The following is a 144,179-nucleotide window of genomic DNA, read 5'->3' on the forward strand; positions in this document are numbered from 1 at the left end:
TCTCTATCAGCTGTATCCTCTTCCCTCTTCATACACGTGTTACATACTATATGTCAACCTGTAGAAACAAGGCAGGAACTTAAGTATCTTTAGGTCCTAGACTATGTGTTATCTTATTTAATAAACACAACTATCTTATAAGGTTTTTTAAAAATCTTAAACATTAAAATAAAAAACCCAAATGAGGTTAAGAAAAGCCCCAAATCATATAGCTAAGTCATGACAGAGCTAGAATTCAACCCAAGTCTAACTCCAGAGTCCACAGTCAACTACCATGCAGTATATGACCCAGAGCAAGTCTTCCACTCTTGTATGTGTGTTAAGTGGGGCTATTGAGAGAATATGGTAATGATTAATTTATACAAAATATTTAACACAGCATAGTATCTTACACATATTACCCAATAATCTGTACTCACTCTCATTACAGAATACTATGACAGGGTTAAAATGTCAATAAAACATGCTTCCTGCCCTTGAAAAATCTAATAGGGTGTGGTGGGTAGACTTCTAAAATAGCACTCCAGTGGCTCTAATCAATGGCTCTTTACCCATGAAGACGATGAGATATCACACTCATGACTACATTGCATGCAAAAGGGATTTCCGAATCAGTTGACTTGGAATTACTCAAAAGGGAAATTATCATGGTGGGCATTCCTCATCTAATCATATGAGCCCTTTAAAAGCAAGCACTTTCAATTGGGAGCAGCTGAAATAGTCAGAGATTTGAAGCATGAGGGAGGCTTGATGCACTGTTGCTGACTTTGAAGGCTGAAGGGGCTACCTGCAAGGGCCACAGCACAGTTTCTAGGAGCTAAGAGTGACAACAGCTAGTCCTACAAGCACAGGAACTGAGCATGAAGTACCCAGTAGGGCATGGCAGGTTGGAGCTGGGTTGTAATGGTTTCTGTAAACTGTGGAAGGTGATTTGAACTTTTTATTCTGCTTCACTGGAAACACATTTTAAAAGAATTTTTTAAAACTAACTGAAAATACCTGAAGAATCTAACACAGTATGTGTATGAGTATGTATGTATGTATGTATGTATGTATCTCATATCTATACTTTTATATTTTGTATACATAAAACACACATTTTAATATTTGAGATAAGTGAATAATTCCTCTTACTACTCTTCTCCCTATTAATATAAAATTATAAAATTGTTACAACTAATTCAGTTAAAGATATTTATTAAGAGGGCTAAGTTCAACAAAAATGCATCCATTCATAGAAATAATTTTGAGTAGATAAACAAAATATAAAAATATTTTAAACAAGACACCAAAAAGTATTCATTTTCAACAAAACTATTTTGATACCTTGAAACATCTGACATAATTATGTATATACAAGATCTTTTCAATCTACCTCTTCTTTAGTAGTTACATTATGAGATTACCATGTCTCAAAAGCAAACTGCTGCAATTTAAAACACACTTTTCCATAAGATCTGGAATGATCTTTCCTAATTTTCAAATGTGTCGGGATTAGTATTTTCTCCTATACTCAGATAAAGAAAAATGTTTGTTAAAATTTCTGTAACTTTTTTTTGTTGTTAATTGAATATAGTTTGTTTCTCTAAGCACATTGATTAGTAGGCCTCTCTCCCTAAAGTTTTTTTTTTTTAAATGTTCAATATTTCTGACCACACTACAGATTTAGACATAAAATGCTGAAATAATACAACTGAGCCACGATTGCTCATTTCTCTCCCCCGTCTCTGAGGTGCTCTGCGGGAATAAAGTACTGAGGGAGGTACATTAAAATAAGGAGACTCCTTGTGGCTAGCAGCGACTGAATATCCTAGGTACCTAATTTATTGCAGTGGCTTAAGCTCTGGGGAAATTATGCATCACTAAACTAAAAGTAAGGTTATGTCAATGGATTTTTAAAGAGTATACTTTAAGAAGGATTATATGTAAACATTTTAATAATGTTAATTATACAACATGGCTATAGAAATGTTAGTCTTATAATAATTAGCATCAGCTACTTGGTATGTCTTTTTCTGATTAAACTGATTCCACCACACTGTCTACTTACATCAGTCTAGTCTAGAGGAGCACTTAAAGATAAAAAGTTAGAAAATGTCTTCGGAAATCAGTTCTTTTAATGTATAGAAGTTTCAATTACATGACTTGGGCTTGCTTACCAAATGCCTTTGGTACTTTAAAAAATGTATGTTCATGATATAATACTTTTTAATCCAGAAGTTGGAACCATATTTAATTAAAAAATAAAAATTATAAACAAAGCCAATTACACAAGCACGTCGGAAAATAACACACCGTAATATATTTTCGAACGAAGACTTGTCTTTTAAAAACCCAAAGGTAACATCTTTCCCAGAGTTAACTAAGAACATCTATGATCCAGAATAAGCAGATTTCTTTTTTTTTTTTTTTTTTTTGAGACGGAGTCTCGCTGTGTCGCCCAGGCTGGAGGACAGTGGCCGGATCTCAGCTCACTGCAAGCTCCGCCTCCTGGGTTTACGCCATTCTCCTGCCTCAGCCTCCCGAGTAGCTGGGACTACAGGCGCCCACCACCTCGCCCGGCTAGTTTTTTGTATTTTTTTTTTTTTTTTTAAGTAGAGACGGGGTTTCACCGTGTTAGCCAGGATGGTGTCGATCTCCTGACCTCGTGATCCGCCTGTCTCGGCCTCCCAAAGTGCTGTGATTACAGGCTTGAGCCACCGCGCCCGGCCAGCAGATTTCATTTAACTATTAATAGCAATGAAGCAGTTACACACAAACATGTAAACATATGTAAACATTTAAAAATAGTAATGCCTTTGAAATGTAAGGGGAAAATGTCAACTTTGTCTACATTATAATTTAAGACTAACAGTGAAGACAGCTACTAGAATATAAATGGTCATCAGTTAAAGTTTAATTACTATTTGATAATTCACTCTTTAACAAGAAAATGAGTTTTGATAAATTCAGACCACAGGGACAAATATTCTTCTTGCAGAGCAGTTCTTGCTCATGGTGCAATGCAGCATTCTGTCCATGTAGTACAGTTGTACCTCAGTCGTGGTAACACAGGTGATTACATTCAAATGGCATTTAACATAAATTGCACCAAACTGCCCTATAATTTCATTTTGGACTGAATTAATTAACTTCTCAGTAGGTGGCTGAGGTGCTGAACAACATAAGCCTAAAGAAATACTTGACTGCTTAACCTACCTTACGTGAGGTGTCTCTAATTCAAGACAGCTTCCATTTTTAATAAATAGTACCAGGTAAAATGCATTTAGTAGGATCCCAAAGGGTAAAGATAAGGCATTTATAATAAATGGATTTAGTTTTCCACATATATTCACAACCATTTAAAAGAAGTCAGGGGGCACTGCAGACAGCTAAGGAGGATTTAACAAAACTCAGCAAGAGTTGGCATGCCTGATATTTTTGAAAGACTATTTACCTTAGGAGGTGTGCATTTAGAATTTTAAAAATGTCTTTTTTGCCCTTGCAAGATACTAAAATACAAAAGTTACCACTTAGTAGCAATTAAAAATAATACTATCTTAATGCTGAATACGTAATTTATATCCCAGAGCTTGAAATGTAAATGTAATTGTCTAAGACATTATCTTTAGATCATCAGAATTATCATATCATAAAATATCTATTCTATTTCCCCAATTATATTATCAAGAGCTGACAGCTAACTCTTTGCTTCAAGTTTATAGTCTTCATATATCAAGAAACAAATTAAAAGGACAAACAAGGAATGTGAAAGCTCATAAAAAGCTGAAGCAGCTTTCATATTACATGGCATATTTCTTTGTCATAAACTTCTGGTTTAAGAAATGAGAAAACAAACACTTCTTTTGAAACACTCTTTAACCCAGTGCTTTACTATTTTTAGATTTTTTTTTTTTTATAACTGTAAAGGAAGGGAAGGAGGAGAGACAGAGGGAAAGTGGGAGTGGGGGATGAGACAGAGAGAGAGGAGAGGGTGCCAGAGAAAGAAACAAAGACAAAAAGAAAGGAAAGAGAAAATAACCAACTTCGTATTATAACTACACTCTTTTGGGAAGAGGTAAATTAGCATTTCAGGAGCTGACCACACCAGGCCCATTTCAGACTTGTAACATATAGTAAGCTAGGCCTCCCCAGAAAGAGACTGAATAATTTGGTGGGGAGGAGGTGGTGGTCCTTGCTCAGGCTTTTAAATGGTTCTAGGTAAAAAGGGCTTCAGACCTGTTTCAAAGTTCTGCTCTGAGGGCGTAACTGCCAGGTAATTTCTATATGAATATTTTCTTTTTCTTATACAACTTAAATCCTTCCTGCTATTATTTGCATGAGGAACAATGACAAGAATATAATCTGGAAGTTTTAATACTGATTTGTAATAAAGGCAGGCATCAACTAGGAAAAAAAAAAAGAATGCTTAGATGCCAGCTTCAGAAACAATTTTGCCTGCAGCATCTTCTAGCTCAATAATTTAGTGGCAATGACAATCACAAATGCTGTCAAAAACAGCAATGAGGTTTTAAAAAATAACCAAAAATTCAAACATTATCCTTTAGATTTTTAATGTCATTTATTGAAATGGCAATCATAACAGAAACTTACGAGAGCCTTCTAGTCAGAAAAATATATCCACTTTTTAAGGTTTCCACACACGTGATGATCTCTACATGCCATCAAGCAGGCATATAGTATTTTCTTCTCACCCAAACCTGTGTCTGTCCTGGTGTTACCAGTCACAAGAAACCTTTTGTTATCATCACTCCCTTCACGATTCAATACTCACCAGGAGTCCTGGGCAAACACAAAAGTGTCCTGGCAGTTACATCATTCTCTATAAATGAAAAAGACCCTGCTATCTGAAAATAATGAAAGGCTCCGTTTAAATTAATGTGGTTTTTTGGTCAAGTGTTCATTTTACTTTGTAATCATGTAGTTCTGATCCAAATAGAGTTCTTCCTAGCTTTAAAAAGATCTCGAGATTATACACGGGGCAGCAATTTAATTCTTAATTTTTTATTTCTTGCAATGACATTTAGGGTTCAGTGTGATTTGAGATTTTTAGTGCTGTTGCTGACACCTGATAGAAACTGTTTTATTTGGAAATTCTGATTAGATTTTTAAAACTGTTCTCTTGTTTACAAAAAGCATTATTATAAAAAATGGATTTTTTTGTTCCTTTAAGGTATTTTTCTGCTATTTATTCCTCACTTGACTTTATAATCCTGTTTGGGTCACTATGATTAGTTGCTATGGAAATTACCTCCTATGGAAATGGTTCCAATGTCATTGTTGTAAGAATATGACTTTTAATGAAAAATACCGCTAGCAGACATTAACTCTTACTAGGAAAAGGAAATCTAATTAAAATTTTAAAAAAGAATTCTGAAAATTTTTTACCATGGCCAACTTTTCTGATATTTTTGAATCTCCCATCTTCTTTTTAAATATGTATTAAATGAATTTTAAGGTGTTGATCAGCTACTCACTTCCCTAAATTCCAAAGTCACAATGGAAATCAGCACCACACACAGAAAATTGAATGTAAAGAGTATTTCATCTACCATTTCTCTAATAAGTGTTATGCTTCATTTATGAAAGTTAATGTCAACAGTATTTCAGGGCTCATCAAGGAAACAAGTTTGAATAGCACATTACAAATTCCCTTTAAGATGAAGAATTTAATATTCCAAAATTTATCCCAGGAATTTAAAAGGTCAGGCCTATAAACTAGTGAGTTAAACAATAGATGAGAGCCAGTGAACCATTAGATGAGAATTCCAGAATGCTAAGAAGAAAATTTTCTTGGGTGGATTCTATAATTTGTGGTTTGAATAAAACCTTTGAAACATTCCATTAGTATTAAAATTCTCACAATGAGAATATGGCTCATATTTAACACATTTTAAATTACTAGACAGTCTCTCCCCAAAAGAAATTTTAATGCTTTATTCCGCCTAGGGCTTATTCACTGCCTGGTACTAATTTAGGAATAAATTAACCCTTCCAACAATTAGGATATTGTCTAGAAACTGCCTCTTGCACACTGCTGGAAAAATCACTCACATTCTGAAAATCAGGAGTAAAAGAGAAATCCATTTCTTCATTATAAAATGTTTTTCTATACCTAATAGCTTATTAATTATTGGTATAAATCACTATCATATTTACCTATATAATTACACATTACTCTGTAATGCCTCTGAATTAAGCTTCACAGTTATAGATTTTGTTAAATGTTTTATCATTAAGAGTTTTCTAAACTTGTGCCTGCAGCCATGATCTAGGGTCCAGAATGTCTTTGATGGATTTCTGCCTTGGAGCTGGCACTGGCTTGGCTTCAAAATTGGTTTTAGTGTCTGTGTGCTCACCATCACTTAATCTATTTTTCCTGGCAGGGAGAAGTTTTCGAGGAGCAGCCATTGGTTTCTGTAAGTGATGCATTAGGGTTGATAGTTTGGTATCCAAAGACGATGTCTGAGATACACTTGTTTTTCCCCAGTTGTCCTTAACCAATTGATCTGTGTTACTCTGTGATTTTAAGCTGAATGGAAGTTTATCAGGAGGAGGAAGCGGAGCTCGTCTCTTTTTCCCTTTTTCATCATGTAATGGCTCACTTGCAGGAGACAGTACCTTTTTCTGGATGACCATTTGATGGTTACCATCAAAGAGTGTGGCCCAAGGAGGTGGTAAGGATTCTTCATGCTGACCAATAAGGAACTGCCCATTTGTCTCTTCAATTTTTTTTTGTATTATATCCGTTAAACTTTCAAGTTTCATAGGTGAATCAATGCCTATAATTTTTAGAAAAAAATACATGAAAAAATTCAAAACCAGTACGCACTTTATCTGAATAACTTCTTTTCTAACTAGTATGCTATATATAATGGTCATCAAAGACTGTGATAAGGAAAACATTCACTTGCAAAAATAACCACACCACCAGAACTACAAAGATCATGCACTGCACTAATCATACATTATATATGTAAACACACATAATACATAGTATATATAAAAAACATATATAATATACATATGTACATAATACATACACATGTATAAATATATTCCTATATAAATCAGCAAAATCCAGCTTTCAAAGGGGAGTTATATGCGTTTTCTAAAAAATTCTATACATTAAGTATATATGGGATAACATTTCTTGGATTTAAAACCTTATTCTAACTGCTAGGTAAGAGATTTCCTTTTTACAAAAGCTAGATATATATTGGGATGACTGTATTTGGATGAGTATTCTTTCCTGTAGACCAGCAAAGTCTCTGTTAAAAGGGAAAATGCTTAAAACCAAAAACCCAGGAGAACAGAGTAATGCCCTCATACCACTTTGGCAATAAGAGTGGTAGGTGAAATTTTCCTTGGGAAAAATAAAATAACAGAGATAAATGTCTATTAAATGAATTACTGGTATTTTAAAATGTGTGAACCCAAATGTACCATTTTTAACCTAACATTTTAAAGTGAATGTAAGTACAGGTACATTAGTGGCAAACAGAATTTAGACTGACTTGCTCTTGTTCACAACATTATTTACTGAGGCAACGGCAAAAAATAAACACCCTTCAAGGTGTGGGAAATTGAATAAAAGTGAGTCTAGAAATTTAAAATTTTCCAAAGTATTAAACTTAACCAATTTTTTTTTCTGGCTAGAGATGAAAGCTTCCATTCATTAATATGCATCTATCAACACTACTTTACAACAAATTTAATAAAATACAGAAAAAAATTACTGAACATGATGACATTTTAGAATCTGCAAGTGTTTATTTTCAGAATTTTCATCAGCTACTCAGCTAATGTTTATTTTCAGTGCGCCTTTACTCATTTTAAGCCTTAAATTTTTTGTCTGATCTTGAGCATTCAGACTATGAAAAATATGTGTATTCATTATTCTGTATTAATTCATCTATTAAACATGAGTTCCTTAGTCTGTAATCATAGTCTTTTTTCATTCATTTTGATTGTGCCCTGAAAATTTTAGCATTTTAATGTCAATAGAATAAGCTGTGTGTGTATGGACAATGTTGTTTTTGTTATCCTGTAGCACAGAAAAGACAAACACCACTTACTCATATCATGGTAGACTGAGGTTGCCTCTTTTGTCAAGAACAAAGGTGGTTTCCGTGGTGACATAATCTCAATTTTCATAAGTTCTTCACAACAATGCTTCCATTGGCCTAAGACAGACAGAAAAAAGGCAGACCAGTTTAAAACATAAATGTGAAGATATGTATTTCATTTTTAATAGACAGCAATACATTTTTGCTTTGAATAAAAATCAGTGAATTTATAAATAAAGCACTTCCTTAAGGGAGGCTTGCAGAAAAACCTAGTACTATCCATAATTCCAAAGTCCAGTTCTGAACATAAAAGTAATCTATTCAAAAAAAAAAGTTCGGCCAGGTGCGGTGGCTCATGCCTGTAATCCCAGCAAGTTGGAAAGCCTAGGTTTCTTCTGACTGGTAACATCTGAGGTCAGGAGTTCAAGACCAGCCTGGCCAACATGGGGAAACCCCTTCTCTACTAAAAATACAAAAATTAGCTGGGTGTGGTGGTGGAGGTGCCTGTAGTCCCAGGTACTCAGGAGGCTGAGGTAGGAGGATCACTTGGAGGTGGAGGTTACAATGAGCTGAGATTGCACCACTGTACTCCAGACTAGGCGATAGAGGGAGACTCCGTCTCAAAAAAAAAAAAAGAAAAAGAAAAGAAAAAGAAAAAAAATACTTCTATGCAAACATTAGGCTAAAATCTCTAGGCTATTAAATACTACTCTATTTCACTAAATGGTTAATAACTACTTTAAAATTTCTATTTATTGCAAAAGTTTTGTGCAGGTTCTCTTTTTTAAATATTAAACATTCAGTATTCAAGACGTTGAAAGGTTAAACAATCAACTGAAATATAGTTACCTAGAAGGAAATAGAAAAAAACATAAAGGAGTGAGGTTCTCAAAAATGGTTTTAACTATGAAAATTTTGATTTAGAAAGAAAAATTATTTATTTAATAACTGTTCCTTTAAGATGATTGTCATGCTTTTCAAAATCATTTAACTTTAGAAAATCACTATATTTTCATTTAGGTTTTAAAAGGTATATAAAAAACCTATTACTATAAAGTCATATCACTCAATAAAATTCTGAGTCTAATTTGTTTTAGGAAGGACACATTAAATAAAGGCATTTGAAATAAGAAAAAATACTCTTGACTAAAATCTTTCAACTATTAAGTTAAAATTTAAGTGTGGACATTAATTTTTATTTTAATTCACACTATTTTAGTCTTAAATTTTTTAGATTTCTCCTGAGTGATGTCTAAAAATTTAATCTTTTCTTACTTATTGTGCACCTGCATGCTGGAAAGCAACTATGCTAGTTCCTACATATCTATATATTAATTTTATAAGAGTAAGTTACTGGGGTTCACCTTCTTATAGCCTATCTTATACCAGTAGAAAAGTAAATGTAATACACCTATGTTGTATATCCATATTTAATATCCAACTTGGTTTTTTTCTATGACTTAAAAACTAAGGATACTTCATGTTTAATAAAATGACTCATTTTTGTTGTTTGTAGTTAAATATACTATCACAGTAATATGATAATACATGCATAAATTTAAAATCCACCACCATTAGTTAAGAAACATAAAAAAGCCTTTCAGTATGTTTTATTATGATGCTAAGCACAGAATATGGTAAAAATTTCAAAATAAGCAACATAGCAACTGATGAAGGGAATAAATTCTTAAGTACAAGGCTTCAAAGGTTGATCTCTAGAATGTTAGGATCTGAGATCTGATAACTTATTCCTCCCCACACTTCCTTTTATAGATAAATATATAAAAGTCAGTTTTTTTCTTCTTGGGGGCAGGGAAAAAAACCCATATCTAATGGAAAAATAATGAAACACTTTAAACTGGCACACATTTCTGTCACATTCTTAGAAAAATTATTATAAAGTACAGTATCTTCTCTGTATTGATAAATGAAAGCATTCATTGTTAAACTAGTATCAGAATACGAGTTACAATGAAAACTGGAATATAATGCCACATTATTCCACGTGTTACTAAAGTCAGAGGTACAAAGTGTTCATGGGTCAAGACTTCACGATTGAACCATTGATTTTGCCAGCAAATAAATCTCTATGCATAGCTATACATGCTAGCCAATACGCTAACATGAAAACAAGGGCGCAATATGAAATATTAAATGGGTATGTTTTGTTCACATAACAATTTATATAATGAAGATGTTTCCTAAAGTATCATTTACTGTTATAGTATTCCCAGTCAAAATAATTTTTTATGCTACGCTCTTAATGTAACTCAATATTTATACTGTTAAATATTTTAAAAGTTTTAATGTTCCAAATCTATCTCAATTTTTGATATCTTTGACCTTCGATTCATTCTTTGCTCCACTCCTATTGACCATCCAGAACACGTCACTCCTCTTTTACATGTTTGTTAACCCACAAATATTAAAAATAGCTATTACATCCCTCTTGCCCACCAACATCCACCCGAGGCTATTCTTCCCCAGGCTAAACAGATACATTTCCATAAGTGTTTCCTCCTGAGTTCTAATTATCACACCCTCCTGGTTTTCTATTCTTAAATAGCGCCAAATAATTGAGATTTGCTCTCAATATTAAATTTCTCTTACTTTACTCTGCCCTGAATATCTATCCTGTACTTTGTTCTATGTACCATACTTCAACCAGAAGCACAAGAGGTTGCACCTGTCACTAGGAAAGTTAAAATTTTAAAGTACAAGTCAATTTTTTAGTATGGTATAAATACCTCCATCTTTGCTTCATATATCCATACACAATGAATTCTGAATTTTGAAGTATAAATAGAATTTGTACTTTAAAAATTACATAGGTTGGCAGTTTTTATGCAAAAAAGCATTAAATACCAAAAAAGTAACCAGACCCAAGACCAAGTTGTCATCACTTATTATGTTGACAGTACAAAAATGTCATGAGATTCTTATTCCTTCAAATCCCCATTTTAGCATGATAAATTATTTCACATAATCTAGAGAATGAAAGCATGAGATGATCATCTAATAGTAATTGGTATCTAGACTACAAGATTTTGGTATTATCACCTTCATTTACCTCTCCCCCTGTTTTTATGCACATAACAATTATAAAATAGCTGGGCCCGGTGGCTCACGCCTGTAATCCCAGCACTTTGGGGGGTCGAGGTGGGCGGATCACCTGAGGTCTGGAGTTTGAGACCAGCCTGACCAACATGGAGAAATCCCGTCTCTACTAAAAATACGAAATTAGTCGGGTGTGGTGGCACATGCCTGTAATCCCAGCTACTCAGGAGACTGAGGCAGAAGATTCGCATGAACCCAGGAGGCGGAGGTTGCAGTGAGCCAAGATCGTGGCATTGCACTCCAGCCTGGGCAACAAGAGCGAAACTCCATCTCAAAAAAATAAAAATAAAATAAATAAAATAAAAATACCAGAATCATTTCTAAACATAAGATAGTCATTTATAACATGGATTCTCTAAGACAGAGCATTTAGGAAAATGGTTAAAGTTTTAGCTATGATTAGCAAAAGCAAGGAAGTTCTTGTCTTTTAAGTTACACACCTGAGATTTGCTGATTTTTTTTTTTTTTTTTTTTAAGACAAGTCTTGCTCTGTCGCCCAGGTTGGAGTGTACAGGCGAGATCTTGACTCACTGCAACCTCCACCTCCCAGCTTCAAGCGACAAGTAGCTGGGACTACAGGCATGTGCCACCACGCCTGGCTAATTTTTATATTTTTAGTAGATATGGGGTTTCACCATGTTCGTCAGGCTAGTCTCGAACTCCTGACCTCAGGTGGTGCACCTGCCTCGGCCTCCCAGAGTGCTGGGATTACAGGCATGAGCCACCGTGCCTGGCCTGAAAATTTTAACTAAATAAATGTGGTACACACTGATAAGCATGAAATGAATATTTGAACATTTATTGAGTTTCTAGGGATGATACTTAAGGAAAACAAGTCCTAAACAAGTCCAAAATCCAAGAAAGCCATGGAGGGAATCCTCTAGTTCAATGCTGTGAACCAGAAACCTCTTCAGGCCTAAGTTTTCTCATCTTCAGAGCAAAGGGAAATAATTTCTACCCCGCAAGAGTGTTAAGAGAAATAACTGAAATAATCTGTTATATGGGAAATAATCCATAAATTTAGATCCTCTTCTTGCCTCTTCCCCAACTTCTAACTTGAGGGCTTGCAGGTATTACCTCTTCTTCCTAGTGTTCCAGAAAACAGAATTCCTAAAATGTCCGTCCCTAGGATTATTTCTATGAGTTTCAGAAATAATTTCCTTTTTGGAAATGTCTTAACTTTCTATGGAATAGCATTCAATAGACAAAATACTGGTAGTATCCATCAGTAGGCTTTGTTTGATCAGAAACAGATATTATCAACATTCTAAGTTTTCAATATAATGATAATATGCTGTTAGACTTATTGTCAGTAAACACAAAGAACTGTTATGAATTCAATATTTTCCTGTTGATAAAATTCCTCCTTGAGAAATATTAGAACCTCATATATTTTACACACTAGAGTCCTATTACATTACCGTCCCATTGTTTTTATGTCCATGTCATTGGAATGTATTATTGAGATGAGAAAATCATGTGTGTGTGGTTTTTAAAAAAACCTGTCTGGATGATGTCCAAGAAGATGGTAACGAATCTGGAGTTAAGGGAAGGCTACAAAAGTGAGACTCTTGAATGTTTCAATATTTTAGGATCATCATTATCCTGGAAAAGTTTTTTGTTCCTCAAATGGCTTCTTATCCCTTTGATCAAACACATTGCCTTCAACAGTTAAATCCTAACATTTTGAGACAATATGATCTGACTGTTTTAGTGACCAAAGGAGCTTCAAAAAGTAGGAGGTAGAGATGCTAGAATCCAAACATATACTACACAATAGTCAGTCAGGCACTGGAAAGAGACTGAGAGCAAAAAGCATCACTGCATTGATGATATACTACCATTTTTTCAAGAACATAAAAAAGTTTTGCTATAAACTATAAGATTATAATTGTAAGATTGCTGTGCACATCCTTTTAGGCTACATAAATACACAACTAAAAAATCCAAATATCTATTTACTAAGATCAAAGAAATGCTGCCAGAAGGCTTCCATCCACTGCTGAAGATCTTCTCTATTGTCAACTGCAAAAATCTGAGTTATAGCTTGTCCAGGAACAGGATTGATGACAGAGAAATTATGGATTCTTTTCTTGGCATCCTTATCCATTGCCCGGATTCTGGTTTCCTAAAATTTAAGAAAAAAAGTGGGGTTTTGTATGAGAACATTTCTGTAATGATCAAACAAATGTTTTATTGCTTAGCGACCATATTTACACCTGATGTAACCATGATCTTATTGCTCATCATTTGAAATTTAAAACATGTAATTTTGAGAATTTTTTATATTCAAACTCCAATCTAGAAGGGTTTTTAAAAAGAATGCCTTATATAAAAAAAACCTGAATGTCTTAAAGTATGCTATATATAGCACTTATGCTAAATTACATGAGATTAAAACATAACCCCTGTTTTGATCTATCTCAGTTTAAGTGGAAGTTTGCTGTCTTTTATATACATCTTAAAATTTCCAATAAAACAAGTACAGCGTGTCATAACTGTAATGTGGATTATACATTAACTATATTTCAAATTAATAAAATAATCAGTAAAGTATGTTTCCTATTCTAATCTTCATGCATAATATCTAGTGCTATTAGTTAAAGCAGTAAAACCATAACTTAGTGTTTACTGTAGCAAAAGTTAGGTTTTCCTCATTAACATTTATTTTGTATGTAACATTCATTTACAAAGTTCATAGCTAAAGATCCATAAAGTAATATAATCTTATAGTTAAAATTAGTTTTAAAGTGCTAAGTACAAGACTACCACAAACGCAATGGTTTCATTCACGCTGACAGTCTAAACCTTTTTTTCTGAGTGATACTAGATATGCTATTATGATGACACTTATTGATTCTACACTTACAAGATTCTGAGAAGTCTATTCCCAAGTCACACAGAGGCACAGCCATGCCACATGGTAAGCTAGCAACTACATGTGGTTTTAACCAAGGAATATTGGGGGATAAAGTCTGTACTAGAACTATCTATTGCACAAAGATAGAGATTTGATGCCTAGATAATGATTCATTTACACTATTCTATGGCAATGCTGTCCGGAAGAAATACAATGTGAGTCACGTATGTAATTGAAAATTTTCTAAAAACCATGATAAGTAAAAAGAAACTGCTGAAATTAATTTAATGATGTATTTCACGTAACTCAGCATATCTGAAATATGTTGAAGGCTTTCATACTAAGCCTTCAAAATCCAGTTTGTATTTTACACTTACAGTACCTCTCGATCTGGATCAGCCACATTGTAAGTGTCTAACAGTCACTACGGGATAGTGGCTACTGCACTGTACATAGTGGTTCAAGAGAATCATGGTTAAGCCTACTGTAATGTGTGACAAGAATATTTTGGCTGGTAGTAATAAAAGCTGATTAAGAATAGAAAGAAATTCTTCACTGAGTAAAGTGTGAAGAGAGGCTATACAGTCACACACCAAAACCTACATATACATATAATGTGGATATTATGTGGTCATTACAGAAGTAGCAGGGTTAGGAAGAAAAGCTATCCATTCCCTGAAAAATGGATAAATACAGGCAGGTGAACACCATATATACTACGCAAGGAATTCCTTTCTGAAAGAATAAATTCTTATTTAAAAACCACAGGGGAAAAATGTATGTTGTATAAAGAGCAACATAACTTTGAACCTTTAGAGTATCACAAAATATAACGATAGTCAACCATGTTAGAGACAGTCTATCCTGTCACTGCAGAAATCTAGGAATGTGAGTGTCTTTAGAGGGCTGTAATGGGACTTACGCCCAGTATCTTGATTTTATCATAATAGAGTCTTTTTATACTTCTATGGCTTGGTAATAAACTTCGTGAATTAATTCCTTTAAGTAAGTATTTTTATTACATAACAGATTTTGCCCTAAATGGTATCCTTGGAGCTCAAAGATGCACCTAATCATCCACTGTAAATATAAAGCTTATTTATAAGCTTTGTTTTAGCTTATAGCTAGCAGAGAATGACTTAAGCTCTAGGAAGAATCTTTGATATGCTACTCTTATCAGACTAATCAAAGGTTAAATCATAGTGGGGGAAAACCCTCTATTGTTGTATTACAAAATAAAAAGTATTCTTGTTACTGAAATCGTGCTTCCCTCCACCAATTCCATTTTAATAAACATTTCTGACTACGTTTTGTATAAAGGATTAAAGTGGATTCAATTTTTAAATAAGGGAAATTTGATTTTCATCGATGAATTTGGATATTTTTACCAAGGTTTCATTTCAAATGAAACCACTACATAGAAAATCTGATGAACTCAATCATTTATATCCTTCTAAGAGAATATAATGCAAAAATATATAAATACTACTGTATATACTCCATTAATTCTGGTAGCCATAAATATCGCTACATTTTTAAAACATCAGAGGTTTTTAAAAGGTGCAAATGAAATGCAGAATTTGAATTAACTTCTATATGTTATTATCCAAAATAATTTAATGGAAAACTTTTAACCAAAAAATCGCGTGTCGAAGAAGAAAAAGTGATTAATACAAGTAAAGTTTCTCAGCGTGTCAGACAGTTCATTCAAGTTGTTTTTTCAGTGTGGGAAAATATCTACAATAGTGCTCAGGTCTTCAATTCTCAAAAAAGGGAGCGATTAGAAAACACTAAGGTGAATTTTAGGACTGTTATTTATGGGTTTATGTGTCTACATAAGGGAAGTATCTCCTCTTAGGGTATGAAAACAAGGAACTTGGTAATTCCCTGCCTCCCCCCATATTTCTGCCACCTAAAATATTACCTAGTAGTCAGTAAATGGCTAAAAAATATTTAAAGAATAAACAAATGAAATAGGAAAAGAACAACTCAAATAATGATTTAAAAATTTTGTACCGAAAGGCCCAGATCCTGGAAATAATCTCCAATCCAATTCTTTATGAGGAAGCATGTTCTGTGAGAAGTATTCTATTAAGCCCAGCGTTTTCCTGTATTGTTTTTGCTAATCTCAAAGCTTTAATTATCTAGGAGGTTTTATAGTCAACTTTCCTTGATTTGTAAATAGATTTGAGATTATTCACTGTGAAATTTTAATCTGTAGCTGGGTTTGCTTTTTGTCAGTCTGCAATTTTTCACTCCATGAGATGGTGGTGTTACTTAGAGAATGCCAAGTGAAATCAATAAAAACATAATCTGGGAAGTCAATTTTGTAATAAAACAAAAACTCTAAAGTCACAGGGAAGTTTCATTTAGGTTTTAAAAATTATTATTTTGAATTAAAACTGTACTTCCTTTCACCTCTTCATTTCCATGTACATGGAAAATTACTAGAACAGGACTAGATTTATAAATTATTTCCTTTTGACGATACAACCCTAAAAAATGCACCCAGATTATGGTCTCTAAATACTCTTTACTACAAAAAGGAAACAGAGCTTTTTGAAGAAATGACTGACCCTCAGCCTGGGCCAGGAAATGTATAAGATGATTCTGGAACATCTTGTCCTATCAGAAATCTAAGATTCCTAGGGTTACGTCAAAAGGATTCAAGAGTCAACGCTAAGGGGCTTCTACCAGTCAAACACTGGACAATTAGAACATCGATTAGAATAGCAATGGCAATGGACAGACACATGACATATCTTTTAAATCCAAAAATTCATAATGATATTTAAACACTAACTCATTGGTCACCTGTGAAAGACGGTAGGAAACTATCTCATTATTTTGGTAACTGACATATAAATGGGAAAAAACAAACAAGCAAACAAACAAACAAAAAAAAACCCAAGCACGTATCCTGTCTTCCCTGTAAGAATTGTACTTCAGGGTAACCAAAGAGCTGATGAAGTAGACATTCCAGCTATAAGCAATGCAAAAATGCTACCGGTTTGCAATCCTTAATGAAATAAAGGATCTAAACGATGCTCATCAGTGGTTGTTAAAATGAGTGGAAGACCTAGATATATGATATGCTTCTCGATGAAAGTATATGACCCTTCCTAAAATGTATTCTTACTAATCAATGAACAAATCTGAATATGATCCAAAAATGTAAGAAAAAAGGCAGGCTGAGTGCGGTGGCTCATGCCAGTAATCCCAGCACTTTTAGAGGCAGAGGCAGGTGGATCACCTGAGGTTAGGAGTTCGAGACCAGTCTGATCAATGTTGAGAAACCCCATCTCTACTAAAAATACAAAATTAGCTGGGCAAGGTGGCACATGCCTGTAATCCCAGCTACTCGAGGGAGGCTGAGGTAGGAGAACCGCTTGAACCTGGGAGGCAGAGGTTGCAACGAGCTGAGATCGCACCATTACTCTCCAGCCTGGGCAACACGAGCGAAACTCCATCTCAAAAAAAAAGAAAAAGAAAAGAAAAATGACAACCCAGGGATGCAACTAGAAAAATCCAGACTATGGAAAAACCCTGTGGGATAAAGTATCAATTTCTTCAGCAAATACATTGTGCATGGTGTGTGTGTGTGTGAAGGGGGGAGTTTGAGGTGTGAGTAAACATAAGCCAACATATTCATTATTAGTAGTAGTAGTAGTAGTAAACTTTTAAGTTCAGGGGTACAAGTGCAGGTTTGTTACATAGGTAAACTTGTGTCATGGGGGTCTGTTGTAAAGATTATTTAATCACCCAGGTATTAAGCCTAGTAACCATTAGTTATTTTTCCTGATCCTCTCCCTCTTCCCACCCTCCATACTCTCCGATAGGCCTCAGAGTGTGTTGTTCCCCTCTATGTGTCCATGTGTTCTCATCATTTAGCTCTCACTTATAAGTGAGAACATGTGGTATTTGGTTTTCCGTTGCTGTGTTAGTTTGCTAAGGATAATGATCTCCAGAATGATTTATATTCCTTTGGGTATATACCCAGTAATGGGATTGCTGGGTCGAATGGTATTTGTCTTTAGGTCTTTAAGGAATCAACACACTGTCTTTCACAATGGCTGAACTAATTTACACCCCCACCAACAATGTATAAGCATTCCTTTTTCTAAAGAGACTTAAAAGACCTAATCAATCAACCATAATATGTGGCCCTTATTTGGATCCTAACTCAAAAAACTTAAAAAAATTGAGACTGGGGATTTTAAAGACTGCCTGGATTTTTGACGATATATTAACTACACATAATTATATCTACATATGACAACTTATATATAAAAGCATAAATTTTCTTAAGGGTGATAACTGGAATATTTACAAGCAAAATGATATGGTCTCTAGGATTTGCTTCAAAATATATGTAATGTGGGGGCAATGTGTGAGAGTACAAATGGGTTCATCTATACTATTCTATGTATAAATTACCTTGAATTTTTTTCCAAAGCAAACAATTAAAAAATAAAATACAAACACAAAAACCAAAGTCAGTCTATTATTAATGCCTCTTTCTTGTCTGTAATGCAGATAATATTTCACATCTTCCTTACAAACATGCTGTAAAGACAAATGAGTTATTTGAAAAGTGCTTCATCTGAAGTCCTGTTAATCAGGAATGAAGACAAAATGTTGGTGCTAAGAACAAGTTTTAGACTTTATATACACTCTACTGACAAAAAAGGATACCTTCACATATATGACAAGGAATGTTTGAAATATGTAATCCATAGCTATAAGTTAAACCAGCCATGAAGTATGATTAGTATCAGTTTAATATAATTATTTTAAATTTATATTAATTAAATCAGATGTAAACTCCAACAGGAAAATGTTTGAAAAATTAATTTTGTTATATTTACTTTTAAAAATCTGAATAGTTGATATGATTAGATATTAAGGAAACTAACATAACTGGATTAAAATCCCATGTGCTTCATAATAATTTTGCTTTCTAGGGTCTATGATAAATATAATAGTTAAAAAGTATTTTCAAAACAATTTAACCAAGGTCTACTACAGTAAGTAGTATTATTGACTTGTTTAGTACAGATTTTATTAAAATGAATGATGTATATAATATTTAAAACAAGAAAAGGCTTGATCTCAAAGACTCACACTTTTTTTTTTAACCATCCTCACCCTATTGACAATAGATAAAGCTTTGGTTAACAAAATGCTTTCTATAATGTGTAGGAAATTCAGTTAAGTACCTGTTATTGAGAATGTCTTGCTCAAGAACATTCTTGTGAAGTTTTCTGAATTTGAAGCAATCGCTTTGAAGTAAATCACCCTTTCAAATTTGGATTGAAAATAGGAGGGGAAAAGCTTTTAGGCTTTTCTTCCCTTAATGTGACTATTTCCACAGACGGCTCCCTATGAAAATTAATGAACTAACTTAGCCTTACAGGAAATGCCATTTAGAAGGACAAGAATTATAGCTTGAGAACAGATCCTGTGATCTAAATAACAGAACTATTATTTATATACCTTAGCAACTGTGAAATTTATGTTTTCAAACAATTTTTAAAGTAGCATTAAGGAAAATTATTTTCATGAGAAAAGAAGACAACCAAAGGACAAAAAAACTCTGATTTGTATTTAATGTTTAACATTATTAAGCTTAAAGATCTTAGAGACCAACCATTAGAAATATACTAAAAACTAAAAGAGAAACACTATTCTTTTTTCTTGAGACGGAGTCTTACTCTGTCGCCCAGGCTGGAGTGCAGTGGTATGATTTCAGTTCACTGCAACCTCTGCCTCCCAAGTTCAAGAGATTCTCCTGCCTCTGCCTCCCAAGTAACTGGGACTACAGGTGTGTGCCAACATGCCTAATTTTTTGTATTTTTAGTAGAGATGGGGTTTCATCCCGTTAGCCACGATGGTCTCGATCTCCTGATCTCGTGATCCGCCCATGTTGGCCTCCCAAAGTGCTGGGATTACAGGCGTGAGCTACCGCGCCCAGCTGAGAAACACTATTCTTAAAAGTTTTATTTGATCCTTACCTGCTGTATCAGAAAATACCAAACTGGTTTTTATCCTTTGTTTATTTTAGAATACATTGTTCAACACCACCCTGGGCAACATGGTGAAACTCCATCTCTACTTCAAAAAAAAAAAAAAAAAATTCTGGGGTAATTAAAACTTTTAGGTAAATAATAGTTACAGGTCAGTAGCTATCCATTTTGTAGGCACTACCAACAGGGTACACAGAAAACTTCAAAAATTAGCTGAGCATGTTGGTGGGTGCCTATAATCCCAGCTACTCGGGCGGCTGAGGCAGGACATTAGCTTGAACCCAGGAGACGGAGGTTGCAGTGAGCCAAGATCGTGCCACTGCAATCCAGCCTGGGCGACAGAGCAAGACTCCATCTCAAAAATAAATAAATAAATAGTTAAAAAAAAAAAAAAAAAAAAAGAATATACTAAAAAGCTGGGTGTGGTGGCTCATACTTGTAATCCCAGCACTTTGGGAGGCTGAGGCAGGCAGATTGCTTGAGCACAGGAGTTTGAGACCAGTCTGGGTAACATGGTGAAACCCTGTCTTTACAAAAAATATAAAAATTAGCTAGGTGTGGTGGCATGTACCTGTAGTCCCAGCTACTAGGGAGGTTAAGGAGGGAGAATCCCTTGTGTCTGGGAGGTGCAGGCTGCAGTGAGCTGTGATGGCACCATTGCACTCCAGCCTGAGTGACAGGGCCAGACCCTGTCTCAAACAAACAAACAAAAAACCAAAAAGAAAATGTTAATAGCATGTCTCCCTTACAAATCTGCAAGGTAAGAAAAACAATCAAAACATCTACCTTAGAAATTAAAAACCAAGTAATTTAAAACATTGAATAGATTAAACACCTATGAATTTATCACTATATGAGACAGTGAAGGTAGGGCAGGGAGGAAGATAACACTCATCTGCTACCCCTGGAGAGATAATATCAGCTCCAATATGTATTACCAATACCAGTGCAACACCAATACATGAGACCAACTTCTTACCCTGAAAATTGGCAATTAATATATCAAGTATTTATCCTGCCTTTTCACAAGAGACTGTAATTCACCCCCAGTTTATAAGAAAAACTTCTGCACGAAAAGAATGCCAAAAGGACATATGTCGAAGGAAAGTAGTATGAGAAAATCACCCAGAATCTCCTGTGTAATAACTGATGTAGGCAAAGACAATCACAGGTGGCTAAAACCATTATGTGAAAGACTGTTGGGCCGGGCGCGGTGGCTCAAGCCTGTAATCCCAGCACTTTGGGAGGCCGAGGCGGGTGGATCACAAGGTCAGGAGATCGAGACTATCCTGGCTAACATGGTGAAACCCCGTCTCTACTAAAAATACAAAAAACTAGCCGGGCGCGGTAGCGGGCGCCTGTAGTCCCAGCTATTTGGGAGGCTGAGGCGGGAGAATGGCGTGAACCCGGGGGGCGGAGCTTGCAGTGAGCCGAGATCGAGCCACTGCACTCCAGCCTGGGAGACACAGTGAGACTCCGTCTCAAAAAAAAAAAAAAAAAAAAAAGAAAGACTGTTAGGAAACCAAGACAGTCACACAGTGCTAGAGTGTCTCCTCACTGACTACTTGCTAGTTGTAAAGAGGGAAGATTACTTTATGTTGGAGAGAGGGCATCACCAGCAGTGGCGACAACCTGACATCATGAGTCTCCTAACGGGAAGCTCTATAAAGTACTTGTCTGTCATCAACCATAAAATCTTCTAATAAAAATGTTCTGCATAAATACAATCAAGCCTCCAGACCTCATTTACAAATCAGAAGAACTGCAGAGGATGCATAATCCCTGAATAGTCCTGGACTGAAGACCAGAGCTAAAAGGCCATTTTGGGAAAACAGGGAAATCTGAATATGGACTGAATATTAGGTGACATAAGAAAATTATTTTTAATTTTCTTAACTGTGATAATGGTATTACGATTATGTATATATATGAAAGGCTCCTATTTTTATTAATAGGAGTTACATGTTGAAGTATTCAGGAATGAAGTATCACGATATCAAAGTCTTAAGTTCAAATGGGTCATCAAAAAATATAGATTTAATCAAAGAGATAATGTAAATATGACAAAATGTTAACTGCTGAGTCTAGGTGGTATGTATATGGGCCATCAGTATAGTTTTTTTTTCTTCAACTTTTCTGTACATTTGAATCATTTTGTAAGTTGAGCAAAAACAAAAATTACTTTAAAAGGAAAAATAATTACATAACAGTCATGTTTTAGGAAGTAACAAATATATGTCTTGACTGGAATACTGCTTGATTTTTTTAATAAGAATATCAGTGAATTCACTATTAAATGGGAAGTTTTCAGGTGAATGGAAAAATTCAAAGGAAGCCTGAGGTAGAAGTAAGAACTACAAAGAGAAATAAGCTTCTAAAGAGAAAAACACAGGAAACCAACACTGGAGAAAATTAAGATGGCAATATTGCAAAGAGGGAAAACAGAATACTTTGTCATCAGTTTTATCTTTGAGATTAACAACTAAATTATATTTATTTATAATCTATAATAATAATAAATATATCTTTCCAACATAAACTCTTATTTCATGTTCTAATTTTAAAATGCTCTTTTGTACTTTAGATACAAGTTATATACAATGGAAGAGATAATTGAGTCACCAGTCCTCAAGGTCAAATGTAGCTCACATTGTCTTTAAGTACAAGGCTAAATCTATACAAATTACTAAATTAATAATTTTCCTGTGATATGTAATGGCCAATTGTGGAAGAAACACTGGAATTTGTAAGTCTGCTGATTTCAGTCATCTTAACAATGGCACTGATTGACTACAAAATCTCATTAGTCACCTGGCCATCAGCCTTTATTACCACAAGGAAAAGTAAATCAATTAAAAAAGGTCAATTCAGTCAGGCCATATAAACATTGTCACCACTTTTCTGGAATTAGATCCTTGTCATCAGACTGAAAATACAGACACACTGATTACAATAACACAGTTTTATTATAAATGTTCTCTTAAATTTAAATCATAAAGTTTCCACACATGTCTAAGCAATCGCCTATAAGTCTACTGTGGCTTCATGCTCAGAACCTCATTTTACAACTACTTTTTAACTTTCAAAATTGATTTACAGTGATACGAAGAGAGGAAAAAGTCTAATTCTGCCTTCCAAATCTAGTCTAGCAGTATGCCTATGAGGAAATAGCAAAAACAGTCCATGAATTTTTATCTATTTTTTCCTACTCATTAGGAAAAGGGTGAGCCATATAATCTTCCTTACTAGTTGGAAAGTCCTATCTGATCTCTAAGTCTATTTCTTCACTTGTAAAACAAATACTGTACCTATAAAACAGGGTTGCCATACCTGCTTTGCCTATCTTAAAGGGCTGAGATAAGGCGAGTTGAATTCCTTCAAGACTGTCTTCAAATAAAACAAATGACTTTAAAAATATCATTTGTTTAGATTACATTTTAATTTATTTTATGACTGAATATTATATGGTATAAAATATAAGAAAAAAACTAGGATTTCATTTTTACTCCTCAGCTATTTAGTAAAAGCCAAATCAGACATAATCATATACATAGAACTTTTACCAAAATTATTTAAGCTGAATCTAGTGAAATAATTAGTTACATATAGATTTGGAGAAATTCTAAGAAGAAAACTGGCCTGGACTTTTAAAAAAAGTCAGTGTAATGAAAGGCATAAATAAATAAAGGCAGAAGGTGAAGGGCACAATTTAGATGAAAGGAATCCAAGGAAATGCTGACCAGATGCAGTACATGATCCTTGATGAGGTCCTGGATCAAACAATAAAGAAAAATTAGAAAGGATATTGTGGGGACAATTAGAGCAATTTCTTTTTTATATTAGTTAATAAGTATCAACAATAAACTTTTTGAGCATCACAATACTATTATGGCTATGAAAAAGTGTCCTTGGTTTTAGGAGAAATATGCTAACATATTCAGAGAAGAAATGTTGTTATTTGCAACTGATTTTAAAATGGTTCCGAAAAAAATTTTAACTAGAGAGAAAACAAATGTGGCAAAATGTTAACAACAGCTGAAGTGTCTAGATGAATGGTATACAGGTGTTCATTATTCTGTTTCAGTTTTTCCATATGAAATTTTCAAAAGACTAAAGTGTGAAAAACTGGCAGGAAAGACAACTCTGCACAAACCAAACAAAATAAAAAGTTGGCAAGTAATGAAAAAAGCAGGTCAATTTTTCATTAATAAAATTATATATTTCAAAAACCTAATTTTCTAAGCCAAAATAGATTCATTATAATACTGAGGTATTATGTCCTTATTTGTTTTGTCAAAACAAAACAGTTTAAACAAAACAGTTAAATTAGGTGAATTTATATAATAAAAGATCTCACTAAAAGACTTCCTGTAGGTAAAAAGCAATGTAATTTCTAAAAGCAGAATAGAAATAGACAAAAATGTTATTATTGGAAAAGATCATGAAACTAAACTCAAGTCTTTATAGATTAGTAGACTGGTACCCACGGCTGTTCAGGAATACAGCTATTATATAAAAGGACATACAACTTTACATTCTTCTTTAAAGGATAATTTCAAAGATAAGGAGAACAAATGTGATGCCTCATGTTTTATCACACACTTCACGCCAAAGACAAGCAAAGTAGAACAACTAGAAACAATTAGGGGCAGCCTACAGGCAAAAACCATGATATTTCAGTCTAGAAATGCAATTATTCTAGAGTACGAATGCTCTAAAAAATGAGGAAAGAAAAATCCTCTAATCAACGCTAGACTTGAATAATAGACAAAGCTAAATTTAAGACCGTGAAGTAGAAGAAACTAAGTCTGCGTTATACTGAAAAGTTGTCCTATAGGATTCTAGATGAAAAAACTGTAGCTAGATTTCAATAGTCTCCTTTGTATCAAACCACTATATATATACTTGACAAATTCTCTAGGTGGTGTGGTACTACTTTTTAAATGCAGTATAAGCACTCAACTATTCTAAATGGACTGGCAGGCTTTTCTATTCTGACAGAAGATGGGACAATTGCCCATCAATCCCATAACAAATCAGGAAGTATAGTCAAGAATGTCTTTTTATGGCTTCATTTGAATACTAACTAGAAAAAGCATCACTATAACATGAGCTTAAACAATTAAACAATTTATGTTTAATCTCTTAAATAAATTCATAAAAAATTTAAATATACCGTTAATGCGGAGTTACATTCTCTGCTTTAAAACCTATTTACTGGTATAGATGTCCATTACTATGTTTTCTTAGGAAATACACATTTTCTTATAACAGATAAGCTCTAACAGAAAAAAAGAAACAGATTAAATCATATTTATGAAGTAATCTGTTTTTACCACTGCTTCTCTTTTATTTGTAAGACAACAATAATGTAAACTGCACATACAAAAACAAACTTCCTAAGATGTATCTTTTTTTCTAAAAATAGCATTTCCTTTACCTTGTTAATGGGTACTACCAAAGCTGGTTCCACTTTAGCTTCAATTTCCTCTGGACCGTAAAAACAATAGAGTTTACCTCCTCGCAAAACACAATACAGCCTTCTCCAACTAATCAGACCTTTTACCATTTGCTGGAAAAAAAAAAAAAAAAATCAAGAGACTATCAATTTTAAGTTATCACTTTAAATTCATCAAAATACTTATCAAAGTTAAATTATTTAGAATTTTTAAAATGTGATAGAATTATCTATTAATTTGATATACAAAAGGTTAATTGCCCCAAATCCAAGAGTATGTTAATATCAGAGAAGAAAAGTTTGGAATTCTTAAAGGCATTAAATGAAATGGCGGCAACAATCCACCACCTAACTTTTACACACATAAAACCATAGATCAATGGTGTTTTAGAAAATCTAGTTGATTAAAAATTAGTGCTTAGAATTCTATGGCAATTCATCAAATGACTCAGGAAAATTATAAAAACAATTCTATATATTCAAAATATTATTTTCCCTTACTGTTCTCAGAGCATCGGAAAATGTCAACTACCCTGTTAGAATGCAAATTTTCTTTCCTCCTAATGGAATCTTTTAGAAAAAGCTATTGATTCATTGAAGTTCACAATTAATTATTTACTGAATATAAATAACTATGGTTATAAATAAATCAGGAGTAGGTGGCACAGAGGCAGCTCTGGAAGCTCAGAGTCCTAAACCGTGCCAAACGCTGTCTGCCAGAAAGACCTTTATGCGAAAGGTGTTGAGCAGACCTCATCAGTTTCCACAAGGAGCCCTCTGTTGCTGATTATCCTGTTGCTGCTATTAATGAAGCAGAGGAGCATGGAGAGGTAGCACCTTAGCCATCAACATTGCAGTAGATCCCTCCCTGCTTTGTCATTCTTTTCACCCCACATCCCCTACCATTTATATCTGATAACATTTAGAAAATTGACATTTAAAAAAAGACTTTAAAAATATTTCTCAGTATCAGAAGGTGAAACAACTGCCAGTATATTAAGATTTAAAGTAGAGCTACAATTGTTGTAGGATATTTAAAGTCCTCTAACCTGCTGATTAAGAAATCCTGCAAATGCATCCTCAGCCATACAAGCTGGCTGGGCAACTAGTCGGCAGCACATGTTGCCATATAGGGGAAGCCAAAATGAAGACTCCTCTATTTAAAGGAGAAAGAAAAAAAAAATCAAGTTATAAATATAAGTTTATTTAAGGTCATCATACATTTTGATTTTTCTCTTTTTACAATTTTGTTTTGCTTTGTACAGAACATATTTTATAATTACTTTTATGTAAAGATTCATCCTACCCAAATACCAGTGCCATATTTAGTGAGAAAATCAAATACGAGAATAGAAAGGACAGGATAATATTATAACTGATAGTTTACAGCATGCTACCATCTGAATAAATATGAACTCTTTAGTCTCTTGTTTGATTTTAATTATTCAATGAAAGTTGTTCAGAGAATGTGATCTCATTTAATATAAAAACATTCTGATAAAGTAATTTATGTTTGTCAAATTCTAATTTTTGCTCTAATTTTCATTATAATAATTAGAAAGGTGATCCTCCGAATGAAACATTATTTCACTTTGCGAGGCCAAGGCAAGGCGGATCACTTGAGGTCAGGAGTGAGATCAGCCTGGCCAATATGGTGAAACCCCATCTCTACTAAAAATACAAAAATTAGCTGGGCATGGTGGTGCATGCTTGTAGTCCCAGCTACTCGGGAGGCTGAGGCAGGAGAATGGTGTAAACCGGGAGGCGGAGTTTGCAGTGAGCTGAGATCCCGCCACTGCACTCCAGCCTGGGCAACAGAGCAAGACTCTGTCTCAAAAAAAAAAAAAAAAAAAAGAAAAGAAAAGAAAGGGATGATGGAGACAGGCAGAGTGAGAATGGTGAATAGCAGGGGCTGCCTGCAGGAGGTATCAGCAGCTGAAGGGGCTGAGAGGGTGATAACACTGGGGCACAGCCTAGATTTGGGACTCTGTCTTGAGCAAGCAGAGTAAAAGAGGTATGCCTGGGAAGAGGAGCCTGACATCGATCATTAGAGCCCAATGAATGAAGAACTAGTCCAGATTGAAGGAAAATTTAAAAGCATGATAATTAAATGAAATATATGATTCTGCACTGTATCCCTCTGCCATAAAGAACATTATTGGGACGATGGGCAACATCTTGAATGGACTCCGAGGATTATATGGTGGTAATGTATTAGTATTCATTTCTTGACTTTGAGAGTGATGGTGATGTAGCTGAATGTCCTGATAGTAGCAAATACGTATTAATGCATTTTGGGATACAGACTATCATGTAAGCAACTTGCTCTCATATTTTTTTGATAAAAAAAAAGATCTTGACATTCAAGCTGAGTATGGTAATGTGTGCCTGTAGTCCCAGCTACTCAGGAGGCCAAGCTGGGAGGAGTGCTTGCACCCAGGATTTTGAGGCCAGACTGGGTAATATACCGATACCCATCTCTAATTAAAAAAAAAAACAAAAACAAAACTTGACATTCAACTTGCAACTTTTCTGTAACTCTGACATTGTTTTAAAAAGTTCTTTCAAAAAAACATTAAGATACTCCTTTAATGAAGATACCTACCTGTGTACTACCTATCTATATGGAGGAAAGCATTAAATGATTCTAGGCATCAGAGTATAAATAAAAACCCAACATATGGCCCTTAGTTCACACTGGACCACATAAAAAATGATTTTTAAAGTTTTCGCTGTGCCCTGTTGGTAGTGCCCACAAAATGGCTAGCTACTGGCCATAACTATTATTTACCCAAAAGTTTTAATTACCCCAGAATTTTTTTTTGTAAAAATAGTTAATATATACATGCAAGGCAGCAAAGGTTTGCAGTAAAACCAAAAAGTTTTAAACTTACCTGCCCAAGATTCTACTATAGAATAGCACACGACAATGTTCTGAGACTATTCAAATCATTTTCATTAATACATTTTTAAAGCTGCTATATTTTAGAAATAAGGGGCTTAATCTGGGAAAAATGAATGCACAAGCATAATACATACTATTCCTAAATGCAAACACAAATAAACAAAAGTTATCTTTCCTAAAAAAGGCAGCAAATGAAATAGAAATTCTGTAAAAGCATGTATTTCAGTAATACATCTGAAATTAACTTCGTGATTTATAAATTTAAAAGTTTGAAAGCAAACTTGTTTATATAGCCAATCTCAGATTTATGAATAGCTTATGTCCTAAATATCTGTAAGTTAGTTGAAAAGTACATCATAAAGAGTAAGAAACATGAAGGATACAATGAAAAAGACTAACATAGGTTTAACAGGCATGCAAAAAGGACTAAAGCTACACAACAGCAGAGGCAGTTTCAAATAGTTAAGTGAGATTTTGTCCAAACTGATGAAACATACCAACAACGTAAAGAAGCTCAACAAACTCCAAGCAGCATAAATAAACTCTACACCTAATTATACCACGGTAAAATTTTAGAAAACCAAAGGCAAAAAAGAATAAAAAGATTACACTCATAGTGGTGACACACTGGCAAATTATTTACAATATTTGTAATAAAATAATAGAAGCCAAAAATATTGGAATTATATCTTCGATATTCAACAAGACAAAATTAAAAATGCAGAATTAAGAAACATCTTCAATAATGAGGCAAAATAAAGCCACCTTCAGATAAACAAAAAGAGCAAGAAGTTTGATATCAGCATAACACACTAAAAGAAATTCTAGGGCTTATACTTCAAGCAGAAGGAAAAGTATCCCGGATGCAAGGCATAAGATACAAGTAGTCATAGAAACATGTAGGTAAATCTAAGTAAGTATTAAATCTATAAAATATCTTGCTAAAAAAAAAAAAGAATTACAATATATAACAATAGCACATAGGTTAGGGAAAAAAGAGTTTAACTGTTCTAAAGTCCTTGTATTGTCTGAGAAAAGCACAAAACTATCTATTAAGTTTAGTTTTTAATAAGTACGATTAATAAAATTTTTAGGGGTAAATTCTAAAAAATCAGAAAAAGGATGTATAACTTTAATTCAAACAAGGAAAAATTGCCTTAAAAGGCAAGAAAAAAATAACAATGGAATAGGTGAGACAAATAGAAAACATAGGTTATCATAGACTTAAACCCAAATATACAGCTATTTGATATTAAATACAAAAGGACTAAAAGCTTCAGTAAAAAAAAGAATGTCAAATTAGAGAAAAATTAAAATCCAATATAATGCTGTTTGAAGAGGCATGTTTGTAACATAAAAATAAGTACAGTTTGAGGTAAAAGAAGAAAATAGAATTAAACAGTTACATGAATCAAATAACAAAGGTTCAAATTATATACAGCAAAAATAGATGTAACTATGGGTCAAAAAATCCACAATCACAGAATGAGATTTTATCACACCTCTTGTAGTAATATAGAGTATATAGACTACAATCATTACTCCTAACAAATAATTAACAAATATGGAACACATTGGTGAATAAAACTGACTAATCTGTTACAAGAATGAGAATTAAAAAACAGAGATGGTACAGAAAGCAAGTATCAGGAATAGAAAAGAGGGAACAACGTTACAGAGGCTGCAGAAAATTAATAGATATAAGGACATTATAGAAAATTTAATGCCTATAAATCTCAAAGTTTAGATCAAATGGGTAGGTATCTATAAAAACATAACTTATTGAAACTGACCCAAGAAATAGAAAAGTGAAGAACCCTGTAACTATTAAAAATAATTAAATCAGTCTAAGAGATAAATACGTATTATTATACAATGAGATACTATAAGTAATGAAAAGCATACATACTGAATGATGAACCAAAAGCAAATTACCAAGACAACATGATTCCATACCAAAGTTCAAATTAGGCAAAATTATATTATTTAGGGAAGCACACAAAGATGGTATTAATAAAGCCATAAAGAAAAACAAGGAAGCATATACCATAAAAATGGAGACATATGTACACCTAGGGTAACTGAGGGAAAGGAGTGGTAGTAATGTTCTGTTTCTTGATATGTTCTATTTCTTGAGACAGGGTCTTGCTCTGTAGCCCAGGCTGGAGAACAGTGGCACAATCATACCTTGCTGCAGCGTTGAACTTCAGGGGTCAGGCAATCCTCCTACCTCAGTATCCTGAGTAGCTGGGATTACATGCACGCATGACCATGGCCAGCTAATTTTTTTTTTATTTTTGTAGAGTTAGGGTCTCACTATGTTACCCAGGCAGGTCTCAAACTCCTTGGCTCAAATGATCCTCCCATCTCATCCTCCCAAAGAACTGGGATTACAGGCAAGAGCCACCACACCTAGCTTCCTAATTATTTTTTAAACTATATATTTACATTTCATGAACTTTTCCATATTTTTAACATAATTTCTCATTGTGAAACAAAAAAATATTGGTATAACATTATCAACCTTATCAGTACAGAGCCATAATCCTTACAACAGTAAGTATAATTAGGACATTTACCACATATTTTTATTTATTTGCTTGGAGAAAATGAACAAGTCAATAACCCAAATCATACTTCCAAGCTGCCTTACCAGCACTGCTCCATATTTTTCATCACGAGTAAAATAACCTGGGAGAGTGGCAAGTGCTCATGCTAAGTTTTACCAATCTTCTTAATGACCTAACCCCCTTCTTCAGTTTCCTATATCTTTATTTATTTAAACTATAACTACCACTACCATCCAAAGAGAAAAAGGTTAAGGAACCCTACTTTCTCTTTCTTACATTCTCTGCTTCCTACTAACAGAAAGGCTGGCTTCCTTGATTTCAAATTTCAAAATAAGTCAGGTATTTAATTTCCAGCTAGAAAGTGGTGAAGTCATAAATTCCAAGTCAAAAACAAGGATTGAGCATACCCGAGACCTTTCTTTTCCCACTAAGCCTTGCAAACAAATCTCAGCGTAGAGAAAGGAAAATAAACTTTTCTCCTTTGGGGAAGAGGGGCATATATATTTGAAAGAACCAACAGAATCACTCATGTCTCCATTATTTAAGCCGATATTCACTTGAGGGGAACATACCATAATTAGAAATATAGGCAGAATATATGTAATAAGTAAAATATATACTATACTTACCATTTCCATTAATAGACAGATTATGGGTCTTGAAACTATCCTCAGCACTTTCCAAGGTTAGGGTAGTGTGAGCTAGCAAATTATACTTTACACCACTAATAGTAAGAAAGAAGACATGTTTTAAGTATTTTTGTATTTCTACTACTACACAAAATATTTGTATGTTCAACAACAAATAACCTGATTTAAAGATAAGCAAAGGACTTGAATAGACCTTTCCTCAAAGAGAGAACAAGATCCAGCATTACATTCTGATGCACTACATTTCTCTAAAGACAGAAATGTCTATTTCTCTTTTGTTGACAAATGATCAACAAAACATAAAAAGATGCTCAGTATCATTAGTCACTGGGGAAATGGAAATCAAAATCACAATGAGATATCACTTCATATTCATTAAGATTAGTAAAACAAACAAAAAAACCCAGCAACACGTTAGCTGGTATGTGGATAAACTAGAACCTTCGTACATTGCTGGTGGGAATGTAAAATGATACAACCTCCGTGGAAAACATTTTGGTGGTGCCTCAAAAAATAAGAAATAAAATTACTGATCCAGCAATTCTACTCTGATATACACCCAAAAGAACTGAGAGCAGAGACTCAGATATTTATACACCCATGTTCACAGCAACATTATTCACAATAGCCTAAAGGTAGAAGAAATCCAAGTGTCTATCCAGGGATGAAGGAATCAGCAAAATGTGGGGTGTGTGTTTGTGTGTGTGTATATACACATACATATACATAATGGAATATTATTCAGCCTTAAAAAAGAAGAAAATTCTGACATACTACAACATGGATGAATCTTGAAGACATTACGCTAAGTGAAATAAGACAGTCACAGAAGGACAAACACTATATGATTTCACTTACAGGAGGTACCTAGCGTAGTGAAATTCATAGAGATGCAATCTAGAATGGTGGCTGCCAGGAGGAAAGAATAAGGAAATTAGTGTAGGGTAGGTGCAGAATTTCAGCATGAGCAGATGAAAAACTTCTGGAGATGGAGGGCGGTGATGGTTGTACAATGTGAATATACTTAATGCCTCTGAATGTATACTCAAGAATGCTTTACCACAAAAAAAATTTAGATAGTACAGATAACATTTTTTGATGATACAAGTTATTGATTTAGCAAGTTTATCTCTATATTTTGTAAATAAAAACCTGCAAATTATTTGTTTTAATTCACACAAATGTTTCTCTGAAGGGTCCCCGTTCATTTTTTTTTTTTTTTGACTCATTGCAAGCTCCGCCTCCCGGGTTCACGCCATCCTCCTGCCTCAGCCTCCCAAGTAGCTGGGACTACAGGCGCCCACCATCATGCCCGGCTAATTTTTTGTATTTTTAGTAGAGACTGGGTTTCACCCTGTTAGCCAGGATGGTCTTGATCTCCTGACCTCATGATCTGCCCGCCTCAGCCTCCCAAGTGCTGGGATTACAGGCGTGAGCCATCGGGGTCCCCATTCATTTAATAAATATTTACTGAACACTTAAAATGTGCCAAGTCCAATGCTAGGTGATGGGCATTCAATGGTAAACAAGATTCAGCATTACATTCTGATGCAGCCAGAATGAAAAAAAAGGTAGGCATAGGAATAAACCAAATACCAGCATTTGCAAGTTGGAATGCAACTTTTTCTATGAAAGAAACAAAGGAGATGAGAAAACTGAGGACCTGTGGTAGGTAGGTGAACTGGGGAAGGATTTTCTGAGGAGGTAACAGTTATCCAGTCATAAAAGAATCTAGCCAAGCAAAGAATGCAGGAAAATATTCCAAGCAGAGTGAGTATGTGCAAAGGGAGGGCTGAAGGAAAACCAGTGTGGCTGGTGCACAACAGGCAAGCAGCAAGCATGGTGCAATGCAAGGCTGGAAATACAGGGAGTGATGAGCTCACCTGGAGGCTCTGTGAGCCCTGGAAGAGGGGTGCATTTAATTCTTAGCAGGAAAGTTGATAAAAAGTGGAATGATAGGGTCTGATTTACATTAATTTCCCAGGGACAAAGGCTGTCTTCTTGACCAAACTCCAGCCACACTCCTCTGAGTCCTTTTCTCAACTAGGCCTCAACCTGGCCCTCTAAGGACCTGAACAAACACTAGCATTGTTTTTTGCAGCTCAAAGTTGCATCCCTAAGATGTCTTCTTAAAGTGCCTGCCTGAGAAAACTCAAGGCTGACAAAAGAACTTATTGTTTGTTCCAGCCAAGAGCTGAAAACAGTGCCTTTGTCTTTCAGTCTCTGTGGGAGGGTAGGAGACTAATTTTGATAAATACCAGCTAGAACACCCAGGTGGGTTCCACATGGACCAATCCCCCCTTCCCACTATCTGGAACTTTTCACTTAGCTAACTCTGAGCCTGACTCAACCTCTCCCAATTTCCTCATTCTCCCTTCAAAATGCCCAGTCGCCTCTACACAAATCAAAGTTGAGTGCAGTTCATGTGTGACTCTTCTTACTGTAATAGCATATTACTGATTCAAATCTGTCCTTACCACTTTAATTAGCATCCAGCTTTGTTTATTTTTCACAGAATGAATCTCCTTCTTCTGGTTATCTACATCAGAGATTTGAGGGTTTTATCTATAGTGTGAGGACATGGAGGACTTCATTACACTCATTCCATTTTTTTTCCATTATAGTTCCCTTTGTGGTACTTATGTTAAAATAGCACTCTTACCAAAACACCTAGAATTTCTCATGATGAATTTCATACTCTGGCACTTCGTGGTGATAAAAAGTGAATTTATGTTCAGTAACAACTGTATTTTCTTTTTTTTCTTTTTTTTTTTTTTTTGAGACGGAGTCTCACTCTGTCACCCAGGCTGGAGTGCAGTGGCGCGATCTTGGCTCACTGCAAGCTCCGCCTCCCAGGTTCATGCCATTCTTCTGCCTCAGCTTCCTGAGTAGCTGGGACTACAGGCACCTGCCACCACACCTGCCTAATTTTTCGTATTTTTAGTAGAGATTGGGTTTCACCATGTTAGCCAGAATGGTCTCGATCTCCTGACCTCGTGATCCGCCCGCCTTGGCCTCCCAAAGTGCTGGGATTACAGGAGTGAGCCACCGCGCCCGGCAACAACTGTATTTTGTATGCTAGTAATCCTAATTTTTTTCATGATTTTCTTGATTTTATTTTATTTTTCAAATCAGTAAAATCTCAAAACATCAATGAGTATATTAAAAGAGAGAGAGAGACAAAGAGAGATATAGAAGACAGTGATGTCTGATGGGAATTTATATTTATTGTGCTAGGTGTTAGGTTTCATAAACCTCCTTTGTTTCTTACTAAATCTTTAATAAGATCTCTGTATTACAAAGAAAAAATATGCATACACTTAGTAAGTATGCAATGTATGCATGCACTTCAATAAATAACAGCATACTCCATAGAATACTACTCCCTGGGAGAATGCCTCTTGGCTTTTACTATATAGTCATTACAGACCAAAGATAATTCTCTATACCCAGTGTTTTCGGTCAATGCTTATATAAGAAAATTTATGTTTCTGTCTCCATATTTCAACATAACATTTTAAACAAAACAATGCATGAGTATATTTTTGAGTTACAGTTCTGAACTGGTATAATGTCAGACTCACACTTAGGCTTTTCAAAAGTTCACTATGTATCAACAAATCTTTACTGCTGCTAGAACTAAGAGAGGGACAAGTGGCCATTCTCTGCTATTATTCACTTATTCTGAACAAGTTTCTACAGTGTCTTTCACAGTAAGCTCTTATTTTCCCCTATTGTTCACAAAATGAATCCCAAAAAAGTTGAAGTATTAAAACTGTGGAGAAAGAACCAAAGTAGGCTGGGCGTGGTGGCTCACGCCTATAATCCCAGAACTTTGGGAGGTTGAGGCAGGAGAATCGCTTGAACCCGGGAGGTGGAGTTTGCAGTGAGCCAAGATCGTGCCACTGCACCACAGCCTGAGTGACAGAAAGAGATCCTGTCTCAAAAATAAATAAATAAAAAGCAATCTAAGTAATTGAGAACAGCAACTACAATGGAAGAGCAAATGTGATTACACACGAACTGCCCACTAACGTTCATATTAGTTGTTTGGTTATCAGGGTTCAATATGTTAAGCACTATCCCAACATCATAATTTGTCCCTGATAAATGAGTTTTATGGAACTATATTTTAGAAAACTAAACAGGACTTTTAAATTGATAACACATTATAATGTTTCCCACTTAAAATAATGGGAAGTAGACTCACTGTGAGCACTTTAGGGCAGAATATGTTGTTTTCAAGAAAAGATTATTGACAATAAGTGGGGTTTGCCTGCATTTGCCAGGCACTGTTCCAGGTGTTAAAACTACAATAATCAACGAAATGGGGGAGGAGAATGTATAAATATGTAAACATACATTTATATATTTATCTACTTTTCCTGTCTTATACAGGAAGAAAAATAGATAGAAAAATATATATCAGGCCCATGAAGCTAAGTAAAGCATAGTGAAGGGATTAAGGTGAGGGGAGACTGCTATTTCAGATGGCCCAAGGAGAAGAAGGCCTATCTGCAAAAGTAACACTTGAGTGAAAATCTGTAAGGAAGAAAGGAGCCACAAGAAGAACAGAAGGAAGAGTATTTCAGGTAGAGGACAATACATATAAAGGCTAAGGTGAGTACATGCTAGGTGTGTTTGACAAACAAGGAGGACAGTGTGACTGGAGTAGTGAAGGAGGCAGAGTGATTTGAGATGTCCAAAAGGTAAGTAGGGGGCAGACAGACAGTCAATACCACAGTCCTGGTGGGGCATGGTAAGGAACAGTGGATTTGGAGTGAAATGTGCAGCAAATGGTAGGTTCCGAGCAGAGTCATGTACCATGATCTGACTTGTATCAAAATTAAATGATCCCTCTGGCTGCTGTGTGGAGAACAGACTACACAGGCCAGGAGTGAAAAATGGAGACATCGACTAAAAGGCTACTGAAACTGACCAGGCAAGAGCTGTTGCAGGCCTGGAACAGAATGGTGGTGGTGGGGTGGTGAGAAGTGGTTCAGATTCCTGATACATTCTCTAAGTTTCAGTGCAAAGACAGGATGTGAAAGCAAGGAAAGAATTAAAGACATCTCCAAGGCTTCTGGTCCAAGCAACCAGAAAAATGGAATTGTTATTAACTGAAATGAGGCTGACTGAGAGAGAAACAGATACAGGAGGTAAGAATTCAGTTTGGGGCAAGTACGTTTGAGACTGTTTTTGATATCTAGATCATTATTTGAGATTGTTTTCAGTATCTAGATGCAGCCAGGCAACTGGATATATGAGTCTGGAGTTAGAAGAGGAATAGGTATTGGAGATATAAATTTGGGAGTTATCAGTATATACATGAAATTTAATGAAAGTTAGGTGAAATCCAAGGACCAAATACTGGGACACGAGCACTCCATTAAATGAAGAGCAATGAACAAAGGAGACAGGCAATGAATAAATGGTTACTGAGGTCGAAGAAAACTCAAGAAAGTGTCATTCTAGACGGCATATAAAAATAGTATTTCAAGGAGAGTGATCAATTGTGTTAATACCAAAAGGTCCAGGAAACTGACAATCAAATGTTGCAACATTAGATCACTGTTGACCCTGACGAGTAGTTTCTGTAGGACAGGATGGAGGTAACATGAGGTAAGCCAAATGAAATGGTTCAATAGAGAATGGCAGAAGAGGAAGTGGAGATAGGAATATAAAAAATTATTTTCCAAGAAGGATAGTTAAGAAATTGAAAGTATTTCAGCATGTTTATAAGTATACAGAAATGATGCTGTACAAAAGTTGGTGATGTAGGATAGGAGGGGAGGAAACATACAGGAGCCTACTGCGAGTGAGAAGATGGGATCTAGTGCACGAGTAGACAGGCCTTAGATGAGGTGAAGGCAGGTCACAAGAAAGGAAACAGCAAACGCTGAGGCAGATGTGGGTAGGCTGGCAGATCTGGAGGATGGAGCATATTTAAGTTCTCTCCCAATTACTTCAGTAGTATCAATGACATATGAAACAAAGTCATCAGCTATGAATGAGGGGCAGAGAGAAGATATTGGCGGTTAGAGAGAAAAGACATGTGAAATACTTACCTTGAAGAGAGGTAAAGTAGAAGACTGTAGAAACAGAATTGCTCAGTCATACTGAGAACCCACTTAAGGTTAGGGATTATGTATCTCAAGTAAGACCAGGAAGTATAACTGTGTTTTTCTCTTGCTTCTTCATCTATTCCTCAAGAGTACGAGTGCAAAGGAGCTCAAAGTAGGAGTTAACCAAGGTTGGAGTTTTTCCAAGGAAAGTATGACAAGAGAGATGCTAGGAAAGGATAAAACAGTAAATTATGTATTCTAAGCTGGAGTCAGAGTACTGAAGGGAAGAACCTGGAAATGTGGGAGATGGTGGAGAGAGTGGGATACCTACTACAAAGATTACAGAGGACATGCAATTACTAGTAATGACAAGATCTAGAATGCAATCACGAGGTAGATGGCTGAAATTGAAAGAGGACAAAATTACTGGGGCAAGGTCATGAAACCCAGAGGTCAAGGTATTACATGGGCTAATACTTGTATTATTCTTAACACATGTATGTTAAATCTATCAAGAAAAATATCTGAAATGGTAGGATACAGAAAGAAAGAGAATGAAGACACTTTTGGGTTTTATTTTCAGGACCAACACTGTAATTTATTCTCATTGACCACTAAAAAAATTGGAGTAGTCTTCACGTTAGGAAGAGTCATTTCAATATACTGTAGAATGTTAAACACTGCTACTAGTGTGCACAGGAAGGAACTATGTTATTCACTGCATCTGTACTGGGTGCACTGAAGAGATGGCACGTTTCGAAGGCAATTTGTGTGGCAGAATGGACTAAAATTATGTGATAACCAAACTGTATGTTTAAAGTTTTTTCTTGGGCCTTAAGAAATGATTGTGACTGAGACATCTTTTAACTACTTTAAGGTTAATATGTAAGACATTTACCTCTATTTCCAATGAGTGACACATAACAACATGAAAAAAATTATTGATAGCCTCCTCTAAAAACAGTTAAACTATGATAAAGCCAAATAACAGATAATGTGGCCATCAAAATAATTATGTAAAGACGGGAATAAATTCTGAAGAAAGTTGAATGTGCAGTATAATTATTATGTAAATATCCCCAAAAGCTAGACATTTAAAAACCTGAAAGTAAAATATCAGCTCAAACTGATAAGAAGTATTTGGTTTAGAGTAAACTATGACTAACTTTTTTTCCTTCTAGGTTCTATTTCCAAATTTCTATTATTCTTTTTTTCTTTTTGTATTTTGAGACGGAGTCTCGCTCTTGTTGCCCAGGCTGCAGTGCAATGGCACGATCTCGGCTCACTGCAACCTCCACCTCTTGGGTTCAAGTGATTCTCCTGCATCAGCCTCCCAAGTAGCTGGGATTACAGGTGCTCACCACCATGCCTGGTTAATTTTTTGTATTTTTTTTTTAGTAGAGACAGAGTTTCACCACGTTGGCCAGGCTGGTCTCGAACTCCTGACCTCAGGTGATCCACCCACCTCAGCCTCCCAAATTGCTGAGATTACAGGCATGAGTGAATGCACTGGGCCTATTATTTTTCTAACAAAATGATTAATGTGGTTAAGTGGTAACAGGATGAAAACCACCCCTAGGAATCAACTGCATGCAAAGCATTGTCATACTTCATCTCTATGTGCAGTTTAAGGCACTTTGACAAGCAACATCTTTTTTAAGGTTCAAAAAAACTACTAGAGATAGGCAGGGCAGATATTTTGTTCCACATTTTCAGATGAAGAAACTGATGTTCAGTGAAGGTAACTGACTTGCCTGTAGCTAGCAAGAGGTATACTGGAAAGAGAGCCCCAGTGTATCATATTGGCTTTATAACTCATTAAGAAATAGTTTAAGATACTTTTTCTTTTAAAACAAATAGTGACCACATTTTACTAAACTTGAAGAATTTTGAGTGCAGGGATCTATTAACCTTTGAATTTAACAAATGACATAACTGCTGGATAATCATTTCTACAATGATTTAATTAATTATGTACAATAGTTGAGTAACTCCTTAGTTACGTTTACAAACTGTATTATCTGTCACATCACCAAATCTTTAAGTCTCGTTCCTCAAAACATAAATAATCCATGTATTCTGAACAAGTGTTAGGATACATGTTTCATAAGTTTAATCATATTTAAAATGTAGTATTAGTGGCTTATTTTTAAGAAACAATACATCTTTTGTCAAGTAAATAATCACTCTGAAGTTTACCAGTTTTCACAAGATGATTGTTTAGAATGATGTATAGTTAAAGAATAATGTACTAAATAGTTATCAAGGAGCATAAAATAGTTAATTCAGCTATTAGATGCACTGGGAAAGTCTGGCTAAAGGAATTTTAGTAAGCTAAAGTCCACAATAAAATGAATAAATGAATCTTATCAGGGAGCATACTAAAAATTACCAAAAATGTTCACTGTCTTCTTTCAGATCAAACAGTACTTTATGGTATTCCAAGTTGCTTCATTTTTAAAACATGACTAACTACAATGCCAGTGCTTCCAAAACCAACAGTGACCTCACTTTTAAAACATTCTTGTCAGGATAACATTTTCTTTCTAAAACATTACACTCATTCCTTTTAGCCAACCCTAATATTGAGTTCCCAAAAGTTTAATCAGCTACATTTTTTTTCTATCAAATAGGCCAATTGTTACAACATTTTTTTGGAGGAAGGGGAATGTTATGAAAAAAAAATGGCTGCTTTAAATGGTAGTCTAAAAAATGCACTCTTGTCAGGAAGAACGGCTATATTTGGTCACATGTCATATTACTAGGGAAAATTTTATCATTTTATATGTGTCCATTTTGGTTAAAGACTAAAATCTGTATTAGAAATCTTCGCACTGACCTAGATCACTTAACTACACAAGATGATCTCCTTACGCATTCTGAATTTTAAACTCCTACCACGGTGCTGAAGTGGTCCAGTTAAGGAAGCATCAGGTAAGAGTAGTCCTGGGCTATGAGTTAACTTAGCAGTCTCTAGGGTCATACTATAGTATCAACAGAATGCTGGTATTAGAAGGACATGATTTGTGAAATGCTGTAAAAGGTTTTATTTTATCTTTTAACCAACTTTAATGGTATCAAATAAACAAATGGCATGCAAGTTTCAAGGGGGGAAATGTTCATAAAGAAAATTAGTGTTTGGATTCAAAAATAAACCAAATAGAATGAAAAATTCTGAACAGGAAAATAGATACTCCAAGATAAATATGCCTGTCTAGTAAAAAGAACTTAATGCACAAAAATTTTATTCTCAAAAATTCCTCTAGGCTTCAAAAAGAAATATAGATTAAATATGGTTTTCTTTTCTCTCTCTCTCTCTGTCTCTCTCTGTCTCTCTCTCGTGGCATGATCACACAGCTCACTGTAGCCTCAACCTCCCAGGCTCGGGTGATCCTCCTACTTCAGCCTCCTGGGTAGTTGGGACTAGACCTGGGCTGGTTTTTTGTATTTTTACTAGAGAAGGGTTTCACCCTGGTGCCCAGACTGGTCACGAACTCCGGGGCAATCTGCCTGCCTCAGCCTCCCAAAGTGTTGGGATTACAGGTATGAGCCACCGCCCCCGGCCTTAAATATAGTTTCTAACATCATTTAAATGATCTCCTATAAAATTATAAACATAGTTTAAATGAAAACATGTGGCCACATTTTATAATCCTATGTCAAGTTTCTAAACCGTGAAGTTTTACCGTGAGTTTAAAAAAAAAAAAAGGCCTAGAAGAAGCACTGGTCTGGGGACAGTAAAAATAGTAACCATAATGGTAACAGAGCTTACTACAAAATGCTTCCTTTATAAACCAAATCCATGAATTATCTTATTAAATCTCATAATTATCCTATGGAGTTGAGATATTATTATTTATTATTATTACAGAAGGAAAAACGAAAACTCAGGGAGTAAATTAATCTCTCTTGGGTGACAGAAGTAATAAATTACAGAAATTAAAAATTGAGTATTCGTGGCCATACAATGAAGTTTTAAACTATTTAGGAAGTACATTCACTGTTTTTACATGCTGTAAAGGTGCATGAAACTCCAGAAATGTTTCTGAAAAGCTTTCTAAAAAGAAATGATTGTATATGAACATCTTTGCCTTTCATATGAGAAAGTAAGGGGAAAAATGTAACTTTTCTATCATATAGTGCAGTTGGATAAGAGACACTACTGGTCCTGTCATTTTTAAAATAGGAGTTTTGCTACTTAAAAAATGTAAAAATTATTGAACTGGGTAATTATCTCTAAGGTCTCTTTCTGCACTAAAACCTGTTTAAACCTGGAAATAGAATTGTTTATCTAATCATCAAAAAGAATTAATTCCACCACCTTATGACTGAATTAAAGTACCTTCCAGCAAATCCTTGATATAATATTAATGCAGAAAAGTTTTAAAGATGGTCTAAGATCTAAGAGAAGAAAATGAAAGGTCTCTTGCCTCCTTTTAACTGACATTTATATTGGAAAGACATCTTCTATGACTGTTTTTCAGAATGTGGACTGGGACTGATTCATGGGTCATGAAATCAATTTAATGATTTACAAACAGCATTAAAAAAACTGAAAGCAACAGAATAAGAAAATGCCTGATAATTACATTGTAAATAGTAAGGGTTAATAATTACTTCATAAAATCTATCTGCTTACATAACTGTGCACTCAGTCATGATGTAAAATGTATTTTTTTAGCATAAGCATCAATCCAAAGAGATTGAAAGACACTATGCTAGAGTGCCAAAGTATATTTTGCATGTAATACATCTCACATGAAAAGAGTAATTTAATTAAATTTTGATGACTGGCGTTTCCAGGATCTATACCTCAAATATTTTGCTTTTTATAATACAGTAAAATTACTGACATGCTGAAGAGCCAACTCTACGAAACATGCAAAGAAATTCTAGGAATGCAGCTTGATCAACAGTGTTCCAAAGAAACATCAACAGAAAACTATTTGTGAAGAAACAAATACAATGTTTAAAGAAGGTATCTGAAGGAAACCACGCTCCTTGGAGAAATGGTGATTCCAAGTCTTGGCAGAAAAATACAAGGTGAAAGGGGAACTTCTTACTGTGTCAGAAAGCAAAAAAGCTATCAAAGATTAGGTTGTCTCAAAGGATGTAGAAGTCAGTTTAACGGTTTCCCACTGATCAAAGATGAACAACTTGGGCATCAAAGAGAATAGCAGATTGAAACACAAACATTATAAAAATTCAAGGCTGGGTGTGGTGGCCTCACACCTGTAATCCCAGCACTTTGGGAAGCTGAGGCAAGCGAATGATTGCTTGAGCCCAGGAGGCTGAGATCAGCCTGAGCAATGTGGTGAAACACTATCTCTACCAGAAAAATACAAAAATTAGCCACCAGGCGCAGCAGCATGTGCCAGTAGTCCTAGCTACTCAGGAGGCTGAGGCTGCAGTGAGCTGAGAGCTCCACTGCGCTCCAGACTGGGCAACAGATCCAGACTTGTCTTTAAAAAAAAAAAAAAGAAAAGAAAAGAAAATGCAAGAGTTCAAATAAAACAACACTGATCACCTCCATGATTGCTACAGTTTCAACTTAATATTCTAAAATCTAGTAAACAGAAGAATCAGGCATTTTTTTTCTTCCCTTTCCTCCACCAATGTTATTGTAGTTGTATCCAGAGAGTTTACAAGGACACGTTCTTTGCAAGAATTCCAGTTTGGAAGAAAAATGCAGGACAGATACATAAAGTCACCAAATTATAATCCATAATAATAAATGATGAGCCTTGACTGTTAAAAACCATTAGATAAAAGACTGATAGAGAACTTTATACCTGATAGGTTAGGCTGGCAACACCTAAACCCACTGATCAATTTTAACATTACTGAAAGTGGGACAAAGCCTCCTACTAGAAGCTAGTAGGAAGTACATCTAATAATATGAATAGTATTCCCCTAAAAGAGAACTGAACCTAATCAGTCCTCTAGATCTAACTGCGAGGTTATAGGAAATACAAGGGCCAGAAAAAAATGTAAAAAAAGACCACAAAGATGCAATCAACTAAATTCAAAATATGGAAAATTCTACAAGACCTAGTCTCTTCAATAAATAATGACAAGAAAAAAATAGGACAGGAAATTGTAGTAGGTTAAAAGAAACTTAAAAGATTCACTTTAATGTAATATTGTACACCTTGTTTGGATTCCGATTTGAACAAATTTTTTTCCCAATATTGGGCAATATGAATACAGACTGGATATAAAGGACTTATTTTTTTTTAGTTAAGTATGATAATAATCATGTGGCTTTGTTAAAAAGAGATAAAATATTTTCCATAAGAATAAAGCATGACATACATAGAGCAATTTAATTAGTAGATTAATAGGTAAAGAAATACCTTGACATGCACGTAGTTCCTTTCCAACAACATTTCGTTTTTTTGGTAGATACAAGCTAAACATCTCTACTCTGAAAATCTGAAATGCTCCAAAATCTGAAACTTTTTGAATGCCTATATGACACCACAAGTGGAAAATTCTACACCTGACTTCATGTGATGTTTGAAGTCAAAACTTTGTTTTATGCATAAAGTTATTAAAAATATCATGGAAAATTACCTTTAGGCTATAAGGTATGTGTATGTGTATGTATGTATATATATGTGTGTATATATATAATGTTTAGTCCTGGGTGCCATCCCCAAGTTATCTAATTATGTATATGCAAATATTCCAAAATCTGAAAAAGTCCAAATGTAAAACACTTCTGGTGTGAGGGCTTTCAGATAAGGGATATTCAACTTGCATTAGAATTCCAAATCACTAAAAACACTCTCAACCAACGTCCTACCTTTTAAGGAGGGTATTAAGGATACCTCAGTTGAGTAAATGTCAAATAACTAAGTTTTGTTTTTGTTTCATGATGTTTTTCCATTTATAAAGTAAACATACACTTCACATATAATACTTTAAAATATCACAAATGTATAATTATGTCACCATAAATACAGTATTAAAAACTTACAAAACAGCAGGGCTGAGGAGCAAGCACGTTTCATGATCCTCTTCTTGAAGCACTGAACTTATTTTCTTTCCTGTAGCTTTACTTATAGATGTCTTGAGTTTCTTAGCTAGCTTTCTTGGTGTGTTGGTTATAGAAGATTCTTCTGTACAGCAACTATATACTTCCACCTTTATCTGAAAGTCTGGCCCTGCTTCATTACTAAAAACAAGGGCATTCATAATGTTAGAAATTTAACTCAGTAGAAAATAAAATTACAACATTCTTTTATGTTTATGTAACATTTAAAATCAGCATTTGACATCAGGAAAATGCAAATTAAAACCACTATGAGATACTACTTCACACCCATAAGGATGGATATTATCAAAAAGGCATGAGATAAATGTTGACAAGGGTATGGAGAAAAGGGAACCCTAGTATACTGCTGGTGGAGTCATTATGGAAAGCAGTATAGAGGTTCCTAAAGAAATTAAAAATGGAACTACTACATGATCCAGCAGTCCTTCTTCTGGGTTTATACTCGAAGGAGATAAAATCATTACCTTGTGAAATTATCTGCACTCACCTGTTCATTGCAGCATTATTCACAATAGCCAAGATACTGAAGAAACTATAAGAATGCAGCATTATTCACAATCGCCAAGATATGTCCACCAACGGTAAAACAGATAAAGAAAATAAAGTATGTGTGTATACACACACAACAGACAACCATTCTGCCTTAAAAAAGGAGATCTTGCCATTTGCTACAACATGGATGAACTTGGAGGATATTAAGTCAAATAAGCCAAGCATAGAAATAAAAATATTGTATGATCTCAATTATATGTGGAATATTTTTTAAAAAGAGCTCAAAACCATAGAAATAGAGAATAAAACAGTGGTTACCATGGGCAAGGATTGGGGGAGAGTAAATGGGGAGATGTAGGTCAAAGGACACAAAATAGCAGATATGGAGGATGAACAAGTTTAGAGATAAATGTACTGTAACAACATGAGGACGAATGTTAATAAAATTGTGTTAGAGAGTTTTGTTATATAGATTTTAGCTGCTCTTGTCACAAAAAAGTAACTGTGAGATGACAGATGTTAATCTGTTTGATTACAGTAACATTTTACTATTTATATGTATCCTGTAACATCGTGTTATAAATCTCAAATATACACAATAAACTTTCTTTTTAAAATAAAGAAAAGACTGCAGGGGAGCCAAGAGAAGATTGCAGAATCTCCTCAATAAGTGCAAGGTTTATGGGGGAAAAGTAAGAATTTGGAATAAGTTTATGTTAAAATACGTTAATGAGACAGAATCTCTCAGTGTTTACTTGGCATCTAAATGGCCTGAGAGACTTACTGCAACTTTCAGAGATATCAGCTTCAAAACTATGGCAATCTTAATTCAGTTTAACCAATATATACATAGGGATGTTAAAGAAAGAATAAAATACCCTGGTCATTTTGTTGCCAATACTATTTCCCCTTGTCATTCCTTTAATACATTTTTAAGGTATTTATAAGTGTAATTTTTTGAAATGACTGTTCTTCCAAAAAAAATCTGCTAAACCTTTAGTTTTCATTTCTTTATAAAGAGCCACTTATAGTGCACTCTTCACTGTGTCCCCTGACCCGCCCCGACTTTTGCACCTAATAACTATAAATAACATTTTACTATCTGGTTATATAGGGGAAAATATATACTTCAAAGCATGAACTCCTTGAGAATGGCTGCTGTCTGGGTGATCTTTGTGTTCTTAATCTAGTATTGTGCCTGGAATGTAGAAAGTACTAGATATATATTTATTAAATCAATATACAAAATTCTGCAATTTTAGCAAAAGTTAAGATTGGCTTTGCCCTTCTTCAGACACAATGAACTACCTTTAGCATTAAAGACTGTGGTAGTGTTACTAACAATAAAATATACTTAAGACTGCAAAAGAGGTCCATCAGCAGCAGATGTTACTTGCAGATGGAAGATCCATCAGTTTCAGAGATTTAAAAAATGGAGCACAGACTTTTAAAGATATAAATGGCCAATCTATAGTTTGAATAAATCCCAGGAATAACTTCCAGCTATTTTTATAGTTTATTATTTGGCAACTTTTAAACATACAGTATTCCTGGTAATGACTAAAAAAGTCAATATTTAGAGAAAAACCAGAGATTCATAAATATTGAATACTTATTAAAAACAATCATCATAACAAAAAGCACATTTTTCAACATTTATAACATTTGTCAGCAGTTATTTTTAGAACAATTTAAAATATTTACAGAATTCTCAAAAAATTATAAATCATGTGTTGTCTTCCTAACTTCTATTGTTCTTTCCCTGGAAAAAAAAAAGTCTGATTTTTGTCTCCATGATAAAAACAAACAATAGCAAAGTGATGTGAAGAAAAGGGCCCATTAACGGGTAATTTTGGCAGGAAAAAAAAATACACTAGCAATAGCTGATAATGGAAATAAATGTATCCAGATAACTAAGAAAAAAGTAATTTTTTTTAGCCTCAATTATGTAAGCATTTGGGGATATCTTTTGGACCCTAAATAAATTCCTTTGGTTCAATACAGCTTATAAGAAGGCCTGCATTACTACTTATAACTCAGAACAATGCATTTTATTTTTCCAGGCTATACTATTACTATGAGACACTGGACCAGAAGCCACAAAATATGGTTTGCTACAGGTTTTTTTAATGTTATGTGAGTGGCAAAACTAGGCCTCTGAAATCTCACCTGTCTAGCTCCATAGCTGAAAATGGCAAAAACCATGCATATGGGTTTTTATATTAATAGTTAGTAGCTATTAACATTTAGATCTAAAGATCATGTCTTCAAAAGTCTAAAATACAAATCCCACACTGATTTAGGCACACAGAACCTTTGAAGGAGGGCAGGAAAAACTATGTTAGTTAAAAATGATTTCTATGGCTACCCAAGGAGTTCTTTCTTGTTCTGTATTATGACCACAATAAAATGAGCCTGTAAAAGAGCAGGGACCATAAAAACAGCCCTGAGGATCACCCATTTTTTTTATTGTTTTGAAGTACATGAAAGAAGTGCACCATAAGAAAAAGAATACCCCAAAATTTCAAAGTGCTCTTCCTATAGCATGTACTTCAGGACTATTTTGTAAATAAAGTTGTTATACTATTGTAGTATTTCTGCAACCAAATATCCTACATGAGATAAAAATCCTGTTTTATGCTTAAATTATCTCTTATTATTATCTCTTATTATCTCTTAAATTATCTCTTATTTTATGCTTAAATTATCAAATAACATTACAGGATATTCTGTTGTATGCAAAGCTTAGTTAATAACTGAACTATAAGTCAAATATTTATTGCTAACAGTAATTACAATATTTCCATTTTTATTTTACATCAGAAAATTGCAGAGAGAAAAGGGCTTCTTCTGAACAAAGTAATTTTTAAAATCATATTAAACATTTAAAGATCACTTAAACATTTAAACATAAAAAGAATCCAAAAACCCAATAAGAACTTCCTTTTAAAAAAGAATTTTAGATTTTTCTCTGAAGATTAAAAAATACTTACAATATGGTTACATTTTCAAAACATATATCTGTGATTGTTTTATCTACATTCACCACATCAGTATCAAACACATTAGCTCCCATTTTGAATAAACAAAAAATGGCATAGCATTGCGATCCTGGAGGAAAAATAACAACATATTAAGCAACGATCCATGTAATAAATCATTATGTTAAAATCTACTTGAAAATGAAAAATATTAGCTTAAAGATTATTAATAGACTCTTTTCATACATTGTATATTGTAACCCTTAAGTCTTACAGTGACTGTTCTGCCAGTATATAGGAATACCTTACTCAACTAGAACACAACAATTAAACAAGGAAGCAAAAATAAAGTTAAATATATAGGCCTCTCAGCAGCCTAAAGAAACCACCAAACTCATAAATTTTATTCCTATTAAACTCCTTAAGCTTTAATTAATAGTAAACTTTATATACACGCACACGCACGCGCACACACTCACACACACACTACTACCTCTGTCATTTTGGTTTCCAAGTCTATTTAAGAAAAAGATGTTTTTTATTAGAAGAGGTTAAGAGTAGGCACATTAACGACAGCAAAATATTTTCCACCAAACTAACAGCAAGGGAGGAAACCACAAGAAAAAAAAAAAAAAAAACAATAAAATAGACATGAGAACACAAAAAACATAGCTGCTGGGCCTTTTAATTTGGTGGTGTTTTAAAAAGTATTAGGTGATTAAAGGGCTAAATCCTCATTTTGAGAAAATGTTGCTCTTCAGAAAAACTTATTCTCTTTAGTAATCAGAAAGCTTTACTTAATTCCCACATGTATTCCTTTGTAAATTATATTTCCTAATTGAATAACAAACACTAACCTGATTTTAAATTCTTCATATAAAACTAATTATGCTTAATATGATTCAGTTTTTAAAGTACAAGGAACAAAGCTATCACAATAGACAACGAAGATAAAGTATTATCATATCTTTCCTGCTTTGCCTCTAACAGCTAGAAATCATTTGAGGTTAATTTCCATGACCTAAGCAATACATGGATTTGTAAAGACTATATAAAACCATAAAATACTGAAGGAAAAAAAATCAGATCAAGCTAAAAATTTTTCCTTATTTCATCCTGTTAAATAACCTGAAGTAATGAAATAAGGCAGAAAAATCTTCCAGACTCTGGTCAAATACAAGAAATGTTGGCTTTACCTTTATTCACTAAACATTTTCTTCTGCTTTACCTTTATTCGCTAAACATTTCCCTTCCCCCGTTCCCACTCTGAACCCAGTACTCACTGTCCTTGCACTGGTTCCTATCAACAACTAAAAGTACACTACATATGCACTATATTAATTAGTATCAAGTAACTGCAACATATTTATATTAAAAATCAGAAAACGGTTCAAGATGCTGCTTATTCAAATGACATCAATTTATTTCAGTAAGGAAGCAGTCTTTTTTCTCAAAAATCAGATATACTACATACTAAAGAAAACATTTCAATTACAAATTAAAATCATACATACGTTCTTTATTGCTGAAGTGATCAGTGTCTTTCCACATTAGTGGTATTCGAATATCTACAAAGAAGGGAAAAAGAAATGACAAGTAATAATTTTGTTAAGTTTTATTCTTTACAGTGACCTGAACCTCTGCATTCCATAATAATTCTGACTATTAAAGCTAACATAAAGTGTTATCGTTTAACAGCACATTTTCTAGATGTTGTTTATAGTTTGTACTTTTAAAAGTTAATCTGTGAAATTACTGTGTGATGTAAAAATATATTCTTCTTATAAAAATAACTGTTCTAACTCCATATGTTTCTTCCTTACTGATTAATGATGACATCTTTATCATATATGCCATTCTGAGTAAATACCTGTTCCTTGACTATACTTTTATGAATCTGAATCATTTATTAATTACTGTCTAGCTAAATACCAACACCGTATTATTTTTCCTTTTTTTTTTTTTTGACAGGGTCTTGCTCTGTTGCTCAGGCTGGAGTGCAGTGGTGCCACCATGGCTCACTGCAGCCTTGAACTCCAGGGCTCAAGCAAATCTCCCACCTAAGCCTCCCACGTAGCTGAGACTACAGGTGTGTGCCATCTGTTGCCCAGGCTGGAGTGCAGTGGCACAATCTCAGCTTGCTGCAACCTCTGCCTCCCAGGTTCAGGCGATTCTCCAGTCTCAGCCTCCCAAATAGCTGGGACTACAGGCATGTGCCACCACCCCTGGCTAATTTTTTTCTATTTTTACTAGAGATGGGGTTTTACCATGTCAGCCAGGATGGTCTTGATTTCCTGACCTTGTGATCAGCCCGCCTAGGCCTCCTGAAGTGCTGGGATTACAGGCGTGACCCACTGCGCACGGCTGCCTACTTTTTACACCTTTTTTTTTTTTTTGTCGTCGAAACAGAGTTTCACCATGTTTGCCAGACTGTTCTCCAACTCCTGGGCTCAAGCAATCTGCCCTCCTTGGCCTCCCCAAGTGCTGGGATTACAGGCATGAGCCACCATGCCTGGCAACATTATACTATTGTAACTATTGTACCTTTATAATATACTTACTGATCTGTTAGATATATTTCTTTTCTGAAAACACCTTATTCTTACTTGCTAATTTCTTTATATAAATTTTAGAACAAATCTTGTCAAAATCCCCCTTCCCCAAGTGTTTTATTAGTATTCCATTATCTAAATTAATTTAGGAACTGATATAATATTCTGTCTTTATATAGAATAGCATAACAATTTGCCTTTACATTTTATTAAGGTTATTCTTGAATAATTAATATTTTCGTTTTTTGGAGGTTTTATTGTAAAGGATATCTTTTTTGGTATTATATTTTCTAATTAGTTATTATTGATTTTAAGATAAAGTACCACTTTTTGTATATTTATCTTGAATCCAGCCATTTTTACTGAATCTTTATTCATTCAAATAGAGTTGAAGTAAATTCTCTTAAGTTTTGTAAGTTTACAATCTATTATCTTTTTTTTTTTTTTTTTTTTGAGACAGAGTCTTGTTGTATCACCCGGGCTCGAGTGCAATGGTGTGGTCTCTACTCACTGCAACCTCCACCCTCCCCCTAACCCCTGTCCCCGGGTTCAAGTGATTCTCCTGCCTCAGCCTCTGGAGTAGCTGGGATTACAGGCATGCGCCACCACACTCGGCTAATTTTTGGATTTTCAGTAGAGACAAGGGGTTCATCATGTAGGCCAGGTTGGTCTCAAACTCCTGACCTCAAGTGATCTGCCTGCCTTGGCCTCCCAAAGTACTGGGATTACAGGCGTGAACACCGTGCTGGGCCTACAATCTATTATCTTAAAACAGTATTCAATTTATCTATTTATTTTCAATAGTTTCATCTTTTAGCCTTATTATTTTAGCTAGAATTTCTAAAATTGTTAAATTATATTGATATAACAGACACTGTAATTTTGTTTTTGATTTCTATGAGAATGCTTTATTGTTTTGTAATTATGACTTGGCTGATATCCTGCCAAAAAGTCCACTTCTTCTTGCTTGACCACAGCTGCTGACTCATTTCATTTCACAACTGTACTTATTCACAGCTGTTCTTGCTCTGTTAGGATTAACAGAGCATTAACTATTTACACTATCATGGGAGGGACACGGATCCTGACTTCCTTTGCTGTACACTCACAACCTGTGGGTCAGCCTTCTTCTATCCCATGCCTAAGAGAGGAGGGTAGATATCAGCTCCACAAGAGGAGAAGTTGGATACCGATTTCCCAGGTAGTCTTGCGCTCTTCAGACAGCAATGGATTTGTAACCCATCAATTCTACTTCTGAATTCAGCTTCCAATAATAGAACTTCCTTCAGGTTCTTGCAAATGGCTCAGTTTCAGTTTGCAGTACTCTAACCTTTGTCTTGTTTTATGTCTTCATTGACATTTTAATGGTAAACTGAGAGAGTCATAATAAGACAGCTGACTTGATGCTATCAAGTCCCAGAAGTCTATCATTTTCAAAAGTGAAAACTAAGGTACTTGGTGAACTGATTTGGTTTATTCATTAAATTAGTAGTCGGTGACTAAGCTAATTACCACAATATAATTACGGTAAGTACTACATTTACATATGGTAAATATTTGGTGTTCAGCAGAAACAATAAGAGTAAATTAGTGATTTAGTTTCATAAAGACCTGGCCAGGGAGTGGTGTAGCTGGAAACAAAAAACTCAGGTATTTTCTGGCTATCAATGTATCAAAACATTATGAAACTTCGTTGCAAATATTCATCTTTACCGAAGCAAAGGTCACATTTTCATCCCAGTAGCAAAAGAAAATGGATTTATAAAGGTGAATTCATTTTTTATTTTGTTTTTACAAACACATACAAGATATAATTAAGTCTAGGCAAAGATGAAAAGACATTACGTAAGTATCTGATTTTCTCAGAGTTTCTGTTCCTTAATTTAATTTAAAATTATCTTTTGGAAAGAAGAAACACATGTAGAAATATGTTCAATTTTTACATTTGAGTAATTGTGGGCAGGAAATAGTTTTTAATTTTATTTTAAATACTTTTACTTAATAGACTCCTTCTAAATGTACAGTTATTTCTATTATGAATTGGTATAATCAATAAACTTATGAAATGACAATAGATGTTGACTATCATGGCATTTGAGTGTTTAACAGAAACTTAACATATCTCATTTATATACTGAGTGGCACTATATTAGAAGCAAGAAACGAAGGATATGTTTAGTTTTTATAAAATCCCAAAGATGTACAGTAATTTATTCACAAAAAATTTATTACACATAATAAACAATACTACATAAAAGTACATGTTTGACAGCAAAAGGATACAAAGATAAAACATGTTTTGTTTTGTATTATAAAGATAAAAACAACTATAAATAACTATAAAACAAGCAACAAATTTTTACATATTCCAGTTATTTTCTGAAGAATATTGTGCTTAGCTGAATGCAATTCTTCAGATTTTGGCCATTTATGTACTTTGTAAAATGTAGGTCTACCGTCCTGTGTGATAATTTTGTTTATCCAGAAAAATATTACTAGAAACAGTCCCTTAGGTGACGGTGCCTCAAATGTAGCAGGCTCTCTAGTACAAGACTTTTGGCCAATAATCTAGTGATTACTTAAGGACCCACGGAGGTATATACTGTTGTTTCGAAAATGTACTGACAAGAAAATAGTTGTAAAAGTGCATTATCTGACTACTGTACACACGAGTCAGCCATGTATTCATTTCAGTCTGTGGCATCTACAAGCCATTGTCTTTAGCTTCCTGAACCCTTTGGAGAAACTGAGACTGCACAGCATAAGTGCCATCTAGTGGTGAAGGGTCTCCTAACTGCATGAGGAATTCAGAGAAAGGAAACATCATTTCTAGCTGGAATGGTAACAGAGATTATATTATATATAGATGAACAAACAGATCTTTAAGAGAATGTAGTTATTTCACAAGCTAATTGGGTGTCAGAAGCATGGGTTATGTTGCCAGGACAAGAAGAGAAATGTCTGCTAAAGCAGACAGCTTATGTTTAGGAGTAACAGAAGATATGACTAGAAAAAAAATTGGGTCAAACTGGAAGACTGAAGAAAAATGTGTGGTCTTTACACTACAGGCAATGAAGAGCAGCCATTCATCCAAGAGTCACTGAGCAATTACTATGAGCCAAGCACTGTGCTAGCTTCTAGGTATAAAGTGATGACTAAAATAAACATGGTACCAAAACCTTATGGAACTTCTGACCCAGACAAAACATTAAAAACATTATACCTTCTGAGCAGGAAAGGAACAGAGTCAAAAGACTTGGGTTTGGCCCAGCTCAGTCACTTATCCTCTGAATCTGTAGAAAATAACAATTACTCTATCTATTTTAAAAGGGTGCACTAAGGAGAAAACTGTAGAGTATGTAATGTATAAAACAGTTTTCTTAAACTCTAAAGTTCTATATAAATGTAGCACATAATGCTGAAAACAGTGTTTTAGAACAAATATTCTGATAGAGGCATGAAAAACAAAATGAAGAGAATGGAGACAGGGCATGAACCAAAATCCACCATGTAGTTATGTTATAGAATTTATTCAGCAATATAAAAGATTCATTTATAGCATACCTGATATGGCAATCTTTCCTTTACACGCTGTTCGTTCTTTACTTTCAAATTTCACATCACTGTCAAAACAAAAAACCTTATGGAAAAAAAGATCTTTTCTAATAAGCAATTGTTTTAACAGTGTTTCACAAATGTCGAAATATTAAAAGCAAATGTGTATCCATGAATAATGACTTCCAGTTAATGTAAACTATTTGACTCAAACTTTAAGATGTTTAGTCAACAGTTAGCAAGTTAAAAGAAATATCTGGAGCCACTCCCTGATTTTTCATATAAACTTTATATTCCTTGATGACTGTATACTGGTTACTTTACGATGAAAGACTTTTGTGATCACTTGTATCTGTAAACAAGACATACAATATTTGTCCATGTCCCCAGAAGTATAATACCTTAGATCACAATTTCATAAATTACATTTCTAATTTACTAAATACAGTGGCCTGAAACAGTAATGAACTTCCCAATCATGTAATTTGCTGTCCAGGAGTATCTAATCCATATAGAATCTGATAAATATCCAAAAAAGTATCCTCTGCTGTATAAATATCTACAGTAAATATCATATTTAATTTCTTCAAGATTCCAAAGAACTAAGTGTATGCTAAAACAATAAAGTAACAAACTAAGATGAGAAACAGAGTAGCTCTGTAGACAGAATAAAATTTAGAGAGAAAAATATTATGATTCAAAGGAAATTATGGGGATATAAGACACAAATCTGAAGTTAGAATATTTTATTACCATGAAAACTTTAAAAATAGATAGAAACAATCCAATCTTTGACTATTTCCCCAATATCCTATTTTCCTAATAAACTGCATTTAGAGATTAGCATTCCATTTACAGGGCAATATTTCCAAGACTATTCTTTGTATTTTTCATTCCTATTTAATTTAGTCAGCTAATTAACTACCAGTTAATTTAATCTGTTACTTCAAATAAGTGATAAGATGGAAATTTGCCATTTGGATACTGTTGGATTCTAAGAAGGCTTCTGGAGAAAGACTGGATGGGAATTTGATATGGGACGTTTTCAGAAGGAGATGACAGCAACACACTGCTTTCAGTAGGTCTGTTAAAAACACTGCCAATATATTCATTATAATGCATCCAAATATGAAAACAAATATATCATCCCACTTTTTTGCCCCTTTACTGGATTAAACTCATAAGTATATAGGTGGTATATTTCAAATGAGCTAAAATAATTTACTGATGTAAAGTTCATAAATTTATGAGATATTTACATAGTATTTATAGAATTATACATTAGGTATGACTAAAATAATGCAGTATATTTAAAGCCATATATTCTCAGAATTCTATCTAATTACTTTATGGCCATATCTGGTATTAAAACTAGGGAATTCACTCAGTGAAACATACAAATACTCATTGTTTATTTCAAAATAAAGTTTCATTGAATCATAAATTTTAAAGAGTGAAGTTCAACATTTTATATTAGTTTGTCATGTCAGAGAAGATTATCTTGCTTATTACTTAAGTTCAATTCAACAGTTCAATCGAACAGTTTATTATCTATTTTAGTGAAATAATATACTGAAAGGCCCACTAGAAATCAAACACAAATCTCAATTTCTTCAAACTTGTACAAGAAATACAATACAAACATAATTGGTTGGCATTTGAAAGTAATATTTCTAAAAATGCCTATATGAGCAACGCATAATACAAATTCTTAAAATACTTATTTTAGTGAAAAAGCACAAGGAAGCTCAAATATAGTGAGTAACTTAAGTATTATGGAATAGGTCATAGATTATGCTAAAGTTGAGATCCATTAGGTATTATTAAATTGGATTAAATTTGAGGCTTTGGCAGGCAAACGAAATTCTGAAATACTAGAACTACCAAAAGCAAACTTGCTGAATATTTACCAAGAAAAATTTCCCCCTTCCAAACTATTCAACTACCTGGCAGAGTATAGCTTTCTCCCCTGCAATTATAAATTATTTGCATAGGCATTTCCAGGACTGGTGAGCAAACTTATTATACACAAATATTGTCAAACTATAATATAAATTCAATTAACCATATAATCTTAGAGAATTAAGTCTGTCTTTTAAAAAATGAGAGGAGAAAAACTGAAGTAATTCAGCCTTAATTTTCTGAAGCTTGAATTACTTTCAATTCAAATAACAAAACTGCTATTTAGGGTACTAAAATGTGATTTTTTCTAATTAATCCAAATTGACAATGAAATTGTTACACACTATCTGTCTAATAATGTGCTACTGTAGTTAATAGTTTAATATAAATACTTGTTCAAAAATCTGCAATATTAATGCTAATTCTGAATGCTAGAATTAGAGAGCCAGCCTGAGGAAACAGAAAATAAGCACAAAATTACCAAAACAAAGCACAGCTAGATAATAGTGTACCTTATTCATACGAATCCAGTCTAGAGCATTATTTTGGTTGAGATTTGTAAATGCTAACTTAAAAGATAGAGATAAACATATAAAAGACAACTTAATTTGTATTACTTATATTTCTGCCTGTAGGTAAATAAAATGACCAAAAGAGGGTGCCAATCTGCCACATTGTTGCTCAAAAATCTGTATTAAAACTAAGTAAATACAGATTATCCTATCTTATGCTGTTCCAAGTGGGAATTTAAAACAGCATTTCTTTGCCAAAATTAACAAGTTATAATAAGAAATAGCCCAATGATGAAAGCATTTTACATTTTCTTAATGAAGCACTAAAATAATTCTAAATGGGAGTCTATTATTTGAAAGCAGGTTATAAAATCCTTTACCTCTGATGCAAATAAGTAAAGATTAAGATACTCAGAAACATTTAGCATGAAATTTTAATGCATCCTAAAACTATGGTATAAAATTTATAGCTTCATAAATATCTTAAAAATAAAATCAGTAATGTCTTTAAATACAAGTATTATAGAACTAGGAGTACACAATTTTCACTTCCAACCTATACTTTTCTTTTTTGAGTTATAGTACCTGAGCAATGAACAAAAAAACTGGAGGATGAGAGAGTAGTATAACAATCATACAAAACTCACAAAATTATTTTGGCACAATTAAAAATCACAATTATGTTGAATGACACACATAATTAAGTGCTATAAATGACACTGATTAGTATTGTTTTTACAAAGCCAAATAAAGCATTTCAGAAGTAAGTCAAGAGATGAACCGGGTTGAGAAGGGGTTGCGGGATGCGGGGCGGTGCGGGTGGTGGGAAGGGCACAGACTGGAGGATATTGCTGAAATATAAGCTCCGTGTGTACTTTTTTGTGTTGGGGGGGTTGGGGTGTCTGTTTTGTTCAGTGCTCTATCACCAGTGCCTGGTATTCAGCTCAGTACATTCTAAAGAACTCAATGAATGTTTAGGGACTGTTAAATGAAATAAGGACATGGTCATTTTGATGGAGCAGGCAGTAGACATGGATACTTAGCATTGGATTTTACTCATTATTAACTAATTATATAAGTGGGTTGCTATTAACCTTTTAGCCTCAGCATCTTTATTTGTAAAATGGGGAAAAGATTCACTATCTCACAGAGCTACTAAATGAATATTTTAAATGTATCCTATGTCATTCTTTAAAATGTTACACACATACAAGGATTACTTTCTGAGTATTTATATTTTTGGCCTCAGTATTTAGGTTGGGGCTCACATAGAAGAGGCAGTAACCCAGTAGTTAAAGTGATCAGAGAATGACTTACCAGTTCCTGTAAAACAGGAGTAACCATCTAAATCAGATTTATTTCACACATTCTACAAAAGCCTTCAGATCAACAAGGAAAGCAAATAAAATGACCTACAGTCAACACCAACAGCATAATTAAAAAACAGAGACTTCTACGAATTTTAATTTACAGTAAATGGGGAAACTAACATCTGAAACCGTCAAAACCAGCTTGTAGAGGCCTTGCATATAAGAGTGAGGTGGGCATTGCAAACCACAAGCAATATCAACTTAGGATTTCCCCTAGAAGAAGAGTGAATGGGTCTAAGACCTAGTGGGTACCACAGTACTGGTTCCTGGAGAGGTGAAAGAAAGGGCTCCAAAAGTACTTTGGTTCAAAAGTTAAGTCTTGTGAGCAACACAAGAATGAGAGAGGTGTCCTTTGGAGCCTTGGCTACGAAGAAAAAGGAAGAAAGTAGATGAAGTTTAAAATCCCAAGAAACACATTAGTATCAAAGAACAGAAAATTAACCAACCAGCATCCCAAAAGACATCATTTATTAAGGAAACTACTCTTCACAGTTCCAATAATAAAAAACATTCTTGAACTAAGAAACCAAATACAGTATTCTCCCCTTAGCCATGGTTTTGCTTTACATGGTTTCAGTTATCCAGAGTAAACTGCAGTCTGAAAATATTAAATGAAAAATTCCAGAGATAAATAATTCATAAGTTTTATTATTTTTATTTATTTATTTTTGAGACAGGGTCTCACTCTGTTGCCCAGGTTGGAGTGCAGTGGTGTAATCTTAGCTCACTGCAACCTCCACCTCCCGGATTCAAGCAATCCTGTCACCTCAGCCTCCTGAGTAGCTGGGACTACAGGCACATGCCACCATGCCCAGCTAATGTTAATGTTATTTGGTAGAGACAGGGTTTTACGATGTTGCCCAAGCTGGTCTCGAACGCCTGGGCTCAAGTGATCCACCAACCTCGGCCTCCCAAAGGGCTGGGATTACAATCATGAGCCACTGTGCCTGGCCTAACAATTCATAAATTTTAAACTGCATACCATTCTGAGTACTGTAATGAAATCTCATGCTGCCCTATGGGATGTGAATCATGCCTTTGTCCAGTGTATCCATGCTGTATACATCACCTGCTCATTAGTCACTTAGCTGCTGTCTAGATTATCAGACTAACTCTCAAGGTATCACAGTGCTTGTGCTCAAGGTTCATAGTAGCCTAATGCTATACCACAATGCCTATGACATTCATCTCATTTAAACTCATCACAAAAGCAATTTATCATCTCACATCATCACAAAAAGGGTAAATGAGATATTCTGAGAGAACACATTTGCATAGCTTTTATTATAGTATATTGTTATAATTGTTCTATTTTATTATTAGTTATTGTTGTTCATCTCGTACTGTGCCTAATCTACAAATTAAACTATCATAGGTATGTATGTGTAGGAAAAAAACATAATGTACATAGGGCTTAGTATTATCTGTGGTTTCAGGAATCCAGGAAGGATGATGGAACATACCCCTTAAGGATAAGGGGTCCTGACTCCTAATCACTTGGCTCAGAAAAATCCTACATATTTCCTTAGGGACAAAAATGGACTCTAATTACCCATAGAAAGCTACTATAAATAAAAGTAGATAATCAAAACTCTTCATTTGATTAAAATACTCTACCAACTCCACCTCCAACAAATATAAAAAATAACAAAAACCGTTAACACAATACTCCAAAATGAATTAAGTGCATTTATACAAATTATTGCAAATATGAAAGAAACCAGGAACCTAAAATCCAAAATTTGAGACTAGGAAAGAAAAAACAACAGGCAGATATGCAAAGAGAGGAGAGAATGAGAGGAAAGAACAAGCAGAGAAACTGGAAAAATAAAATCATTTCTGAAATGAACATTAAAATGTAAGGAGTCCAAGGATAAATACATAGAAGCAAAAGTACACAAAGGGACATAGTAAATGGGAATGAAAAGAACCAAAAGAACAAAAATGAAATACGGTATTAAAAAAGATCAGAAAGTGATAGACATAGAGGACAGGCAAAGAAGATCCAACTTATATGTAATCAGAATTCTTAAATAGGAAAAACAAAATAATGAGATAGAAAGAATATTTCTGTATAATTCAGAAAGACGTTCTGAAAACAAAAAAGAACAATCCACATATCAAGAGTCCCAAAATGTGCCAAATGGTCAGCCTTACACACATTCCAGTAAAATAATCAGACTTTAAGATAAAGAAAAGTACTTTCAGTCTCCAGGCAAAAAGTCAAACTCATTTACAAAGGAAAGAAAATGAAAGATTAGATTTCTCAATAACAAGACAACAATGGAGCAAAGTCTTCACAAAACTCAAGGAAAGAATGTGTTGGCTAAGGAATTTATAAGTGGCAAACTGACCCTAAAAGTAGAAACACTAAAAAAAAAAACCACTTTAAACACTTTAAAGTGAAGAAAACTGTACTCATGTGGAAGAATCTTCTAGCTGATGAGCTTCTTCCAAAAGAGATGATTTTGGAAAGTACAACGGAAGAACAAGAAGTGAAAATTATACCTACTTGAGTGCATATCAAAGACTAAAACAAAGGTGAAGATACGACTATAAGATTACTATGTAAATATTATCCATTCCACCAAAGTAGAAAAAACACAACTTGAAAAAAAGTGGAGTAGGGGGAAATACAATAAGCTCATTGATCTTGACACAGATAGTAACTGGAAAAAAAAGATATTACTTAAAACAAAAAATCAAAATAGCAAAAGCCTGTGTTAGGCCATTCTTGCATTGCTACAAAGAAATACCTAAGGCTGGGTAACTTAAGAAGAGGTTTAGTTGGCTCGTGGAACTAAGGGCAATATATATAAAAAACTTACAAGAACTAAGGGCATTATATAGTTATCAGTATATAAAGTTTTTTATATAAAACTATAGTAACTACTATGACTTATAAAATGCTTCCAAAATTTAAGAAAAACAAAGGAAACAGACCACATAGTAAAAGACTGTAATTATAATATACACAGTTAACATAATATAAAAGAATACTATAGTAGCTGAAATCAGATATATTAGTTATATCAGCAAATATAAAACGTCTTAATTTTCCCATTAAAAGGATTTCCAGATTGGCTCATAATATAAAACCCAACTCTAGGATGAATACAAGAAACAAGTCTTCAAAGGTGAGTCAGAAAGGCTAAAAATAAAGAGATGGACAAAGATATATGAAACAAATACAAATAAGAAAATAGATGATGTGATTTTGTTACCAGGCAATGTAAAATTCAGGTTCAAAAACATTACCTGAGACAACAACAGAAGGACACTTTATAATGCAAAAGGCTGCAACTAACAATGAATATACCACAAGTACCGAATGTACCAAATGTTACAAAGCATCTTCCTAAAGCACAAGGTACAGAAGATACAAGGATGAAGACAATTAAGCCTTAACAATAAAAAATCTTAAGCTATCTGTTTCAGTATAAGACAGTTCAACTGGTCAAAGAAATAAGGAAGGTTACAGAAAAGCTAACGTAGTCATTAACACAGATCTTTCAAACACCTTTGACTAACGTTACACTCTTATAAAAAGAAATGTAACTTCAAAAGCCAATGCAACACTCATGAAAATAGACCATATTAAGTCATGAAGAAAACCTCAAGATGTTCCATAAAGTAGAAAAAATAAAAATTTATTTGATTAAAAAGCAATTTTAATCAATTAAAATTCCTCTTTTGGTAATGGCAGAGTAGCTCATGCTGGAGAAATCTTCCCACAGAAAACAATAAAAAATTTAAAAAACATCTACCTGAAGTGATTGGCAAGCAACCAAAACTATACAGAAATTTGAAAAGAGTCAACACTGGAAAAAGTGATACAGTGGAAAAAAAAATAATTGGCACATGATGAATCTCAAAAGCATTATGTTGAAAGAAAGAAACCTCCACTCTATAGTTCTATTTATACTAAGTTCCAGAACAGGCAAAATTAACCTACAGTGGAAAAAAAAGTCAGAATAGTGGCTGGTTCTTGGGGTGGGAACTGTGGCAAGAGCTACTAATTGGAAACTGGGAAGGAGCACACGGAAACACTATCTATCCAAAAAATGTAATTAATTCAAAGAGAAAAAAAGCAAACAGAAACAAATAAGTCCGTTTATGATTTAATAAGAAGACCATAAGAAAAAGTTCATTGATACGGTTTGGCTCTGTGTCCCACCCTAATCTCATGTTGAACTGTAATCCCCAGTGTTGGGGAAGAGACCTGGTGGGAGGTGATTAGATCATGGGGGCGGATTTCCCCCTTGCTATTCTCGTGATAGTGAGTTCTCATGAGATCTGGTTGTTTAAAAGTGTGTAGCATTTCCCCATTAGTTCACTTGCTCTCCTGTCGCCATGTGAAGGAAGTGCTTGCTTCCCCTTCAAGCTTTTGCCATGATTGTAAGTTTCCTGAGGCCTCCAAGCCATGCTTCCTGCATAGCCTGCAGAACTGTGAGTCAATTAAACCTCTCTTTTTCTTAAATTACCCAATCTCAGGTAGTCCTTTATAGCATTGTGAGAACAAAGTAATATAATCAAGTAATTTTTGAGTACTCTCTACCCTATATCTACAGGGATGTACATACATGTGTACATATACATATACACACACAAAGAACTGCAAAGAACTTATTTTAAATTGTGTCATAAAGAAATAAAATAGATTAGGCTGAACATGGTGGCTCATGCCTGTAATCCCAGTGTTTTGGGAGGTTGAGGTGGGAGGACTGCTTGAGGCCAGGAGTTCAAGATAAGCCTGGGCAACATAGCAAGACCCTGTCTCTACAAAATAAATAAATAAGCAAGCTGAGAGACAAAAAATAAATTAGCTGGGTAGGGTGGCATGAACCTCTAGTTCTAGGTACTTGGGAGGCTGAGGCAGGAAGATCACTTGAACCCAGAAGTTTCAGGCTAAAGCAAGCTATCATTGTGTCACTGCACTCTGGCCTGGGAGACACAGTGAGACCCTATCTCTAAAAAAATTAAAAAATAAAATAAAATAAAATGGATTGGACAGAGGGATAAAACAAATATTAATTGTAGAACCTTAGTGGTAGGTATATGGGTATTCACTGTATAATCTTTCATCTTTTCTGTATGTTGGAAAATTTTCATAATTTCTGTATGTTAAAAAAAGAATTGTAAGGAAAGCTTGAACTTGCCTAGGTAGGTTTATGGTCAGTAATAATATTGGTACTGTAATCACAAACCTATAAACATTGATTTTTCATCTCTTTCATCACTAGGTCCACTGAAGAGGCAGTGATACCCCAGTAAGCATTAGCAGTGATACCCCAGTAAGCATGAGCATACCCAGGGCCCAGGGTTTGCATTCAAAATACGATTCACCATTAAAGGGAGCCAGGTGTCAGAAAAATGGCTGACTCTAGGCATGGGACAGGGAAAATATAAAGCAAGAATGGATCGTCTTTTAGTGTCAGGAAGCAAGAGATTCTTAGTGACTATAAACAATAATGAAACATTGAATAAAAATCCAGGAATGGAGAGACTAAAGAGAGGAATGTTCTTTATAGAAGAATATCAGCCAGGATCCGTGCCAAGATGGCCGAATAGGAACAGCTCCAGCCTCCAGCTCCCAGTGTGAGCGACACAGAAGACGGGTGATTTCTGCATTTCCAACTGAGGTACTGGGTTCATCTCACTGGGGTGTGTTGGACAGTGGGGGCAGGACAGTGGGTGCAGCCCAACAAGCAAGAGCCGAAGCAAGGCGAGGCATCACCTCACCTGGGAAGCGCAAGGGGGAAGGGAATTCCCTATCCTAGCCAAGGGAAACCGTGACACACAACACCACAACACCAGGAAAATCGTGTCACTCCCACCCTAATACTGCGCTTTTCCAAGGGTCTTAGCAAATGGCACACCAGGAGATTATATCCCGTGCCTGGCTTGGAGGGTCCCACACCCACAGAGCCTCCCTCATTGCTAGCACAGCAGTCTGAGATCTAACTGCAAGGTGGCAGTGAGGCTGAGGGAGGGGCGCCCGCCATTGCTGAGGCTTAAGTACATAAACAAATTGGCCAGGAAGCTCTAACTGGGTAGAGCCCACCGAAGCTCAAGGAGGCCTGCCTGCCTCTATAGACTCCACCTCTGGGGACAGGGCATAGCCAAACAAAAGACAGCAGAAACCTCTGCAGATTTAAATGTCGCTGTCTGACAGCTTTGAAGACAGTAGTGGTTTTCCCAGTACGGAGTTTGAGATCTGAGAACGGACAGATTGTCTGCTCAATTGGGTCCCTGACTCCCGAGTAGCCTAACTGGGAGACATCCCCCACTAGGGGCAGACTGACACCTCACACCTCACACGGCCAGGTACACCTCTGAGACGAAGCTTCCAGAGGAACGATCAGACAGCAACATTTGCTGTTCAGCAATATTCACTCTTCTGCAGCCTCCGCTGCTGCTACCTAGGCAAATAGGGTCAAGCAAAGTCCAGCAGACCCACAGCTGAGGGTCTGGACTGTTAGAAGGAAAAATAACAAACAGAAAGGACATTCACACCAAAATCCCATCTGTACATCACCATCATCAAAGATCAAAGGTAGATAAAACCACAAAGATGGGGAAAAAGCAGTACAGAAAAGCTGGAAATTCTAAAAATCAGAGTGCCTCTCCCCCTCCAAAGGAATGCAGCTCCTCGCCAGCAACAGAACAAAGCTGGATGGAGAATGACTTCGACGAGTTGAGAGAAGACTTCAGACAATCAAACTTCTCTGAGCTAAAGGAGGAATTACGAACCCAGCACAAAGAAACTAAAAACCTTGAAAAAAGATTTGACGAATGGCTAACTAGAATAATCAATGCGGAGAAGTCCATAAACGAACTGATAAAGATGAAAACCATGACACAAGAACTACGTGACAAACGCACAAGCTTCAGTAACCAACTCGATCAACTGGAAGAAAGGGTATCAGTGACTGAAGATCAAACGAATGAAATGAAGCGAGAAGAGAAGTTTAGAGAAAAAAGAGTGAAAAGAAATGAACAAAGTCTCCAAGAAATATGAGACTATGTGAAAACACCAAATCTACGTCTGACTGGTGACGTCTGAAAGTGACAGGGAGAATGGAACCAAGTTGGGAAACACTCTGCAGGATATTATCCGGGAGAACTTTCCCAACCTAGCAAGGCAGGCCAACATTCAAATTCAGGAAATACAGAGAACACCACAAAGATATTTCTTGAGAAGAACAACTCCAAGACACATAATTGTCAGATTCACCAAAGGTGAAATGAAGGAAAAAATGTTAAGGGCAGCCAGAGAGAAAGGTCGGGTTACCCACAAAGGGAAGCCCATCAGACTAACAGCAGATCTCTCGGCAGAAACTCTACAAGCCAGAAGAGAGTGGGGGCCAATATTCAACATTCTTAAAGAAAAGAATTTTCAACCCAGAATTTCATATCCAGCCAAACTAAGTTTCATAAGTGAAAGAGAAATAAAATCCTTTACAGACAAGCAAATGCTGAGAGATTTTGTCACCACCAGGCCTGCCCTACAAGAAATCCTGAAGGAAGCACTAAACATGGAAAGGAACAACTGGTACCAGCCACTGCAAAAGCATGCCAAAATGTAAAGACCATCGAGGCTAGGAAGAAACTGCATCAACTAGTGAGCAAAATAACATCACAATGACAGGATCAAGTTCACACATAACAATATTAACCTTAAATGTAAATGGGCTAAATGCTCCAATTGAAAGACACAGGCTGGCAAATTGGACAAAGAGTCAAGACCCATCAGTGTGCTGTATTCAGGAGACCCATCTCATGTGCAGAGACACACATAGGCTCAAAATATAGGGAAGGAGGAAGATCTAGCAAGCAAATGGAAAACAAAAAAAAGCAGGGGTTGCAATCCTAGTCTCTGATAAAACAGACTTTAAACCAACAAAGATCAAAAGGGACAAAGAAGGCCATTACATAATGGTAAAGGAATCAATTCAACGAGAAGAGCTAACTATCTTAAATATATATGCACTCAATACAGGAGCACCTAGATTCATAAAGGAAGTCCTTAGAGACTTACAAAGAGACTTAGACTCCCACACAATAATAATAGAGACTTTAACACCCCACTGTCAACATTAGACAGATCAATGAGACAGAAAGTTAACAAGAATATCCAGGAATTGAACTCAACTCTGCACCAAGCGGACCTAATAGACATCTACAGAACTCTCCACCCCAAATCAACAGAATATACATTCTTCTCAGCACTACATCGCACTTATTCCAAAATTGACCACATAGTTGGAAGTAAAGAACTCCTCAGCAAATGTAAAAGAACAGAAATTATAACAAACTGTCTCTCAGACCACAGTGCAATCAAACCAGAACTCAGGATTAAGAAACTCACTCAAAACCGCTCAACTACGTGGAAACTGAACAACCTGTTCCTGAATGACTACTGGGTACATAACGAAATGAAGGCAGAAATAAAGATGTTCTTTGAAACCAATGAGAACAAAGATACAACATACCAGAATCTCTGGGACACATTTAAAGCAGTATGTAGAGGGAAATTTATAGCACTGAATGCCCACAAGAGAAAGCAGGAAAGATCTAAAGTTGACACCCTAACATCACAATCCAAAAAACTAGAGAAGCAAGAGCAAACACATTCAAAAACTAGCAGAAGGCAAGAAATAACTAAGATCAGAGCAGAACTGAAGGAGATAGAGACACAAAAAACCCTTCAAAAAAAAAAAAAATCAATGAATCCAGGAGCTGTTTTTTTTTTTTTTTAAAGATCAACAAAATAGATAGACCGCTAGCAAGACTAATAAAGAAGAGAGAAGACTCAAACAGATGCAATAAAAAATGATAAAGGGGATATCACCACTGACCCCACAAAAATACAAACTACCATCACAGAATACTATACACACCTCTATGCAAATAAACTAGAAAACCTAGAAGAAATGGATAAATTCCTGGACACAAACACCCTCCCAAGACTAAACCACGAAGAAGTTGAATCCCTGAACAGACCAATAACAGACTCTGAAATTGAGGCAATAATTAATAGCCTACCAACCAAAAAAAGTCCAGGACCAGACGCATTCACAGCCAAATTCTACCAGAGGTACAAGAAGCAGCTGGTACCATTCCTTTTGAAACTATTCCAAGCAATAGAAAAAGAGGGAATCCTCCCTAACTCATTTTATGAGACCAACATCATCCTGATACCAAAGCCTGGCAGAGACACAACAAAGAAAGAATTTTAGACCAATATCCCTGATGAACATCAATGCAAAAATCCTCAATAAAATACTGGCAAACCAAATCCAGCAGCACATCGAAAAGTTTATGCACCATGATCAAGTGGGTCTCACCCCTGGGATACAAGGCTGGTTCAACATACACAAATCAATAAACATAATCCAGCATATAAACAGAACCAAAGACAAAAATCACATGATTATCTCAATAGATACAGAAAAGGCCTTTGACAAAGTTCAACAGCCCTTCATGATAAAAGCTCTCAATAAATTCGGTATTGATGGAACATATCTCAAAATAATAAGAGCTATTTATGACAAACCCACAGCCAATATCATACTGAATGGGCAAAAACTGGAAGCATTCCCCTTGAAAACTGGCACAAGACAGGGATGCCCTCTCTCACCACTCCTATTCAACATAGTGTTGGAAGTTCTGGCCAGGGCCATCAGGCAGGAGAAAGAAATAAAGGGTATTCAATTAGGAAAAGAGGAAGTCAAATTGTCCCTGTTTGCAGATAACATGATCGTATATTTAGAAAACCCCATTGTCTTGGCCCAAAATCTCCTTAAGCTGATAAGCAACTTCAGCAAAGTCTCAGGATACAAAATCAATGTGCGAAAGTCACAAGCATTCTTACACACCAATAACAGACAGAGAGCCAAATCATGAGTGAACTCCCATTCACAATTGCTTCAAAGAGAATAAAATACCTAGGAATTCAACTTACAAGGGATATGAAGGACCTCTTCAAGGAGAACTACAAACCACTCACTGCTCAATGAAATAAAAGAGGACACAAACAAATGGAAGAACATTCCAAGCTCATGGATAAGAAGAATCAATATCGTGAAAATGGCCATACTGCCCAAGGTAATTTGTCGATTCAATGCCATCCCCATTAAGCTATCAATGACTTTCTTCACAGAATTGGAAAAAACTACTTTAAAGTTCATATGGAACCAAAAAAGAGCCCGCATTGCCAAGACAGTCCTAAGTCAAAAGAACAAAGCTGGAGGCATCACGCTACCTGACTTCAAACTATACTACAAGGCTACAGTAACCAAAACAGCATGGTACTAGTACCAAAACAGAGATATACACCAATAGAACAGAACAGAGCCCTCAGAAGTAATACCACACATCTACAACCATCTGATCTTTGACAAACCTGACAAAAACAAGGAAAGGTGGAAAGGATTCCCTATTTAATAAACGGTGCTGGGAAAACTGGCTAGCCATATGTAGAAACTTGAAACTGGATCCCTTCCTTACACTTTATACACAAATTAATTTAAGATGGATTAGAGACTTAAACGTTAGACCTAAAACCATAAAAACCCTAGAAGAAAACCTAAGCAACACCATTCAGGTCATAGGCATGGGCAAGGACTTCATATCTAAAACACCAAAAGCAATGGCAACAAAAGGCAAAATTGACAAATGGGATCTAATTAAAGAGTTTCTGCACAGCAAAAGAAACTACCATCAGAGTGAACAGGCAACCTACAAAATGGGAGATCATTTTTGCAATCTACTCATCTGACAAAGGGCTAATATCCAGAACATACAAAGAGCTCAAACAAATTTACAAGAAAAAAACAACCCCATCAAAAAGTGGGCAAAGGATATGAACAGACACTTTTAAAAAGAAGACATTTATGCAGCCAACAGACACATGAAAAAATGCTCATCATCACTAGCCATAAGAGAAACGCAAATCAAAACCACAACGAGATACCATCTCACACCAGTTAGAATGGCGATCATTAAAAAGTCAGGAAACAACAGGTGCTGGAGAGAATGTGGAGAAATAGGAACACTTTCACACTGTTGGTGGGACTGTAAACTAGTTGAACCATTGTGGAAAACAGTGTGGCAATTCCTCAAGGATCTAGAACTAGAAATACCATTTGACCCAGTCATCCAATTACTGGGTATATACCCAAAGGATTATAAATAATGCTGCTCTAAAGACACATGCACATGTATGTTTATTGCAGCACTATTCACAATAGCAAAGACTTGCAACCGGCCAGGCGCGGTGGCTCAAGCCTGTAATCCCAGCACTTTGGGAGGCCGAGACGGGCGGATCACGAGGTCAGGAGATCGACACCATCCTGGCTAACGCAGTGAAACCCGTCTCTACTAAAAAATACAAAAAATCTAGCTGGGCGAGGTGGCGGGCGCCTGTAGTCCCAGCTACTGGGGAGGCTGAGGCAGGAGAATGGCGTAAACCCAGGAGGCGGAGCTTGCAGTGAGCTGAGATCTGGCCACTGCACTCCAATCTGGGCGACAGAGTGAGACTCCGTCTAAAAAAAAAAAAAAAAAAAAGACTTGCAACCAACCCAAATGTCCATCAATGACAGACTGGATTAAGAAAATGTGGCACATATACACCTTAGTTCCTGTCCTTAGTAGGGACATGGATGTAGCTGGAAACCATCATTCTCAGCAAACTATTGCAAGAACAGAAAACCAAACACCACATGTTCTCACTCAGGTGGGAATTGAACAATGAGAACACTTGGACACAGGAAGGGGAACATCACACACCAGGGCCTGTTGTGAGGTGGGGGGAAGGGGGAGGGACAGCATTAGGAGATATACCTAATGTAAATGATGAGTTAATGGGTGCAGCACACCAACATGGCACATGTATACATATGTAACAAACCTGCACGTTGTTCACATGTACCCTAGAATTCAAGTATAATAATAATTAAAAAAAAATAATATCAGCCAATAAATGTAGAAGGAATACTAGAATTAGATAATCACTGTTTCACAAACCCCATCATAAATATAATTGATTTAGGCAAGAATCATAAATGGATGATAAAGCCATTAAGTTAAAGCTCACTGGATAACAGAATAGTCACCCAGTTCCAACACCCCACAGATTACTTACGAACTGCAAAGGGAAAACCATTTTATCATGAAGAAGAAAGCTGGCAACTGCCATCTAAAGCAAGGGTTCAAACTCAGCATTAGCTGGTGGTAAGACCAGATATCCTATTGCATCAATTGGGAGCATATAATGGTCCCCAGCCTCACCTAGAAAAAAATGTTTAACTTGAGTCTGATAAAGCCTTTAGACTCAATGTCCATCTATGGCAAAAACAGAGAATATAAGAAAAGGTTCAACGATACCTCAAGGAAACAACCAGGCAAATGCAGAATGCAGGATATTTTAAAGGCTAAAAAAAACTAGGTGTTTTTTTTTTTTTTTTTTGAGACAGGGTCTTGCTCTGATGCCCAGGCTGGAGTGCAGTGGCATGATTGTCGCTCACTGCAATCTCAAGCTTCTGGATGCAAGTGATCCTCCTGCCTCAGCCTCTTGGGTAGCTGAGATCACAGGCACACATCACCACTCCTGGCTAACTTTTCTGTATTTTTTTGCAGAAACAAGGTCTTATGTTGCACAGGCTGGTCTTGAACTCCTGGGCTACAGCCATCCTCCCACCTCAGCCTCCCAAAGTGTTGGGATTACGGGCGTGAGCCACCATTCCTGGCCGAGACTCTCAAAGTATAAATGACAAGAGGTTTTTAGAAATAGGCAGAGTAATTAAAAGAAACTGAAGAGATATAACCAAGTGTACTGCACAGATCTTGACTGAATTCTGGTTTGGGGAAAAAAAAAGATAAACAGTTTTCTTCTGACAACTTGGTAAAATTGAATATGGACTAGATATTAGATTATTATTATGGAATTACTAATATTTTATATATAATATTTTGATTATGTAGAAGAATGTTATTTTTAAAAGATTCATGCCAAATTATTGTGGTGTGTGTGCCATGTTGTCTGCAACTTATTTTTAAATGGTTCAACAACAAAAAAGAAAAATGTGTGCATGTATACACACGCTTGTATGTGTATTTGTGTGTGTGTGTGTGTGTGTGTGTGTGTGTAGAAAAAATGGTAGAGGAGATGAAGGTGAATATATATAGCAAACTATTAACTGGACAACCTAGGAGGAGAATACACATGATGTTGATTGTACTATTCTTATAATTTTTATATATGCAAATTTCATATAAAAAGTTGATTAAAAAGCAAACATAGTTGGGAATAAATGATAATCTGGAACATGATAAGCAGACACTTGGACCAACAAATGACAGTAAGAACCTAAGAACATAAAAGAAGGTGACAAAAAAAGAGTAACTGGTATATAATTAACTCCTATTAAATTCTAAGCCCTATTTGCTCATCATACACATTAAGGGGATACAGGGCAAAACTTGATTTATGAAGCATACATTAAATTGTTCTTAAGTAAGTACACAACGCTGTTGGTGTTCTGGGGGATATAAGATAGAAAGAAGGAGAGAACCAAGAGTTGCCTCAGCTATGAGTTCCCTCTAAGCTCCAGGCACCAAATCCTCACAATAATCCTGTGAAATTAGTGGTGATATCCTCTCTATTTCACTGACAAGAAGAATCATTGTCCCTGTTTCCAAAAGCTTATAATTTATGAAAACATATGTTGATTATAAATAGCTCTATTAGAATGTAGTATGTTCTAGTGAGGTATTCATGATTTGGATGGTACTAAAAGTAAAAGGAGGTAAATAGTCATTGTTTGGGTCCTTACCATGGACATAAAGGAATAATTACTTTCCAAATAGAATTATCAAGGAAACTTTGAGGCAGGTGTGGTGTCCCAGAACAAATGGGTTTCATCAAGTGGGAATGGAAGATATGGTACTTCAGGGTAAGCAAATGCACTGGAGATAAGAAAATCCAAGAACTGTTTTTGGGATACGATCAAGCATTTGACTGCAATACATTTGTAAAGCAGAAATTGAAAGATAAGAGTGCAAGTAGTTTGGGATCAGACCCCAAAGATTCTGGAATGCCTATTTCAGTAAACGGAAAGTAATAGCTATTTTTTGAGAAGTAGACTGAAATAAATCGTCTTTTAAGTAGCCATATCCAGCCACAGCATGCAGAAAAAAAGGTACAATGATAGTTTACTAGTCAAAAGTCCAGCAAATTAACAGACTGCTGTAACCAAGCCATGATACTCTCTAAATTGAGGCAGTAAGCAACCTATGCACCTCATCCTAACGACCTACTGCCTACCCAATCCAGAAAGGTTTTTACATCCTGACTCCACTGGGAACTATACAGAAGCCTGGGTATTTTGGCTTATTCAAGCATAAAGAACAGGCAGTGTACTAGGTGTTTCCTACCCAAACACAATTTAGAACAAAGTTTTTGTTATATTATTAGAACAGTATGGTAATAGAACATTTCACCAGTTGTCAATATTCTCAGGATTGTGTGGTTTTAAAAAAACAACAAATGATGTTACTGATTTCTCAACTGTGGTTCCTCATCTAAAGCACAGAGTAACCATTTATTGAATTTTTCCAAGGGTGGTACAAAAGTAGCACTATTCTATATGCAGAAGTTAAGTCAATGTATACAATGGAGTTCTTGGGACATTAGGACTTAATTCTTTCCTGGAACCCCAGTTTTAAAAGCCTCTAGAATGAAGTAAGATTATTTGACTTTTTAAATAATTTCATTGGATTGAGAAGTAACTGAAAAGTTCTTGCAGAATGATTATGTACAGAGAGCACCTTGAGTGAAGATCTATTAGAAAAGCCCTAAAGAAACCCACACACAGTTTTGATTTCCTCTTTTCTCTAACAAAAGGTTACTTCTTTATAAGATCATTTCTATGTCTGCCTATTCTTAAATATTTTCCCTAAAAACTGGTTATTTCAATTATTTACTCTCACCACCTTTTTTAATACCCTGCTGCCAAATAACCTTCCCCAAATATCAGTTTTTATCATACCCCTTCCTTGCTTAAAATGATAAAGGAAGGCCGGGCGCCGTGGCTCAAGCCTTTAATCCCAGCACTTTGGGAAGCCGAGACGGGCAGATCACGAGGTCAGGAGCTTGAGACCGTCCTGGCTAACATGGTGAAACCCCGTCTCTACTAAAAAATACAAAAAAACTAGCCAAGGGAGGTGGTGGGCGCCTGTAGTTCCAGCTACTCGTGAGGCTGAGGCAGGAGAATGGCGTAAACCCGGGAGGCAGAGCTTGCAGTGAGCTGAGATCCGGCCACTGCACTCCAGCCTGGGCGACAGAGTGAGACTCCGTCTCAAAAACAAAAGAAAAAAGATAAGGGATAAGCCGGGCATGGTGGCTCACGCCTGTAATCCCAGCACTTTGGGAGGCCGAGGTAGGCGGATCATGCGGTCAGGAGATCCAGACCACGGTGAAACCCCGTCTCTACTAAAAATAAAAAAAAAATTAGCCGGGCGCGGTGGCGGGCGCCTGTAGTCCCAGCTACTCGGGAGGCTGAGGCAGGAGAATGGCGTGAACCCGGGAGGCGGAGCTTGTAGTGAGCCAAGATCACGCCACTGCACTCCAGCCTGGGCAACAGAGCGAGACTCCATCTCAAAAAAAAAAAGATAAAGGATAACAGGATATAGAATATTCAAGATTTTTTTAAATTCCAGAATTCAATAATTAAGAAAAACAATGTTTTTACATGATGAAGAAATATACATATGTATATATAACATAAAAGATATTTTCATGGGTAAGCAAATATATATAAAGCCCTGTAATAGCTCACCATGGCAGCTTGGAGCAATAGTTAAAAAAAAAAAAGTACAGGTTCTTTTTTGGAAGGAGTGGGAGACAGAGGTGCATGGGATTTTAAGTCACCTGGATTCATGACCTAGCCACAAAAGCCCTGTGTATCCTTAAAGAGTTACAGCCTTTAAAAGAGGTTTATATCTGATACGGTTTGGCTGTCTCCCCACCCAAATCTCATCTTGAATTGCAGGTCCCATAATCCCCATGCGTCATGGGAGGGACCATTAGGAGGTAACTGAATCACTGGGGGGCAGGTTTTTCCTGTGCTGTTCTCACGATAGTAAGTCTCACAAGATCTGATGGTTTTATAAAGGCCCAATTGCCCTGCACACGCTCTCTTGCCTGTTGCCATGTAAGACGTGACTTTGCTCCTCCTCCGCCTTCTGCCATGACTGTGAGGCCTCCCCAGCCATGTGGAACCATGAGTGCATTAAACCTCTTTTTCTTTATAAATTACCCAGTCTCGGGTATGTCTGCATTAACAATGTGAAAATGAACTAATACACTATCTTTCTCCATTTTTAATGTGATATTTGTGAACATCTTACACAATGCCTGGCACCTGGAAAGGCTGTTAATTAATACCAAAGAACTTCCTAGCATTCCGGGCTTTCTTGGATCTTTCTTGGATCTTCCTTTTCATCTTTGCCTTGATCTTCAGACTCAACACAACAGATCTTTTCACTGCTCTTGAATAATTCATACTGATTTTTCAATGTAAATTTTTATTTTGCTATTTCTTTTTGAGACAGAATCTCACTCTTTTGAGCTGGCTGGAGTGCTGTGGTGCACTTACTGCTCACTCTAGCCTTGAAATCCCACACTTGAGCAATCCTCCTGCCTCAGCCTCTCGAGTAGCTGGGAGTACAGGCACACGCCACCATGCCTGGCTAATTTTTGTATTTTTTGTAGAGACAGGTTTTTGCCATGTTACCCAAGCTGATCTCAAACTCCTGAGCTCAAGCAATCTGATCACCTTGGCCTCCCAAAGTGTTGGAATTACAGGCGTGAGCCACTTCGCCTGGCCTATTTTGCTATTTTTCTTGGAATGCTGCCTTCCTCCTGCTCACCTACCTGGATTCTATCCATCCTTCACAATCCAGAAGATCCAAACCCAATTGTTCTATTAGATATTCCTCAATTCCACCACTTCACAATTACTTGATTCTTCTTTGAAAAAGTCTAGATTTAGTATCTATACTTATTTTTGACAGTTTATCATAAAATTTAGAGAAGGTAGACTAGTGTTCTCATTACAATGCTATTAATTTTAACTCTGGCAGCAATATAAAACTGAGCATTTTTCCACCTTAAGGACTGACCAAACTAAGGAACAGACTGCTGAGTCTGTAAAGGCAAAATATTTGCTGAATATACAATATTGTCATATTTTGACAAACTGTTTTTTTAAATATAGACACCCTAGCACAGTGCTTAATAAGTGTTCTGCAAGTAGTAGATATTCAGTAAATATCTGCATAATTTACATAACTTTCTTCAAGGAACTAAATCATTAATCTTCAAGTCATTTTTGTGATAACAAAGCAAGTATAATTTCTAGTTACATCTGATCAGTGACCTCAGGTTATATCTTCATATACAAAATGAAGCAATAAACAAAGAATACATATAGAATATACAAGATTTTTTTTAAACTCCAGCAATAATAATTAAGAGAAAACTGTTTATACATGAATGATGAACAAATATATATGTGTGTGTATAGTGACAAAGATATTTTCATCGATCACAGATATATTAAAAGAAACTGAAAATCAAACACATTTCCAGTTAGGGGTCCTAATTTTTCCCCATCACTGCTATATAGATTGAACAGGCATTAGGCTTATTTAATATTTTTTTATAAATCAGCAACTTCAGAAAAGCCACACTGCCAAATTTAAGAAACGGTCAATTCATAACTCATTAATACTTAAAGAGCATTAAATATGGAGGCAGATATGGTCCCAAAAATAATATTCCAGATATTGTGATAATGACATAATATGTTTAGTCCCATACTTTCTAAAATCAGGGCTTCTCAAACTTTTCCACTGAAATTTCCCTTCTCGACAAAATATCCTAATAAAAAGGCTGAGAGGGAACATATATCCCCAGGTATAAGAAAGCAGAACCTCAAAATACTCCACTATTCTAAACTTCTCATGCTTAATCTTAAAAATTCATGCTCTAAGAAGACATGCTATATTTATTCTATGACTTTGCATCATGTACTCTCAGTGCTACATGTTACCAACTTTGAGAAGCGCTGACTTAAATCAATGCATGTCTATCTGAAAAATATTTTCCTACATTATGATAATGGAACGATTTCATTGTATAATGCTGGGGGCACACAACAATGAAAACTGACATTTGTTGAGTACTAAGTATGTAAAAGGCATTACATTAGGTTTTGGAATATATAAAATCTCAATTTTCAAAATGTAAATTTCATGCCCACTGTAAGGAAGGAACTGAGTGGCACAAGGAGATTAAAATAGCTATCCCAGCAGGGCGCAGTGGCTCATGCCTGTAATCCCATCACTTTGGGAGGCCGAGGCGGGCGAATCATGAGGTCAGGAGATTGAGACCATCCTGGCTAACATGGTGAAACCCCATCTCTACTAAAAATACAAAAAAATTAACCAGGTGTAGTGGCACACGCCTTTAGTCCCTGCTACTCAGGAGGCTGAGGCAGGAGAATCGCTTGAACCCGGGAGGCGGAGGTTGTAGTGAGCCGAGATCGCGCCACTGCACTCCAGTCTGGGCGACAAGAGTGGGACTCCACCTTAAAAAAAAAAAAAAAAATGCTATCCCATGGCAATATAGCTAATACGGTTGGATACTTTGTATCCGGGTCTCTTTTACATCACATCCTCATCAAAATTTTATTTTTACAGAAATCTCAAGACTCTGGTGTTTTTAACTTACTTTTCAAGAATTTAATGATGCTATGCTCAGCTCAACAATCACTATTGTCTAACAAGAAATTCTTCCCTTGTGTCAGAGCTGTAAATCAACAAAAGGGAATTTAAGACTGTTTGTATTTAAAATACACCAATATCCAGCCACTAAACTGAACCAATTTTTAGGTACAAGTAAGATTTGGCATTGTAAATAAGATCGGATATAAATTTCATATACAAATCATCGATCTATCTAAAAGAGCAGCATGAGATGATAGAACACATGACCAGAAGTTATTAATACTTAGCAAATCTTCACTCTCATTAGCTTTCATCACTTGTTGCATGAATGTCCTTGAGGTTTTTTGCCTCTCTGGGACTTACATTCACCATATCAAGAAGTTCCTTTCCATTCATAAGGTTTTATCTCTTCATAATTTTGCTGCTCACTCATCTCAGTTTCTATACTTGAGTTTCCATGTCTCACAGCTAGTACCTTTTTATTAACATATTTCTAAGAAATTAATTTTCTTACTCTACATTTCTATCAATATTGGTCCTTTCTTCTTAAAATGCTCCCTCAGTCATTGCTTCTGAATAATTTTCATTTTATAACTACATATTGAACACAACAGCCCAATAAAAGCTGCTAAGTTCACTCTGAGCTCTATCAGCAAACTGTTTATGACGTTAGCTACTACTTCAGTGTATTTGCTTTTTTAAACAGTTTGGTGATTTGACATGTGTACTTAAGCTTAAATTATACTGTGTTTTAAATTTACATATTTAAGTACATTAAAAGTCACAGGTAAACTATGTTACTAACCATCTTCCAGTCTGATTTGCAATCTGTTCTTCCAATTTCTGTAGCTCTGATGTATAGGCCATTATTCGAGCATTGCACACCATGAGATTCTTAACTGCATGTAAAACCTGATCTTTCTGAGTGCTCAGAGAAAGGAGTTTCCATATTCCTTCTCGCATTCGAATTTCTAAGTCTATTTTTTCTTGAATGCTGCAGTCCTAAAAAAAAAAAAAAATGCATCTTTAAAATATAGCAAAAATCCAAAATTACATTTTAACCCATAATAGATGCAAAATGTACTAGATATCATAATTGTATACCATATTGAGAAAGCAACAAAGTTTTAATATGAATATATGTAGTGTAAAAATAGCTATTTTAAAGTGCTCTTTGCAATTCTTAACTTCTCGCTTCATTAGGAAATCTTTACAATCTAAAGAAACTGAATAAACAGAACATAAACAAAGGTGACAAACATTATGTGTTCCTATAACTATATGAAGTTTAATAGTGTCTCTCCAAACTTTATGTCCACCCAGTGCCTCAGAATGTAGCCTTATTTGGATAGAGGGTTTTGCAGATGTAATTAGGTAAGATGAGGACATACTGGATTAGAGTAAGTCCTAAATCTAATGACTAGTGTCCTTAAAGAAAGGTTGCATGAAGACACAGTCACATCCAGAGAGAATGACATATGAAGACAGAGACTAATACGTCTATAAGTCAAAAAAATACCAAGGATTGATGGCAGTAATCAGAAGCTGGAAAAGGCAAGAAGAGAATTCTTTCCTACGGCCTTCAGAGGAGTGTGACCCTGCCAATTCCTTGATTTCAGACATCTGGCCTCCATAAGTTTGAGAATAAATTTTTCTTGTTTTCAGTCACTTAGTCTTGGTCATTTGTTATAGCAGCCTTAGAAAACATACAATAACTAACGTGAACAATATATCACACATATATATTATATAAATTGTATTAAGAGATGGCAATGTGGTTGATGACAGTGAATTAACCAAGACAAACATTCTGAAAAAGCAGATACTGAGTAAAGGAGCCAACATTTAGTAGCAGGGAGGAAACAGGCTATTTGTAATAGTAGGCAGTGTGAACACAATCTCAGAAGCAAGAGAGCGAAAGCATTGTACATAGAAAATGTCAGAAGCCTTAGCTATCCGGAACAGAGCTTTATAATATAACTCTGGACATACCATTTATTTTAGTTTTAGGGTTCACCTTGAAACTACTAAATAGTTTATTTCTGAAAGTCTTTTATTCCATATAATTATCTTTTAATGGCCTGATTCTACATACAAGTTTCACATGCAACATTAAAATTCTACACACTGAATGTACAGTTCTGATTTAATTCACAATGACTTTATAAAAATTATAAATCAAAGGTACTGTTTATTGTATCACAAACATGTAATGATGTTTCTAGTATGTCTATTTCTTAAAGATAAAGTGATCACCCTAGTTTCTATGGTAAACAAAATAAAGACTATAATTTACCTTCTGATTGGATCAAAATGTAAATTTAAAAATGTAAATGAAATCTAGTAACAAAACGTCTAGACAACCTTTTCAAAAAGAAAAGATGAAAGTTAGGAGAGCTAACAGTCTTTGAAGACTACCCCAAAAGACAAACTGCAGATGATTTAACTTGACTATCCAAATCAATCAACTGTACTATTTACACACAGAAAACAGATCTGTTTAATTACCTCCTGTAATTACATCATGTAATCACCACATAAAAACCTTCTCATATAGTGTTGTAACTCAAAACTGGTGTACTATATAAATGTAGTCATTCGCTGGTTTTCCTTCGCTGCACACGACTGAATTTCAACAACTCCATTTCATCTTTTTATGAGTTAACCAGCCCCAAAGTAAATTCTTCTTTAATGTAATTAGCAATTAATTATAAGAATTATCTATGTGACCCATATGTCTATAGAAATAAACTCTGGCAGACTGACTATATTGGGGAGTGCACATAGGGAGCAACCTAAAGCTGGGATGAATCGTTTTACCCCACAACTCAAATATAAACAAATACCATCTGGTGCCACTAAATTCTATTTTGGTTTTAAATGCTGCAATGAGATAGGCAGTTGAACTAGCACAGTGGTTCTCAAAGCTGGCTGCATATTCAAACCATCTGAGGCAGAGAGGAAGGGCCTTATAAAAGTACCTAAACCTGTGACCTACCCCAGACCAAGCAGGATCTCTGGAGGTGGGGCTTGAGCCCTTTTTTTTTTTTTTTTTTTTTACAGTTCTTCTGGTGATTCAATGGTCAGCCAGGGTAGAGAAGCACAGCTGGACTATTTGAAATTCCACAGCAATCTTAAAAGTTGCAACAACCTTAAAGAACCAGCAGGTGGCTACAGCCACATTAACGAATCAGTTTGGGTTTCTGTCCCATAAATAAAGAGTATCTTCTCACCATCACTTACAATGAATTCTCCATAAAACTATAGAAGCTTGGGAAATAGTAGAGAAAGAAAATGTAGCCAGGATTTTTTTAAAAAGTACATTTAAAAAGTTTGAAGATGATATAAGATTAAAGTACTATTTATTAAGGAAATGAAGCGTATCTAACAGATACTACTGTGCAGATTTTTTTTCTTTAGAGCAAGGGTCAGAAAACTATGGCCTGGCTGGGATCTGATTTTGTAAATAAAGTTATACTGGAGCACAGACACATTCATTCGTATTGTCTATGGCTCCTTTAAGCTACAAGGGCAGAGTTGAGTGACTTCAACAGAGACTGAGTGGCCTGCGAAGCTGAAAATATTTACTGTTTGCCCTTTATAGAAATAGTTTACTGACCCATAATCCAGCCAAATTAACATACATAGTAAACTATAATCTTACCTCCCTCGCTGAGGCAGGTCTCAGGCAAATGTGAGTTAAGTGGATCCCAGAAGGCTAACATAAGCAGGATGAGTTGTTAAGCGTACATATGGTTTTCAATGTATTCTGAGTTTGTTTTTTTTTTTTTTTTTTTAAGGCTACTGGTTTTAGCCAGTTTTGTATTTCCCATGCAACTTCTTTTAGTACACATCTATACTTTACATGCAGAAAAAGCCTCTCTGGTTAAGCAATGCTAGCTCTAGCAAGGAAGGGTTTATGGAACTGAAACCCTTTAGAGCTGTCTTTAGTTACTAAGGGTACACAGTGCATCTGGGGTAAGGGTTGATGTCTAGTGCTATCCCCAATAAGAATAATGATCATGTAATAAGGGCACCGATTGGGCATTCAATAGTGACGTTTATTGACCTCAAAGAGGATGAGTACGGAGTGGAAAATCACCAGTGTTGCTCCCTCAGCCATAATGGCTCGGCCAGGTAGAGTCAAGGCTGATTAGGACCAAAGACAAAAGCTAGTCTCTCTGTAACCATTCCTTTTAGGAGTGTTTGAATGCCAGTCTCCAGAAAGAGGAGAGAATGAGGTAAGGCCATCATCCTCTTATTTCTTTTCCAATTTTCTGAATAAGGGCTTGCCTCTAATCAAGTCAAACAGAAGCCATTGTCACTGTCCTGACCCCGTAAGTACTTTAACAAGTTAGGCTGATAAAAATATATGGACAAGGCTATGAATGAAATAGGAAGATACCTTAAAAACGGAAATTTAGATTAAGTAGGAAACAGAAACCTACTAGGTTTTAAGAGCTAGCCTAGTATGAAGGAAGTGCAAAGAAAATGGCTTTATTGTTGGTATTAAAAACTGACTTAAAAAAACCTGAAGTTGAACTCCTGGAAAGACAACTGCAGTAATCAAGATATAAACTACCATTCACCTAATGGATATAGTTAAGCCATGCTAACCAAAAGACCAAGGTGAAGAAGAAGAAAAGAGTAAATACAGTCCATTCTCATTTTGCTAAAAGAAATTGTGTGGATTTTAAGAATTGTTTATGTACAGAAAAAAGTCTGGAAATTGTTAACAGCGGCCATTCTGGGGAATGGAACTAGAGAGAGAATTCGTAAATTCATGTTTCTATGTTGACTTTCCTGCAATGAGATAGTATTACTTTTTGAATTTTATTTTTATTAAAATTCCAAAAGCTTAAACATTTGTAAGAAAAGGTAGGGGACTGCCGGAACCACTCAGCTGAATAGGACAAAGGATAATAACAACAATAGTCATCTCTCAAGCACATCCTGAGTGCTAGGTGCTGTGATAAGTACTTTAGAGATGTTCTTGAATTCCAACAGCTGTCTGGGATAGGCAGAATACCCAATCTACAACTGTGGAAACTGAAACTTAGAAAACAGAGATAACTTATTTAAGGTTGCACAACAAGAAGAGTTTGGTTTGACCTGAATCTGACTACAAAGCCAATACTCTATGCTGTGAGGAGTCGCAGAGGACTCCAGGGTTTCAGTAGAGGTGTTTGACTAGGGTGTGGCCACCTCAAAATCTTTGGCCTTATCTCGATAACATGGCAGCTTCATTCATGTATCAAAGGAAATGCCAAATAAAAATTCAGTATTAGTCAAGTATAAAATTATCTGACTGACCCTCAATATTCCTGTTAGGTTGAAACCGACTACTATTTTGTGTTTTTTCTCCAAATCTAAACTGAAGATTCTGCATTTCAATCATTTCGATTTTGTCCTGCCTAAAAAATTAAGTATTGTACCTTCCCACATGTAAATAACCAAGCCTTTATATATATTTAAACATTATTTTCATTCCTTGCAGCTAAACTTCCTTCATGATTTTATCCTCTTGTCGCTTCTGTACCATTCCTATTCCTGCAGCCTGAAGCTCAATAAATACACCTGGACAGCTACACCTACACCTACACCTATATGATACATACAAGAATCTCAATAGAATGCCAATTCACTATAAATTAAGACTTTGTTAGGCGGACAGCCAAAGTATATAACAGGACAGGATCGAAAAAAAGTACATCAAAATCTTTGAAATTTTTGAAAATGCTGACATAAAACAGCATAAAAATTACTGATAAAGACACTGGACTTCTTTTGCATAATGAATCTTAATGTCTTGCTTTATTTTTCACAGTATTATTGAAAACTTCCTAACAATTTTGTGTCTGCTAAGGAAATTCTAGATTTTTAAACAAAGATATCAGGTGCCTCCATATGAATGAAATTGCAAATATTTTACCAATTTTGACCTACAAAACTGGCACTTTCATATGGCTTAACCAACTTATGAAGTAGGCAAAAGAAGGTAGAGGTTAAAATAGAAGTGAAGATCCAGCTTAAAGACATCAGAGTTTTCTTTTAAGACCCTAAAGTTACGGTTAAGAGTGAAAAGTGGTAACATTTTAATAACTGATGCTGCCAAGAAATAATGTTGGTCTAGTAAAAAGCAAAATAAAAAGGTTTCTAACACAATTTACATAGCACAAAAGCAAACATCAAACTTCTATCCAATTTAATGTGTACTCTCTTTTTCCTTTCTAATGATTTGAGAAAGAACCCACTATCAAACCTTCAACTTTCTCTAAAGTGCAGAGGTTGCAGTTTGCCTCTACTCCACTCCGAACCCCACCCCCCACCCCAACCAGTTCTGTGTTGTGTGTAGACATAGACATCGCTCCATTACTGTGCTTCCCATTAAATCTGTAATAAGCCAACTGTCTTCCACTGGCCTCGCTGGGTTTCTTGGGAATCAAGTGGCTCCCATTTCCCCGGCATCACCTACACTTGCAAAAAGACAGGCGTCCAAAGCCTGGGGAGGGCAGCAGACAAGTGCACCTCAAACGCGCGCTGGGACCCCGGCCCCGCCTTCCCACTCCGGACCTGAGCTCCCTCTCTGAGAAATCCAGCGGTGCCGATATCCAGGCCCTTTAGAGCCCCAAGAGTGCAGTCTCCTAGTCCCTCCCTTTGTTTGTGGCCACCGCTGAAACAGAGGAGCAGGGGAGAGGCTTTCCCGACGACTCCACAAAGCGAAGGCGCGAGAAACAGAACCCCGGCTCCCTCTCCTTCCGCGGCAGGGTCCCTCCCGCAATTCACCTGCTGGGTGGGAAGCCCCGCCAGGCCGAGCGCAGGACCCCTCAGACTCGGCCCCTCCATCTCCAGCGCGAACTGTCCGGGCTGTCGCCACTCTTTCAAAGGAAGATTTGAAAAGCCCGCCCCTGGCTGGAGCCGCGGAGGACGCCAACCGCCCGGCTGTACCAAGTCACAGTCGCAGGGGCCGGGGGCGCAGGAGAAGCCCGGCCGATGCGCACGCGCAGTGGGCACGCCTCGCGCCCCGCCGCTCTCGCCGCCGGAAGTTGCCGAGACCCCAGGCTCCAGCGCGGCGGGGCGGGAGGGAGGGCGGCAGCGCCGGACTTAAAGCCGGGACAGGGATGTGGGCGGGCTTGGAACGGGAGTGGGAGGGGCCGCAGGGAAAGATTTGGCGGCGGAGCGCACCTGTCGCAGCGCAGGTTTCTGGCTGGTGGTTTTCGTGGCACGCCCTTTGCACTGGGAGCCTTCTGCCCGCATCCCACCGAAGGCCTTACAAAGTGATCGTAGCTGGACAGACTCGAGGCTGCCGTCCCTGTACTCCCAGACAACTCAGGAACCACGGTCTCGCTCTCAGAGAACCAGTAACATTGCTCTCAAACACAGCGCTCGCTGTCTCCTCTCACCTTGCCCAGCGTTATCACCAGGGTCACCCAGAGATAATGGTTTTATTCATCAGGTTCGTAAGATACTATGTCAGCCATTTCACAAGGTCTTGTCTTTGCCCCCAGTGTTTATAATCCCAGATGTTCCCCGCCCACTACTCTGTCCACTTACTCTGTTTTCTTGCGAAGGATTTCTTTCAGCTCTCTCACTCTCTCTTTCCCTCTCCCCTTGTTTCCCCACCAACATCCAAGGTGACAGCAAAATGGGGTACTATTTCTCAAGAGCCGTATTTCTTGCTGCCCTAAAGATGAGCACAAAGACCCATTTTAATTAATGGATTTTGTTAATTATAAAGGGAAACGTGGAATTTTTAAAAATCAAAATGAAAGCAGCAAAGATTTCACACCCTTGAAAAGTCCGTAAAATTCATTGTCCCTAGTTTGTCTTAATTTCCCCCTTGAAAAGGCAACAGGAAGCCTCTTTGGGCCTCAGACATTTTTTCTTCTTGAAGAGTCTACCAAATCAACCCTCCAGCCCTCATCGCCTAGAAACCCTTGGGCATTTTTCCTCCATAAATAGGTGCCCATGTTTTTTATTTGCCTGGGACAGACCCTGTCTGGGTCGGTTGTCCCAATGTTGCACCAATCTTGCACTTATCCCGAAGTGGATATTATATGGTCATTTTAACTGCAAGACCTTTTTAAAAGCAGTTGGTTTGAGAATGTATTTTAAAAATATAATGGATACCCTTCCTCAAATAGGTAAAATGCCTCTTTAAGAACCTTTGGACTAGGTGATACTAGAAGCTTCCCAGTTGGGAATGATGGTCCCCTTGCATTATGAAAGACTTCCTTACAACAATAAAAGATGTGTTCAAAATTACCAACACGGAGCTCACCTCATTTTCTACAACACAGGTCTGAATTCCAGAATCATTAAATGCCCCTTCCTCCAATGCACATCTCTCTCTTATGCTACCACTTTGTGGTGTAATTATCCCCTACTCAATGTGAGGCTGCATGAGCCTAGCTATAGCACCTGACTCAAAAGAAAAATACACCGAGAGCCCATATCAGACACGTAGTACTTACAACACATACAGCTCTCAGCTGCAGATCAAAATACATGTAGAAGCCAGCACTTCATAAAAACAGAGGTGAGTCAACCAGTTTAAAATTGGACACTGATATAGGAATATCTGATGAGTTAAAACCAGATATTTAACTAGAGATACATTTATTTATGATACTAGAAGAAAAGGTTAGGAAAGGCCACATTTAGTAATTATCTGTAGAATACAGTTGTTACAAAAGACCTTTCTCTTTGGAGAAGAAGTTATGATGTGGTCCTGCTTTTATTATACACCGGGAGAGTCCCCAGGAAGTGCTTAAATACTTAATTATTATATGATGATTAAAATACCTTGGAGTAGGACTTCTGTTTCCTTATTTATCCTAAAGTCCTTTCTTGTTACTGCTAGTTTGATCAGACACAGTTTTCTCTGGTGTATGTAATGCACATAAAATATAATCACTCATGGAAACTACAAAGGTTTAAAGAGCCCACATGCAGTAGTTTGATTAGCTTGAGGATTTATCTTTCAATCTATCTATTTATTTTACAACTCCCAGAAAGTGAGAAGTACTACGTTTTACCATCTCAAATATTTGAGAGAGAACATTTGGGCATCTCTTAACCCATCATCCTTGGGCTCTTACAGAAGGTTGATATCCACCCAACTGCCCAGATGTAGTAGCTTCAGCTAGAGGATGAGTGACGGAATTACTGTCCTACCAATATTACTTCTCACTATGAGGTCAATACTTAATGCCAATTAAAAATATACATATATTGGTTACTCCTTATATAACAGATAGTATTATAATAAATTAAAAACTACAGAAGCCAATCTAGAGAATACTAATATATGCAAAGTACATTTTTCTTCTCTTATTCTCTGTATTCTTGTTTTAAACTAAGAGGCTAAAGGCAAAGAAAACACTGAACTTAAAATCAGCTCTGTTACATAACAGATCCATTATTTTGAAAAATGTGGTTTGACACAGAACAGGTAACTTGTGATTTTGAATATCCTCCTAGCCTCTCTTATATATAAAAAAAAGTCCTATTAAAAATTCTCTTGGTGCTTCCTTTTACTCATCTGTTCATCTTGTAGATAATGTGTTAAGGTTGAACTGAATAAATTAAAGCTATGTTTTGAATTATATATGGAAGAGACAGAGAGAGAGAAGGAACTGAGGTCAAGGTGCTAAGCAGAAGTGCAGCATTTTCTTAAATGAATGGTCTACGAATAGCTGAAGCATCACATAATCATAAGGAGGCTATGGAATGTGGAGTCTGAGGATTTATTAGCCCGATTACCTTGGGCAAGCCACTCGGTTTTCTTATTTGTAAAACAAGTATAATAATACCCATCTTGTTTTTTAAAGTTGTTGGGAGACTCAGATAAGATTTGTGGGAGTGCTTTGTAAACTGTCCCACAAAAACACGAGCGGTTACTACTGTAGGAAGAAAACATGAGTACCGAAAGGCAACTGTAAAGGACCTATAGAACTATGAGAACTGAATGAGAAAAAATTATGTGAATTGGATATATTCAAGATATATCACCTACCACTGCTAAATAATATGCTATATATAAAGAACTCCTATAAATCAATAAAAATCCAACTGGAAAATGGTCAAAAGCTATGGCAGGCATATTATAGGAGAGTAAATCCAAATAACAAATAAAATATGAAAGGTTGCTCAACCTTATTATTAGTCTGTAAACTGCAGATTAAGGTCCCAAGGAGATATTTTACAGTCACTAGATTGAGAAATATTAAGAAATCTGATAATACTAGGGGTTGGCAAAGATGCAAGTCCAAGGGATATTATATACTGGAGGAGGAGATAGAAATATGTCCAATCACTTTGGAAAAACAAATTTAGAACTGTCTTGTAAAGTTGAAAATGTGTTTACCTAGCAATTCTGCTGGTTGGTATGTATCCTCTGGGAAATTCTTGCAAATTTATATAGGCAACATTGCTTATCATAGCAAAAGGATTTTAAAAATCCAAATGCTCATTTCAGGAGCATGGATTAATAAATTGTGGTGATTTACCCAGTAGAATGACATATATCTTTTTAAAAAACCATAATTATGTTTAATAACATACACATAACTAAATCTTAGAAATACTGAAGAAAACTCGTTGCAGAAGAGTACACAGAATATATAATCTTTGTAAACTTAAATAACAAGAGACTTTAAACAGTAAATTGTTTAAGGAAACAGGTGTGTGATAAAAGTTTATGCTTAACAGAAAAGGAATGCTAAAAACAAAATTCAGGCTAATGCCCAGCTTTGGAAGGAAGGCAGGAGAACAGGATAGTCACAGAGCCTGCAGATATAGAGCTCCTTACTGGTCATGTTTTAATTCTTAAGTTGCATGATGGGTTCACCAATATTAACTGTAATGTTTACCTGGTAACTTACATATATAACACATATTTAGTATCCATCAAACCTTTCATAATAAGAAATTTTTAATATGTAAAAAAGTCCTTGTAAATATTAAACAATAGTGATAATGTGTGGTTTTTTAAAAAACTAATAATACATACTATAATATTATAATACATATTTTAAAACTAATAATACATATTTTGGCTTACAGAATTTGACTTGACATTTGATGCATTACCTTGGTATTTTTATTATGTGAAAGCATGGAAAACACAACTGTAAAGCATTGGTGCCTATAACCAGAAAAAAGATGCTGAAGAATTGGCTATGTAGATTTATTTTGAACACTTAAGAACCACTGCTTGGGAGTAGTAAGGGGTAGGAGTCTGGCGGAATTTGCAAGGGATGAGAGCTCTTGTCAGCAGATGGGGACAAAATTAAGCGCAATTTAAGTTATTACTGCCAGTGTGACCTACATATTACACACAATCCTGAGGAAATTCAAGTTACATTATAATCAGAATGCTCTTTACTCACCAAGCAAATCAGTCACAGGAATTAGTTGTATAATTTGAATCGGTGGTTCTCAAATTGGGACACACAAAGACTTTGCAAGGCCTGGGTATTTGTAAAGGTCTGGCTGTTTAAAGGAACTCGTGGTTAAGATCTTCAACTTAGGTTCCCTCATTCTGAAATTGATGGGCCTAACAACTTACCTGCTGTCTAGGCCTCCCCTTGGTCACCCTTTCACAATCACCTTTTCCCTTTTGACAAAAGAAAGCCATCGCTTCCACCCATTGCATTGTCCTGGAGTATAAAAACCATATAGAGGTCAAAGAGACAGTTAAAATTATTGATATTGGGCCAGGAGCAGTGGCTCAGGCCTGTAATCCTGCACTTTGGGAGGCTGAGAGGGTGGATCACCTGAGGTCAGGAGTTTGAGGCCAGCCTGGCCACCATAGTGAAGTCCCATCTCTACTAAAAATACAAAATAATGCCGGGCGCAGTGGCGGGTGCCTGTAATCCCACCTACTTGGGAGGCTGAGGCAGGAGAATCGCTTGAACCTGGGAGGTGGAGGTTGCAGTGAGCCAAGATCGCACCACTGCACTCCAGCCTGGGTGACAGAGTAAGACCCTGTCTCAAAAAAAGAAAAACAAATTATTGATTTTGATTGGTATTGGTATTGATTCTACATTAGGTAATAGTTACCTATGAATACATAACTAATTGGAGGAAAAAGGGCTCATCCACCACATGATATGTGATGTATAAAATTTCAATTTATATACATATGTCTGTTGCAGAGAAATATTATAAGGTGAGCAGTAAAGACTTCTCATGCATAAAAATGTTTTATTTTAGCATAAAATTCTGTGGGGGAAGTGGAATAAAAATACAAGTTCAAGTAGGAAAAGAAATAATGTACAATTTCCAGCATAAAATTGTTCATATATTTTTTACATGGATGATGCTGAATGGGTATCAACTGTTAACATTTTAGATTCCACTGGATACATTTAATAAATAGAATTTTTGAAATTTGAAATTTTAATTATTTTCAGTATACCAGCAATTACATCCTTTGTAACTATTTAAATGTATGGTAAAACATGACAGATGTCACCTTAAAAATATGTAAGGGGTAAAAAGATTTTTAAAATTATTTTAAAATAATGACATCATGTCATTTGTAGCATCAACATGGATGGAACTGGAAGTCATTCTGCTAAGTGAAATAAGCCAGTCACAGAAAGACAAATACTGCATGTTCTCATATGTTGGAGCTAAGAAACTATCTCATGGAGATATAGAGAGTAGAATGATAGCCAGGCACGATGGCTCATGCCTGTAATCCCAGTGCTTTGGGAGGTTGAGGCAGGAGGATGAGGATCACTTGAGCCCAGGAGTTCCAGACCAGTCCTGACAACAAAACAAGACTCCATCTCTACAAAAATAAAATAAAATAAAAATAAAAAAAGACAAAGAAAAGAAATTAGCTGGGTGTGATGGCACACACTTGTGGTCCCAGCTACTCGGGAGGCTGAGGTGGGAAGATTGCTTGAACCTGGGAGGTTGAGGCTGCAGTGAGCCATGATCATATGACTGCACTTCAGCCTGGGCCACAGAGTGAGATGTTGTCTCAATATATATATACATATACACACACATATATATATACACATATATATATGAGAGAGAGAGAGGGAGAGAGAGATATCAGAGGCTGGGAAGGGTGTGAGGTTGGAAAACAGTAGGAAGTGGGAATGAAAAGAGATTGGCGATTGGATACAAAGATACAGTTAAACAGAAGAAATAAGTTCTAATGTTTGATAGCAGACTAGGTTGACTATACTTAGTATAGTCATCGTAATATACATAATAATATTATGTATATTTTAAAGTAAGTAGAAAAGAGGACTTGATATGATGCCAACACATAGAAATGATAATGCGTAGGTGATGGATACCCCAAATACCCTGACTTGGTTATTACAAATTCTATGCATATAGAAAATATTTACATGTACTGCATATATATGTAAATATTACATATGAATAAAAGAAAAAATATTTTAGGTGTATTTGCATAAAAATGTTTGAAAACTGCTGATTTATTTATCTGATGGCACCCACAACAATACCCAGATGCACTAACATAGAGCAGAAGGTCCACTTGCAGAGGGAACCAGACCCACTTCCTCAAATTCCCCTCTGACCATTTCCGCCACTGTCTGCAATCCCTCATATTCTCTCACATGCCCCTCTGATTTCCAGGCCAGTCTCAGCTCCTTTCTTAGCTAATTTTTTTTTCTTTAGATGGATTAATACTATGAATTAGGCTAAGGACAGATTCCTCTTTTCCTACTTTGGCTCTGGAAATGTTCTTTTTGTAGATATTTACTACATTTTTCTCCTCAAGAGTATCTTGGCTGTTATTGTGCTTTTGCTCTTTTACATGAAATTTTGATTCAGCTCCTCAAGTTTGAAGGAACAAAAAAGAAGTGTGTTCGAGTTTTTGTCTGAATTGCATTGAATTTAGAGAGAAATTGTATATTTAGGATATTGGGTATTCCAATCCATGAACATCATGTATGTTGCAAATTTAGATTTTCATTTGAGGTCTTTTGATGAAGTTTTACAGTTTTTTCCACATAGGCGTATGCATATTTTCAGTTCCATGTATTCTTGGGTTCCTTGTATCTCTTCTTGCTATTGTAAATAATACTTAAAAAACATATCTTCTGTTTGTGGCTGGTGTATAGAAATAAAACTGATTTTTATCTGTTGGTCTTACATCCAAGTGACTTGCTAAATTTGCTCATTATTTCTAATAAATCATCTACAGGTTTTTAGGTGTATTCTGTATGAAATCAAGTGTGAATAGTAACACTTTTCTGATTCTCATATTTCTTCTTACTTGACTTACTACATTGGCTAAGGCAGCCAATACAATATTAAATGGAGGTGGCATTCTTGTTTTATTCCTGATTTTAATCTTTATCTCACTAAGTACACATCGTTTACCTTGCAGCTTTGGGTTTACACCTTTCTTAATCTATTGTCTTTATCTCCTAACTTTTCTTTTATATTCTCTACTTTCTGGACTCTTTGTGCTGAATTCCGAGTATTTTTCCAGATTCTCATTTTTTTCTTTTATCTGTGTCTGATTTTCTCTTAAATCCATCCACTGAGTTTTTTATTTCAACCATTAAAATTTTCATTTATAACAGCACTGTTGTAATGACTTTTACAAATCTCCCTGGTCATTTTGAACAATCTTTTGTTACCTGTTCATTTCTGTGATTCTTCTATTTCTTTATATCTTTTTCACAATTGTTCTACATTCTGTTTCTAATCATTGTAATATTTGTAGTGCTTAAGGATATTAACTTGATGTCATTTCCACTGACATTTACTCAAGGTGATTGATTTCCTTGAGATTTGTAATCATTGACTGGGTGTTCATTTTTACCTAATCCCAGCTTTCTTACAGGGGGGATTTACATATGCTTTTACTGGGAGTCATAGGCTCTGGATGCCTGAGACCAGTTAACTCAGGTTTCTAAGCATAATATAAGAATCTCAGGTGCATGTCCTTCCACTTACCATTGGCAGAGCAAAAACCATTTGTGTGTGTGCACATGCATTTGTGCGCTAATAACTTACACTGTGGTTTTAACTCAAGTTTTTTGATTGATTGTTTTTGTTGTTACTCTTTTTCTAGTTCCTTAAAGGTGTTTATTTTTTCCTAAGATACCAGCAATGCTATAAAAGTTATATTTATGCTAAATATATCTATTTTACAAAAAATTATTCATCAATGAGAGGATCCATTATTTGTGAAGTCCACTGTACCTCTAATATAGAAGTTCACAGGCCAGGGGCGGTGGCTCACGCTTGTAATCCCAGCACTTTGGAGGCCGAGGCAGGTGGATCAGGAGGTCAGGAGTTTAAGACCAGTCTGGCCAATGTAGTGAAACCCCATCTCCACTAAAAATACAAAAAATTAGCCAGGTGTGGTGGTGTGTACCTACAATCCCAGCTACTCAGGAGGCTGAGGCAGGAGAGTAGCATGAACCCAGGAGGCGGAAATTGAAGTGAGCCAAGATCACACCATTGCACTCCAGCCCAGGCGACAGAGCGAGACTCTGTGCAACCCCCACCCCCACCCCCACAAAGAAAAGAAGTCCACAGAAACTGCTAATATAGAAATTCACAAGAAAGGATAGTTTAATACCAAAATATAGTAAGTACATAATTATACATAAAATGTAAGAATAAAGAACTGTCCTTTAAATTGCACTCATCTGGTTTTAAGGGAAACTCACCACGTTATATTTTTCTCCGGCAGATATAGCTGCCTAAAAAAACTGGTCAGTGTCCCAACAGGGTCAGATTCCTTAATGGTCACTTTGAATATATTCCATTTTGAGGAATATGGAAAAGGAAGAATTTTTCAAATGGTAGAATGAAGTGCTATGAGGAATAGTAGACTGGGGAGTCCTCTCCAAGGTCTAATCAAGGGACCTTTCTCTCCCTTTGGGTTAGAGGATCGTTATAATTTCTACTTGCTGAGATTTCACAGCTACTACAGACCAGCACTGCTGTGTCTCGCCTTCTTCTCCTTTCTAAATGGGAAGAGTTACATGGAGGTTATCCTGAACATGTATCCCCAGTATATATTGGATATATGTGGGGCAGATGACTTGCCCTTTATGTTCATAGGTTTCTGGTTCAAGAAGACTCCCACCCTCACATGAGGCACATTGTTCCCTGAGGTAAGGACTACAGTGTATTACCAAAGATCCTCCTTTTTGAGCTTGATGTCATCACCACATGGGACTTTTGGGTTTTCTCCTTCCAGGAGTGCATATTGCCAACATGAAAGAGAATGGACTGAATACTTAGTGCCTAGGAAGACTATTGTAATCAGTGACCCAACATAGTTCCAGTTTGGTTTACTTCCTCACAGGTTTGCCTGTTTGAGGTCAGCCTTGACCATGAGACTTGCTTTCTTTGCTGAACCATGAGCAGAAGGGTCTGTGAAGCAGCTGTAAGAGCAAGTGTTTGACCTGCTGTCATTTTTCCCCCCTCTGTCCCAGTGACAGGCAACTTTCCAGATTGTAGATGGCATAATATTGCATGGTTCAGAGTGAAATAACTAAAGACAGAACCCATTTGTCTTGTGCTGAACACACATTAAAAGCAATAAACATATCTTTGTTATTTTGAGCGTTAAATAATCTGTTATTTTTTGCATTATTTTGAGCCTCTGAATCTGGGAATTGTTTGATGCTACAGTGTTACTTAGCTTGTTCTGGTTTGATACAAGCACCAAACTGGGAGACAGAGGATTTAAATTATAGTCTCAGTCCTGCCATCTAATATCCATTTGGCAAGTCACTTGACATCTGTAAAGCTGAGTTTCTTAATCTGCAATATACAACTAATAATCCTTCCTCTGTCTGCTTCATAGGCTTATCTTGAGTATCCAGTGTATATGAAAGTATTTGAAAAATGTAGGGTATGTACAAATATCTGCCAGCAGTGTCATTAACATTGAATTGGTTTATTCCATCTGTGTAATGCCAATCCCAAAAAAGAAAACATTAGAGAAGTTATGAAAACTAAAGATTTAAATTAGATAACGGTGGAATGAAAGACTTGTCAAGTTCAGCATGAAGTGGAGATATTTCCATCTAAAATATTTCAATGACTATGCACACCCTATTTTATAACCATAAAATTCTTTAAAGAGTCATTAATGTTTTTTAAATTCTATCATAAGTTAAAAGTTATGACTAACAAAGCCAAAACCAAAGGTATTTTTAGAAGAAAAAAAAGTTTATTTTGGACTTAGAAAACACTGTATTTTTCTTTTGTGTGATAGCAAAGTGAAGCTTGATTGAGTTGGCTTGCTTTTTACACATTCCGCAGTCAAATCTACTAAACTGCTATGTTTTCAAACTCCATCTGTCTTTCTCTCACCCCCAAATTCTGAGCACCTACAGGTTGATCCTCGCCTTCCAATGAAATCACCACATTAGAAAGAACAAATCATAGACTCTTGTAGCGTGCCCTTCTTATTATATTCTGAAAAACTAAAGGCAGGAGAACATTCTATGATGACTTTCCAGAGTGTGTGAGCCTGTTAGTAGTTCTGCATCGGTTGATGAAGAATATCCACTGATCACTTAAGCTGTCAGTGAGAAGGAACTCTGCGCCTTACAGAATGTTGTTTTTGGCTTGCCATTTGCTGTTATGAATGTCCAGGCAGGTAGGGCAGGCCCCCACAGTAATGCTATGAAGTGCTACACTTACTGGTGCTATCACAGTAATGATGATGATGTGTAATGAATAATTATACATGAAACTCTGAGATCCTTCTCGTATTAAACACATGGAATTAATTACTTATCTCTGTCCTTTCTAGTTTTGCAATGGGAGGCCTAAAATATTCGGGTTTCATTTTGAGCTGTACAGATTTTACTGATTATAGGTGTTAAATAATTTCTTTTTCTTTCTTTCTTTTTTTTTTATTTTTTTGAGATGGAGTTTCACTTTTTTTTGCCCAGGCTGGAATGCAGTGGTGAGATCTCAGCTCACTGCAACCTCCACCTCCCAGTTTCAGGTGATTCTCCTACCTCATCCTCCTGAGTAGCTGGGATTACAGGTGCCTGCCACTGCACCCAGCTAATTTTTTTTATTTTTAGTGGAGACAGGGTTTCACCACGTTGTCCAGGCTGGTCTCGAACTTCTGACCTCAGGCGATCCACACGCCTCAGCCGCCCAAAGTGCTGGGATTACAAAGTGCTGGGATTACTGCAACCAGCCTCGTGTTAAATAATTTCTAATGCTAAATGAAAGCTTGCTTTTTACTGGTCACTGTTCTAATTTTTTTCCATCTATGAAATCTGCCATGAATATAATTTCATTTCTTCAAACCATTTTTCTGTCACTTGGAAAATGCAATCATTCATTTCTGAAGTACCTACTAAATTATTTAGTTGAAATAAGTAAATAAAGTGTAAAATAGTATATACTATCAACAAAGAATTTTTTGCCACTCGTTACCCAAATAATGTGGCTCTGACTTTTTTCTTAAGTCAGGGTCTCACTCTGTCATCCAGATTGGAGTGCAGTGGCATGATCATGGCTCACTGCAACCTTGAACTCTTGGCTCTAGCAATCCCTCACACTCACCTCTTGAGGAGCTGGGACTACAATTGTGTGCCACCACGCACACCCAGATAATTTTTTAACTTTTTTGTAGAGATAAGGGGGGTATCATGCTTTCCAGACTGGTCTAGAGCTCCTGGCTTCAAAGGATCCTCCCACCTCAGCCTCCCAAAGTGCTGGGATTACAGGTGTGAGCCACTGTGTCAGGCTGGCTCTGATTATTTAAAAGGACATTTGTGCATGCCAGGGAATATGTCATCACATATATGCCTTTATTTTTTGTGTCCTACCAATGTGTTCATCTTTTGGCGTTTCATTTATTTGCTTTCATTTATATGAATTTGTTTCATTTATATGAATTCGTGGAAATTTATTTAACAACATCACTCCTTTCTAGCATAGTATATAAGTAAAAGGTGAGATTTTATCTGCAGGTTCAATGTATGTTGCTTAATGTGTAGTTTTAAATATTTTGAAGACTTTTGTATATTAATCATATACTTGATTCATATGTGAAAAGTGTTGAACCAAAACATGCTTTTAAAATGTTGCTATGCCCAGAAACAGATACTACTTAATAAATATTAGAGGGTAGATATAATGTAATTATTATAAAATGTTATAAAAGTAACAAAATAATTTACTATTTATTAAGTAGTAAAAGCAGACTACTGGGCATATTTATGATCTCTTCCTAATAGAAAAGAACTGGTCATCTCACTTCTAAAAGATTTTCTCTTCAATGTCCAATATTACATTTTTCTCTGTAGTTTTTATTTAACTGAATTCTACTTGGAACTTCTTTACTTAATAGTTTCTTATGTTCAAGCTCATTATAGAAATTCTATACAAAATGATATATATTTTATTATCTAAAATAAAATTAGTTTCCCCTTTTTGGATATTACTTATTTACTGAAACTAATTTTTTTAATTACTGGTGTTTTAAATTCATAAAATTAATAAAATAAAAAGGATGGTTAAAGAAATCATGATATTCATAAATCACTTTTTAACATAACGCAGTTTTTGAGACGGAGTCTCTGTCACCCAGGCTGGGAGTGCAGGCCGGATCTCTGCTCACTGCAAGCCTGGCCTGGTTTACGCTTATTCTCCCCGGCTCTGCCTCCCAGTGCAGCTGGGATCATGGCGCCACCACCGGCCTCGCTAGTTTTTGTACTTTTTAGTAGAGACGGGTTTCACCGTATTAGCCAGGGCCCTGGACTTCTGACCTTAGATCCCACTGCCTCGCCTCCCAAAGTGCTAGGATTACAGGCTTGAGCCACCGCGCCCGGCCAACATAACGCAGTTTTAATAAGAATGAGTTTGTAAATTGAAATTGTCTGTGGAAAGGAATAAAACAATTCTTAAGATCCCTTAGTATATTTTACTGATTTTTTTCTATTTCTTAATAAGTCAATATGGGAAACAAAAGGAGAAACTAATCTTGTTTATCACCTTTCATTAGTCAAACAAAATAATTTCCTCTAAAAACTTTTAGGGAAAATTGCAGATTTAGGTTGTACTAGAAAATTCATTTTAATATAATGACTGGTTAGATTTGTTAAATAAATACAAGATTTTGCCGTATATATTTTGGTTTTTTGTTTGTTTGTTTGTTTGTTTTTGAGACGGAGTCTTGCTCTGTCGCCCAGGCTGGAGTGCAGTGGCCGGATCTCAGCTCACTGCAAGCTCCGCCTCCCGGGTTCACGCCATTCTCCTGCCTCAGCCTTCCGAGTAGCTGGGACTACAGGCGCCCGCCACCTCGCCCGGCTAGTTTTTTGTATTTTTTAGTAGACACGGGGTTTCGCCGTATTAGCCAGGATGGTGTCGATTTCCTGACCTCGTGATCCGCCCTTCTCGGCCTTCCAAAGTGCTGGGATTACAGGCTTGAGCCACCGTGCCCGGCCACCATATGTATTTTGAATACGAGAATGGTTTCGTAATTATTATCATGTACAAAGTGGATGTTTTGCTGTTTTTCTAAGGTACAGAATAAAACCTACTGTGCAACAATTTTAGCATAAAAGATCTAGTTTGATGTCGTTTCTTTATGACTTAATTAGATCGGAATTTTAGGACCCATGGGAAAATGTATTACAGGACTTTCAAAGCAAACAAGATTCAATCATAGTATTTATAAATTAGAACAAGCCTTGGAGAGTATCTACCTACTTCTATACCTCACTTTTCTAGAAGAGAGTAGATAGAATGTAATTATTATAAAATGTTATAAAAATAAAATAATTTGCTATTTATTAAGTTCCTTTAGTCTACTGCAGGGGCATGGTGACAATCTCTTACAAAATATTTTTAGTAATATGATAAATTGTTAGCTTCCACTTACTATGGTATTTCTGTAACAGTTGATGTATACTCTATGGCATCTTCAGGTACAATTTCTGTATCTGATAAAAGAACGTTTCACAAAGTGGTTTTCTGATGTGGCGTTTTCCGTGACAGCATTTACTAAAGGACGTGAATTGATTATTAATGGCTGCCGACCACTATATTTTTCCATTGTTTAAAAATGACTGCTCACGGTATTGGCAAAAACTTCGCCCAGGTACATTATGTCCTCAAGGCCCATCCCCTTATGTTCCTCTCTCAACAGCAGCAACATTTGAAAGACTCTTGGTGCAGTTTGTCTTTCCAGCTGTGAGCCTAAAAGCTGTAAGTGCTATTGGAGGAACAGACTGTTAAATGGGAAGAAAAGAGACTGAGAAAGGAGAGATGCTCAGTGCTGAGGATCCTGGTGTGCTACTTGTTTTTCTGCCTCCCATACCCAATTGTCACCATTTATATGAAATTCATTAACCAACTGGGAACTCAGTGGTCATGACAGCTGCAATGTCTTTTAAATAAAATGCTTCCTTGACAATGCCATGACTGCAGTATGGTACAGCTGCACCCACCGCAGAACAAATATATTCATTCATCCACTGACAAACTCATTTGTTTCTTCCTTGCAGTAGCAGCAATTTTTCTCTTCAAAAATAAAGCAAAATCTCTCTTTTAAGATACAGCTCTTGAACAATAGTCACATCTATCTCTTTAAAGCCAAGAGTCAGTCTCAACGTTGCTAAGTTCATTTTCAGCTTTCTTCAGAGGAAGGTTACTGTTAGTAGTATAATCAAACATAGGATATTATCTGCTGAATTGTGAGTCTTTAATTTTTCAAATGGTAAGTACGATGAAAAGTCCTACCACCTCCATTCTCAGCCTCATACTTACATATACCTTGTAAAGTTCTATATGTTGAATTAAATAATTTCCATGATCACCATTATTTATTTCTGTGGCTGCATTGCTTTGCAAACTTCAAATTGACAAGAGTAATGACAAAAGATGACACAACAGTAAGTGTTTGATACCATAGTCATCAATTTAAAAAATAAGACTACAAATCTGATTGTTATTATGATCATCATATTTATGCTTGTTTGAATAAAATTATTCATCCAGAATGTTAACAAGATGTCTTTCATGTGTCATTAAAATAACTTAGGTCAAATACTTGGCTAAATTGATTGACGTACTTTCAATATTAATAATTTCTTACAAATGTCTAGCAAGAATAATCAGTCAAAATTAATTAATGATCAATTATTATAGATTATTTCTCTTGGTTCTCATTTGCTTTCCTAATAATCAACCTACTTTTTTTCTAAAATAGGTCAATATGAAATGAGTCCTAGTGATTTCACACTTCTATTTTTTAATAAATCAAAATGGTTAAAAGAATTATTCTAAGTTATTAATCCTTACAGATATTATAAATCATGTTTCCATCCCTTAAATTTGATATGCTCATTTTCTTTTTAATTATCATATACTAATATAATAGTACTGCAGTAATTTTATTAGTTCTACTTCTAATACATTTTGTAAAAACGGATTTATTCTCAAATTAATCATATTTGACTTCATAGTACAAACATCCCTCTCATTATTACACCACTGGTTAGGAGAAGCTCTTTTTCAAGATGTTTAGCTAAAAGTATAGAAAGGGAACATTCATGTCTTTAACTTCGTAATCATTTTGTTTCCTGAGTTGGATATTTGTGACTCAATGTTAGGTACACAAATCTCTCATTGATTTAAGCAAGAATCTAAGAGATTAAGAATGAAACACCTTGATTTTTCTTTAGCAGAGGATATATGAGCAAGAGTCATATTATCTACGAAGCTATAGTAAAGAATACAGATTTGAAATGTTGAGTATGGGCCAAGCGCAATGGCTCATGCCTGTAATCCCAGAACTTTGGGAGGCCAATGCCAGAGGATTGCTTGAAGTCAGGGGTTCAAATCCAGCCTGGGCAACAAAGGGAGACCTTGTCTCTATGAATATAAAGTAAAATAAAATAAATAAAAGCAATATGATTAAAACAATGTTGAGTATAAATTAAACCTTTGAATCTTAGGCATATTGAAAACATGCTAGGTTTCTGACAAAGGGTTAAGCTTCTTCCGTGGTTACTATATTTGAGAAAAGTCATTTCCCTTGTGCATTTGTAGGATTTGACACTTCATTTTGCAATTGCTAAGTCACAGGTGAATGTTAAAATGGCAAACAAGTGAAAATAACTACAGAACAAAGATAAAGCAAAGTTATTATCCTGAAAATTCAATTCTTTTTTTAAAAAATTCTGCCAATCAATTCTTATTGTGCATCAGGAAGAATAGCTCATGGATGCTGAGTTTAATACCTAGGTGATGGGTTGATCTGTGCAGCAAACCACCATGGCACACATTTACCTATGTAACAAACCTACACATGTACCCTGGAACTTAAAATAAAATTCAAAAAAAAAAAAATTTAAAATGTTTATCATGTAACTCAATTGGACTCAATTACTTTTTTACCTACATTACTAAAAAGTAGTATTTTTGTCCTAATGGTTTTGATTTAACAGCTTATGCAACCACTCTTAAATTATTTCTATAGACCTTAGTACAGATAAGCTAAAAGCATACCCGCTTTCCAAGTGTTCTCTTCACCTTTTAAATATTCTCCCCATTTGAAAATGGAATTGGAGTCTATTCACTTAGAAAACTAAATCTTTTTAGTAGTCCTATGATATAAAGTATGAGTTAGAGACTTTATATATAATAATGATAGCAGAAACAGCTAATATTTAGTTTTTTTTTTAATTTTGCTGTCATGGTGGTTAGATATGTTTTATCTCGTTTAATCCTTACAACCCTGAGGCAGGTAAATACAGAAAAGGAAGCCACAAAGACTCAAAAGTTTAAAAAAACTTGCTCAATTCAAACAGCTGTAAGTCACCAACCTGGCTGGGACTTAAACCAGATCTGTTTGATTCTAGAACATACTGTACTACCTTTTTAATTAATAGAATAGAATAAAATAGAATGGATTTCTTCTACCAGATTTTGTATTTCATCACTGGCAGCAAGTTCTGCCTTCCACAAAACTCTCGGACACAAATACAATTCAGCCAAGTTGTCTGCCCCTTTACAACAAGGATAGCCTTTCCTCCAGTTTCCAGCAACATGTTTCTTATTTCACCAGCACTTAGGTAATCTCTACGAATATCAAGGCTTTTCCGTACAGCTCTCGTCTTCTGAGCTCTCACCAGAATCACCTTTATGGTCCATTCATGGCAAGACAGATTTTTTCCAGCATGTACCTCCAAATTTTTCCATCCCCTACTCATTACCCAGTTGCAAAGCTGCTTCCACGTTTTTAGGTACTTGTTATATAGCAACAACCCACCCGTTGTTACTAATTTCTGTTTTAGTCTGTTCAGGTTGTAGGACAAAATATCTTAGACTGGGTAATTTATAAACAATGTAAATTTAGCACTTCCAGTTCTAGAGACTGGGAAGTCCAAGATCAAGGTACTAGCAGGTTTGGTGTCTGGTGAGGATCTGTTTGTTCTTCATAGATGGCACCTTCTATGTATCTTCACATGGCAGAAGGGGAAAGGCAGCTCCCTGCAACCTCTTTTATAATGACACTAACTTCATTCAGTAGGATACAGCCTGCAAGACCTAATCACTTCCCCGAAGTTCCCGCCTCTTAATGCTATCATATTGGATGTTGGATATTAGGTTCCAACATGAATTTGCAGCGGAGTGTGGGAACACCAAGATTCAGACCATAGCTACTATATTGCTCAAACGTAACAACAAAAAATTAATATTTGGATATTATGGTTATAAGTTGCAGTCACAAAGCACTTAAAACATTCAAAATTGTGGAGGGTTATAAAATGTTGAGAAAACTCAGATTCACATAAACTAGTTAAGACGAATTTTGTACTAGTTTCCAACCACTCACCTTGCAGTCTCAGGATGTTCTTTATTCAATTTAACAGTGATGACAGAAATAATCTTACTCCTTCGTCAGGAAAATTGAATTAACCTGCATACATGGTAACAGGCAGGTAGTTCTTCGAGCTGAGTTTTTTAAATGACAGTTTTGTTTTGTTTTGTTTTTTTGAGACAGTCTCACTCTGTTGCCCAGGCTGGAGTGCAGTGATGCGATCTCGGCTCACTGCAACTTCCATCTCCTGGGTTCAAGCAATTCTCATGCCTCAGCCTCCCGAGTAGCCTGGGATTACAGGCGGGCGCCACCACACCTGGCTAATTTTTGCATTTTTAGTAGAGACGGGATTTTACCATGTTAGCCAGGCTGGTCTTGAACTCCTGGTCTCAAGTAATCCACCAGCCTCAGCCTTCCAAAGTGCTAGGATTATAGGCATGAGCCATCACACCCGGCCTAAAATGACAGTTTTAAACATAATTAGAAAATATGTGAAAGGTGAAATGTTCATCAAATATTTGTGGAAGCCCAGGGTTGGTGGTGGGCACTACTAGAACACTGCTGCACTGGGCACTGTTCCAGATTTTGCTGTCTACTTAATATAAGACAGCAATTTAGCAGCACTTTTTAAAGTTGATAAATAGAGTCAGCCAATTTAAGTTAAAACAAATGCATTGTGTCTTCCCTTGGGCAATTAACTTAGTAATTAATGACTTAAATCACTCTTTCTGAAAAAATTAAGCCATTAATATAGGGATAGTGTATGACCCTAAAATTATTTTAAAAGACATGTCTAAATATTTTTAAAATTTGTATTATGGCAAATGTTAAATATAATCCAAAGTAAAAAGACTAATTAAAATAAATTCTCATAAACCCATCATTCAGTTTCAACACTATGAACCCATAATCAATCTTGTTTTATCTAAATTGCTCCCCTCCTCCCAGTCCAAGCCATGGATCAATTTGAAGCAAATCTCAAACAGCATATCTTTTATTCTGAAAGTATTTCATAGGTGTTCTAAAAGATGAAAGGGTTTTCTTTAAGAACATAACCATAGTCCTATAATTCCAATATTCTGTACTGTCATCAAATATCCACTCAGTGTGTTCATAGTTCTCTTGTTGTTGCATAAATTGTAATACTTTGTTTGCATGAACCAGGATCAAAATATGTTCCATACAGCCAGGCACGGTGCCTTACGCCTGTAATCCCAGCACTTTGGGATGCCGAGGTGGAAAGAACACCTGAGGTCAGGAGTTCTAGATCAGCCTGGCCACCATGGTCAAACCCCATCTCTACTGAAAATGCAAAATATTGGTCAGGTGTGGTGGCACTTGCCTATAATCCCAGCTACTTGGGAGGCTGAGGTGGGAGAACAGCTGAAACCCGGGAGGTAGAGGTTGCAGTGAGTCGAGATCGCACCATTACACTCCAGTCTTGCTCTGCCTCAAAAAAGATTAAAAAGAAAAAGTGCACTAAATAAATATATTTTTTACTAGAAGTAGGCTAGGTTTTTCTTCCATCTTTTATTGAAGAGAAGAAAACGTCTTAGTTTCAATTCTCCCAGTCAATTAAGTGCAGTTTTTATGTGTGCTGAAAGCCTTGATTTGTTCTACTGAATCAGTGCTGGCAAAACCTATCTGATGAACTCTTTGTTATATGAGGAAAATAAATGCTCACTTTTAATGGAATGTCTTGTTATTTGCAGCCAAATGCATTCTAACTAATATTGTTGACTTGAGGCATAGCTAGGTTCAGAAGCTTAATGGATATTACCAAATCTTTTCTCTTCCTGTCAACTCTGTATTCCTCAGAGCTGGCTTCATTATCAGGCCCTAGTTAGTGGCCCCAGGCAGGTTCAAACTATTAATAATATCCTATTTACGGATATCAGTGTCAGTTTAAAGAGAGCTTCTTCCTCCAAAATATTTCTAGAGCAGTCCTAGGATTTAGTCAGTTCATCTGACTTGAGTTCCATACTTGAGATCTTGAAACTATCCCTCTGGCCACATACACAAAATATAAGGACTGAGTCTCCAGATCATTCCCAGAGCTAGAAGTGGGGGTCCATCCTACCCAAACCACACAGAGAGTGGAGTGATTTCCCAATGTCATTAACTGAAAAATGAAGGCAGATGTTCTGTTGATAAAACAAATCAGCAAACAAACAAAAAACCCAGCTGTTCAGTGCAATAATAAAACAAATAAATGTTTACATTGTCTAAGTATAGGACGTAGAGTGAAAAAAGCAGAATTGTGGTAGAGAGACTTTGGTTCTGTTTACTGAATCTTTTAAAGACGTCGATCATTAAGCTCCTAATATATTCTGAGTATTAGGTAAGTGCTGCAGATACAGACATGAAAACACAGAGCACCTGCTCTTCCAGTTTAACGAGGGAGATAGAGGGAAATTTGTAATTACGATGCAGCATACGAATGCTTGTGTACTGTGTGTTGTGGTTTTGCGAAGGAAAGGAAGAAGAGGGGCATCTACCTCAGTTTAGGGGTGAGTGAAAGTTTTCATAAAATCTTCCAAGAGTGGGTGAGAGGACAACTGAGTTTTAGTAAGTTGTGTTAGGACACCATGAGGAAAATCAGACAGGCAGGTGAACTTTTGGTGTATTTGGCTAATTATTGGCTAATGCAACTCTTGGACTTGAAAAAACTTTCCAGCCTGTCTGTTTTCTCATCAAAAATAAACAGGGCTGGGCACAATGGTTCACACCTGTAATCCCAGCACTCTGAGGGCCAAGGTGGGAAAATTGCTAGAGGGCAGGAGTTTGAAACCAGCCTGGGCAACATACTGAGACCTTGTCTGTACAAAATAAAATAAACAGTGGGTAGGTTGAGAAGAAAAGAAAGGGTAGTCAGGATTGGACTTTTAAATGTGTTTTAAGGTTTGTTTTTTTTTTTTTTTTTTTTTACAGATTTAGAATCTGATTATTCTATTACAACTTCTTGTACTTCAGTCTAACCACTTAATAACAAAGTCATAATGTTTAAAACATGTTTCCTTAAAATTAACTGTTTTAAAGTTAATAGCCTATTTTCTAGAGATAACATTTTACTATTTTCCTCTCAGTGAGTTATCCAGGAAGCTATACTGTTAAAGTTAAAAGTTCAGTTGGTACTTTTTGAGTTGCTTTGTTCTGTTTTGTTTGGCTGACATATATTTTGATAACACTTAAGTCATCTTAAAGCTAAAATTATCTTGGCCTGGCTTTGAAGCGTGGATCTTTGAGGCTTCAACAGCCCATTCACACTCAGTTACCCATATGCTAGAACATATATATATATATTTTTTTTTCTTTCTTTCTTTTTTTTTTTTTTTTGAGATGGAGTCTTGCTCTGTTGCCCAGGCTGGAGTGCAGTGGCACACTCTCGGCTCACTGCAAGCTCTGCCTCCCAGGTTCACGCCATTCTCCCACCTCGGCCTCCCAAGTAGTTGGGACTACAGGCCCCCGCCACTACGCCTGGCTAATTTTTTTGTATTTTTAGTAGAGACGGGGTTTCACCATGTTAACCAGGATGGTCTCAAACTCCTGACCTCGTGATCCGCCCACCTCAGCCTCCCAAAGTGCTGGGATTACAGGCATGAGCCACCGTGCCAGGCCATAGATATGTATTTTTAAATAATTAAAAATTTATTTTAATAGCAAAAATGCATTCTTTTTTTAAAATTTATTTTAAGTTCTGTGGTACATGTGCAGGTTTGTTACATAGGTAAATGTGCGCCATAGTGGTTTGCTGCACCTGTCAACTCATCACCTAGGTATGACGCCCGGCATGCATTAGCTATTTATCCTGATGCTCTCCCCCACCCACCCCAGCCCTTCCCCAACAGGCCCCACTGTGTGTTGTTCCCCTTCCTGTGTCAATGTGTTCTCATTGGCTGGAACATATTTAATATAATTATTGTGAAAATCTGAATTACTGGCCGGGCGTGGTGGCTCACGCTTGTAATCTCAGCACTTTGGGAGGCTGAGGCGGGCGGATCATGAGGTCAGAAGATCGAGACCATCCTGGCTAACATGGTGAAACCCCGTCTCTACTAAAACTACAAAAAAATTAGCTGGGAGTGGTGGCAGGCGCCTGTAGTCCCAGCTACTTGGGAGGCTGAGGCAGGAGAATGACAAGAACCCGGGAAGGTGGAGGTTGCAGTGGGCAACAGAACGAGACTCCGTCTCAAAAAAAAAAAAAGAAAAAAAAAGAAAATCTGAATTACTGAGCCCCCATTGTAGCCCTCTATATACTACAGTAAAGTTCAGAAAGTGAAGAGGAAGAAAGTAAGGGAACCGAAACTCCCCAGGAAGGTTAAAGTTGATGAGAGAAAATGTCTCCTGGGACAGATCCTATGGTGAAATGTGAAAAACATGAGTCAGGTTACTGTTCATCCTGAATTTGGCACCTATTTATTCTTCAAAAAAAGAAATCACTTTTTCTCTTAGTATCTTTTATTTAATGAATACTGATTTATTCTTCATCTTGACTTTTGACTTTGGCCATGCTATAAAATTACTTTTGCAAAATAACTCCCACCTTTAAAAACTTATACTATTCTAAAATCTGTCCTAATATTCATATTAACTTGGAATAATCTTATCTTGAACTTCACCGTAGAAAACATCTTCCTCTGTAGAAATAAAAAAGATTCTAATCTTTTTCTTGACCCCCTCTTTTAAATAATCCAAAACAACATCAACAGCTATACAAAATTATAATATCTATTAAAGTCAACATTTGTACATAAGAGAGAAGCTGATATTTGTGGGATAAACATTAAAAGATTTCAGTCTTGAGGCTTAGCATTTTTTGTGTCTTGTATTTTTCATCAGATTCAAGAAATTATACTCAAGAAAGGAGATATTTATCATGCCTCTGTTATTCTTTCTGAAATTAGAAAGGGAGAAATAGAATGAGCTTTAGAAGCATTTGAAACTATATAGAGTTATTCTGCTATTATGGGACTGTTTATTTCAAAGTTTGACAGCAAATTGGTAAGAAAACAACAATGGCAGACATATTAACTGTGTGATACATTAATTTGAAAATATTCATTATAACAAGTAATGAGAGGAACAGAATGCTCCATTTGTTTAAGTGATCAGAAAACTCATTTGGAGGAATAATGGGCCTTCTCTGGGAATCTGACAAAGGAAACTATGAGAAGGCACACACAGTTAAAGCAGGTCTTTGTATTTGCTTTTATTAGAAAGTTTCAACCTTTTGTAGATGAACTCAGGCAGCTATTTTAGAAGACCGAGTGTTCTTAGGTTGGACTGAGTTAACTGGATATTCACCTTGCTTCAGTTAGTGACGTGGGACACCCAAGACAGGAAAAAGAGAAATTACTACAATTTCATATATATTGGGATAAAAGAGCTCACCTTGATTTATCACTCTGAACAAAAGGGGTCTTCCCTCCTTGGAATCCCACACTATTAAGGGAATTTCTATTAAGAGTATCAATTCCAGACAGTGTTGCTTCAATCTGCTCATCACAGACTGTCTTGGCTGCAGCTCTATGCTGTTGGTGTGCATGCACTGCAAATGGAAGGTAAAACCTTTAGGGTGGCCACTTCTCATCATACAGGGCTCCCTGTACTAATCCCCTGCAACTATAGACACACAGCTCTCTGAGACTCTCAGGGGACTTTTTGGAGCTTTGGCCAAAACCATTGTTGCAGTCATTTTTGACAGCACCACCAGCATCAAACTTCTCTTTGGGGTGGTTCAAAACTTCCCACCTGTTTTTCTGCTGTTGACAAAAAAGGCAACAATTAAAACAACCAAGCATCACTTGTCCTGAAGACTTGGCTCACTGTCTTCTTGTTCTTTCTTGTTCTAAGAAAGCAAGACGTGGAAGGGATAGACACCATGAACAGGCTTCAATAGCCTGTGATTGTAAAATGAAGGGCACTACAGCTTTTAAAAGTTATTCTGTTTTTCATATGGGTAATGCATGCATGTGATTCTAAATTCAAAAGGCACCAAAAGGAATGCAGTGAAAAATCTTCCTTCCACCTCATTTCCCAGATAGTTCCTTTCCCCAGAGAAAACCAATTTCACAGGTATTTTGTGTGTAGATAACTTTATATGTGTATTATTCTTTCTCCTTCCTCTTCCTTCCTCCTCCTCCTCCATCTCTTCTTCTTCCTCTTTCAGCTCCTCCCTCTCCTATGACTCTACTTTCAGTGACCTCATAGTAGTTGATTTTGTGGTGGTGGCATAATTTACTCAGTAATCTCCCATTCATGAATTTTCAGGCAGATAACACTTTTGACATAGGTGCAAAAGAAATTTATTGATGAAAGGATAGTCTTTTCAACAAAAGGAGCTGGAGCAATTTGACATCTATAGGCAAAAACAAAACAAAACAAAATCAAGCAAAATAATTTTGACCTAAACTTCTCACTTTATTCAAAAATTAAATTTAAATGAATAATTTAACCTAACACTTTTAGAATGAAACATAGGTTAACAATCTTCATTACCTGGGAGTAGGGAAAAAAATATATATATGTAATACCAAAAGCATAATTCATAAAGGAAAAATTTATAAATGATTATTTATCAAAATTAAAAGATATTTTCTCTGTGAAGGACACTTAAGAGAATGAAAAGAGAAGTTAAAGAGTAAGATAAAATATTTTCAAATCACATATTCTACAAAAAAGACCTGTATCCAGTACACATAAAATTCAACAATAAGAAAGCAAACTCCCTAAGTTAAAAAATGAGCAAAAGCCTTGACTAGACACTTCATCACAAAAAATATACAGAAGGCAAATATGCACATGAAAAGATGCTCAACATTGTTAGACACTCAGGAAATGCCCACTAAAACAAATGAGATACCACTTTAAGGCTATTAGAAGGTTAAAAAAAGGTAATATCAAATGTTCTGCCACTGAAACTCTAAATGTTCTGCCACTGAAACTCTCAAACATTGCCAGTGGGAATACCGAATGGTACAACCACCATGGAAAAGAGTTTGGCAGTTTCTCATAAAATTAAACATACGCTTATGGTCCAGCAATCTCACTCCTAGGTATTTACCCAAATGAAATGAAAACCTATGTTCCAATAAAAATCTGTATATAAATGTTTATAGCAGTTCTCTTCATAATAGCTAAAATTGAAAACCACCCAAAGGGTCAATAAGTAAACAAAACTGTGGTTCACCTTTCAAAGAGTGAATGCATAAACAAGACAGTGGTACAAATATCCAATCGAATACTACTCAGTAACAAAAAGGAACCAAACTATTGATACATGCAGCCACTTGAATGTATATCAAAGACCTTGTGCTGAGTTAAAGGAGCAAATTTCAAAATGTTACATGCTATATGATTCCATGTATATGACCTTTTTAAGAAGAAAGAATTGCATCAATGGAGAACAGTCCAGTGTTTGCCAGGGGTTGGGGTTAAGGCAGAATATGACTACAACGGGGTAGCATGAGAACGTTTTTGGTGTGGCGGGACTGTCTATATCCTGACTTTCGTGGTTATATGAATCTGTATTTGTGTCAAAATTCACAGAACTATACCCTTTCAAAAAAATCAATATTATCATGTTCATTAAAAAAAAATAGGGCGACGGGGGGAGGGATGGCATTGGGAGTTATACCTGATGTAAATGATGAGTTGATGGGTGCTGACGAGTTGAAGGGCGCAGCACACCAACATGGCACATGTACACATACATAACAAACCTGCACGTTGTACACATGTACCCTAGAACTTAAAGTATAATTTTAAAAAAAAGAAAAAAATTTTAAAAAACAAATAAATAAAATTAAAAGCAAAATAGAAAAACCCTCCCAGCACTCTCTATGCTGCTAAAGAAATAAAAGAATATTCAAGCCAATTTTGAAAAGAAAGAACTCAGTGAAAGGACCTATTTTGCTAGATATCCAGACTTATTATAAAGTTATATTAATTAAAATGGTATGGTATTGTCACAAGATTAGACAGACCAATGAAATAGACTAAAGCCCAGAAATGGATCTATGCATAGACAGATATCTAATTTATGAAAAAGGTGGCATTACAGAGCCATGGACAAAGGATGGTCATTTAAACAGATGGTGCTGGGACAGCCTGAGTGTCTATATAGAAGAAAGATCAACTACAAGTTATATCGTATTGATGTAGGTGTTCCCTCTTCCTGGAATAAAAAGCTCCCTGACCTTTCCATGGCTGGCTACTTCTTAACACTTAGGACTCATCTTAAATGACATCTCTTTAGAGATGGCTTCCTTGACCACCAGATCTAAAGTAGGTCTTAAAATCAACCTGTTTATTCCTCTAATACAGATGATATAACATTCTTCTATATCTGACATTTTTCTGCTTGTATGATGGTTATTTACTGTCACTTCCCACCACAATGTAAACTCTGTGAAAGCAGGGACCCCATGGATCTTGAACACCATCATCTCCACCTAGAGTGCCCACTCATAGGCACTCAAGTCTTAATTTAATGAATGTGTGTCCACCACACGTGCCCATGCGTACATGCACCTGGGGCAACAAGCAGGGAACGGGGGATGACAGAGCCATCTCTCCATTAATTATTAAGACCAAATGAGTACAAAACACCCTTAGGTCGGTTTTGAAATTCAGTGTTGAAATGATAAGTGGTTATTTAATCTTACATAAAGTTTCAAAAATCTCACTTGCCAACAGAAAATGGTTTGTTTTTACAGAGTCTACTATTTCTTTTGAATATTAACTATGCAATTATACCTCAGAAGTTGGTTTATCATGCTGTGGTGAGCCTGACTTTCTGTTTAATATAAAGGAACAGATGTTCCGTGCATGCTGGGGACAGGAGAATCTGTCCTCCTTTCTCTTGTATCCCACCCACAACCCCGCCGACTGTTCTCCACATTGTGGGTACATCCACTCTCCAAACTGTGCAACACAGAATCAGGCACCATGCTTCCAGTTTCTTGGCATTAGATCACCATTTTGCTTTAAAAAGAGACGTTTTTGAGGTTAATCATAAAGGTAAATGCAAGTTTGGGACAACCCAGGGAGAAGGAGTGGAGGCTCAGGGATAAAGTTTAGAGGTAGAATACAATTTGTGAGAGTTAAAAGATAAATTTAGAATGTGTTATTTTGAATCTAACTACATTTCCAGTGGCAGTTGCTGACCAAGGACTAAAATCTTGATATCTCGATTCTAATCAGTACATAAAGAGAATGAGAATTTATCTTCTAGGAATTCTACTTAAATAATTTTGAAATTATTTTGTTACTAAATATTTTCTTGCATGTGCCTTCTAATGTATTTTGTTTCAAGGGCCTGCTATAAGCCAATATTAATGGTTTACTTCTTAGGAATTTATGATCAAGACGTACAGGAGAGTGCCTTGTTTTTTGAGTTCTAGCTTCCACAGCAGGTGGGAATTGGGGTGTGGAAAAGGAGCTGCCCACAGGGTACCTCTGGGAAGTGGAAGCTCTCAGGGAGTCAACGCAGAGAAGACTGACAGTTAAGAAGTGTCGTGTGCCTGGAAGGACCATCCAGTGCAGAAGGGGAGAGGACCATCGTCACTAGTCCTGTTGAAGGGCAAAGGTGAAAAGATAGAGAGGCAATAATGTTGGTTACCAGGAAGTTTTCTAGGTACTATAATTTTGGTTTTAGTTGTTTTAAAAATGGGGTGGAACCAACAGAAGGTTTCTACTGTTTCAGCTTCCCAAGTAAGAATGTTGTGGCGGCCACGACAAGCTACCTACTCAGTAGCCATTCCCTCCTCCTTCTTGCTAATAGTCCAACTTGTTCAGTTAGACAGGACAGATCCCCGACCATAGGAAAGATTGGCCTCTTCTTCAACCCTAAGGGTGAATCATGAGACTTTAGACTAGTGTGGCAATTCATTCATTTATTCAACAATTGTTAATTGAGTACTTACTATGAATCAGGCATAATTGCAAGCATTGAGTATCAGGAGAACCCGCTCCCGATAGTTATGTGAGTTCTTTTCTATTTCCTAAGTGTCTCCGCTGGTTTGAGAAATAAAGGGAAAGAACACAAGAGAGAGAAATTTAAAGCTGGGTTTCCGGGGTAGAGACCACATGTCGGCAGGATACTTCATGTTCCCCGAGCCGTAAAACCAGCAAGTTTTTATTAGCGATTTTCAAAAGGGGAGGGAGTGCACGAATAGGGTGTGGGTCACAGAGATCACATACTTCACAAGGTAATACAATATCACAAAGCAAGTGGAGGCAGGGCGAGATCACAGGACCACCAGATGGGGTGAAATTAAAATTGCTAATGAAGTTTCAGCACGCATTGTCATTGATAACATCTTATCAGGAAACAGGGTTTGAGAGCAGACAACCTGTCTGACCAAAATTTATTAGGTGGGAATTTTCCATATCCTAATAAGCCTGGGAACACTGCAGGAGACCGGGGTTTATTTAATCCCTTCCGCTTCGACCATAAAAGACCGCACACCTTGAGGGGGCCCGTCTATAAACCTACCCTCAGGGCGCATTCTCTTTCTCAGGGATGTTCCTTGCTGAGAAAAAGAATTCAGCGATATTTCTCCTATTTGCTTTTAAAAGAGGAGAAATATGGCTATGTTCCATCTGGCTTACTGGCGGCCAGAACTCTCATCTCTGGTGTTACCTGAACATTGCTGTTATCCTGTTCATTTTTCAAGATGACCAGATTTCATATTGTTCAAACACACATGCTCTACAAACAATTTGTGCAGTTGACACAATCATCACAGGGTCCTGAGGCAACATTTATCCTCTCCAGCTTATGAAGAAGATGACGGGATTAAGAGATTAAAGTAAAGACAGGCATAGGAAATCACAAGGGTATTGATTGGGGAAGTGATATGTGTCCATGAAATCTTCACAATTTATGTTCAGAGATTACAGTAAAGACAGGCGTAAGAAATTATAAAAGTATTTGGGGAACTAGTAAATGTCCATGAAATCTTCACAATTTATGTTCTTCTGCTATAGCTTCAGCCGGTCCCTCCGTTCGGGGTCCCTGACTTCCCACAACATCTCTCCCTTTCTTTTTATATAAATGTGCCATGGCAATGAAGGCTTGTTCGTTCTCTCGATTTTGACGCAGGATTCTTTGACTGGTCCGGCACACTAAAAACAAGGCGATTAAACAGAGAAACATAATTCCAAAATTTACTACAGTGGAGCCCCCAATAGACTTGATCCAAGTCGTGGGGTTCAATCCATGAAGATTTTCTGCCACCTGATCTAACGCCTCAGCTCCAGGAACAATGGATAAGTGAGCTTGAGAGGTTTCAAAAATTTGTTTCTTTTATTTAGTTATGTCCAATGATAAATTATCTTCCCTACCCAGAAGGTGTCCTTTGACCATTTCCCATGAATGATCAGTCTCATTATAGGAATACGGGGTGATACAGAAATCAGAGGTATTCCAGTCACGCTGCATTTGCACATGATGTTCGAGACTCACTACCCGATCTCCAAGCCAAGTAACAGACTGCCTTAAATCATTAATTTGATTAGCCAATTTTTGATCAATGCCTTCTTGAGAATTCCACATTTGGGTGGAATTGGCTTGCCAATTATTAACAAAATGAGCCGTTTGAATAGATTGATGTAATGCCATTCCGGCAGTGGTGGCCAGTGCAGTGACTGTAATTAGGCCCATGATCACAGCGATTAAAGTGAAAACAAATCTCTTAGATCTTTTTAGAATTCGCTGTAACACTTCATTAATTAAATGTATCAAGGGAGAGGATTCCCAAAATCTGGGCAAAGTTGCCGGAATCCAGATTCCTTCTTGAGCTGAAACTAACATTTCACTTTTCCTGGAGTCAAAATGGGAGTTAATACAAGTGTATAAATGACAACGCATTGGACAGTTTGATTGTTCGTCCAAATTTTGATATTTCCCACTAACAGCATGTAAGGAGGCTTAACACAACTCTGTATGGGGACAGTCAGGTTGGAGGTAAGTAAAGCAGAATGTCTGGTTCTAAGTTGATACTGAGAGACGGGGGCAGTAGTGGGGACAACAGACAGAATAGTTTCCCCTTCCCATACTCGCAGTCCAGACATGGCAATAGTCAATTTCCAAAGTTCTGGGTGTTCTGGGCTCAGAATGGGGAGTATCATACGAGGACTCGGGGGTGTAATGCCTTTATCTTCCCATTTTAAGGGAAAGAATGAGCTGAACCTCCTATGTAAAGTAGAATGATGATTCTTGTTCTCCTGATAAGAAATAAAATAAGTAGCCTCTAGGCATTCCCTTCCACCAGAGGAGCAATTGTTTTTTAAATGGCCCTTTGGTGCCCAGTCTATTACTAAACCATATGAGTCATTTTAAAATATTACTGCATGTGAGTTAACACAATCTTCCCAAATTAAAGTTTTAGATGGGCCCTCAAAATTTTTAGGGCATGGTTTTCCTGCAGGTTTATATTGAAAGTATGGGGTATCTCCCATTACTCCTCTTTCATTTGTTTTAAAAGAGAAAGGGAGAGGCCAGAGACCAAATGTCTCAGTTCCTCTGTAGCTGATTTATCAGGAAGATAAGCAGCCCAGACTTGAGTTTCTAGATGAATACAACCAGGTGCATGTCCGAGGCACAGAGGGGGGTATTTGTAACCCATGTACATTAAATTGTTCTTCTACTGGTTGAGAAGGTCAACAGTCATCTGTAGCTCCAGGCACCCACACACTATCGTTGGTGTAGATTTTCGCAGGAGCGTCCATCCAGGATGGAATAAGTGGAGGAAAAGGCATGTAAGCCTAATAAGAATAATTATGTGTAGCAGGTAAATCAGTGTGAGAGGAAACTGGTGAGACAGAAAGTATAAAGAGGAGAATCATTAAATAAAACCCATTATAAGCAAGATTGAGTGCTGAAGGAGGAAGAGAAAAACAGAGGGACGTTATTTTGAGGCTAATAGAAATGGTGAGATTTTTAGGGTTGTAAGGAGAAAAAGAAAGGTAATTAGAAGTCGGATTAATTAGATGGATCTCCATTGTCATCATAGAGGACTGAATTGGACCCATGTGCCAGCTTCTAAGGGGTTGGCATAGATCTCACCACGTCTGAGGGCAGTCTCTGACACAGACGTCTTTTCCCTGTGGTTTTCTTTTGATGATCTCCTGGTGAAACACAAGCATATCCTCTTTCCCACGTTAAGTAGAATTAGAGACAATATTTAAAGGTTTGGAGAAATCCTGCAAGGCAGTAATCACAGCAATTAACTCTGCCTTTTGAGCAGAAGTATAAGAGGTAGAAATAAGCTTGTCTGTAGGACCTACATAACCAGCATTGCCATTACTGGAGCCATCAGTGAACACTGTCACGGCCTCAGGAATGGGCTGATCTTTGGTTAGTCGAGGGACCACCCAAGACGTCATTTTTATAAAATCAAACAATTTGTTTTTTGGATAATGATTGTCAATAACGCCAATAAAATCAGCCAAGTGAAATTGCCACAGTAATGAATGTTGAAAGGCAGCCTGAACTTTGAGTCGATTTAAAGGAACTACAATTAAATTTGGATCAAATCCAGAAATTTGAAGTATTCTACACCGAGCCTGGCCAATTATTATGGCAATTTGGTCCAGATAAACAGACAAAGTTTTTGACACAGAATGAGGAAGAAAACACCACTCTACTAAATCATTTTATTGAACTATTAGTCCAGTAGGGGAGTATAATGAAGCAAAAACCAGAAGCTGAAAAGGCTGAAATGGCTGTCCTCTAGATAACTGGGCGGTCTGGATTCTTTCTTCTATGAATTCCAGTTCTAGTAAAGCCTCGGGGGTCAAAGTCCTGGGACTGCGGAGATTGGAGTCTCCCCGCAGCGTAGAAAACAAGTTAGACAGTGCATAGGTTGGAATACCTAAAGTAGGTCTTAAATAATTAATGTTACCCCAAAATTTTTGGAAGTCATTTAAAGTTTTTAAGGAATTTCTCCTAATTTGAACTTTTTGAGGTTGAATGCATTGTTTGTCGACCATCATTGCTAAATATTGAACAGGAGTGGTCTGTTGAATTTTATCCTGAGCAATGTGTAATCCAACCTCTGGAACACGGTGGCTCAAACTTTGATATCAGTCAATTAATTCTTTATCAGTGGGGGCAGCAATTAAAATATCATCAATATAATGAAGAATATAGGCCTGGGGAAATCAGGCTCGAACTGGTGAAAGCACTTGTGCAACATAAAGCTGGCAGATTGTCAGGCTATTCAGCATTCCCTGAGGAAGTACTTTCCATTGATAACGACCTGCAGACTCCTGATTATTGACAGATGGTACAGTAAAGACAAATTTTTCACAATCTGATTTATGTAAAGCAATATGAAAAAAAATCTTTAAGATCAATAACTATGAGAGGCCAATTTTTCGGTATTAAAGCAGGGACAGGCATGCCAGGTTGGACGGCCTCCATAGGTTTAATTACAGTGTTAATGGCCCTCAAATCGGTTACCATCCGCCACTTGCCTGATTTCTTTTTTACTAAAAACACAGGATAATTCCAGGCGGAAAGAGAGGGTTCCACATTTCCAAGTTGTAACTGTTCAGAAACCAATTGAGTTAAAGCCTACGATTTTTCTTTAGAAAGCAGCCACTGCTGAATCCACACAGGCGTGTCAGATTTTCATTGTAAAAGGATAGTACCAGGAGGCGTGGCAGTGACCGCCACTAGAAAGGATAACCTAAACCTAGGCCCTCAAAACTTTTTTCCTTGAATGTGTATGGTATAGGTGGGCCGTTGTTTAGAAATTACATTAATCCGATAAGCGGACTTTTCACCACCAGAGTCCATCCCAGGGCCACGTGTCTTATCTCCTTTGTTGAAAAGGATATTAGGTAGTAAAAGCTATTGAGCTTGTTTTACAGTAGTAAAAGAAACAGGAGTTTGGCCTGGGGCATGTAATTTATCCCAAGCTCTTATACACACCTTCGTTACTTGTTTTCTGGTAAAAGTATCAAAGCCTAATAGGGCATGAGTATCAGAGAAACTATGGAACCTTTGAGCTGAGCCTGAGTAACTGGAATGCCATTAGTCCAATTTAGTTGAGCCTGCAGACAGGCCTCTTCTGACCAAGTATGAGAATGTAAATGCTGAGATGGCGTCAGAAAAGCTTTTGCCAAAATGTTCCAGTCTAAAGGAAATAAAATGACGTCTGTGCAAAAAGTTTGTAATACCATTTTTACATAAGAAGAAGTAGGGCCATACTGAGTACAAGCATCCTTAAATTCTTTTAAAAAGGTAAGATTGAGTGGCGCATATCGATGCAGACTGGTTGAGAGCATGAGAAAGGGGAATTGAAGGAGTAGAAGTATACTGGTGATTACTGGCGTTTATGTGTGAACAAGGGTACAAAGAAGCAGGCTGAGTGGATGGCAACATGACCAGTTGAGGGAGGAACCGAAATGACAGGAGGGTGAGGGGCTGAAGAATTACAGGTAAATTGTAGTTTGGTCCTGGAGCCATTAGGTGACTCCCAGAGGCAAATGCCACAGAGGTTTGAAGAGGGAAGAATTAGCATATCTATGGTCCTGGGCTGTGTGAGTTGGGGCCGCAGGAGCTGCAAGTACCAGCTCTTCATGAAAAGAAATAAGATCTTCAGAAGGTGACCATAATCCAAAGTCCCCAGAGTTAGACATTGACTTTTCAACATTATCAGGTGGGGGAGGAGTAGCTGGAAGGAGAGGCTGATCAGATAAGAAGGCAGTGTGGGAGAGGAAGGTTGAGGAGGAGGTGGAGGGTCATCAGATTCAGAAAATTGTGGTAACTGTAGGGGGTCGTGGGATTGGTATGTTATCAGGACGGCTGGTACCAAGGCCCAGTCACCCCGAACAGTGACGGGAGCATAATTCCCTGTGGAGATCAGATCCCTGAATGTTACAGCAACACAATCCCATGCTTCTATATCTAAGGTTCCTTTTTCAGGAAACCAAGGACAGTATTGTTCCACTGTCCTGAATAGAGTGACTGAAAGGAGCTGGGCACATTCCTCAGCCCCGGGCTCAAAACTCCCTGAGCCTAGCACAGACACATCCCATCCTCCCATCCCACCACCATATATCTCTCAAACTCCCTGAGCCCAGTATAAACACCACCTGGAAAGTCTCCGATAAGGAGACAGCCGTTCAAGGTTACTGAAAGCGCAGGAGCCAAAAGAATTTCTTTGTTCCCCTGCAACTTTCAGGCTATAAAAAGCAAACGCTCGCATTGTTCAAGGCCCTCTTGTATACTGTGTAAAGGAGGGACCAAGTTCGAACTTGTAGTAAAGATCCTTGCCACTTGGCTTTGACTCTGGACTCTGGTGGTCTTCTTTGAGGAACAAACAGTCTAGGCATAACATGACCATGTTTTCCATAGGCACTCGAACACCGCCCTGTTTTAACAGGAGTTTAATATAGCAGAGATAAGCATGTTTGGACTCAGCGTGACCCATAGTTAACCCCAACCATACACAGACTACTCACCAGTCGTCAGGGAGTCGAACACGCATATCTGTGAACCAAGCCGATGTCGTTTCACTGCACCTGCCAAAGGGAATCAGGTTCCCACAAGCACTTAGGAAAAGAGAAAGACCACATTGGTGCCAGATATTGGGAGAACTCGCTCCCAATAGTTACGTGAGTTCTTTTCTATTTCCTAAGTGTCTCAGCTGGTTTGAGAAATAAAAGGAAAGAGCACAAGAGAAAGAAGTTTAAAGCTGGGTGTCCGGGGTAGAGACCACATGTTGGCAGGATCCGTCATGTTCCCCAAGCCGTAAAACCAGCAAGTTTTTATTAGTAATTTTCAAAAGAGGAGGGAGCACATGAATAGGGTGTGGGTCACAGAGATCACATACTTCACAGGTAATAAAATATACAAAACAAATGGAGGCAGGGTAAGATCACAGGACCACCGGATGAGGAGAAATTAAAATTGCTAATGAAGTGTCAGGCACACATTGTTATTGATAATGTTTTATCAGGAAACAGGGTTTGAGAGCAGACAACCTGTCTGACCAAAATTTATTAGGTGGGAATTTTCCTTGTCCTAATAATCCTGGGAGCACTGCAGGAGACCGGGGTTTATTTCATCCTTTCCACTTTGACCATAAAAGACAGCACGCCCTGAGGGGGCCATCTATAAACCTACCCTCAGGGCGCATTCTCTTTCTCAGGGATGTTCCTTGCTGAGAAAAAGAATTCAACAATATTTCTCCTATTGTCTTTTGAAAGAGGAGAAATACGACTCTGTTTCATCCTACTCACTGGTGGCCAGAAGTCTTATCTCTGGTGTTCCCTGAACATTGCTGTTATCCTGTTCTTTTTTCAAGATGCCCAGATTTCATATTGTTCAAACACATATGTTCTACAAACAATTTGTGCAGTTGACACAATCATCACAGGGTCTTGAGGCGACATTTATCCTACCCAGTTTGTGAAGAAGATGACGGGATTAAGAGATTAAAGACAGGCATAGGAAATTACAAGGGGAAGTGATAAGTGTCCATGAAATCTTCACAATTTATGGTCAGAGATTACAGTAAAGACAGGTGTAAGAAATTATAAAAGTATTAATTTGGTGAACTAATAAATGTCTATGAAATCTTCACAATTTATATTCTTCTGCTATAGCTTCAGCCGGTCCCTCCGTTCAGGGTCCCTGACTTCCCGCAACAATTAAGGATACAGCACTGAATGAAACAGATAAAGCTCTTGCCCTCAAGGAGCTTATATTTTAGTGAGAGAAGATGAACGATAACTAAGTACATAAGCCAAGAGACTACGTCAGAGGGCGGGCTAGGGAGAAAAATTAAGCAAGGTGAGCTAGGAAATGGTGTGTTGAGAGGTCAGGGATGGTGGTTCTTTTACATAGGAGCGTTAGAGGGGACCCCTAGGAGAAGGGAGTGAGTCATGCCAGTGTCTGGAGGCTGGAAGGCCTTGAGGAAAAGTCAGGCTGGGTGTGTTCAAAGACTAGCAAAGAAGCCAGGATGTTTGGAACAGAGAGGGGGAAAACAGAAAGAGACCCAATCAGGCTGAGAACACAGAAGCTGAGTAGGAGGAGGTCAGATTGTGTAGACCCACTACACTTTGGCTTTTACCCTACCCACAATGGGAAACTGCTGGAGGATTTGAAGACATGATTTGCAGTTTGTTTTAAAAAGAGTACTTCAGCTGTTGTGATGTCCCCTGGTCAGTGATTGGTCTAAAGATTGTCATCTGACCCTGTCCTGTCCATTTACTGTGGAGGTCTTCTGTTGTCAAATTAAAACTAAACTAAACTAAACATTGTGAATAGAAGGCCCTTGCCTTTCCCTGGTTCTTTCTGTCTGGAGCTTCAGTGTGATGCTTGGACTTGTAGCAGTTGCCTTGCTACCAAGAGGGAAGGAGGCATCGTGCTGTGGATGGTAAACTAGACATATCGATGGAGCCTGGGTCTTTGATCACATCACTGAACATTTATAGCAGCCCTTGATCTTCTACTTCCAAACTTTTTATTAGATCTATTTTCGCAGGTCATTGTTCCTTGTAGTTGAATACATTCTAAACTGGAACTGACGTTGAAAAATAAAAATAAAAAAAGTGTCCATGCACACTTGAAATTATATTTAAGTACCAAAAAAGTGGAAGAGAAATATTCTCAGAATAAAGGACACGAATCTTTAAATGGAATCAGTTTAATTTTATAAAAATCTCATAAACGTTTCCTGATTCTTCTCATTTCCTCAGGGACCACTGAAAAGCTTGCACAGACTAAGCTCTAAAACTTAAGGAAGGAGCAGCTGGACAGGTCAGCAAATCATGTCCTTCAACAGTGGTTATGAACTTGACTCACTCTGCTAGAGTGTGGGTAGCATTTCAGGTTGGGTGACTATATGTTAAGGTTTTCTCAGGACAGTCCTGGCTTACACTTGCTGCCCTGTAGTATATCTTCTTTCAGCCTCAAGAGTGTCTTGGTTTGGATAATAAGTTATAACATCACCCTACTTAAAGGTGTTACTATACAATTCTTGGTTTTCTTCATGTAAACATTTTCTTTTTTAAGAATTTTTTAGAAATTGATTCATTTCTCAAAAATCTTAGGGAGAGCTATACCAGAATTGATGATGCTCAGCAAAATTGGCAGGTTGCACTTGGTCTTTGTAAATGCTTAAGGCAACACACTTTACCAAAATGGCATGCGAACTCTAAGACACTTTCCATGCATCCCTTCTCAAATGTCACCTTGTTAGGAACACCAGCATGAGCTTGATATGAATGCTGGAACTAAAGAGGTCATAAGCTGGTCTTGAAAATTCGTTGAATACGTGTTCTATATTACAAGCACAAAAACTGTATAGTCTGATTTGATTTCCACAATATCTCATAAGGTATGTAGAGAAGAAATTATTTTTCTCACTTTATAGACAAGAACATGAAAGTGGAGAGAAGTTCAGTGACTTTCACAAGAGAATGTTATAATAACTTCTTAATCCTGTTTTAGGATCAGCCCAAATGGGACTTTAACTTCACTCTTCTTTCCACTACATCATGTAGTTTTTCACTTGTAGGTATTTTGGAGAATATTTTATTCAAGTGAGTAGAAAGGACTGAAATGAAGGGCAGGTGATGTGGTTTGACTGTGTCCCCACACAAATTTCATCTTGAATTGTGGTTCCTATAATCCCCACGTGTTGTGGGAGGGACCCGGTGGGAGGTGGTTGAATCATGGGGGTGGCTACCTCCATGCTGCTATTCTCATGACAGTGAGTGAGTTCTCACAAGATCTGACGGTTTTATAAGGGACTTTCCCACCTTTAGCTCAGCATTTCTCCTTCCTGCTGTCATGTGAAGAAGGACATGTTTGCTTCCCCTTCTGCCATGATTGTAAGTTTCCTGACACCACCCCAGCCATGCTGAACTGTGAGTCAATTAAACCTCTTAATTACCCAGTCTCAGGAATGTCTCTATTAACAACATGAGAATGGACTAATACAGAAGGTAACTGCAAGAAAGCTTTTAAAGTAAAGCTTCAGGGATTTTTATCTTAAGACAATAGTTTTTATTTTGTTTGTGAAGGGTGCTTAGATTTCTCTCACTAAAGTAATTGAGAGTAAAGCTTGGGAATGGTATCTAATAACAACCTCTTAGATTTCTGCCGTATTTTGTAGTTATATACTAAAATTTGATGTTTAAAACATACATACTTAGATTATACTTTAAAAGCACTTACCTTGAAAACACACACACACACACACACACACACACACCCACCCTCCTCCATGTATACAAACAGAAATAAATAAATAAAATGTTTCTGAAAAGATGTACAAAAACTGAAAAGAGGCTTGCTTTGGAAATGGGCCCAGGTTTGGGGAAAAGTTAGATTTTATATATTATTTGTATGAGTTTTGTATCACTGTATGTTTTACTTTCAAAATTAAATAAAAAGTGTAAAACAATTAAAGGAAGCAACTTTGAATTAATAGGAAGAATTCTAAACTTTATTTTTCCTATTTAGGAAGTCAGTTGTGGAAGGACACGTCATATTCTATTGGAAACAACATCTTAGTGAGGTAAAAAGTGAATATTTGAGACTAAATGTCAGTGACTTGGCTCTGAGAATATGGTTAGTATACAAGGTAGAACCCTAGGGACTTGGTTCTAGTGCTGGCTGTTCCATTTACTCAGTTCCCCCTCATCCTGAGGAGAAATGTGCTCCCTCATACTATTGTAGCTTAGAGATGAAGGACAGAATGGACATGATTTCTGTAACATTCAACAAACACTCAAAAAATATTTAACAAATGCCCAGGAAGGAAACCAAAATATGATACCTGAAAATATAGGTATTTGACACATTTTGAGATGGATATTCAGAGGAGCTGCACACACAGAAACAGCTCTAAAAACAGTCCTGTGTAAGGCAGATTTGCATCTGTAGAGAAAATCTATATTAGCAAAGTAAACAGCAGAGACAGAGGCTTTCTGAGGGGTCTTCTTATCCAGATCTAGGAAAGATTAAATCACAGAAAAAGAAGACTAATGTCTGATGCTTTTAAAAGGTCCAACAGAGAAACTGCTATCACAGACCACCATCTAATCTTTCTGATGGCTGCTACCTGTGAGGTTTCATCTGCATACCAAGACAGCCTTTGCTCGCTACGCCTTTTCTCCCCTTTCCCTCCCATAACCTGTCACCTGGTTCTCAGCCTCTATTACTTCATGTATTGGTATTAAAAACTTCAATCATCTGACTCTTCTTTGAGTCTCATATTTGCAATATTCCTGTGTCCATATGTGCATTAATAAATTGGTATGTCTTTTCTCCTGTTGATCTATTATCAATTCACTTCAGTAGATTTTGACTTGAAGCTTCAGAAGGAAAAATTTCAACTTCCCTATATCCACTATGTGCAGGGCATTGGGCTGGGCTCTGGGTAACACACACTGTCAATTAAACCAAACTGCTCCCTACCCCTGTGGACTTACAGTGTAGTAGGAGCAATAGACAACAAACAAATAAATAGGCACATAGGTATGAAATTGCAAAGTGTAATAAATATTGTGAAGCAAATCAAAAAGGCACAGTGCTGGTGAATAAATGAATGTAAGAATGAACCAACACACTCTAACACATGTTTAATTTGTCAGAGTAACCACACAACAATACCGCTCAAAGCTTTTTCTTTTCTTTTTCTCCCCTTCTGTGAGAGGAGTGAGAAAAAGACAGGATTCAATCAGAAGAGCTGAGTTCTGGTTCCTCCACATAATACCATGGCTATAGAAGTGACACATATTCTAAGCCTCAATTTTTTAGTTGACTTTCCTCATTCATAAGGTTGTTGTGAAAAACAGAACAAAACTAATCAATATGAGTAAACTGCTATGAAACACTGTCTATTATATATTTTCTTGATAAACATTTATTGAGTGCTATCTTTCATTTGGGTTCCTGTGCTAGTAGCTTGTTATACAGAGCTTCAAGAAGTCAAACTCCAGGCCATAGTCCCAAAGAGTTCAGCTCTGATTTGGAGAGATAAATGAGTACTTAGGGTGAGGTTATGTACTAATAAACCCACTGTAAAGTCAAAAAATTACAAGTCAAACCTTCAAAAGTAAGAGACTGTATATGTTACTATGTGTGTGTGTATTGTTGTTTTTAAGATGTGTTTTAGACAAATGCAAGTAAAATCTCATGTAAAAGATTGATTTTAAAAGCTTCCTCAAAGTTTTGTCAGTGCATTATTAGAGACCCAGCCCAATATTTGTCAACATTTGTATCTATTATTGTAGACAGTGAGAATAAACGCTTACAAGGTGATGCTGCTATGCTATGTGAATCACCAAAGATTAAATAATCATCAGTATACATTTGTGTGACATATTTTTGCTTGTATTTTATAGATGTGAAAACAAATAATTCATCTGTAATAAAAATGATGGGCCAGGTGCAGTGGTTCACACCAGTAATCCCAGCACTTTGGGGACAGAGGCTGGTGGATCAAGAGGTCTGGAGATTGAGACCATCCTGGCTAACACGGTGAAACCCCGTCTCTACCAAAAATACAAAAAATTAGCCGGGCCTAGTGGCGGGTGCCTGTAGTCCCAGCTACTCCGAAGGCTGAGGTAGGAGAACGACGTGAACCCGGGAGGCGGAGCTTGTAGTGAGCCGAGACCGGGCCACTGCACTCCAGCCTGGGCGACAGGGCAAGACTCTGTCTCAAAAAAAAAGAAAAAAAAGATGACTCTCTCTAGAATTCTAGCTTGTTGCAACACACTATTCCATGATGACAATGTCAGATAAATTAGCTTTCTCTATTAAAAAAGAAAAGCAGCCTGTAATCCCAGCACTTTGGGAGGCCGAGACGGGCGGATCACGAGGTCAGGAGATCGAGACCATCCTGGCTAACACGGTGAAACCCCATCTCTACTAAAAATACAAAAATTAGCTGGGCACGGTGGCGGGCGCCTGTAGTCCCAGCTGCACAGGAGGCTGAGGCAGGAGAATGGCGTGAACCCAGGGGGCGGAGCTTGCAGTGAGTGGAGATGGCGCCACTGCACTCCAGCCTGGGCAACAGAGTGAGACTCCACCTCAAAAAAAAAAAAAAGAAAAGAAAAGAAAAAAAAAGAAAAGCACTTTCTGGTTTAAATTATGGATTATGAAAAGTAAATGGCTTGTGGATAAACTGAAGATGCTTTTGCCAAAAATAGAATTTTTTAAAGAAGAAGATTTGGAAAGGTTGTTCCTACAGCTAGAATTTCTCAAGAGTTGAAGCAGAGCCTTTATATATTTAAATTAAAATGAAAATAGAAAGTTTAAAATATCCCTCTTGCATCTTTAAAAATAAAGACTCCACTGTGTTAATTCAGTCATTAGAGTTCTTTGGTTCACAAGTTCTACAAGTGATTTGTCTGAAGGGACTGAATTTTTATAACTGAATTAATGACCTATTTTGATCAATTATCTCTACACCTAAAAAGAACCTCAGAAATCACCCACGTCAATATACTCTCTCAAGCGGCTTGTTTTTCAAAACCTTTGTCACATTCCTACTTGTGTTTAGTTTGATCTTTAAAAAGAATGTTATATAGAATGCTTCCTGAAAAGTGTAGTGCTCAAAAAAACCTCAAGGAATAATTAAAGCAATATTCTCAAACAAAATAAAATAAACAACACAAAGAAGTGAGTAAACATCTTTAAAAATCATTTTGGTGATTTTGTAGCAATTTCAAAAGTCTATGTTACTGGTGCTCTTATAGAAACAGTACTACCGTGCTTATTTGGTACCTAATTGTTTATGCTTCTGGATTGTTACAGTTCCCTAATTCCTTCCTATTCCTCTTTCACAACTTCACTCCTGTCCTCTGCAAGAGACTAAATCATAAGACTTTTGATGTTTTCTCTGTTGATAGTTCCTGTTAGGAATAAGATGGGGACAGAAGCTGAAGCCACTTACAGAAAGGAAACAAATGGGTTATTGGTTGATAATTATTACCTATCAAGTTATAACCCCAATCACATCAATGATCATGACCATCATGCTCAATACTGCACCTGGTGTGGAGATTGGCATGGTATTCAATAAATATTGGTTGGATAAAATGCTTCCTATCAGTCTTGAATCTTGGTAATATGCATGAAAAAGGCAGATTGTATAAAAATGGCAAAATCACTGGAATATTAATCATAACACCGAATTTGTCAACAATATAACACTGGGCAAGATGCTTTGTTTATCAGGTCATGGCTTTTAAATTTTAAAATGAGTCTCTTGGACTGGAATACTACTTCAAAAATACTTTTATCTGTTTGTTTTTGTTTTAGTAAGGGGGCATTATATTCAAAAGATATCTTACGTGGAATATCAGCATCTTCATACAACTATTAGAAGGAGAACACATTTGGTTTCAAACAAGATCAGAAACCCTCCCACTCCTCGTTGACTATCCTGCATTGCTTCCTCTCCTAGCATGAGTCTTGAGTGACCTTTTTTTGAACTCTCAAGCTTCAGAGAACACACTTTGAAGGCCAATGCACTTAGTTATTTTAAGATGCTTGTTTGAAAATTTTATGACTGACATGAAAAGATGGCATAGTGAAGAAAAAACACAGTTCTCAATGATAGTTGGAATCAGGCTCTTCCCCTGAGCTTTGGTTGGAATATGTTCCCCAAAATTTATATATTGGAAACTTAATCCCCAATGCAGCAGTGTCAGGAGGTAGTGGTTACCAGGAAGTGTTTAGGTTATGAGGGCTCCATCCTCATGAATGGATTAATACTGTTATTAAAAAGGCTTCAGGAGTGGGTTCACTCTCTCTTGCCTTTTGTCTTCTGCCATATGAAGATGTAGCAAGAAAGTCCTCACCAGACCAATAGCTGGTACCTTCATCTTGGATTTCCCAGTATCCAGAAATATGAGATAGTAAGTTTCTGTTCTTTATGAATTACTCAGTCTCAGATATTCTGCTATAGCAGCACAAAATGGACTAAAACACCCTGCATTACTCTGTGACTTTGTAAGTCATTTCTTGTCTATGAGATAGAACCACCCTCCCTAATAGTGGTGTACTGATCAATGACTATTTAACTTAGGAAGTAATTGTTCTGGTTATTGCTAGAAAACAAACTTCCTAAAACTTTGTGGTTGAAATAGCACCTCAAGATTTTGTGGGTCAGGATTTCCAAAGGGTTTCCCTAGAGCAGTTTTCTGTTTGTTTGAAGGTATTCAGCTGGAAAATGGACTGGTCCACGTGAGTTTCACTCACATGTCTGTATTCTTGGCAGTGAAGCAGGAAATTTTCCCTGACTGCTTTGCGGGCAGGAACTGGAGTGCAGGCACTGGAGCTAGCCAGCTGCTTCAGCACCAGCAGGGGCAAACTTCACTCACTTCACTCACAGCAGGGGCAAACAGCACCAGCAGGGGCAAACTTCACTCATGTGAGGCCTGCAGCAGTATCTAGTGGGGAATGCCCACGACCCTGCAAGCCCCAGAAGAAGTGTTACAGTCAGCACTCCTTTACCTTTGCTGTCTGAGGACGGCTTATATGTTAGCAGCTCAGTGTAGGGTCAGTGTGACACCTTTTGCACACACCCTCTTGGCAACTAAGTGCTTGTCTGGCATTCAGGAGGAATTAAGTCGCATAAATGAGTTGAAGATGGTGAAGGTGGGGGATTTTATTGCTGATGAAAGTGGCCCTCAGTGGGAAGGGGAGATAAAAAGGGGATGGAGCAGGAAGGTAATCTTCCCCCACAGTCCCGTTGTCCTGGCTGGACTCCTCTCTGGAGCTACCCCATCAAGCTATCCCTCTGAAGTCAAGTGCTTCTCTCCAACATTCAACCATACTCTCTGATGTCCAGCTGCTTTTCCTCTTCTCTCTCTGCTGTCAGAGCCTAGGACTTTTATGGGCACATGATGAGGGGTGGGGTGGGCCATGGGTGGCTTTGGAAATGTCAACATTTGGGTGGGAAAACAGGGATGTATGTTCTCACTTTGGGCCATGGTTCCAGGCTTGAGGGTAGGGCCCTCGCTGGGGACCCATCCTCTTCTGCCCAGAATTTCCCTGCCTCTTGTCCTTATCATTAGGGATGGATGGATGACTGGAAGCCTGGACTCAGTTGGGACTGGTAACTGGAGTGTCTACCCCAGGTCTTTCTAGCATGACAGACTCAGGCTCAAGTCTCCAAGAAGAATTTTCCAGCAAACGGGGCAGTATGGCCTTTTATGACCCCGCCTTGGAAATCACTTAGCATTCCTTCTACCATACCCTACTGGCCTAAGATTTCACAAGCTTGTCAAGGTTCAAGGGGGACAAACGGAGACTACAGCTCTCAATGGGAAGAATGTCACAGAATTTGCAGTCATGTTTTAAACTATCAAAGTTATTCTAATCTTTAGAATCCGCCTCTTACTACATAAGTCAAGAAAAATTGGTAGGAGTAATAGAATTTTCTCCACTGTCATAGGAAGAGAATATTGCAAGAGTCCACACTTTTTTGCAAATTTTATATTATGATTAAATGTACCGTGCTGAACCAAATGCCAGGGGTCTCTTGAGTTCTACCCTTCAGGCAAGACTTTTACCTGTGCAATAGAATGTTTTTGGCAGAATTCTTTGCCATCAGTATCCTTCAATATAAACAAGTCTTTTCTAGTAAGAAAGTGCTAACTCACTCAAGCATTGTTTGGATAATGGAACTAGGGCATGCACATTTGAAGAGCTGCTTTTGGGAATGACTCTTACAGTTCCTGGCATGTAGGCTTTGTTACGCAACTAGAATCATTTGAATTGTTTTCCTTGCCTCCCAGTTATACCAGAAACAAATAAGTTACAATTCTAGAATGTTTGTTGTCTGGAGAAATATATTGAACACACTTTTGGACACAGATTACTCTTTTAAAAAAATGTGCTGTTATGTGGAAAGAGAATTTGAAAGTGTTTAGGAGGCTAAGTTACATGTTGTCTTTGATACCGATAAAATGGACTTGGCTGGACTTTTCCTCAACAGATGAACGGTATCAGCGAGTCTCGTTCCACCACCGAAAGTCTTTTTTTTTTTTTTTTTTACTTCTACTAATTCCACATATCGCCTGGAGAATTATTCTCCTTGTGTGGAATATATAAATAAGACTTTTAAAAGATACATTGGGGAAAACAATATTAGGAATCAAATCAGAATACTTTGATGGAGAATTGCCACAGAATTTTTCGCAGCACAAAATATGAAATATTTTTCTTGTGTCTTGCACAAGACCACCTTATACCAAGTGGGTCTGCAGTCAATGAGGATATAACCATCAAAATGTCTCTTTAGTCACCACAGCAGTCTCTAAAACTACCAGTACAGGTTAAGTCCTCTGTTTAAATGAAGGTAACTGGTCAATTAGAGTTCTTGCTACCCTTGGAGAGGTAACAATGAATAAGTGTCAGCAAGTAAGTACTGCAGAGCTCGGTATTATTATCCGGGTAACTTGGCATCACTGAAGAGAAGGGAGGACAGTGTTCTGAGAGCTTGTAGCACAGAGAAGATAACCACAGCAAGAAACACTGCTGGGATGACTGACCAGAGAGACACCACAACAGGGATCCTTGAACTCCGAGGAATAGCAACAGGATATTGCAAGCGAGAGACACAAAGAGAAAAGCTGGGATGGAGAGCAAGATGGAAGGGTACACCATGGTAAATCTTGCTTGTTTTGTTTTGTGTAATGTCCAGCCTATCTCTATATGTGTCCAGGTTAGGAAAATAAAAGAACCTAGTCAACACCTTGGTTACAATTCTCTCAGCCTCTCTTTTTTTCAGCCTTACTGGGTAAAATGTAGAAAAGATTGTAAAGATTTGATGAAATGGTATACCTAGCCGTATCTGTCAAAAAAGAAACACTTCATAAGAAGTTCTTCAGTTCCCAGAAAGAAACAGATGGCACATTGCAATGAATTCATTTGAGGAGTGGTTTGAAAAGGGACTTTTTATAAAGACGTGGATAGAATGTAGTGAAACTTCAAGCTCAGTACCGCTGGCCACAATGACTACCCGAGGTCCACAGACATAAGAAAAGGGGCAGTTGTGAGGACCTGGAGACAGACAGTAGTGTGAAGGGGGCTGCCTGACTGGAAGCCAGACAAAGCCAGCTTACAGCAATCCTGCAGTGGGGAGCTGATATGGTGTGGCTGTGTCCCCACTCAGATCTCCTCTTGAGCTGTAGCTCCCATAATTCCCACATGTTGTGGGAGGGACCCAGTAGGAGATAACTGAATCACGTGGTAGTTTCTCCCATACTGTTCTTGTAAGTCTCACGAGAGCTGATGGTTTTATTAGAGGAAACCCCTTTTGCTTGGTTCTCATTCTCTCTTGCTGCTGCCAGGTGAGAAGTGCTTTTAGCCTTCTGCCATGGTTGTGAGGCCTCCCCAGCCACGTGGAACTGTGAATCCATTAAACCTCTTTTTCTTCATAAATTACGCAGTCGCAGACATGTCTTTATCAGCATCATGAAAATGGACTAATACAAGAACAAGGGGAATAAACACTCCAACCTCTTCCTCCTCTCTCCTTTTAGCTCCCACTGGTTCTCTTTACTGACCAGATCCAACTGGAGCTAAAGGGTAAGGAAGCCCACTCATGGCATCCATATAGGTCAGCTTCCCAGAGGCACAAAGTGGGGTGTGTGGAGAGTGGATTTGGAGGGGCAAGTGGAAAAGGGAGCTAACACAGTATCCACAGTAGTAACAATAATTACTATTTTTATTTTTATTACTCCAGCAGCTGGCACCAGAATACTCAATGCTTAGCATAATGTCTGGAGCTTGGATGTGCAATAATAATCTATTGAATGAATGAACAAATTCCCATCCACGATTGTATGTGTAATGCACAATGTTCACCACTTGCAGAGTCCAATTAACAAGAGCAAGAGCTGATACAAAGAAAGTGACTTTGTATTGCAAAGATGGCTTAGGGGAAGAAGTACAGGATTCCTGCCTTAAGGGTATAATTTTGCTTTTGGAGAGAAAGTGGGTGCTTTTAAAGGGGGAGGCCTGTACCGGGTGGAAGTAAGCAGGTGGGGGTCTGCATACTTACTTTGGTGACTTATCTACTGGGCAGTAATGTTAGCATCTTCATGGGCAGAAATGGTTATAAAGGTGGCTAAAAACTCTAGTGGATATACTTTGGGTTATAAATTGACTGTTATTTGTCAAGGCAACTTTCTGGTGGGTGAGAGATCCGCTTTGGAGCTTCTAAGCACATAGATGAACTTGTCCTGTAGGAAGTGTCTGGTGAAGAGGAGGTAAAAGGCTATAATTGCATCTCTAAAAAGCTAAGTAGGAAGTGAAGAAAAGGAGGAAAGAGAAAATAAAGGAGATAAAATAATTAAACTATCTTGTAGAAAAATGAAGGTACTCGGTTAAGTATCCATTAGACATTAAACCAGGTTGATATTAAGAGGCTGAAGTACAAGTGCCTTAAAAAAACACAAGGGTTAGTTTCTACGTAAAAGAAATCTGCCAGCTTGGGCAACATGGTGAAACCCTGTCTCTACAAAAAATACAAAATTTAGCCAGGTTCAAGCATATAGTCCCAACTACTTAGGAGGCTGAGTTGGGAGGATCTCCTAACCCAGGGGAGGTTAGGGCTGCAGTGAGCTGTGATTGCACCACTGCATTCCAGCATGGGTGACAGGCTAAGACCCTGGAAAGAAAGAAAGAAAGAGAGAAAGAAAAGAAAAGAAAAGAAAAGAAAAGAAAAGAAAAGAAAAGAAAAGAAAAGAAATCTGGAGGCAGACTTTCAGGACTGAAAACTGATACAGAGGGTCCATTAAGTCATAAAGGACCCTGTTCCCTGGTTCTTTCCTTCTTTCTATTTCTCTGGGGTGGCTTTCAACTTTGAGGTCTTACAGTCCTTGAAGATGCATCTTGTGATCTAATATGGTTGTGTAAACCAAAAGGTATCTGAGACAGGTCTTAATCAATTTAGAAAGTTTATTCTGCCAAGATTAGGGATTCACCTGTGACAGCCTCAGGAGGTCCTGACAACATGTGTCCAAGGTGGTCAGGGTACAGCTTGCTTTTATACATTTTAGGGAGACATAAGACATTAGTCAATATGTCTAAGATATACCTTGGTTCGTGACAATTTGAGGTGGGGGCTTCCAGGTTATAAGTAGATAAGAAACAAAAGGTTGTATTCTTTTGAGTCCTTGATCAGCCTTCCACTGAATGCACAATTTAGTCTGGCTCAGTAAATCTTCATTTTTACATAAACAAAAGGTAGAGGAAGCAATCAGATACGCATTTGCCTCAGGTGAGCCTCGGAGAGATGACTTTGAATTCTATCTGTCCTTTGTCCACAAGGAACTTCCTTGTGGGCAAATTGTGAGGGAGGCGTGTAGCTTTTTGTCTTTGTAGCTATCTTATAAAATAGAAGGCAGGTTTGTCTGACATAGTTCCCAGCTTGACTTTTTCCTTGGCCTAGTGATTTTGGGGTCCCAAGATTTATTTTCCTTTCACAGCTGCCAGATCTCCAGATATTATTATATCCACATTTCAGGAAATGAGACAAAGAAAAGGGGAAGGGGAGTCAGCTTTCTCTGAGTCGTTCTACTAGAAGTCCCATTTGACATTAACTCATATCTTTTTGGTCAGAATTTAGCCACATGGACATAACTATCTACAAAGGAGATTGGGAAGTGGTTTCTGCATACATTGTTACCCTGAATAAAATCTGTTATTGCTATGGAGGAAGGTCAGCATTCTCTCGAACAAACAGGATGGACTTCAAAGACTAAATTTTGAGACCTGAGGAAAGATAGTTACAGAGAAGTCACTCAAGTTATCCCTTCTTACCTGTTTGCTAGACTGAGTCTGAACTAGCTAAATGAACTAGTGATCCCAGGCAATTATCTGGTTATTAGAAGAAAAAGAAACCATCACCGAGCTATTGGTGGTGGTGTTGATGGGAATTTTATCTTCCATTTAAAATTTTCCTCTCACTAGTTGTGAGCCCATAAACTAAACCCATCAGGAGGTTGAATTAAATCCCAGCTTGTTCCCCTAAAATAGTTCTAAAAATGGTCCTGAAACATCATTAAAACTGACACTGAATTAAATTTTTTGTCTTCAAATATTTTAAAAATAAAAATAAGAAACAAATTTGGAAAAGTACAAAGGCCTCTACATAAAACTCTCATGTTACCACCAATGATAACAGAAAATCAACATCTTCAAAATATTTGCTCATTTTAAAAATAAAAATTATAAAACAAAGTCCTTCCCCTCTGGGCCAAACCCAAGTATGTAAAAAAAGTGGAGGGGAATGCTAAGGGCAGGGGCTTTGCCTAGTTTTACATTTGGATCTCTGGTTGGAGATAGCATTGCAAGTTTTCGCATAGTGTAGAAACCTAGCAATGGGCCACATCAGTGTGAACTTGGAGATTCTCTCCAACATAGATACAAGGAAGACTCTGGTTTAGCTTTCCAGGGTTCTTCTAATTCCTATGTGCCAAGGCTTGGGCCAGGGTTTCCTATAACTGGAGGAAAGGAGAGTGGGGGTGGGTGGGCTTGAGTCAAATCAGGAGATTGTTTAGTGGAAGTCAGCAGGCCCGGGCAGGATGATTGTATAGCAGAAGGTATGGGATGGGACTTAAAGCAGAGCCAGAAGGAGGATATGGAAGGACCCAGGAGGTCTTGAGCATCAACAGGTGCTAAGGTAAAGCCATGTCAGCCTGGTAGGTAGGACCATTCGGCCTGACCCCATTAAGAAAGGCCAGACAGCCAGGTGTGGTGGCTCATGTCTGTAATCCTACCAATTTGGGAGGCCAAGGTAGAAGAATTGCTCGAATTCAGAAGTTTGAGACCAGCCTGGGTGACACAGTGAGACCCCATATCTAAAACAAGTAAAAATTAGCCAGGTGTAGTGGTGTACTCTTATAGACCCAGCTACTTGGGAGGCTGAGGCAGCAGGATCACTAGAGCACAGGAGTTCAAGGTTGTGATGAGCCATAATTATGCCATTGTACTTCAGACTGAGTGACAAAGAGAAACCTTGTCTCGAAAAAAAAAAAAAAAGCCAGACAGTAAAGTATGTATATCAGTTGCTAACTTCAGTTGCAGATGCTAGCAGGGAAAACATGAAGCATGACCAGGTAGAGAAGAGAGGTCACCAGCAGTGATCAGAGTTCCCCTCACTCTATCGTCATGAGATTATTTAATTTATTTCTAACGAGATGTTATATAAGGGGATTTAGGATAAGTTTGAGGGACTGATCACTGGCCCAGAGTCACACAAAAAATGCTATTTTTTTTTTTTTTTTGAGACGGAGTCTCGCTCTGTTGCCCAGGCTGGAGTGCAGTGGCCGGATCTCAGCTCACTGCAAGCTCCGCCTCCCAGGTTTACGCCATTCTCCTGCCTCAGCCTCCCCAGTAGCTGGGACTACAGGCGCCCGCCACCACGCCCAGCTAGTTTGTTGTATTTTTAGTAGAGACGGGGTTTCACCGTGTTAGCCAGGATGGTCTCGATCTCCTGACCTCGTGACAAGGACGTTGTCTTGGAAATCCAAGAAAAGACCCCAGGTTAGGACAAGTCCCTTGAGGACCTAGGCTAGAGTGTGAGTCTGAAACTGAAGCAGCTCTCAACACCTCAGCAACAGGAGCTCCAAGTCCTCTCTGCAGACAAGGCTAGCTGGCCTCTACCTACTTCTTGCCCTGTTTCCAACAAGCTTTCTCTACTTATTAATTTCTGCTCCCCAACACTTTCAGTTTACTACTTACAGTGACTCCTCAAGCTTCAACTCTACCTTGTGACTTTATAACTGAGCTCTTAGCCTTACTGTCTGATACATTCTGAGTTTTTAGTCCACATTTCAAACTTTGCCCTCTTCATTTTTTCCATCATGTCCACATAGATAATAGTTTTCTGGCAAGTCTACTGATTGGTTGCTTTTGGATCTGTTACTCACACCTGAGCCAATTAGCAACAGAGGAGGGAGGCGGGAGAAGCCAAGGGGTGAAATAAGAGCTCTGCTCCCAGAGTGGTGAGTGGGGCTCTTTCCCTGGAAATACGGTGTAGTCAGGGCAGAAACATTAACATTTCCAACATACAGAATCATGGCAATAATTTTCCATGCCATTTAATATCCACACATGATTATAAAAAACTGCATAGTCATCTGTCGTATTTTATAGTTTATATTATGAATTCCTATTGCTACTTAGATTATCCTCCAAATTATTTTGATAATTTCCTGCATCTGTGAATTTAACCAACCATGGATCAAAAATATTTGGAAAACCCAATAAACAATGACAATACAACAATAAAAACAATACTAGGTTTATATTTAACAATAATAAAAATAATATAAATTTTACAATATAAAAGTATAACAACTATTGACATAGCATTTACATTGTATTAGGTGTTATAAGTAACCTAGATATGATTTAAAGTATACAGGAGGATGTTCATAGGTTATATGCAAATACTACACCATTTTATATCAAGGACTTAAGCATCCACAGATTTTTGTATCTGGGGATGAGGGGAGGATCAGAATCAATCTCCCAAAAATGCTGAGGGATGACAGTACAAATAACACTCCAACAAAAATCAAAGAAAAATATGTTTTAAGAGCTAAAGACAGGGTCAGCTTTGTGGGTGTGGACATATGCAGTCACATAGGGCCACTGTATTCAGAAAGGCCCTGTGTGTGGTTTAACGCGCTGCTATAGCTATCTTGAAATTCATTGTGTCAGGTTAGAGCAAAAGTAATTGCGGTTTTTGCCTTTTTTTTTTTAACGTGATGGCAAAAATCGCAATTACTTTTGCACTAACCTAATAATTTTTGAAGAAGGAGGGTCACACTTTTATTTTGTACATTTTATTTTTTACCTTATTTTGTACAGAACCTGATCAATGTGCGTGTTTAGAAAGATAGAATACTGATGTATTAACTGACTTGTTTATTCCCCCATCCTCCTTTGTCTCCTGTGACTCTCCTCACCTCCACTGGGGCAGCTCCTGGGAAGAAATGACAGAAGAGAAAAGAAGCATTTGACTTTAAAATAGGCCGTTGTAAACAATTGCCTTGAGAAAAAAAAAGTGTTTTGAGTTGCAAAAACCTGGATTCTAAAGGCTCCAGAACAGAGTAATAGTTTTAGAAGAAAATGTTTTCAGTTCTAGATAGTTTTTCCTCCCCTTTGACTGCAATCTCCTTAAGAAAGGAGAGTTGGTGATACATAGACACTGATGGTTCCCACAGAGAGACCCTATGCCTGGGTCCCCACTGCTGGGGCTGGTCCTTTGAGAAAACTCTGGGGATCCAGCAGCAGGGAAGAGCTGTGCCTTGCTTCCATTGTGGAGCTAGGAGAGGCAGCAAGCTTCACAGATGCCCGCTTGGCAGCGTGACAGGGAAGCAATGGAGTAGAAACGGTGGAAGGGGTGTCTGAACAGAGGAGCCTGAGACACCCTTACATGGTCCCCCAAACCCAGGATGGCTGAGGGAGCAGCAGGATGCTTTCTAGAGAGACCAAGTGATGGGCAAAGGCCGTTGATAGAAAGCTGGACCCAAGAGGCTTTATAGTTAGGAATGAAAGGGCTCTGTGTGTACTTATGCCCTGAGGCTCAGTGAGACAGAGGGTATCCCAGAGGATGCCAGTGAGGTCAGAAAAGCGCCAGGGACCAGAGCCCTTCCCTGATGCCTTAGAACTGTCTAACTTCCCCAAATTAGGCCCAACCAACCATATCCTTAATATTAGATATCAGAGTAATGAGATATGAACTAGAAATTGTCAGTTAAAAAAAATTTTTTTTTAATTTAATAAACTTGCACCTGTGACCTGGGATTCTTACCTGTGACACATATTTTTCATGGGTGCTAATATTTGAACTCCATATCTCCTTAGAGCTCACCAAACACCTGAAAAAAATGTGACTTAAGAATAAACACTCCTCTGTTTTTTAAGTGTTTTTACATTTCATTATTAGTTGAACTGGTGTCTGGCTCCTAAGGTACTTTGATAAATATCTCAGACATGTCCATTATTCGTATCACGTTCACAATTTTAGTGGAATGATTTCTCAGACTTGGCATACTTTAGCAGCGGAACCCTCTTTTCAAACAAAATATGGAGAACCGCAGTACACAGTTAGGACTGCTTCTCTGGTGAGAGATGAGAATCTCCTCTTTCCTCATGTCCCCTTTCACGCTCTAAGGATCTTTGTAGCCCTGGTGGCTCATGCCCAAGTTTGGAAACCACCAAGTATTCAGACGGCCCCAGTCCTGATTGTCTTGGGAAGAATAAATGAAATGGTAACAGCTCACTTAGCTGGCTGGCCCTCGGCACCCAAGTCCGTTAAATGAGCGGAATAGACTAGCCCAATGGTGTAATTGTCATGAGAATCCACTGAGTGGCTTTAAGGATGTCTTTGCTTGGCCCTCGTACTTTCTCCTCCCCATGCTGAGATTAGTCTGGGGTGGGGCCCAGGAATCTGTATTTTCAAAAGTCTACCCTCAGCCCAAGTTATCCCAATATACATCCAGGATGAGAATCTTGGAGGAAGATGAACTTTGAGGACTGCTATGAAAAATAAAATGCCACGAATAGGAATTTGGGAGAAGAGACATCTCATATTTTAGCCAAATCTTTAAGTGACTGGAATAATTTCCTGGTTTACCTTAGTTTGATGATTCAATTGGAACAAACTCTAGAGGGCAGAAGGGTTTTTGAGGACTCATAGGGAGTAGAAATAATACCTTTTCATTTTCAATTTCAGTGGTGTTAAATTAGACAGTGAAGCAGAACAAATTTTATTCTCCTAAGAATGCAAGCATTTCTATCTAGCAGAGTCCTTGAAATAGTTATTTGTCCTTGGCTCTTTGGAAAATCATGGCTCATTGCCAGACAGGTACAGAAAAACGGTAATTTTATTCGTGTAAATGTCAATATTGCCTTCATTAGGTAAAAATGTTAAAATTAGTGTTTGAAAATTTTGGAGCCTAGTTACCATATAATTAAATTAAGTCTCAGCTACAATTTTGCCTTCTTTGAGAAGAGAATTACTCTATTTTTCTTAAATATTTAAAAATTAACCTATAAGGAAATGAAAATCATCATTTTAGTCTTGTCTCATATTTGTTTAATAATCTCAAATGATTAATTTTGTAATTAAGGAAATGGAATTGATTTTGGAAAGTTATGTAGTATTCATGGTTGAAGTTTTCAATATTTCACTATGACATTTAGCCTTGCTTAATAAAAATTCTTCTGCAGTTTTCTAGCAGAGCTTTCCCAAAATGTGTCTTATTACCACTGCAAGAGGTTAATAGAGGTCACATAGACAAAATATTTCTATATTGAAGGACGCTTGGGGAGCACATATATATATATGAATTTAAATTTTAAATACTCTAATTAAAATTCTTAGAAATTCCCTTTATAATAGATTATTTTACCTAGAGGCTATTTATAGACTTAGTATAAAAGGTAGAGACAGGCTTTATTTAAGTCATTACTTTCAGCCCCATCTCTGTTTACTCAGAGAACACAAGGAGGAGGGTTTTACTTGTGCCTTCTGATTCTTGGGTTTGCATATGGAGATATTGACAGGTAATTTGGTAACTCTGAGCAGTTCAAGTAGATCAAGGTCTAAGTAGTAAGGTTCTTCTCAGAATTCTGAGGGATATGCACATGGAAAAGACATAATTTTGGGGAGAGTTGTTGGAGATTTATCCCTTCATCAGGGTAAAGTCCTGCATGTGATGTAGTAGTTGCACTGTCCAATGTTGTAGCCACTGGCCACATGTGGTTATTTAAATTTAAATGAGAGTTAAGCAAAATTAAATACAATTAAAAATGCAGCTCCACAGAGACACTAGTCACATTTCAAGTACTCAGCAGCTACATATTTTTTTCATCATCATAGAAAATTCCACTGGAAACACAGTTGTAAAATATCAGTCCTAGCTGTCGAAGTCTAATTCAGGATTAGAGTTTTGTACTCTCTCATTGGTCTGGGGCCTCTCCCATCCATCTACACGGAGTTCGCCTGTCTTGACAACCGGTTTTCATTTTACAATTTGCGTGATTTTGTCTCTCAGTACTATTGTCAGCTCTACTTTAACATTTAGGTACATTACAATCCCTCCCTTTGTTATTTATTCAATTTTTCATGGTTGTGTGGGTTGGCTGGGCTCAGTTGGGGTTCTCCCTCTTCACATGATATTGGCTATGATCCCTCATGTGATTACGATCTGCTGGGAGCTTGGCTTGAGCTGGAATGTCCAAGATGGCTTCACATACATGTTGGGCACTTCACCTAGGGTGCTTGCAAGCTGGCTGGGCCTGTTTTTCTTTCTAACATTATGGCCAACCCCAGGTTTCACTCCATAATCAAGTAAAGGCAGAAGTTGCCAGATCTCTTGAGGGCTGGGCATTTGCACAGCACCACTTCCATCATATTCTATAAGTTGCAGCAAATCACAGTGCCAATGGGAGTCAAAAGGAGGAGAAATAGTGTTCAGTGTTGATGGGAGGAACAGCTTGCTGGTGTAGCAAAGGGGTGGATTTTTGGTAGTCATCATTGCAGGTTTCTATACTTTTTTGTAGTTTATCTAATCCCCCTTTTGTTATCATTTAAGACAGTTTTTAATGGTACATAAAGTTAATATATTTAACTATATAGTTATATGGCAATAACCATTCACTCTATATGTAGCAATAACCATTCACTCTATAATTTTTACACACTGTAATATATACTCATAAATAGTATTTTCTACAGCATCTAGGAACCAGAGGTGGAATCATTATAAGCTGTTGAGGTGAGAATGGTAGGGGAAGAAGAGTGTGAAATGAAGATTTTCCTTCAAACCTTTCTCTTCCAACTCCCTCTTGAAAAATTACAGTGCACACATGTGTAGTAAAAATCTGAGCAGTTCTGCAGAAAAGATAATTTTTTTTCCAAAGGGAATTTGGGTTTGTCTTCATTCATATTTATCTATCATGAAATGATTTCCCCATTTTGCTTTGAAATTCTTAAAAGAAATTAATAGGCACGTAAGTCGTAAGTAAAATAATATGTGTACAGGGCATGGTGGCTCACGCCTGTAATCCCAGCACTTTGGGAGGCTGAGGCGGGTGGATCACGAGGTCAGGAGATCGAGACTATCCTGGCCAACACGGTGAAACCCCTTCTCTACTAAAAATAAAAAATTAGCTGGGCGTGGTGGTTGGTGCCTGTAGTCCCAGTTACTTGGGAGGCTGAGGCAAAGAATCACTTGAAACCCGGGAGGTGGAGGTTGCACTGAGCCGAGATTGCGTCACTGCACTCCAGCCTGGCGACAGAGTGAGACTCCATCTCAAAAAAAAAAAAAAGAAAAGAAAAAAAAAAAGAATATGTGATGCTAAAACTCATTCATAATTTGAGCATGCAATTGACAACCAAGATACCATATTTTACAAATTGTATTATCCACAATTAGAACACTGATACTGCCCAGGATAAAAATGTGTGTGTGTGTGTGTATATGCACATTTGTGTGTGTTGAGGGAAAGAGAGTAATCTAAACATGTAAGAATATAAATTTAAAGATATTTTCAGAAAATATTTTGACAATATTTACAAAATTGAAAAGGCATGTCATTTAAGTAAACAATTCCACTTTTGGGAGTTCACCATTATTCCCATTATTCCAATAAATCCTTAGTGAACCTTCGCATTTTTAACATACTCTATATATTTACTGATTTTGTGTGTGTGTGTCTTGAGGAAACAGAAATACCAAATTGTGAGATAACAATCATTCTCAAGTAAGTCACATCAAGATCTGCATGCTCCTTTCTGAAAAGAATGACTTCACATTATTGCTACAAACTGAACATGGAATGATTGCAGAGTTTATGGAAAATCTGTGTTCAAAAAACTATTCCAGCATGTTGTTTAATATCACTTTACCAAATTAGCAATAGGTACTTTCTCTTAGAACAATTCTCAAGGGGCACTCACAATGCTTTCTGCCTTAATCAAAAGAGCCAGAACGTACTCTCCCTTTGAAGATGTCACTCACAGTAAGTAAACGCCCCATGATTATGTTGGTAAAACATGGTGAGTGCAGAGAGCTCAGATATTTGAAATGCTTCTTACCAGCAATGAACTGAAGCCAATGTTATAATATCTGAATTCTGGATGATATTCACTTGAGGAGAAAATAAACAGGTTGTATAATACATTTTAAAAACTGGTTTCTTAATCTCTTGGGTCCCTGAAATTTCTGTCCCATTACTTACTATAACCAAAATTTGCTTAAAGGCTTAAAATTCTTGATTTTGCAAGCACCTAATTCAATTCAACATGTAGAACTGATCATTGTAGTTTTGTGCGCAATAAAAAGGGAAATAACAAAACATGTGTTAAACCAACAAAGATCAAGAGAGACAAAGAAGGCATTACATAATGGTAAAGTGTTCAATTCAACAAGAAGATCTAACTATCCTAAATATATATGCACCCAACACAAAAGCACCCAGATTCATAAAGCAAGTTCTTAGAGACCTACAAAGAGACTTAGACTCCCACACAATAATAGTGAGAAATTTCAAAACTCCACTGACAGTATTAGACAGGTCATCAAGGCAGAAAATTAACAAAAATATTCCGGACCTCAACTCAACATTGGACCAAATGGGTGTGATAAACCTTTACAGAATTCTCCACCCAAAATGAACAGAATATGCATTCTTCTCATTACCACATGGTACATACTCTAAAACTGACCACACAATCAGACATAAAATAATCCTCAGCAAATACAAAAGAATCAAAATCATACCAAATACAGTATCAGACCATAGTGCAATAAAAATAGAAATCAAGACTTAAAAAATCGCTCAAAACCATGTGAATACATGGAAATTAAACAACTTGCCCCTGAATGCCTTTTGCGTAAATAATGAAATTAGGCAGAAATCAAGAAGTTCTTTGAAACTAATGTGAACAAAAATAACAACATAGTAGAATCTCTGGGACACAGCTAAGGCAGTGTTAAGTAGGAAATGTATAGCACTAAATGCTTGCATCAAAAAGTTAGAAAGATCTCAAATTAACAACCTAACATTACAATTAAAAGAACTAGAGAAGCAAGAGAAAACCACTGCAAAGCTAGCAGAAGACAAGAAGTAACCAAATTCAGAGCTGAACTGAAGGAGATCAAGACATGAAAAGCCATTCAAAAGATCAATGAATCCAGCAGTTAGTTTTTTTAAAAAAAATAATTAGATAGGTCACTAGCTAGACTAATAAAGAAGAAAGGAAAGGAGATCCAAATAAATACAACCAGAAATGATAAAGGGGATGTTACCGCTGATCCCACTGAAATACAAATAATCACAGAATATTAAAAACAGTTCTATGCACACAATCTAGAAAACCTAGAAAAGATGGATAAATTCCTGGACACATACACCCTCTCAAGATGAAACCAGGAAGAAATTGATTTGGACCAATAATGAGTTCTGAAATTGAATCAGTAATAAACAACCTACCCACCAAAAAAAGCCCAGGATCAGATGAATTCGCAGCCGAATTCTACCAGATGTACAAAGAAGAGTTGTTACCATTCTTACTGAAACTATTCCAAAAAACCAAAGAGGGACTCCTCCTCAATTCATTCTAGGAAGTCATCTTCATCTTGATACCAAAACCTGCCAGGGACACAACAAAAAAGAGAACTTCAGGCCAATATCCTTGATGAACACTAACGCAAAAATCCTCAATAAAATACTTGCAAACTGAATCTAGCAGCACATCGAAAAGTTAACCTACCATGATCGAGTAGGCTTTATCCCTGGGATGCAAGGTTGGTTCAAACATATGCAAATCAATACATGTGATTCATCACATATATAGAACTAAAGACAAAAATCACATAATTCTCTCAAAAAAGGCTTTCAATAAAAGTCAACGTTCTTTCATGTTAAAAATTATCAATCAGCTAGGTATAGAAGGAAAATATCTCAAAATAATAAGAGCCATATATGACAAACCCACAGTCACCATCATACTTAATGGGTAAAAACTAGAAGCATTCCCCTTGAAAACTGGCACAAGACAAGAATGCCACCTCTCACCACTACTATTCAGCATTGTACTGGACGCCCTGGCTAGGGAAATCAGGCAAAAGAAAGAAATAAAGGACATCCAAATAAGGAGAAAGGAAGTCAACCTATCCCTGTTTGCAGATGACATGCTTCTATATCTAGAAAACCCCGTAGTCTCAGCCCCAAAGCTCCTTCAGCTGGTAAACAAGCTCGGCAAAGTTTCGGGATGCAAAATCAACATATAAAAATCACTAGCATTCCTATACACCAACACCAGCCAAGCCACGAGCCAAATCAGGGATGTAATCTCATTCACAATTGTCACAAAACAATAAAATACCTAGGAATACAGCTAACCAGGGAGGTGAAAGATCTCTACAATAAGAATTACAAAACATTGCTCAAATAAATCAGAGATGACACGAACAAGTGGAAAAACATTCCATGCTCATGAATTAGAAGACTCAATATCATTAAAATGGCCATACTGCCCAAAGCAATTTACAGATTCAATGCTATTCCTATCAAACTACCAATGGTGTTCTTCACAGAACTGGAAAAAACTATCTTAAAATTTATATGGAACCAAAAAGAGCCCAAATAACCAAGGCAATCTTAAGTAAAAAGAACAAAGCTGGAGGCATCACATTACTGGATTTAAAACTACACTACAGGGCTACAGTAACCAAAACAGCATGGTATTGCTACAAAAACAGACACATTGACCAATGGAATAGAATAGAGAGCCCAGAAATAAGGCTATACACCTGCAGCCATCTGATCTTCAACAAAGCTGACAAAAACAAGCAATGGGGAAAGAGGAAAGACTCCTTATTCAATAAATGGCACTAGGATAACTGGCTAGCCATATGCAAAAGATTGAAACTGGACCCCTTTCTTACACCATGTACAAAAATCAACTCACAATGGATTAAAGACTTAAATGTAAAACCCAAGACTATAAAAGCCCTGGAAGACAACCTAGGAAATACCATTCTGGCTGTAGAAATGTGCAAAGATTTCATGACGAAGATGCCAAAAGCAATCTCAACAAAAGCAAAAATTGACAAATGTGTTCCAATTAAACTTAAGAACTTTTGAACAGCAAAGGAAACTATTAACAGGCCAAACAGACAGCCTACAGAATGGGATAAAATATTTGCAAACTGTGCATCTGACGAAGGTCTAATATCCAGAATCTATAAATAACTTAAATTTACAAACAACACACAACCTCATTAAAAAGTGGGCAAAATACATGAACAGATACCTTTCAAAAGAAGACATACATGTACCCAACAAGCACATGAAAAAATGCTCAACATTACTGATAATTCAAGAAATACAAA

General features: G+C 36.9%; 1 protein-coding gene across 7 annotated transcripts; it reads right to left on the reverse strand.

Annotated features, from left to right (window-relative positions):
* Window positions 1-2,874: 2,874 nt before the first annotated feature.
* RTKN2 (rhotekin 2) lies at window positions 2,875-83,985 on the reverse strand. 7 transcript variants are annotated; one of them, XM_021943420.2, is made up of 14 exons: window positions 83,726-83,985; window positions 77,745-77,941; window positions 54,370-54,428; window positions 49,768-49,821; window positions 48,266-48,383; window positions 44,703-44,900; window positions 32,514-32,564; window positions 31,635-31,729; window positions 26,580-26,686; window positions 25,513-25,644; window positions 23,813-23,842; window positions 13,149-13,314; window positions 8,079-8,186; window positions 2,875-6,782 (listed from the first exon to the last, which is right to left on the reverse strand). In XM_021943420.2, exons 1-14 carry the CDS (start codon window positions 83,783-83,785, stop codon window positions 6,247-6,249), a joined length of 1,911 nt encoding a protein of 636 aa, XP_021799112.1. In that variant the 5' UTR covers window positions 83,786-83,985; the 3' UTR covers window positions 2,875-6,246. The 7 variants fall into 7 exon arrangements, with proteins under 7 accessions (XP_021799112.1, XP_021799114.1, XP_021799113.1 ...); XM_021943422.2 differs by lacking the exon at window positions 32,514-32,564; XM_021943421.2 differs by lacking the exon at window positions 23,813-23,842.
* Window positions 83,986-144,179: the final 60,194 nt, after the last annotated feature.

This window comes from Papio anubis, chromosome 11, assembly GCF_008728515.1.
Source record: "Papio anubis isolate 15944 chromosome 11, Panubis1.0, whole genome shotgun sequence".
Classification (NCBI taxonomy): domain Eukaryota; kingdom Metazoa; phylum Chordata; class Mammalia; order Primates; family Cercopithecidae; genus Papio; species Papio anubis.

What these genes read in the sequence shown, in the direction of transcription:
- RTKN2 (XM_021943420.2), bottom strand. Translation starts at nt 83,785, where the DNA reads ATGGAGGGGCCGAGTCTGAGGGGTCCTGCGCTCGGCCTGGCGGGGCTT. An exon ending in CAGGATTTCTTAATCAGCAG is followed by an intron (nt 25,645 to 26,579) that starts GTTAGAGGACTT and finishes TTTTTTTTCCAG; the next exon opens with CAAATGGTAAAAGGTCTGAT. An exon ending in CTCAGTCTACCATGATATGA is followed by an intron (nt 6,783 to 8,078) that starts GTAAGTGGTGTT and finishes TAAAAATTATAG; the next exon opens with GCATTGATTCACCTATGAAA.